The sequence below is a fragment of the Adiantum capillus-veneris genome, chromosome 19 (assembly GCF_014529385.1).
Source record: "Adiantum capillus-veneris isolate H3 chromosome 19, ASM1452938v2, whole genome shotgun sequence".
NCBI lineage: Eukaryota > Viridiplantae > Streptophyta > Polypodiopsida > Polypodiales > Pteridaceae > Adiantum > Adiantum capillus-veneris.
In genome coordinates, this window is record NC_140949.1 from 125,900,183 (window position 1) to 126,034,951 (window position 134,769).

General features: G+C 42.9%; 1 protein-coding gene across 2 annotated transcripts; it reads left to right on the forward strand.

Annotated features, from left to right (window-relative positions):
- Nucleotides 1–28,251: 28,251 nt before the first annotated feature.
- On the forward strand, nt 28,252–83,856 carry LOC147434816 (Ribosomal protein S5 domain 2-like superfamily protein). Of its 2 annotated transcripts, XM_086491231.1 has the most exons (9): nt 28,252–28,407; nt 79,776–79,889; nt 81,009–81,109; nt 82,460–82,480; nt 82,759–82,831; nt 82,922–82,989; nt 83,072–83,204; nt 83,433–83,521; nt 83,614–83,856. In XM_086491231.1, the coding sequence occupies exons 1-9, from the start codon at nt 28,302–28,304 to the stop codon at nt 83,641–83,643; spliced, it is 735 nt and encodes a 244-aa protein (XP_086347357.1). In that variant the 5' UTR covers nt 28,252–28,301; the 3' UTR covers nt 83,644–83,856. The 2 variants fall into 2 exon arrangements, with proteins under 2 accessions (XP_086347357.1, XP_086347358.1); XM_086491232.1 differs by lacking the exon at nt 82,759–82,831 and having other exon boundaries at nt 82,460–82,523.
- The last annotated feature ends 50,913 nt before the right edge of the window (nt 83,857–134,769 follow it).

Consider the following 134,769-nt stretch of genomic DNA (forward strand, 5'->3'; position numbering starts at 1 on the left):
GCATATTTCAAGCAAAAGATGATAATAGATGTCCAAAACTCTTTGAAATACTCTAAAGCTTCTAGGTGTGTGGGCTTGAGTTGGTGTTTGCCTATTCATTGTTTCGTGCACATTTTTAAAGAGTTTGGATTTGTGGAGACTACCACAATGCTTGTATGTAAAGATGTGCACTATGAATAATTAGGAAGGCTTTTAGAAGAGGACTGGGGTTTTGTGGAGGGCATGCACAATGGGGATAGGTACCGTTGTAAGGTTAGAGCTTCAAGTATTGGGATGCGCTATTTAAAATCATGCACCTCCTTGTACATACAATTTCACTATGATCGTTGGATGTGCAAGCTTGGAGTGTGGACTCCCTTACAGAGCGTAGACGGCCCTATTGCAAGCTTTGACATTGCAGTGAGAATGCCCAACAATGCTTTGGAGGTTGTCCAAGTGAAGAAGCATTGGACTCTCAGTAATGTGCAAGAACATTTGGCTATTATGGGTTTTGAGACCCTTCAACAAGCGCAATTTCGAGAATCTTTCCAACATGTTTTCAATACATCATCATTTGGCGATCATTGGCTACTTATTGTAATGAATGTCCGTAGATTGGGAAGAGAATGGAAGACAAATTGAAGGTCAAAGGATTGGGGTGTTAACCATCGGCGTCCACTACTAGTAGTCATGGCCGAGCTTGTCAGTCCAATAGGAAAAGGGTAACAGTGATCACCGATGAGAGGTGCACTCTAATTGAAACATTCAAGGGTTAGTTGGCTAAGCATGGGCACCCAAGTGTGAATGGGCGAGCTCATATAAAAGTCACCTAAACCTAAAAATCACTCATTCTCTCATTTATGCAATTGAAGAGTGCTCTTGCTTCATCTCCATATTCTTCATCTCTTTGTGTGTGTGTGTATGCATGAGAGAGAGAGAGAGAGAGTGATCGAGCATTGCGACGGCACGGCGGTGGCGAGGCAGTTGAGCGCGGCACGGTGGTAGCTCCTCTTCTTCACAGCAAGGAATCCTCCACGAAGGCAAGTGTAGGGAAGTGAGTGACACACCCTTGCTCTCTTGAGCTTGCTAGATTAGTTTGGTTGTGAGTTTGCAGCCATTTGTGGCTCGCACGCACTGTACGATAAGTCCCTTGCTTTGACACGTGTGACAGACGTGCACATTTTTGGCACCGTTGCCTTGGAATTGCCCTGCACTAAGCTCGAATAGCACTCTATGTTGCTTTGTGGTGCATTATAAAATGTAGGAAAGGTAGAGAAAGAAGGTGTGTGGCTTGTTGAGAAGGATTTGTGACCTTTGTCTTTGCTGCAGTGTATTGTTTTTGTTAATAAGGTGTTGCAATGTACTGTGTTTTCTGTTCATAAGGTGTTAGCTTTAAGGTATTAGATCTATAATGTTAGATCTGTAAGGTACAGTAAGTAGATCTATTGATTAATTAGTTGCTATAGTATTGTGTTAGTGTGTAGCAGTAGCTCTGTTAGTTGCAAGTAGGTAGGTTAGGTGTGTGTGTACTCGCGACCGCGGCGACCTTATCCAAAAATAAATAAAATTAAATAAATAAAATTAAATAAATAAAATTAAAGGTAGAATCGGGATCGGGAATATTCCCCAGGTCCAAGCCCAAGCCCAGGCCATTGTGGATTGTAGGACACCTAACCAACCCACGGGTGCTACTAGTGCCAGGTCACAAACTCAACAACAAAGAGTTTGTGAGGTCATCCATAGTTTATTAAGCTAGAGAGACAGAACAAGGGGATCCACATGCCTTCAACAGGTCTCATGAGATTCTTGGATACAGGAAAGGCTAAACAACCAACCTTATCGCAAATGGAGACTCCCTCAGTAAGTTCGATGGATCCTCCATATGTTGTTTCGCCAGGGGTCTCAGTGCAATCTGAGCCCACAAGTGATAGCTTTACCTTTCCAAGTCTAGCTCATCTTTCCCTTGATGACACCACGGCTAGCATGCCTACCCCAATGATGGGCATGCCAAGAAACACGACATGGACCTCATTTGTTAGTAAAGCACTGCTACATGGTAGCTCAATGCCTGCAACAGTACCTACAAGTGTGTACCAATCGTATACACCTATGGGTCCTCGTACTCATGTAGTTCCTACCCCTCCCATCATTTCAACAACCTATGCTCCACAACCACAACACCCAAGCTCTTATTTCCATGGGACCATACCGGCTAGCATTAGCATGTCACATCCGACGTCTGCTATGCTTAGGGCCACACATATGAACTTTGGGCCACCACATGGCACAACACCGTAGCAAACTTGGAACCCCAAGGGCTTCCTATGTGCCAAGCCCAATGCCAATATCTACTCCCCATGTAGTCTTTGGAGTACCTTCACCCACGGTGCCTACTCACTTAGGGGACTTGGCAACATTTGCTCAAGCTATCGGTTGATCTATTGCTGAGAATATGCGTAACACGCCTGATAGAGAGCCTAGAAGTAAGGCAGTACATATAGCCAAGCTCACACAAAAATTTAGTGGAGATGGGGATGTGAGAAAGCATATCAAAGTGTTTGAACAAATATGTGATTCTCTAGGAGAACACAATGACCTGCATAAGAGTAATGCTTTAAGCCTAACCTTAAGTGGGAAGGCTGGGGATTGGTATAGAACCCTAAGGGTGGAAGAAAAAATGATTTACCCTACTCTTAGGAGACTGTTCTTGAAAGAATACATACGAGCGGGAGTGCTTTGAGGTGTAGCCTCTCAGCTCCAGAAAGCCCAACGAGAGGAAGGAGAGTCGGTGAGAGACTTTATTAGTCGCTTGACACATTTGAATTCTCATTGTAATCCAAATAAGCGCTTCAATAATAATCAATTGCTTGATAGATTCATTAGGGGATTACGACATGAGGATATCTAGAATGGCCTAGTCATTAGAGGTATCACCACTTGGGAAGTAGTCACCACCAATGCGATCCAATTGGACGATAATTTAATGATTCAAGGAGAATAAGCGTCAGTTGAGCCTAAATCTACTAGCTTGCAAGCATCGGGGCATCAGTCAATGACCCTAAAGCCTATTGCTAAGGAGCCAAAGATATCTGAGATGGCTTTAACAGACCTCACCAAGGCCATTCAAGAGAGTCTTAGAGACAATCGTGCTCCGCAAAACAATCTTATGTATCCAAGAAGGGAGCAACAATGGTGCTCAGTATGCTATGGTCCACATAGTACCAATGAATGCCCTACTTTTAGAGTAAAATTCAATGGTAATTGCAATGCATGTGGGAGATATGGTCATCAAGCTAAAAATTGCATAGTATTTAAGTGCGTGATGGCCAATAGACCACCTTATCATGGAAAGACACACCTCAAGTGCCTGCATTGATGCCAATCCCACCTCTTGAACAAACTTCACAACACATGGTCCCTAGGGCCCAAAATGTTGTTCAAACAACACCCTTGCCACCTCCAATGCTAGGACTGTAACCACCGTATCCGAGAATCACTTATGTGAATCAAGTGGGTTGTGAGTCATCAATTGCTTGTTTGGAAGGTTGTGAGGAAGATATAGACCTAATATTGCCTATGGGATTGATACGCTTGAAGAAAGTCCACAATACTACATGGAGGACTATTGGGGACAAGTCAAACCTATCTATCAAGTAGCTGCTCTTGCTGCAAGAGGCCAAAATATCAATTACACTGCCAAGAAACCACCTCTTCAATGCTATGAGTGTGGAGGTCCACATCGTGTGGCCAAGTGTCCTATTAGGCTACAAAAGAACGCCACACTAATGCAAGCCAATCAAGCTAGCACGTCTACAATGCTGATACTCATGTGTAATCGATGTGGCATAGATCATTTGATTGCCCAATGTCCGAATAATCCAAATGCACCGAAGATCACGCCATTAAACTTGATTGAGGCTACCGAGGAGCCATCACAAATTACACATGTGGTACTAGTAAACGTACTCACACGATCGATGCTCCAAAAACAAAATTATATTCTTAAAGAAAGAGACACGGCATCAATTGCCCAATCTCAGAAGAAGAAGAAAACACGAAGGAAGAGATCAGAAAAAGCACCGAAGTTAGACCCCAGTTCAAAGACAAACACAGGGATTGGTGATGACCCCATATATATGAACGACACTGAAGAGGATTTTGATTCAGGTGAAACCGTGGAGACCAAAACGACCACTAAGAAAGAAACCAACAAGGAAGATCATCATGAGCCACAATGGCCAAGATCCAAGAAGAAGATAGGAACTTATCCAAACCCTATAGAGGAGATCGAGCGAGTCAACCAATTAAGGAGTTTGGTAGAAGATACCCAAGGGATTTGGAGCCAGCACCTAGGCAGATCCAGATTACAGACACAGTGTTCCCTACGCAACAACAACCTCACCAAGTCCATAGACCCTTAGCCATACTTAGTGTCATCCAAGAAGAAAGTGACTTTAAGTCATAGAAAAGTGGGCGTACTCACTTCTTGTTAGAAAGAATGTTTATAGAGGGACTACCTAACCCTATCAAAGAAATGGAGATCCCATCTTCCCCACATCAAGGGATTGAAGCCCAAAAGGTGTCGTTAAATACTGCCAAATTGATGGATTTCATGGCTTCAGAAGTTAGAACCACCATCATGTCCAAACTATATGGAGACCCTGAGCTATTCTTTGAGCTTTCCTCAATGGAGGACTGAAGGTTGGCGGGCTACCACAATTTGCACAGATGGATGGAGCTAGGAAGATGCCAATAGAGAGGAACACTTAGATCCACAACCCAACCTAGATGAGAACCTTGTTGTAGAAATACCTGCTAACAAGTTGGGACAATACTTCGAGGGCGATGAATCCAATCAACCATACCAATCATTAGGAAGGGATTAGCTGTGAAGGGAATCCTTGATGGTGGCGTTGGGGTTACCATTGTGACTAAAAAACGCTGGGAAACTATAGGAAGACCTCACCTTGGGACCACAACCATAGTAGTAAAGATGGCCAATGGGTCTATTGTTAAATCTATTGGGATGCTAGAAGATCTCAAGATCAAGGTCTTTGGACATAAATTAAGAAATACCTTCATTGTTATGGATTTCTCCAAGCACACTATGGCATCTGAGATGATCTTCGGACGTCCTTCCATGAGGGAAGCAAAAATGGTACATAACTAGTCTAAAAACCATGTCTACTTGCAATTCCAAGATTTTATCATTCGAGTGGATCTTGTAACTGGTTGAGCACATCCTCTAGGAAATAGATTTATAATTGATCATAGATTTGACACCACAGTTCACTCGGCCCCATTGCGGTATTGCTACACATGTAAATTGGACACTGATGTTGGGAAAGATTCTCCTTATATGGATGTACTACCTAGGATGACTGAGTCAGACAATGTGCACTTAGTAGCAACCATAGACACTTGGGGAAACAGGGAGGACCTGGGTAACACCTGCAGGGGATGAAATGCCATCACTCATACCCTTAAGTATGCTAGAAGCAATGTGTATAGCTTCTGATGACCTAGAAGATCAAGGTTTGACTAGCATTGGAACCAGTAGCGTCTCACAAGACTATAGCCCACATGATTTGGGGTCAGAATCATCAATTGAAATTGACTCTGAGGACGAATAATCTGAGTTAAATCTTAGTGTAAATGTGGGGACAAACCATTCAGGGTCCAGTGGTACCCTAGATGACAATCTATCCAAGGGAGCAAAAGACACAAGTAGCGATTCATCTAGTGACTCTTCACTAGAGATTGGCCGTAATAAAAAATTAGACAAGAAGAGTAAGAGATATAAGAGGCGACCATATCGAGCAAATGTGCGTCCTAGAGTAAATAAAAAGAAATATAGGGGCATGATGCTCCTCGGAAGTTGGTAGATAACTCGGGTGAATACCTTCAAAGTCTTTTGTGGTGTAGTCCACAACCCATTGACATCGCACAACTAGAGGCTACAGAGAAGCCAAAGTTGAGCCGTAACGTAAGGAGACGACAAAGTCGAGAGTTAGCTCAACAACAGAAGGAATTGAAAGTGAAATCACAGTCCACAGAAGAACAAGACCCCACAGACTTACACCCTGCACCTGAACATTTCAAATCCTACACCACGGAGGAATGTAAGGTTGTGTATACAAAGGCTCAAAGAAAACCTATCGATGGAAGCAATGGAGTTTATGACGGTCCAGTGATAGTTAAGGAAATAGAGTTAGCAAACCCAGGAGAAGAGTCCAAACCTGTTTTCATTGCCCAAGATCTGACAGAGACTGAGGAGTGTGTACTTAAAGAACTTCTCAAGTAATTTAGGAATATATTTTCCTGGACATATCATGATATAAAAGGTGTTCTACCTTCCGCGGTGCAACACACAATCCCCATGAATAGAATGGCTAAACCAGTTCAGCAACGACCCTACCCAATGAATCCTGAATATACAAAGATCGTTCAAGAAGAGATTGAAAAGCTTGTGAAATGTCGATTCATATATCCTATTGAGCACTCAGAATGGGTGTCTCCAATAGTGATTGTGCCAAAAAAGAATGGGAAACTCAGAGTGTGCGTGGATCTCAAGAAGGTCAATGCCACCACTAGGAGGGACCATTACCCCTTGCCATATTCAGAACATGTGCTTGAAAAAGTTGCAGGGAAGGAAGCTTATAGCTTTTTAGATGGGTACTCTGGCTACAATCAAATCACAATTACGCTAGAGGACCAAGCTAAAACAGCCTTTATAACCGAATTTGGAGTGTTCACATTTCGTGTTATGGCTTTTGGCTTAACCAATGCCCCTGCTACCTTTCAAAGATTAATAAACACTCCTTTTAGAGAATATTTGAGGGAGTTTTGCGAAGCTTTCTTAGATGATCTTTGTGTTTATTCCTCTTGGAAAGAACATCTATCATGCTTATAAAAAGTGTTCAAGAAGTGCAGATTGTATCGCATCTCCTTAAACCCTTTCGAATGCCAATTTTGGGTTAAACATGGAGTCATTTTATGGCATATAGTGTCCAAAAATGGGATTTCCACATATGAGAGCAAAATTAAAGTCATTGCTGAATTGCCACCACCTACAAACTATAAAGGAGTTCAAAGGTTCATAGGCTATGTTGATTATCACCGGTGGTTTGTTTTAAACTTTGCCAAGATAGCTCATCCATTGTGCAAACTTCTCATTGAGTTTCGTTGGACCACGGAGTGTGACCATGCTTATGAGTCATTGAAAAAGACCTTGACTAGCGCTCTCTATTCTACAAGTGCCCGATTAGAATGTAATTTTCCATGTGTATATTGATGCATCGAGCTTTGCTATTGGGTGTGTTCTAGCTCAACCAGGAGAACATAAGTTGGACTACCCCATTAGCTTTGCAAGTCGTCAATTGAATGATGCCGACAGAAACTTCACCACTACAGAGCGAGAAGGTTTAGCTATGACTTATGCAGTAAAGAAATCCCGCTACTACCTTCTTGCCAACAAGTTTTTTTTCTATGCGGATCATCAAGCCTTGTTGTATCTAGTAAATAAACCTTGTTCCACGGGAAGAATTACACTCCTTGAGTTTGATTTTACCATGGTGGTGAGACCTGGTAAAAGACATGTCATGGCGAATCATTGTCTCGCATACCCAATGATGAAGCCCCTATTGGAGTCGATGATGAATTGCGTGATACTTCTCTATTTCTAGTCGAGAACATGCCTGAATGGAGTGAGAAAATTGTGAACTTTCTAGTTAATGGTTTTCCAGCCAAAGAGCTTCGTAAGGATATAGCTCAAAAATTGTTAAAAGAATGTGAACCTTATTCTCTCATTGCAAGAAATCTCTACAGGCTAGGGAAGGACAATATTCTTAGACATTGTGCCCCTGAGGATGAGTATTTGTACATACTGCAAGAAGCCCACATGGGTATAACCGGAGGAAATTTCTCAGAGGAACTAACAACTAGAAAGGTATTGCAATCAGGCTATTGGTGGCCTACCTTATTCAAGGATGCATTACTTTTTGCAAAAGGATGTGATGAATGCCAACGTTACAAGATCACACAACAAAAGGATAAGATGCCCTTACATCCTGTTAAAGTGACTCAACCATTTGAAAAGTGAGGTTTGGACTTTGTAGGCCCAATTAGTCCGACAGGTCGTAGCACTCAATCTTGATATATTATCGTTGCCACTGACTATGTGACAAAGTGGGTGGAAGCCAGGGCGACACTTTAGGCTGATGCAAGGTCAACTGCCAAGTTTCTCTTTGAGAACATTATTACAAGATTTGGTTGTACCTTTGAGATTGCGAGTGACAATGGCACTCATTTTATAAATGGAGTGATAAAAGAACTTACTACCAACTTCACTATAGCTCACCATAAGTCCACACCTTATTAACCACAAGCAAATGGCCAAGCTGAGAGTACCAACAAGACCTTAATCTCTATCTTGACCAAAACGGTGGAAGCTCATCGCACAGATTCAGATTTAAAGCTTACATTAGCTCTATGGGCTTATCGTACTTCTTACAAAGTGGCTATTAATTGTACACCATTCAAAATGGTATATGGCCAAGAAACAGTTATGCCATGGGAGTTTGTAATTCCTAGTCTATGTGTAGCTTCACAAGAAGTTGGGATGGTAACCCTTTAGTTGAGCGCTTATATATACTTGAGAGGTTAGATGAAGAAAGGCAATTGGCTGTGCAAAATGCACTTGTGGAGAAAGATAGGAGGAAGAAATGGTTTGACCGTCATCTAAAGAATAAGGATATCAATGTTGGTGATCAAGTCCTTATGTATGGAGTGCGTAACAAAAAGAAAAAGTTGAAATATGCGAAAAAGGACCATATAGAGTATGTGAAAGCACCCCACAAGGAACCATTAGTGTGGAGACTCTTGATGGAGTTGAAACCATCAGATTCCTCAATGGTAGCAAATTTAAAAGATATTATGATCCTTTAAGCCAAGAGGAGCTACGTGCCATCCATCAAAAAAAGGCAGCCAAGGCACAAACAAAATTGAAGAAGATACAAGCTCAAGCCTGAGACTAAAGAGCGAAAACAACGCATAAGAGGCCAACCTTGGAGTTACACATGCATTCCACGTTGAAACAGAGGATGATTGGTTGGGCTCTGACACACCTCTACGATACCCTATTGAGCTAAATAGCGCCTACAAAAAAGTGCTATATAACGCCTTATTGGACACGGGTGCTAAGTATAATCTGCTATCATATGGGGTGTGGTGTCAGTTAGGGAAGCCACCTCTATCTGAGAGTATTATCCAAGTCTAGGGTGTCAACAAGAAAAAAACTGCGATTTTTGGAATCTGGCACGCTTCTGTCAGTTATGACAATGGGGTTGTATCTCAAAGACTTTTTTGTCATGCCTGCTGGAACTATGGAGGGTAATATAAACCTAGGATGTACGTGGATGATAACCACCATGTAACATTTAATGGCCTAATAACTTATGTGTAGCGGAAATTAGCATGAACACAGTGGGCATTTCATTAGAATAGATTCCTAATGAGAATTACAAGAGTGCTTGGGTGGAGAGAGCAACAAAAAGCATAACACCTAGTTAGATAGCATCAACAATACTTTCAAAAGAGAGAGAAATTAAGCTATTGACAACAGTTGAGGACCGGATTTGCATGGAGCCGGTCCCCCCTCCAAAAGGCTTTGTATTATGGTTTCTCCCATCAAGAGAGACATTGTACAATACAATTCTTTGTGTTCCTTCAAGACTAGCTAGTGCAATGAAGATGGAAGCTTCATGCACTAAGCAAAACACTTAATCAAACACAACTTGAATTATCCCCGTTCTTAGACCCAAGACCTCACACACCTTCGAAGATGGTGAGAGCTAGCTGGGTATGAGAGTAGATTGAGAGGAAGAAGGAGTATCTTACGAGAAAGATGTACATCTCCTCACATAATCACTCATATTAGCATAGCTTAGCTTAGTAATTAGCTTGGTAGAGAAGATGAGCATGCATTGAAGCTTGGCTCTTGGTTGGATTTGCATCCACATGCCAAGAGAGTGTTGACGTAGGCTTCTATCTCACAAGCTTGGAGTAGGTGATGAGCTCTCCATTAAAGCTTGGGAGGAGATAGAGTATTCTTTCTTCACACATGGTCAAGTGTGAGTGTGTGTGTGTCAATACCAAGCAAAAATCAGCCCCCCCTCTCTCTTGGGCGAGCCCTTCCTGCTAAATTGGTCTGGCTTTTGCCTCATTGGACCTCCCCAAGTCAAGCCAATGGGTGTTAAGCAGCATAAGTGATAGCCTTCTGACATGTGTCCCCCTTTCCCCTTTTGTGAGAGCTTTAGGTAATTAAATAATTAAACTAAACTCTCATTGGACCCCTTTGCCTCCTGGCCAATAGGAATCAGGCAAGCCATTGGGCTCCTGAATGCTCATTGGACCCCTTGGGAGACTGCCCAATAGTCTTCTAGGAGACTTAATTCTCATTGGTTTCTTTTATTAAATGTTTTTAAATTAATTAAACTAGATTTACTCTAGCTTAATTCTCATTGGTCCACTTCAAGGGTCTTCCAATAGGAATTGGGCACCCCTTGTGGGCATCTGGCCTAGGGAGCTGACATGTGTCCCTAATTCCCTTTGTGTAAAGGGAGCCTGTGTGTGTGTGTGTGGCTTTCTCTCTCATCCCCTACTAAATGGGCTCGCCCCCTCCTTTGTAGGCTTTGAAGAAGACTTTTGTACACACACTAAGCATCCAATTTTCCCTAGGGTTGACCTTTTGGACACAACCTTTGAATTTTGGAACCTTAGCATTTTGGAAGTCTTAATGGGCTGAACCTTAGGGTCTTTTTAGCCCATTGTTGCACATGGCTCTTTTGCAGATGGCCCTCCCTTTGGATCCCTACTGTGGCCGGTCTGCTAGCTTAACCAATATTCTAGCTTTTTCTCCCCTGGCCTTCCCCACATTAAATGATCAGTTTAATATGAGAAAATCATTTAGGAGAATTAGATATTGATTATTATGACAACCAAATGCACTATTGATTGGGGGATTGGGGGTGTCACAACGCAGATTCCAACTCTTAGCCCCGCCACTCAGGCCGTAGTCCCTGAGATATTACCTCTTAAGGAAATGAAACCCAAAACATTGAATGTCCAAGAGGTTAAACCATATGTCCCCATAGCCCAACTCTCTAAAGCTTCATCTTCTATAATTGAAAAAAAGCTTGAGACACACAAGACCCATCCTAATATAGCAAAGAAAACATACAAGTGGGTTCCTAAAGCTTCTTTAGCGACCATAGCTAGTGCTAAAAGACAGGAACCTAGTAAGAGACGTCCCACTCATGCAAAGAAATCTAAAGAAACGGTGCGTTGGATTCCTAAAAAACTATTGGAAGCCCAAGGCTACTATGAAGGAAATGATCAAATATGGGTGCCAAAACGTAAATCGTGCTCTTACTTGTCAGGCGGCCCATGTGAGCCCAATCCTATAGCTCCAAAACAAATTGAAGATCGTGGAAAGGGAAAAATCATGGAATGCTATGCACCCGCTCCAGAGCTAGTTTGGGTATTGAAGAAAGAACGATTTGTTCCACTTAGCTCAGGAACAGGGAAGTCAAATGAAGCTTCTTGCTCTTCATGTAGTTCCTATACGAAAATAGAAGCTTCACTAGAACCTCCACCTACCATTGTACATATCCATACAAACAAGAAAGAGTTTGTACCTCCCATTGTAAGTTCACCACCTACAACAACGTTGCAAATAAAATCATGGGAGATTACCTTACCACACTTGCAACTAGATGAAACTCATAGGGCGGTCAAAAATATTGGTTAAAGCCTTCATCCATAACAACTTGGAACAATTGGTTTCAAAAGGTGACGATATCATTCCAAAAGGTATGATCTACCCAAGGAAGGGGGGAGTGTTTGCTGACATCCATCATTCACTTGCTTCCCTCTTAACCCTCCTCCCTGCCCTCTCAATTTTCTATTTTAGGGATTATATATATATAAATATATAGTAACTAACCACCTTAGTTTTAAAAATATATAAAAACTAGTAAAGAGCAAGAGCAATTAGCAAACAGACGAGACACACGGCCTTACTGAAGAGTATTACACCACCTACCTTGATGATGAGGATTGCGGTTTAGCCTTAGAGCTACCGACGGAGCTCTCCAACTCCACTTACTTTGATCCTCATCACTCAAGTGATGGAGGGTAGATAGGATTAGAATGATAGGAGTGTTTTTGTTTTAGAGTTTAGTGATTAGCAAAGTTCTTTTTTCTCACTAATGTGCCTCTGGAAGGTGGATGTTTGATGGGTGACTATTGTGCAGTTTGTGACTACATAAGGATGCCTTCGAAGGACAACGACAATGGATGTTTTACATGTTACAACGGATGTTCTCCATTATATTAGATGTACTACTTCCTTTTATCTATGCTTTCCACAGTTACATGTTTGCATCTTGTCATTTGAGTTTCTAACAATGCATAAAATTTATAAAGTTGTGACATTGCCGATTTAGATGCTATAATTTTTTCAAACTTCTGGTACCTTGTTATTCTCTTTGAGTTTGGTCTACTAGTTGGATTTAAGTAGGTATCAGGACCTTAGGCTAAACTAAGCGACTTAATTGCTGACTTTAATTCCTAAATAGTCTATTAATTGTAGTAACTTTAGTCATGTTTTAGGCTATGAGAATATAGTTCTCTCTAGCTTATTCCACCTAAGTGTGACGTGTTGTGGAAGTCCATGTGTTAAGCTGGTATTTGAGACCTCGAGTCTCCCAGCTACTGGTATTTGAGACCTCGAGTCCCCAGCTACTTGTAGCAACTATGCCAAAAACAAAAACAAAAAAAGGAGAGAAAAAAAAAGAAAAAAGAAAAAAGAGAAAGCAAATAGCACAAACTTCTTTGTATTTTATGTTGATCACACTTAAGTGGTATACGTGACAAGATCACTAGTCCTTAGACCCTGACGAGCATTCCTAGGGTTAACTACTCTTTAGTCGACATTTTTTAATTAACGTTGGTCAATCTAGTACTTACTTTAGCCCTAGCTCTTGTGTACTTCTCTTAGAGTCAACCTAATAGACCTTAACTCATTTGCATTTTATTCAGGTACTACACTTGTTCTAGTTGACAATGTTACAATTCATTAATTTTTTTTGGAGCTCCACCTACCACACCTTCAAGTTGGGTCCTTTATCAAGGACACCAAGGAGCAGGAGGTTGTCCCATGAACCTTGCAGCGGAAGGACAGACACTTCGGCTCGAATATCCCAGGGGGCTCAAGGAGGTGGTGAGAAATCCATAGTTGTGGCTGGCCTTAGTGACACTCTAGTGCCACTACCATTGACGGATGAGGCTATCCCAAAGGTAGAAATCAATCGCTTCTCCTTAGTGGTAGTGGATTGGGAGGAGTATGTATTTATGCATGACTTGGAGAAAGAAATTGGTATGTGCATGGATGAATGCTTGAGCGTGCTATGCACCAGTGCCAAATTTCCCTTAGACAGTGCGCCAGATGCCCCTGAAAGCAAGTTCTTACCACTTGGGGACTCTGTTTTACTGACACTATTGCACTTGTGTGTGCGAAGGTCCTAGCAACAGAGAAGTTGCACATGGATGAAGAAGAATTCCAAGCCACATAAGCCAAGGTTGAGACCGCTAGGATGCCTACTCCACTGCGTAACCCCCCCTCTGATGATCCAAAGCTCGTAGTTGTGCTGCAAGGGAGCATCGACTTGGGTGGAATGGGCAACAGGGAGGAGGATGACAAGGAGCAGAGGTAAAGTCTATTCTAATTTTCAGGTTATTTTTTTACCCTTCATTGTATTTTTTCTTAACCTTGACTGGTTTATGATAGGACGTCTTGGAGGTTGATGATTTTACATCAAGGACAGTGGCAGGCGAACGGCGGGCTTTGGACCTTAATCTTCCCTTGCACATTACCTAGGACAACTCCCCCTAGCGATGTTGCCATTGTACATAATGAATTTACTCCCCAATGCCATTTTATGACGTGGTCGTTCAAAGCTCTGAGCAAGGTTTTGTGTTTGTGCACCATTGCTCAAACTGCACATCTTGTGTTCCTAGTGCATAGATCCCTTGTATGCACAACATTTGGCACTAGCTTCCGTGGTAAAGTGCTTTCCCAGATAGGGATACATGCTTCCGTTGGCTCAAATGACCCTAAGGCGATAGCGCAGTCCCTCTTGATTGGAGAGTTGCCTTACGCACAAGAGAGGCGCCAAGAAATGGTGAAGAAAATTATGAGCTCCTCAGATGCATGATGTAAAATCAACTTTTTAGAAATAATAAAATATACTTGATCGGTCTCTCTATCTTGTACGTTCTTTTCAATGTGATCTCTCAATCTTGTAAATTGATAAAATTGGTGATGTGTTTCAATAAGTTGTGTCTTATTTGCTTGAAGTAACAACACATCAGAAGTGGGATCCACATGATATCTGCTTTCAACTTACCTTAATTTTGAGGACAATACAAAAAACATCTGAGTGAAAAGAAGTGGAATTTGTACAGTCATGTTCCATAAAGATTTTCTTTCACTTAATCTAAACTTTTTTTGGTATCCTGGGGGGCAAACAAGGCCAAATAATGCAAAAAAAGGGGGCCACAAGGGTGCGCAGATGGCTCATTCAAAAGTTTTGGATGGCTGTCCTGCGCGCCCTTGTGGCCACCCTTTTTTTTGCATAATTAGGCTATTGTTGCACTCCAGGACCCTGGAAAAGGTGAGATGAACATAAGATTTAACTTGTCAAGCACTTTATGCCTTCTTTCAACTCAACTTACTAGTTCCCTGCACCAAAAGGCCAAATCACATTAGACAGTATAAAAATATAGTCTCATGCTGCATAAACATCTGGTTTCACTATATATCAACATTTTTGGTAGCCTAAGGGACAAACAAAGCTAGAAAATGCGAAAACAAGGGTGGCCACAAGGGCGCGTAGGGGAGCCATCCAGCAGTTAAAACAAAGTTAGAAAATGCAAAAAAAAAGGTGGCCACAAGGACACGCAGGTGAGCCATCCAAAACTCTTGGATGGCTCCCCTACACGCCCTTGTGACCACCCTTTTTTTTGCATTTTCTAGCTTGTTTGCCCCTTAGGTTACCAAAAATGTTGATACTCTTTATGGTCAGAAGCACTTAACTTAAAACACGTGGATAATCCGAAAAGCCAAATGACTATGGAGATAGTAGACACAACTCTTAATCATTTTGTCATTACAAAGTTATCTGATTACAAAGAGAAGGGTGTGCAATACAAAAAGGCACGTGTAACTTCAGCTAATGCTCGAAGTCCCGTCGCAATCGGAGTGCAAGCTGCATATCCTTTGGTTGTATTGCCACTCTCTTTGCATGTATGGCGCATAGGTTGGTATCTTCCAACACCGAAATGATGTGGGCCTTTGCAGCTTCTTGAATAGCCTCTAGTCCTATATTGATTTCCATAGCTTTGAAGCACCTCCTTCACCATGCAAGCAAAGGGAACGCATCGAATTAGAAGCTCTGTAGTCTTCTGGTAGTGCCGGATTTTTGCAAATGCCCTTGCTATTTTTCGATGCCGCTGAGGTTGTCTTGGGCACTTGCACATTTGCTGGCTAACGACATTTAGGCTTCTTGAAAAACTTTGATTTGCGCCTATTTACATGCTTTGGGGCTGGATCTGCAGCCTCTTCAAAGTCATCCTCTTCCCTTGCCTCCTGATCTTGTGCTATGGGGAGAGCTCCCTGGCCACGAGGCAATGTCTTCCCCCCAACGAGCATCCGATGTGTGCGCGGTATATCAACTCGCTGCCGTGGTGGCTTTGTCTCTGATTCGATATCTGTATGGACCACTAGAGCTCTGGATGGTCCTGCTTGCGAATTGTGGTGCGATGGCTCCTCCCTCTCAGACTATGGTTTTTGGTAGGCCTGCTCTTCTCGCCAGTGCTGGGCGCGTTGCTTCGCTCTACGTTGAGGTGTTTGTTGTTGTGCACATGAAGACCTTTCTGCCCTCGATGACTCCTAGGACCGACTACCATGCCCACTGCTAGAAGAGTGCCTAGAACAACCAGGTGTTCGTGGCCGTTTTCTTGTGCCTTTAAGCCATGCCGGCTTCTCACATCATTGGTGTTTCTGTTGGCAGGAGGATGCTCTTTTGCGGTTTGTTTGGTGCGCACCATTGGGTATGGTAAAGCTCACATGTGCTTAAGAAATGAGTGATTTATGAGAGCATGCAATATTTATAAGGACCCTGCTCACACTAATTTTGAAAAAAACTTTTATTTTTTAAATGGATGCACCAAACTTTTCTAAAAAAACATGTCAAGAGTTGGACCATGCATTCACATGTAGTCACTCGCGTAGAATCCACTTTTGACCCTTTGTCGCACTCTGCATTGGCGCCATGCAACATGCTTGGTGGGGCCTTGCGACATTTGCCACTTGTTGCTATGCTCTTGACGACTCCATTTTCGCACTTCCCTAGCAATCTTGGATTGTCGCACATGCTCCATTGTGAGCTTACGAGCAAATGTTGTGCAAAAAAACCAGTTGAACATCTCCTCCAAATAATTGGATTGCACCATTCCACCACCATGTGGGAGTATTTTTGAAGTACACCCCCCTTGCTCGATAATGGGACTTCTCCATGCCTTGAGTGCTAAAAATCTCAAGCAAACCATATTTGTGCATAAAAAATGCACCATGCGCAAACAAGATATGTTGTTCACATGAGAAAACAATCACATTATTTAATGAAAACAATCCCTTGTAACAAGTTCACCACGTACATGGCTTACCATGTAATGTGTGATGTTATTCTGACCCCAAGAAAGGGTGAAGACCTTGGTGAAATCCGCCAAGGCTTCTTGAAATGATTGGCGTTGTTCTTCTGTTGTGCTTGTAAGACCCATAATCTTGACCATTTTATCAAAATGTGCCCAAACTTGCTTGCACTTGTTTGCAAGCTTGCCATTTGAATCATTGTCAGTAGTAGCTTGCATAACTCCTTCCAAAGTTCCCAAAGGTTACCTGCTTGCTGGTTGGAGCTGTTTTGAGCATCATATCAACCTGGCTTTCCTTGGGTTACTTTCTTCAAAAAGTGTCTCGATTTTTGTCCACTCATTCACACTTGTTGGGCAATTTCATGGGCCTCCCTTGTGTTCTTTGCAACAACGATAGACACATTTCCACCGTGACAGCCAATGGAATTCAAGAGTGCTTCCACCCTTTCGATTGCTTCCTCGGACTTTTCCAATGGCTTCATTGTGAAAGCATAGTCAATGTGGAGCTTCAATAGCCTATCAAAAATGCGCATGAATGCGTGTAATGTACAAAAAATGTACATTCAGTAGAGGAAATGGAAATATTGGATTCCAAGCCTGGTCCTTTTGTGCACGGTCTGGGGCATTGAGCGTGGGACATCTCAAAATAGACGCTTCTCATGCTTTGCCTTTATCTCCGACATCAGGACAATCCAGCTTATACGCGAATAACATTGTCTATACTTCTATGGGAAAAACACCTTTTGAAATCATTGAGGGAAGACCTAAAAGTCCCTTGCTACTTAAAGTACATGGGAAGATCTTTGCTGTCGATGAGTATAGCCGTGACCTACAGGAATCTTTTCAAAAGATTAAGGAGGATATATCCATCTCTCAACAAAGGCAAAAAGCTATTGCTGACAAGCATAGAAGGGCCTTAACGTTCAAAGAAAATGATTGGGTCTTACTTAAGTTTCCCAAGGCTCGATTGAGGAAAATGACGGGCAAAAATCCTACGGGCCATCAAACGTATTATGCTAAACTAGCAAAAAGATACTATGGTCCTTTTCAAATTTTGAAGCCAATCAGTGAGATGGCTTATCAACTCAAGTTGCCCAACCATTGGCTCATACAAAATGCTTTTCATGTGAGCCTACTTCAGCCCTACAAAGGAGAGCCACCAAGTGACCAATTATTGAAGACCCTCCCAAAATCAAAGACCACGAAGAGGTGCTACAACCCGAAGCTATCCTTTGGCATGAAGATAAGGTACTATGACATGGTAAGATTATCTGACGATATCTTATTAAGTTCAAAAATTATCATTTTGAAGATGCTAGATGGATGTAAGGAATAAGCTTAAGGATAGTATGAACCTTGTCGATGCTTACAATGCTACATTAGAGTAAGCAAATTTACAAATTTCTTTTAAATGACGAGTGTTGTTGTCTTATGAGACTAATTCTCTTTTTATTGTGCACAAAAATAAGTAGTATGCATACTAAGAATCATGTTTGTGATGACGACGTCTCTCAAACGCCAAATAGAATTTGTCACTCTACGTGGGAGAATAAAATGGACTAAAGAGCAGACATGCTTGCGGCAGCTATGTCTCCCAAGCACCAAATGGGTTAGTCATCCATCTTGGAATGATGTCGTAGGGTAAAAAGGGATCCTCTGCCCGCTAAGAAACATTGACTAATGACTAAGGCTTTATCTCTTCTACCTCATAGTCGAGGATGACTATGATTTCAAGAGAGAGGTAATGTCATAAAATCTAATATCTAACCAACCCAAATGATTTTCTCATATTGAACTGATCATTTAATGTGGGAGAATAAACAAGAACAAGTGGTTAGAATATAATATGTGCTTACAAATCTATCTCACGGGGCCAATGGTAAAGGGGTCCAAATGAGAGATAGTCTGTCAAAGAGCAAGGCTAGCCAATGGAGCATAAAGACGTTAGGGTTAGCTTCATTGAAGACCTCCAAAGGTTAGTGCTAAAATTCCTTTGACCTTAGGTAAGCTAGGACTGAGCTTGAGGTGGGAACCCTACCCAAGCTGAAGGTGCTTGTCGTGCTTGTTGACTAAGATGCTTGAGGTGCTTGTCATGCTCGATGGCTAAGATGCTTGAGGTGCTTGTCATGCTTGCTGACTAAGATGCTTGTCGTGCTTGCCGACTAAAGAGCTTGAGGTGCTTATCGGAACACTACCCAAGCTTGAGGTGCTTTGTCCTGTTTGCTGACTAAGGTGCTTGTGTTTCAAAATTCAACAAAATCTCTACAAAGGAGGGGACGAGTCCTAAAGCTAGGGGGATGAGAGAGAACACACACACACACAAGGTAAGCCCAAGCCTCAAGAGACAACAAGAACACATTTTAAGCCCCTACCCATGTTGCCCTCAAGGTGTGCTTGAATCCTATTGGATAGGCTTAAAAGGGGGTTCAATGAGCATTTATATTAATTAAATAATTATTTAAGAAATTATCAAGCCTCTCTCCCTCAAGGGGGAAAGAAGGACACTTGTCCAAAACCTACCCTTGTTGCTTGATATGCCTCTTGCATGTGTGATTGGCTAGGCCTGGAGGGGTCCAATGAGTCTCAAGCATGAGCTACAAGGAGGGGTCAACCAAAGCAAGCAAGGGGTGTGCTTGGGGGGTATCACACTCTCTCTCATTTGCTCTCATTCTTCACTTGGTGAAGTGCAAAGTGCAACAACTCCATCTCCTTCTCCAAGCTTGTTGAGAAGTTGAGAGCTTACACCAACACTCTTGGCTATGGAATGCAAATTTAACCAAGAGCCATGATTCAATGCTTAAGCTTTCCATCTTCTCCATCTTCATTACTATGCTATTATGTATGCTATCAAGAAGAGTGATGATAAGCAAGGAACTATTTCTTTCTCCTAAAAATGTTTCTTATTCCTCCCCCCTACCCTCATTCCTCGCTAGCTCTCTCCACCTTTGAAGGTGTTTGAGGCCTTGGGATAGTGATGCATGAAGCTTTCCATCTTCATTGCATCACCTAGGTCACAACTAACACAAAGATTGTATTGTACCAAGTCTCTCTTGATGGGAGAATCTATAATACAAAAGTCTATTGGAGGGGGGACCGGCTCCACATAAATCTGATCCTCAATTGTTATCAAGTTCTGTAAACTCTCTCTCTTGCAAAAGTATTGTTCATGCCAAGTTAATTAAGTAGTATGATTATGTTGCTACAATCAATTAAGTTCACCCTCTATGTTCTCAAAGTAGTCTCACAAAAATGCTCTCTTTAATTCCGTTATTCTCAAAGCTCATATGCCATTTCCATTACAAGTCCTGATGATGCAGAGTATGCACATAGCATAGGGGAGGCTAGTATAGCCAGGTTTGTGCAGATTTCGTCAGCATTCGGGCATCTCATGTACGACTTGTTAGTGTCGAGGCCCAAACTAGCAGCTACAGTGGAAGCATTTGCAGCAGGGATTGTCAATCGTGCAATGATTGACACTAGCATGATGCATAGTGGAGTTTTGTAGACCATATAGAGTAGTCTGCAAGATTTATATGCAGGCGCTATCGTGGGTACGCACGCTCGCCTACCACGAGAGCCGTTACCACTACATGTAGATCAACTGAGCGAGCCAGTGGACATAGGTTGAGAGAGTCTCTCACCTATTTTCTTGTACATACTAGTAGTTTAGCTAGTAGGACGTGCTTATCAGGACATTCACCTTTAAGTGGGAGGTTGTTGGTGTACAAGCGTATGTGCCTTGCCCGATCGCCCAAGCTATGGGTGCCCGTCCACACTGATACCTTATTCTTGTGTACATATACAAAGAATAAGGGTCAAATCATAGAAGAGTCTTGCTCCACCCACACACTGTGTACTCTCTCCTTCTCTCTTTCCCACACGCGCATCGCACCGCGCACGCACGCACAAAGTGTGAGGAGCATGTGTGTAATTAGAGCTTAGAGGAGATTTTTGGCTTTCCCTTGAGTCAATAGCCTCAAGGAAGACAACAGCTCAACCCTGCAAGCTCTAGAGCACATCAATCATGAAGCGGACATGAGGAAGAGAGAGACAAATGAGCTAAAGAAGGATAGTACCACTTTAATTGAAGATGATTACCTCCACCAATCATATTCATACGATGACTCTTCTCAAGATGGTACTCTATTCCCGTTCTTTGCCTATGGGATGGATGAAGTGATCATCATGTCTTGTATTGCTGACTTCATTATATTTTTTACCAAACCTTTAGCTTCGACTTCAACCTCTTGGTGATTCAATTGCTTCCCACCTAGTGCAAGGGGGTGAATTCAAGGACAAGCTTGTGGAAAGCATGCATGTGAAGTGTGTTGAAGATGAATGCTCAGATGTACCTAATGTCAAAAACAGTGTTGATGCATGATAATATACCTTTTTTTGGTAATGATTCTTTGCACACCAAAGCATCTTGGCTATTCAAATAGCTTGGCATTGTCTAGCTTAAAGAAATACAAAATGGGATCTTTTGACATGCTAGCTCTAGTAGTCCAAGCAATCCTTGATCAACATGATGCATTAGGCAAGCCAAGAAGCAAGAGGACAAATCCTTGTAGAAGGTGTGTGTGTGGGTGGGGTGGGGTGGGGTGGGGGGGGGGGGGGGGGGGGGGGGGGGGGGGGGGGGGTTGTCATGAGGGAAATGAGGGTAGTAATTTACATTAACCCTTCTTTGCTAGAAAAGGTTGTTAGTCTTAAGTAAACGCTTTTACCATTGTTATTGTTGAGGTATTTGAGGCATAAATTACCCTCAATATGCCTCATCCACAACTTGATGGCTCTATTCTGCCACTCAACGCTATCTCTCAACTAATTCATTAATTAATTAATTCAACATAAATTAATTATCTCCATTGTCTTCTTTACTATGAATCTCCTTCACTTTCTTTTGATCAGTTGTAGCCTCGAGTTCTCTCTTTTGTTAACATTAGCATTGCTTTTGGAATTACACGTATCACATTGTTGTTGTCGCTATAGTGTTTGGTGTAGTTAGAAGAGACACCTGCTTTCCATTGGGTCATTTCTACAGACTTCCTCTATTGTCATTCTCTAGTAATTTTTGTAGTCAAACAAGTTCCTCCTCATGGCCCCTTATTAGATATTTGGATGTTCATTGTTGCTATGGCACAACTATTTCTTATTTGGTCACCTTGTTCATCTGTCACTTGTATCGTGTCAATAATTCAAATGATGTCAATCTTTTCTCCGTGAGAAAGGAAGTGTAGCATATGGGGTGCTAGATTGGTGGATGAGTTGATGTGAACCTCTCCATGTATTCAAGAGGATCATGCCAACACAGTGTTAGCATCAATACATCAATATACAAAGGCACTCTCTCAGGGAAGGGACATAGAGTTTCTGTAGTAATCTTGTTTACTTGAGCACGTCATAGTATCATCTTCATTCTTCTTATGTCTTTGTGAAAAAGCCTCACATATCCAAGAAGGTCAAGTGAGGGTGCAAATCATCATTTGCAAGGTTCTATTAATTGATCAATTGGTATGCAGGCACAAAGCATTTGTATATACATATATAGAGTACTCACATCACATGCATATAGGACATGCATATGTCCTATATGCATTCACATCATATGCATATGTATAGTGCCAAATATAATATAAAGGTGGAAATATGCCTACTTAAATATAAATATGCATAGCTCTATTATGTACAAAAAAAATATCCAAAATTAACATGTCCTATCCAAAAACGCAAGAGAGAAAATGGCAACGTAATCCTATTCTAGCCATCTAGTGTTTTTGTCATTGTCATTCAAAGAAACCTGTTAAAGTATTTTTGTATATACACAATTCAATTTGGCTAGTGAGAAAAAAACAACAACACAGAGCATACCTTGTGACGATCTTGTTCTTGAGTGTCAAAAATCATGAGTGCCAATCCTCCAATGGCTAAGTAGTAGGTGGAATGGTAAACATCTCAAAAGAGACCGCCCTTTCGTTGAAACTCGCTTTGGATCTTTGGTCTAAGAGTTAGAACTAGAATCCTCAATAAAAAGGATATGTGCTCGAAATGATCTAGCCTCAACATGGGTATGAGGGGTAGCCCAAATCGATGGCACTATTTGACACCTTCTTTTTTGGAGGGGATCTATGATCCCAGATCGTACGATTGTGATCTTCTCCGAACATGCAATGCCGATTTACAACCATAGATCCCCTCTAAAATTAAGGTGTCATCTAGTATGTGCTTATGATTTAAAAAAAATAGAAAGAGAGGAACTCCTACAAATTTCCCTCTCTCTTTTTCAATTCCCACCGTGGAGGTGACTCTTGTTCTCTGCCCTTCTATTCAGGGTAGCCACTTGTCTGCAATGTTGAAAGCGGCATCTCCCTTTTCTCTCTCTCTCTCTCTCTCTCTCTCTCTCTCTCAACGACATCAGAAACCATGATCATGGCATACTTAATATCGTTGCAAGAGACCGTAAACAAACAAGTTGAAGACTTACGAGCACTTGCAATGGAGAATGGCACTCGTAGGGTACTTGTGGTTGAGAATGAGAATCTCAAGAGGACACTTGAGATGCAAACAACATGTTTGATGCAACTTGAAGAGGAAGTCAAGGAATGTAAACGCTCTCTTGTGGACTTGAATGCTTTGAAGGAGCGCATAAGCAAAGTAGAGCATGACCATGTATTGAAAGAGGAGAAATTTGACACCATGAGCCGGGATGTATGCGACATGAAAAATGTTTGCACAAACAAGTCTTGGGCTGATGTATGTGGTAACAATGTGGTTTCTAATTCCTCACTCATGCAAGCTATGGCTCAAACAAAGAATGTTGAGGATGTGGATGTGGAGGAGTTGAAGGAACGGGAGCGATGTTCCAAGAACATTGTCATTCGTGGAATTCTTGACGAGAAGTTAGAGACACCTCCTTCTCTTGCCATTGTTATCGAAGATTTCTTCAAAACCCACTTTGGCAGGTCCGGAGTTATGGTCTATGGAGCACATAGAGTGGGAAAGCAAGGAGCTCCTCACTCGGGAGAATGGCCAAATGTATGCACCATGCCGGATGAGACCAAACAAAAGATTATCCTTGATAATAGTTGGATTTATTTGAGAGATACAAAATGTTTTGTATGTGAAGATCGCACTATTAAGCAACAAAATATGTGTCGCAAGGCATATGAGAGGAAAAGAAAAACAAGGAGATCTCTCACGAAGAAAATGTGCCCAAGGAAGAGGCAAGTCCCTCGAGCAAATAGGGATGCGTGACCTATGAGACCGAGTTACAATTGAAAATATTCTTTTGGAATTGTAATGGATACCCATGGAATGCGGGGGTTGGCATTGATGAACTAACAACCAAAGCCGATGTTGTACTTCTTGTTGAAACTTGGGAGCATGATACACAAAGGATTAATGGCTTGGAGCATTACAATGTATATTCATTGATGTGGTCAAAGAATCTCAAGCAACGAAGAGGGCAAGGAGGGGTAGCATGTATAGTTAAGAAAGGATTGGAAGATTTTGTATCAATTGTGAAAGATGACAAGTACAAATGTTATGTACGGCTAAAAATTATGACACCAAAAAGAGCACCCATTTTTGTAGCTGGTTGCTATATTCCTTATCATGATTCCCCCTTTTATGCTTGCATGGATACAGATCAGCCATTTTTTGATTTAGAAGAGGACATTGCTTATTTCAAATGTGAAGGTGATGTTATTGTATTTGGGGATATGAATGCTCGCACAAAAACATTGCAACATGATACTTAACAATTTGATATGCCATACATTTCAAGGGAGTTAGAGGAAGTTCACTTGTATGATCGCACTTCAATGGATGAGAAAGAGCCGGGTTACTATGGAAAGTTACTTTTACACATGTGTAATAGCACGGGTATGCTCATTGCCAATGGTGTATCTTTGTGGAGTGAAACCAATGGATTTACATGTAGGAAATATAATGGGGACAATGTGATTGACTGTATGCTACTCTCCAAAGCCATCATGTATCGCATAAAGAGTTTTATGTTTGGCCAATGGACCCCGAAATCCGACCATCAGACCTTATGTATTGACCTTTCATGTGGAGAAGCAACTAAGCAATTTAATCTCAGCCAAAGGAAAGAGAAATTATCACTATGTATGGATTTCAAACGGGCACCAATGTACATTGAAATGGTTGAGCAAAAGTTATGGATAACAAAGCTTCAATATGACGCGCCATTGGAAACTAAAGGGAAGATTTCAAGAAAGTTATTTGTTTTTGTTCCGAAGAATGCTTTGCCATAAAGCATCTCCATGGTATACACAAAGATAGATCACGCAAAAGGTGGTTTGATAAAGAATGTCAAGATGCTCGAAAGTCCTTGATAAAGCTTGATGCAACTATGGACAAAGACAACTATCAAAGTCATTTGCATACATACAAGGCATTGATTCAAAAGAAGAGAAGAAGATGGGAAGTAAAGCAACAACTTTTTCACGTCCAAGAAAAGGCACATGCATGTGTAAGATTTTTGAGAAACTTGAGGGACAAGTGGGTTGAGAATTTTGGTAACTTGAGTCTTGTGGATATGTACACACATTGTAGGCAAGTATATGAGCAAGCAAATGCTGAAAAAAATGCCATTTTATGGTTCACTCCATGTATGCCCTCTTTTTTTACTATTGAGGATGTATGTGGTGGGCTCGAAAGTTGGCCACTTGTAAAGTGGGAGATCTTCAAGGTATCAAGCTGGAGATGATCAACTGGACGCTAGATTTTACCCATGAGTGGATGTGTGATATGTTTAACCTTGCACTTCAATATGGTATGCCTTATGATTGGAGTACTAATTGGGTTAAGTCTTTGCATAAAGGAGGGGATGTAAATAATGTAAACAACTACCGGACTATAATGATTGGGTCTCTTATGACAAAGTTGTTTGGGTGCATAATGGAGATGAAATTGAGTGATTGGGCTGAAGAGAATGACAAGCGTGCAAAAGGAAAAACGGGTTTTCGTCGATGCCATAGCACCATTGATCATCTTGTCACTCTTCGTGTTCTCATGGAGGAAAGTCGGTTGAAAGGCAAGCGATTGTATTGTTGTTTTGTGGACTTTAAGGAAGCCTTTGATATGATTCTAGGTAACCATTTGTGGAGAAGGATGGAAGACTCCAATTCCAAATGAGTTTATGCTTGCGATTTCTCGAATCTATGAGAAGGTGATTTGTCAATTGCGCATGGGAAGAGAAATTTCAAAAAAAATTGTAAGCACTATTGGAGTTAAACAAGGATGTTCGTTGTCACCAACTCTCTTTGCTCTATGAATTGATCAATTGGAACAAATGCAGGTACTTGACTTTATGCAAGAAGAAGGCATTGAAGAGGTCACTATTTGCAATGCGGTAATCATGCTTTTGTTGTATGCGGATGATGTAGTGCTTCTAACACACACTTTAGAAGATGCACAAAAGCTTATGGTTGTCTTTGAGAACTTTTGCTTGCATAGTGGGCTGATTGTGAATGAATCCAAAACAAATGTTATCCTTGTGAAAACCAACCATAAGGAGAAGCCATGCATCGTGTACAACAATGAGACACTTGAAGTTGTTGAGAGCTTTAAGTACCTTGGCCTTGAGGTTCCGTCCAGTTCACAAGTGGGATGAATGTGCTATGTGTCGTTTGGAAGCGGGAAAGAGAGCATATTATGTATTTGAGAACGTGTGTAATGCGGGAAACATCAAGTGTTGGGTTCTCAAGAGGTATCTTTTTGATGCATTAATGACACCGATTCTTCTTTATAGAATTGAAGTGTGGGGCGGGAGCATCTCAAAGTCTACTTGGAAAGAGTTTGAGAATGTCCAAAAGCGTTTTCTTACAAACTTTCTCCAAGTTAAGACACAAACACCATATACGCTCCTACTTCTTGACTGGGATCTCTTCCAATTGAGGTTATGGATATGTAAAGGGTTGTGGAGTACATGATAAAGTTGCGTCAAAACCCCTCACAACGACTTCCTACAATTGCATGGGAAGCAAGCAAAAAAGTTCACAAGACGCATAAAAGCAAGATCTTGAGCAAGACATAAAGAAGTGGTTTGGGAGATGGGATGCATTACACTTGCTACATGATGCTTCGATTGACTCCCAAGTGAATGAAGCTTTTCTACAACACCAATGTATTACGGCTTGGGAGAAATCCGATGGGTCACGCTTCATACATTACACCACCCATATTGCCCTCAACTACAAAACCATGTTCTTCGCTGAAAGAGGAAACCGTCCTCACACTTACATGCTTGAGCCTATTCCCTTGTCGGTGATATGCACTATCGCAGCCATTCGGCTTAGCTCCCATTTACTTCGATGGGAGACAAGGCGTTGAGGCAATGGAGAAGAGTCAAATCGACTGTGCACATTATGCTCACTGCAAGTTCGAGAGTTTGAGTACCACACATTCCCTGAGTGCTCAGCTTTTGGTCACATCCGAACTTGCTTCTCTCACATTTTCAGCTATGACTTAGACCTACACACTTTCCTCTCCCAGCCACAGTGTGGGCTCTCCATTGCGACTCTCATCACCACAATTTTGGAGCATCAAGAGTCACTCATAAGCCATACACATACTACATCACATGTAACTTTGGTCCCATAGGTCATATTTGACCTCCGAGGACGATAATAAAATCTATTCTATCTCTCTCTCTCTCTCTCTCTCTCTCTCTCTCTCTCTCTCTCGCTATGTCTCTGTAGGAAGCCCAAGGTGTGTGCTTGAGGACGTGGGGCCAAGCGATGGGGCACACCTCTCTCTCTCTCTCTCTCTCTCTCTCTCTCTCGTGATATATGAGGACTCCGGAGGTCATGCGCATCAGAAGGCTCACAGTTTCCCAATATGAAGCCGGGAGGTTGTTAGCTGGGGGCCGCTAGAGAAAAGGGGGGGAGTGGGGGGGAGGGCACAAAGGGGAGGTCACACAAGGGAGTAGGGCGCACGATAGAGGCGGGTCGATGGCCGTCGATTGCAAAGTGACCGCCGGGGGAGGGGGGGGAGGAATAACCAGGGAATCTATTAAATTAAGGAAGAATTACCAAAATACCCTCTAATTTGTGGAAATTCCCAAAATACCCCTCAAATTTAAAAAATCAATATTTTTTCAAAAATTCTGAAAATGCTCTTTAAAATTTTAAATTTTTTCAAAATACCCTTGGTTATGAGATTGAATTTCTTCAAAGATAAAAAAACTTGTAGATTTTCATAAGAAGACTAATTGTCTATCAATTCAAGATACCAAAACTAGAATTTGAGTTGGTTATGTAGGCTTTGGAGGTGAATTGCTTCATTATTTTTAGACATAATTCCCTTTTTTAACGAGGTAATTTATGAAAAATTACATGCTAAGTACTAAAAAATGGATCTCAAATGTCACAAAGGAATAAAGATTAGAAAATCTTGAACAATCCAACCGAAATAGATACAAGGGTATTTTGGGAATTTCCACAAATTAGAGCCCTTACATTAATGGGGTTTGGCTCTATATAGCAGAACGGTAACCGTCTCGAGTTCGAATTTCAAATACAAGCATGACAGAGGGAAGGCCCGACGGCCGCAACCCCAACCAGCTCAGGCCTCTCGTGTGTGCTCGCGGCTTGCTCCACCGAGCTGATGGCTCTGCTCGCTGGTCCCAAGGTACGGGCCGCGCTTCTTCAAGCCTTCAAACACATTCAATAAGAGAGAGAGAGAGAGAGAGAGAGAGAGAGACGATTCTTCTTGCGCTCACCAAGTGCAAGGCAGTTTTTGCGATTCTTGGTACTGATATCATGTCAGAGTGACAAAAGAAGCGAAAAGAAGGAGGGAGCCTGCTGGCACTTGGGTTGCAGTCAGTGGTCATGATCCGACTCGTCAGAGATGTGCTTTAGAGTGTCAGTCCTTGAGGCACTGTTTCTAGGTTTGTCCATACGGGCAGCGAGTGTGGATGTTTGTTGTTTAGAGTGGGCATCCATGACGTGTTCGTGACGTGGGGCATGGCTTTTGCAATTCTAGGGGTCACACACATTTTTTAAGGGCTTGTTGATAGATCTGCTCTTCATGCTTACTTCCTGAGGATATTGACTGTGCACTCTACAAATGATTCTAGATGTAGATCACCAATTGGATTTCTACTAGCGGGACACAATTTTCATTACAATATGTAGCATCATTCTTTGGACCATGTGGAAGGTTCGATGTGCCCCACATTTTGGGCGCAAGAGTCCTCCCCTACATCCACCATTTTGACAGCCATTTGGACTAAGCTGCTGCATACTCCTCGTAGTCCGTGGGATTCTTCAACCAGCTCCTCCACGTCTTTCTTTGTGCATGGGTGAGATCGTCCGTTCTTTTCAGTCGGGCATCACGTGGCATTATGCATCTCCCTAGTGGTTCATTTTACACTGATCGTACATACCACCTTGATGTTTACATAGTCTACATATTGTTACCTCGCTTTTGTACTTCCTTTGGGTGATAGGCCATCGAGCATTTGCAGAGGTCTCTTTTGTACATAGAATACAACCCCTTTTCTCGTTCAAAAAAAAAAGAAGAGATAGCGCTAGGAGAACAAAGGGCATATTGTCCATCTCATGACCAAGGTGCACCCACTATAGGGGCGACAATGTACAAATACAATAATGAGACTAAAGAGGGTGTCAAAGGGCTGCCTATATAACTGCCAAGAAGCAAGTACTGAAGAAAATGGTACCTCTTTCTGAGTTAGGGCATGCAACAACGATTACAATGGTCCTAGATGCTGAGATTTCTGATGGGATCTTGCGGTAGATGCTTGGATCTGTGAGGCTAAGGGTTGGAAATTGAAAACGCTAGGGCTGATCTGGCCCGGAACCGTGATCTGATGATGAGGCTAGGGCTGAAATCTGAAAACGTTGGCTGGTTTTGTTGCTAATGCTGGCGATGGGCTTATGGCTGAAAAACGTTGGTTACTTGAGTTGTGGGTACTTGTACTATGGGTAATGGATGTCCGGAGAGGTGACCCCTATAGGTGCAAAAGTTTGGGACGAGCATTGTCAAAGTGAACCCCATTACTTATAAAATGATGGGAAAATGTCACTTGTTAATAAGTTTATGAACTACTAATAAGAGGTGCTTGGTATGTACTTATTACCTAGGCTTGGTACTAATAGTGCTACATGGGAACACTCTCTAATGCCTACACCTAGTAGACACTGGTTGTGCTCATGTGTAGTCCGAGGGAATGTAGCTACTCTAAAGTGCCTGTCAACCTGTACATGCATGTCGTGTGCATACAGGCTCACAAGGGTGCCATAACACTTCCTAGGCTGTCATAAACCTTATAAATAGGAGTTACAGCTTGTCCACATGTACATATGGTTAGATGTACACGTGGCATCTCCTTTTTATGGTGAGATATTGGTATCGAGTTGCATGGCTTCCTTGTAGTCTGCCAACAACTCAAGGTAATTTGTAAAGAAGTCTTTGTCCACCCACATTGCTTCGTGGGTTCCGCGATCCTTGAACTTCAAAAAGTATTGTCGTGCTTGTTTCTTTGAGCCATGGCCAAAACGATGCAACAAAATTTGCTCCAGCTCCATGACTTCAACTTCATCTACGATTTCGAGTTCGTCCTCTTCAGAAATGTCTGTTGAGGGATCTCCTTGAAGCAACTTCAACCAAGAAACATGGAAAACGTTGTGCATTGACCATGAGTTAGGTAACCGCAATTTCGTAGACACATCATTCATCTTTTGAATGTCACGTGCACATCTAACCCTATGTGCATGTAGACAAGCTACTTCAGGTCCAGGGTTCAGGTCAGCTTAGGAAGTGTTCTGGCACCTTTGTGAGCCTGTGCGTAGGCCGTGCATGTCCAAACACTTAGAGTAGTTGCATATCCTTTGGTTGCACACAACATGATCATCAGCATGATAGTCAGTACCCATCATGAGCATTTTAGAGTGCACAGAACCCATTTTCCCAATTTATCCATTTTTCACTTATTATTTAATAAGTGACTTTGTTGGAAAATTGGGTAGGACAAATTTGCTAAGTTAGTATATAAGAAACCTAGCACTAGCACTTTCTGGCAGAAGAGGCAGCAAAAGTTCTAGTGACTTGCAGTGCACCTTCTCAGCAAGACCGGCAGGGAACTTAGCGTTTTCAGCCACAAGACCAACCTTGCGTTTTTGGACATCCCAGATTAGCCAGCGTTTTCAGATTCTAGCACTTGGCGTTAGCAGATTGCAGATAAGGCCTAGCGTTTTTTGCATCTTGTAGATTGCCTAGCGTTTTGCAGTTTTCCGGCGTCAGATCAGCCCATTGCTTCAGTGTTTTCAGTTTTCAGCACTTAGACACCGCGGAATCAGCCCTTAGCTTTGCAGATCTCACCTACCCGCAATAGATCCTCGCCGTACCGTCAGATCAGCCAGCATTTTCAGATTCAGCCCGTTGTTCGCAGATTTCACCATCTGCGTTTTCAGCGCATCATCGTCGCGTCGTCGCCATCGCCGTCCTCGCCGACACAGTGTCAGAATTCGGCAGAAAGTAAGCATTTGCAGATTTCAGCCCTAGCGTTTTCAGATTCTAGCCCGTCCTCGTTGTCGCCTTCATTGTCGTCGACATCGTTGGCATGATCGGGACAAACTGGGAGAGGTTCTTGGTTCTTGATACTTCTTGGGTTCTTGATGATTCTTCTTTAGGTTCTTTCTTCCCTTGAGTTCGCGAAGTTGAAGCACACACAAAGCTCTGATACCGATGTTTGGTGCAGCAGAAGTGTTTATGGATTTAGCTCGGATCTAGTACTCTGCACAAACACAAGGGACTCTTTACTTCACTTGAAAGAACTGAACTGAACTGAAAGAAAGAGAGAGACAAGAGAGAGAAAAGAGACCACACAGGGATGCCGGGTCCCAACCCTCAAGGGCCCCCTTGCTCTGTTGCCAGAGCAAGTACTTTCTTTATTCTTACACATGCTCATACAATGATTGGATGCAGAGATGCTGATGCTAATGGGTCTTGATGCTACAGATGCTGGATACTGGTATTGGTTACTGTGTCGCCAATGACGACGGCGACGGCGACGAGGCTATGGTTGAATGCCGAACTGCTAGCAAGGTTGGTGGTAAGGGGTGTGCAACCATGACGAGGCTAGGGGCTGAAATCTGCAACGCTCAAAAGTTGGCTGTCCAAATTGAAAACGTTGGTCATGCTCTGCTGAAAACATTGGCGTGCTTCGTGAGAAAACTCTGGGCTGCTGGCTGTCTTGCTGTTTGGCGCACCACCACTTTCCTGGGTTCTCTACCTTCTACAAGCGCGGCCTCTTCTACCTCTTAGAGCTGAACCATGGCTATGTATATACCTCCAAAAGACTTGGTCGAGCAGGCTTTCCTCCAATCCACAAATAATAAGTCATAAGTCACTCATAATTGAGTGAGCAGATAAGAGGAGGATCCCACGCGGTAAAGTGCCTGAATGCCGACTGACTGGACTGTGCAAGAGAGGGCATGCAACTGTGACCGGCGTGGACATGCACGTCCTGCTAGAGGCTCACAAAGGTGCTAGTCTATGGCAGAACATGTCCACGTAGCGCAAGTGAAGTGTGCACGTGACATGTTTGGGAGCCGTATCTTCAGCGATGGTAGGAGGAGAGCTTGCGTTGCAGTTTCTAGCCTATCGCGTGCACTTGTTGCTTGCGTTTTTGTAGAGGTTAAGGAGCAGTACCACGGCACCATCAAGTGTAAGGTGCAACGGAAGTGAATGTTGAACTTTGCTCAAGATAAGTGCTCCGAACTGTGCTCAAGGGTTCCTTTTACTTACGGAAGGAAGAGCCTTCCGTTCCTTTAGTGAGAAAGTGCAAATGATCACAAAGTGAATGACACTATGAATGAAGGTGCAGAGAGAGAGAGAGAGAGAGAGAAGAATACGACACTAGGCGATTGTCAAACTTTTCTCCAAGGGTCCCGCTCTCTATGGCGAGAGAGGTCTATGCTATTGATTGCACAAATCTGGTACAATCGTCTAGATGCAATGGACTTGCCGACGATGTTGACAACAATGATGACGACGATGAGACGGGTTGAAATATGAAAACGTTAGGGGCTGAAATCTGCAAACACTTCCTAAGCTGACCTGAACCTGGACCTGAAGTAGCTTGTCCACATGCACATAGGGTTAGATGTGCACGTGACATTCCCTCCTTTTCAAAGTGAGGTACTGGTACCGAACTATATGGCGTCGAGGGAGAGCGCCAACAATGTCTGGAATCCTGGGAAGGACTCTTCGCTAGCCCACTCTGATATGTGGGTGGTGCGATACTTGAACTTCATGAAGGTCAACATTGCTTGCTTCTTTGGACCGCGCCGAAAGCGACAAAATGATGTGTGGCGGCTTCAATGGTCCAACTACGTCTATGGACGTAGGTCCACCGTCTTCAAGAATCTCCGAGGAGGAAAATTCCTGAAACCACTTCCAACACAAAATCATGAACATAGCCATTCCATGTAAAGTGACTGGAAAAGTACTATTCTTTCGAAAAGACTGCGTATGCAATGTAGATGAACAAAGTGACGGAGTACCAAGCCGTTTACCAAACACACACAAAAAATGGGGTCAAAACTTGACTTTTTGATCTAAATCTATCAACTGTGGCAAATCACCATGGGAATGCCGATGCTTGATGGTCAATCTTTCTTGTGCTCGTTTTGAGTGTGTCATGCCAAGGAAGAGACATGGAATGTGAATTCCTTCAATTCAAACTTTTTTTCTTTTCGAGAGAAATTGCATACATCCGTGCTCATCCATGAGTGAATTGTGTGCATCGTACAATACGGCATGCCTATGAAAAGGAAACACGTAAAGATGGTGATGAAAATTCAAGAAACCGTCATGAATGAAACACTCGAACAATACGCACTGACTAATCATGCGAACACACAATACTTCCTGAGTGGGTTCTTTGGACCTCGACTCGAGAGGCAAGATCGGTTCTTCGTGATTGATCGTATCTGTAATGAGGTTAGCTTTACTAGAAAAATCATAATCTAAACCATCATCCTTGTAACAATCACGTCTCTATCATGCAAAACATGTGTCGTGCTTCGGAAAAGGAATGATTGAGAGAGTCTCCTTTTTTTGTTCTTTTTCGTGTTCCGTTTCATGTGTCTTTTCTTGTTCTTTGTCATGTTACAAATCATGCTTCTCTAGAATGAGACTACGTGTTTTATCCTTGTCCAAAACATGAGAGAGATTATTGACATAGATGGAATCTTAGTATCACATTGAAGAACCACAAGGGGTGCTCCTTCAACTGCGAGACTGAGAGTGTTGGAAGTGTTGTCTTTCCAACAAACTTGTGGATTATGACCTTTAAACCACTCAATGCCAAAAATCAGATCGTATCCTAAGGGAGTAGAAATCACAAACTTTCGACGAAAATGAACATTTTGAATGGACACGGTTACATCAGGACAATTCATGCGTAATGGGATCAGGACAATTCATGTGCATGCCAGGAGCAAACCCAGAGGCCACAATGGGATCAATGGGTCGAGCTTCTAGACGTGCGCTCTTCACGAGAGAATCGCTAATCACATCATGCATACTACCAGAATCAAGGAAGACCAAAATGCGTTGACCATTCACATAACCATAACAATGCATGAGAGATGCACCGGCATGATCGTAAGAAACTTGGGACACATTAGTGTGCTCTCTGATTGCATTAATAAAAGCTGTGAATTCTGTGGGTTCCTTTGTGAGTTCTTTGATAACATCTTCCTTCTTTAGAATATATGACTCGTTTTTCTGAGGTATGTATCCTCCTACAATTCCTTCTGCGGCTTTTTCATCTGGGGTGAGCCTAGGTTTAGCAGGTGTCACAAGGCGGGCACCACGTGCCAATAGCAAAGAACAATCTGAATAGACTTTTAGCACTTCAATAACAACTGAACTGAAATAGAGAGAGACGACACGCGACACGGAGTGGCGTAATTCCACCCCAAAGAGTATTGGCCCCAAACCTTGGCGCCCCTTTCGGTATTTCTTTATATTGCATCAACACAGTACAAGCCGGTACTCGAGACTTTGCACCTTCGTACTGAAGCATGCCAGAGAATGAGCCCTAGCCTCATATTTAAAGGCCCTTGGCCTGAAAAGCAGTTATAGTAAAAAGCCTTTAAAACTCAAAAGCTTCTGGTTTAAAAGCAAAGCCAAAAAGTTGCCAACGCAATTTACGGAAATCCGTACAGCCTGCCACGTCATCAGCCAGCGCAAAACGCGGAAATCCATACAGCTTGCCACGTCATCATGTTAGCGCAATTTTCGGAATCTGTCTGCTACCCTTAGGGTTAGGGTTAGGGTTTCTGCAGTTTTAGGGTTAGGGTTTCCAAAATTAGGGTTTGCAGGTTTTAGGGTTAGGGTTTTCAGAATTAGGGTTTGCAAGTTTTGGGGTTAGGGTTTCCAGCATTAGGGTTTCAGCAGTTAGGGTTTCTGGCAGAAATTAGGGTTTAGGCCCCTCGGCCACATCTGTAAGTTGACTCCATTCTTTAGGCTTTGACACGTCAGCAGTTTGTTACAGTAGGTGTGTTGGCTTTACCCTTAGATTCATTTTGAGAGTTCTTTTCCGAAGGTTTAGAGGAAGATTGGCTAGAAGAGTTACCATTCTTACCGTTTTGTGGGTTTTGAGGAGTCTGAGAGGTACTGTGAGAAGACTTGTTCTCCTTAGGCTTTCCTTTGTTGTGCTTCATCTCCTGTGCGAGAGCAATCGCTACCACCTTGTTGAGATCTACGGGGTCGAAGACTTCTACATCAAACTTGACATATTTGTCCAACCCATAAAGGAATGCCTCTTTGCGCTCATCATCTGATTTGCGTAATTGGATGCCGAGCTGCAAAACACGATTCGAGAAAGACATAACTGGCATACCATTTTGCTTGAGACTGCGCCAATCGTCTTTCAACCGTGCTAGGTACTGAGGTGGCATAAACGGCGCCTTGAGATTGTCTTGGAAGTCGGCCCAATCGAAGGAAAGAGGCACGCCTTCTTCAGCTTCCTCTAGATGCGCGATCAGCTGTGCCTACTGACAAGCATGATGATTTCCATGATCAAGATGTGATTTCTCACAAGCATGATGATTTGCAAGAAGCTGATGTGATTTCTCACGAGCATGATGATTTGTATGACCACGATGTGATTGTTCCCAAGAATGATGGGTTAGTTGATACTGGTTCTAGTGAAGCTAACCTCATTGCAGACTCGATCAATCACGAAGAACCGATCTTGGCTCTCGAGCCTACATCCAAAGAACCCTCTCAGGAAGAACCGATCTTGGCTCTCAAGCATAGGTCCAAAGAACCCCCACAGGAAGTATTATGTGTACGAATGATTAGTCTGCACGCATTGTTCGAGTGTTTCATTTGTGATGCTTTCTTGTATTTTAGTCACCGTCCTTAAGTGATCCCTTTTCATAGGCATGCCATATTGTACGTTGAGCACGATTCACTCATGAATGAGCACGGATGTATGCGGATTTCTCATGAAAAGTTGAAAAGTATGCATTCAAGGAAGTCACATTCCATGTCTCTTCCTTGACATGACACATTCTTAGACAGAGCACAAGAAGGATTGAGCATTAAGCATGGGTATTTCCAGTGTGATTTGCCACAGTTGATTGATTTAGATCAGAAAGTCAAGATTCGACCCCATTGTTTGCGTGTGTTTGATGAATGGTTTGATACTCCTTCTATATGTTCATTTCATCTACATTGCATGCACAGTTTTTTCGAAGGAATAGTATTTTTCCAGTCACTTTACATGGGATAGTATTTTGTGTACGAATGATTAGTCAGCATGCATTATTCGAGTGTTTCATTCGTGATGCTTTCGTGTAATTTAGTCACCATTCTTATGTGATCCCTTTTCATAGGCATGCCATATTGTACGTTGAGCACGATTCGCTCATGAGTGAGCACGAATGTATGTGGATTTTTCATGAAAAGCTGAAAAGTAGTGTTCAAGGAAGTCACATTCCATGTCTTTTGCTTGGCATGACACAGTCTTAGACAGAGCACAAAAAAGATTGAGCATTAAGCATGGGCATTTCCAGTGTGATTTGCCACAGTTGATTGATTTAGATCAGAAAGTCAAGATTCGACCCCATTGTTTGCGTGTGTTTGATAAACGGTTTGGCACTCCGTCTATATATTCATCTACATTGCATGCACAGTTTTTTCGAAGGAATAGTATTTTTCCAGTCACTTTACATGGAATGGGTATGTTCATGTTTTTGTGTTGGAAGTGGTTTCAGGAATTTTCATCCTTGAAGATGGTAGTCGCATGACTATCGACGAAGTTGAAGCATCGAAGGAGCCTCAGAAGACTTTGTGTCGCTTTCGGCACGACCCAAAGAAGAAGACTTTGCAGACCTTTATGAAGTTCAAGTATCGCACGACCCACTCATCAGAGTGGGCCGGCGAAGAGTCCTTTCCAGGATTCCGGATGTTGTTGGCGATCTCCCTCGATGCCATACAACTCGGTATCAGTACCTCACTTTGAAAAGGAGAAGATGTCATGTCACCAGCGTGTGACTACTATCTATCCTTTTTGTTGATTTCTTTCTTATTATTTATTTACTTTCACTTTTTGGAAACACCCCTCGGGAAATCTAACTGCCCTGCATTGCATAGCTAGTGTGGAACTGTCCAGAGGGAGTCCAGGCCTGAGGGCAAGAGAGCACTAAGGTTGGACAAAGACTATGGTTAGCCAAAGTGGGGTCATTGACTAGCCAAAGTGGAATCCTTTGCTACAGAGGCTATATTTCAGTTTTGGGTGTGGCTGCAGTGTACAAAGGGGGTCAGATGACCTGGAAAGATACAATGGTAGCATCTCCTAAAATTTAGGGAACTGCTAATTTGGGACCTGAAAATGTCTTCGCGTCATTACGTGCAGTTTGACATGGGGATCATTTTGTTACTCTGTGGCCAAGTCAACAGAGGCTGCAGGTGAGATATTTTTAGACCCGAGGGTCTAAAGCGGGAAAATGCACAAATGAGTGACACTTGGCACTCTGAGGCCAATTTACTACTTATAGAGAAGGCAAAAACGTGATTTTCAGCTGCGAGCTCATTTTCAAGTTTCTTGTCACTCACAGGTTAAGAGCTATGGAGTGTTTGCTTTCCCTTCTATGTACTGTGCGGTGCCAGGAGTGATGCCCTGCAAGCTACGCACTGCCCTCTCTCTCCTCTATGGTAGTATGTTATGCCACTCTAGTGGGCTTTTCAATTGACCAATGTATAGTTGTGTGGGTTCATGCGCGATTGCCGAGGCAAGAGCCTCTTGCACAGGTACTGGATTAGCTAGCGGCTAATCCCCCGCATGTACAGGTGAATTCGGAGAGGTTTCACACTAGAAATCTCGTCGGATCCAAAGGGCAAGTAGCTCTACAGATGCGGGAGCTCGAGGACTTGCTACGGATGCGACCAGCACGCGAAACGGAGCCCGAAACAGTAAATTACAGCCTGCTGTGTATTTTTGCAGGTTTAGGGTTTTGGCCCTAAACGGTCCCTAATACCCCTAGGAGGTTCGGGGACGCGAGCGGACCGCTGTACAGGTGATCTAGCGCATTTTCGGGGCTGAAAACAGAGAATTCAGCGTGTTGCAGATTCTCGCCAGGTTTTGCAAAGTGCCTGTATGCGTCGGGAAAGTCCTTCAATGCGTGGGAATACTGACTGTGAAGGGTCCTAGTACAGTTATGTTGCCGAAATCGGGCCGGAACAATTGAAATTCAGCCAAGCTTGTGCGGGGTACCTTATAGGGAACCACAACGTTTATTCCCTCTTTTAAGCAATAAAGAAATACCGAAAGGGGCGCCTACGTTAGGGGCCAATCTGGTGTCGGTCTTCTCATACAAGTGCAATCTAGCAGCCTGTATCCCTTTCCCCTTCGTTGTGTCTTGAAAGTATAGGTAGAATAGACGACTAATAATGGGTGAAAGCTAAATCAAGGTTTGAAGTAAAGTCTACCGCCCTTTTTGGATTGTACAGGCTGGTTTCATGGTTCCATCCCCGGGATTAAATCACTTTTTCCCATAGAAGTGAGCCTTGGTCAGGTTGGGCTTGAAGACACAGGGGCTCATAGACCAGACACAGGAAATTGCAATCATGGCTGACAGACCAGATGATGTGACTGAAGAGGTTTCCTCTTCGCAGGGTCAATAGACACCTGAAGTGGGTGAGTCTTCAAGACCACCACAGACGGATGATGATATATTCAAGACCCAGTTGGCTACTGCTGTGGCTATGTTCACACAAGTAATGCAGACCCCGAGGTTTTTAGCCTTTCTGCAACCTCCTCTTCCGTCTCAGCAAGTTGGGTCACTGGATCATGTTCAAAAGCCTGTTAAGGCTCGAGCACAGGTGATTCATACTGCAGAGTCAATGGAAACACCTGTACACTTGACGGAGAACATGTAGTCTCCACAACCTATGCCTAAGGTGCAAGAACAGGTGGCTCAAATGCCAGTCTTATAAGCTGTACCAGTTCAGCCCGCCACCTCTCAGCAGCCTATAGCTGGTTCTAATGGGCAGGGAAGCAACCTACAGGCTATGCAACAAGTCTTCCCACCACCTTCAGTACACCCTCCACCTTCAGTACACCCTGGCTATTTTGGAGGTGGATCGGTATTCCAAAGCATGGCTGGACATGCACCTGGAAATCAGTTTTACACGCCAGGAACAGTGTTCGGGGGTGCTCAAACGATGATGCCTAACCCCATGTATGGTGTCACGGGCATGCTACGAGGGTTTCAAAGCACTCAGGGCCAATTTGGGATGCCACATGCAAATTTTGGTATGGTTGGAATTACAAATCAGCAACCAAATATGGCATTTCCAAGTCAACTTAATTGCGGTCAGGGAACACAAATGAACCCTAACAGTGTTCCCATGTTTCAGTCACTTCCATATGACAACTTAACGCCGTTGGAGAGGCCAACTCCGTACAAAGAAGGTGGCAAAGGTGTGACATTCACGACCTTTACAGGGTTTGATGACAGGAAGAAGGCTCTCTCATTCCTCCAACAGTTTGACAAGGCCTATGCAGGGGGAAACTTTACAAAGGCTTCAAAGGTCCGCAAGGCAGCCACTTTCTTGACAGGGAATGCGGGACAATGGTAGACAACTTTATTGTTTCAAGGGCAAGCTCCATCCACATGGATTAACTTCAAGCACATTTTTGCAGCAGCATGGTTATCTGATGACTTTGAAGCAGATGTCATGACAGAATGGCACCAGCTTATTGCTGCCACTTGCAAGAATCTGGATGACTAAAATCGGAAGTTTTAGAAAGCTCTACTTCCAGTAACTTCCTATAGGTTTGTGCCATTGACAGAACAGATTGAAAAATACTGTTGTGGCCAACCCAAAGGATTGAAAAAGTACTGCACGAAGACCAAAGTCACTACCTTGACGCAGCTCATCGAGGTAGCAAACACTGGCAATGGTTTGCTCAAGGGAGAAGATTGTGAATTTAATACTGGATTCAAGGAAGGATCGGCCAAGAAAAATTCAGCGAAGAAGTATGTTCTCAAGGAGGTTCCTAGAGTGACTCAGGAGCCAGCCAACGCAGGGAAAGACAAAGCTACGGCTGAATCAGAAAAGGGACCAGCGAAGAAATGGAAAAGATGTTTTCCTCGCAAGTCGGAAGAGCAACAGAAGGTCCTGAGGTCAGAGAACAAATGCTTTATCTGTGAGCAGCCTGGCCACATTGCTTACAATTGTCCTACAAAGAAAAGGCCAGCTCATTCTGAAGACAAGGAGGACAAGAAAGGAAAGAAGCAAAGAAGCCCATGGCTGGTCTAGTGCCAGATATGGTGGGCGACAAGCCAAATTCAGATGCAAGTGAGCTTTGCAGAGCATGGGGAAAGGTCAGGGATCAAACAATGCTCATCTTCTTTGAGCCAGGTGCCAAAGCCAACTTCATTTCCCCAGAATTGGCTTCCAAGTTGGTAATCAGACCTGAAGAGATGGGGTATACAGCAGAGGCAGGTTTGGCATGTCCTGGCCATACAGAGGCTGTGACACCCATCATCGGAAAGTTGCGCCTACATATCCAGTCCTATGTAGATGCTGAAGAATTTTACATCATGCCACTGGATGGATGTGATGTGTTGTTAGGTATTCCTTGGTTATTTCGTGTACAGGGAATCATGGATGCCTACAACAAAAAGATCACTGTACACAGCGGGGGAAAGACTCACATTCTGGATGTAAAGCTTAAAGGGGAGTCTATTCCCATTGTATCAGCTTCTGCTATTACTTTTGTAATGAAAAAGCATCTTTTTGCGTACTTGGTTTTTGCACGTGAAGTGTCAGATTGTGATGAATCAAATTTATCTGTGCTAGATAAAGAAAGGTCAATGTTTTTACAACAGTATAATGACTGTTTTTCCGATTCATTCCCGTCTCAACTACTGCCAGAGAGAGACCCGAGGACCATGCGATAGATTTGGTACCAGGCAGTAGCCCACCAAATAAGCCTCCGTACAGGGTTAGTGCGGCTCAACAGAAAGAGATAATGGGCCAAGTACACGAGCTGTTAGAAAAGGGGCTGATTCAGCCCAGTTCATCTCCATTCTGTTCTCCAGTGTTGTTGGTGCAGAAAAGGGATGGCTCATGGCGTATGTGCATCGACTACCGTACACTGAACAAGATTACCATCAAGAATACGTTCCCTATACCTAGAATTGATGACATTCTGCACAAATTAGGAGCAGCAGCTATGTTTAGCAGGATAGATCTAACGAGTGGGTACCATCAGATCCGCATTAGATCAGAGGATGTGCACAAGACTGCTCTTAGAACGACGTTTGGCCTTCACGAATTTTTAGTGATGCCCTTTGGTCTCACAAATGCTCTTGCTACGTTCAATAGGATGATGGACAGAATTTTCCGTCCACACCAGCAGTTTGTTGATACATTCTTTGATGACATGATAGTCTACTCAAAGAATGAAGAGGAGCATAGGCATCACTTGGCCATTGTGTTCAAAGAGCTACGCAGTCATAGGTTGCTCATCAATGCAAAGAAAAGTGAGTTTTTTTTGGAAGAGATTCACTTTCTGGGACACATTGTCTCAAAGGATGGCGTAAGAATGGATCCTGCAAAAGTTGAAGCGATCAAGTCATGGCCAGATTTGAAGACCGTGCACGATGTCCGAAGTTTCTTGGGACTATGCTCCTATTACAGAAGGTTTATTCGAAATTTCGTTGAGATTGCTTCACCTTTACATGCTCTTCAAAAGAAGGCAGTCACCTTTAGATGGACACAGAAAGAGATTTCAGCTTTTAATCTCTTAAAGGAAAAAAATGACTTCAGATCCAGTCATTGTGTTGCCAGATCTTAGGAAGTCATTTGTTGTCCAGCGTGATGCCTGTGGTAGTAGCATTGGTGCAGTGCTAATGCAAGATGGTAGGGTAGTAGCCTATGAGAGCAGAATTTTGCAAGGGCCAGAGATGACCATGCAGGTCTATGAGAAAGAGTTACTGGCTGTGATTCATGGGCTCTTTAGTTGGAAACACTACCTGCTAGGTGCAGATTTCGTTGTCCAAACGGACCATCAGACCTTGCGATACTTCTTGACACAGACAAAGTTATCTGAGAAGCATATGCGATGGGCAAATATCTTGTCCATGTTCCACTTTCAGATTGTGCAGTTGAGACATTCTTCTACTGGCCTACATTGAGAAGAGATGTGGCTACCTTTGTGCGAGAATGCCTAATATGCCAGAAGGTCAAGTTTGATAGGCAAAAGGCACCAGGGTTATTGCAACCACTACATATTCCAGATAAACCATGGGAAAGTATTGCTATGGATTTTATCTTTGATCTTCCGAGAACGCAGACAGCAAACGATGGTATTTGGACCATTATTTGCAGATTCAGCAAGCAGGCTCATTTTATTCCTGTCAGGAAGAAGATAAAGTTAGATCAGATGGCACGCTTGTTTATGAGCAATATTTTCAAGTATCATGGCATGCCACAGTCGATTATTAGCGACCGTGATCCACGCATGACAAGTTTGTTCTGGAGAGGCTTGTTTGAGAATATGGGCACAACGCTCAAATTCTCTTCGTCATTTCATCCTCAAACAGATGGGCAGTCAGAAGAGGCAAATTCTACTGTCCTAGATCTGCTGAAGTGCTATGTGTCAGAGCATAAAGGAAAGTGGGAGCAGTATTTGCCATTGGTGGAGTATGCATACAATAATACAGTTCATCAACTGGCAAGGCACATTTTGAGATAGTTGAAGGTGGCAAGAAAGTTCCTCCCATACTGCATACAAAGGACAAGATATTTGGAGCAGATAAGTATGTTCAGGACATGGATGAAATATACAAGAAGGTCAAAGTGGCCTTGGAAAAGACTCAGGCAAAGCAAAAGAAAGCAGCTGATCGTCACCGTCGTGAAGTGGTATATTCACTTGGTGATTGGGTGCTTTTACACTTTGAAAAGGCAAGGTTAAAGAAGATGAAGGGCAAGGAAACACTGTTTCCAAAGCTCAGCATGCGTTACTATGGGCCTTTTCAAGTGTGCGACATAATCAGTGATGTTGCATATAGGCTGAAATTGCCTGACAATTGGAAGATTCACAATGCGTTTCATGTGAGTCTTCTTAGACCCTATGTGGGTGATGTGCTAGAAGATATGCGAGTTGAAGATCAGCCGGAAGTCGAGGAACTTGACGAGATCTTGGTCCCCGAACAGATTTTGGTACATAAGGAAAGAAAAGTGAAAGGCAAGGTTGCTAGGCGTTACTTGGTAAAGTTTAGAAACTATCCACCAATGGATGCTTAGTGTATGGAAGAAGGTGAACTTGCAGAGTCACCAACTGTGTTATCACTTTACCTTGAAGCCTTCGATTTGCAACCTACCTTGACCCCTTGAATTTCAAAGCTACATGGATTGTCAGTGTGACAATGGCTTTTGAAACAAATGATGTACATTGGTATTTAAAGTGAGCTCAAATGAAATACCTGTTACATGAATGTTCTGTACAGATTGTCAGTTTGGCAATTGCTCTTATGGAATGTCCAAAAGTTTGGTTAGTGCTATAGAAGTGAGTATTTCTTGTCAGTTTGTCAAGAATACAGTAATTGCTTCTATTAAAGGGTACATGTGTAACTGCATTCTTAAACTGTCGGTTTGGGTATGCTCGAAAGTGTTACTGGGCCCAACGTGTACTATAAGATAGTGGCAAAATGTGTAGCTATCATTTTGTCATTGGAAAGTTAGTGACTCAAAGCAATGGCAGAGTGCGAAGGTACCACTATGTCATTGGAACAGGGTTCACACGCAGGCAATACATGTGTTGACAAGGTGTTGAATACACGAGGGTTGACAATGAGCATGTATGTGTCGCACATGTGTCGACAGGTGTTGAATACATCATTGTTGACTCTGAGCATGTACGACATAGATGCAAACGAGGATGTTTGAGATTTCAAGAGGGGGGTATGTCACCAGCGTGTGACTACTATCTATCCTTTTTGTTGATTTCTTTTTTATTATTTATTTACTTTCACTTTTTGCATAGCTAGTGTGGAACTGTCCAGAGGGAGTCCAGGCCTGAGGGCAAGAGAGCACTAAGGTTGGACAAAGACTATGGTTAGCCAAAGTGGGGTCATTGACTAGCCAAAGTGGAATCCTTTGCTACAGAGGCTATATTTCAGTTTTGGGTGTGGCTGCAGTGTACAAAGGGGGTCAGATGACCTGGAAAGATACAATGGTAGCATCTCCTAAAATTTAGGGAACTGCTAATTTGGGACCTGAAAATGTCTTCGCGTCATTACGTGCAGTTTGACATGGGGATCATTTTGTTACTCTGTGGCCAAGTCAACAGAGGCTGCAGGTGAGATATTTTTAGACCCGAGGGTCTAAAGCGGGAAAATGCACAAATGAGTGACACTTGGCACTCTGAGGCCAGTTTACTACTTATAGAGAAGGCAAAAACGTGATTTTCAGCTGCGAGCTCATTTTCAAGTTTCTTGTCACTCACAGGTTAAGAGCTATGGAGTGTTTGCTTTCCCTTCTATGTACTGTGCGGTGCCAGGAGTGATGCCCTGCAAGCTACGCACTGCCCTCTCTCTCCTCTATGGCAGTATGTTATGCCACTCTAGTGGGCTTTTCAATTGACCAATGTATAGTTGTGTGGGTTCATGCGCGATTGCCGAGGCAAGAGCCTCTTGCACAGGTACTGGATTAGCTAGCGGCTAATCCCCCGCATGTACAGGTGAATTCGGAGAGGTTTCACACCAGAAATCTTGTCGGATCCAAAGGGCAAGTAGCTCTACAGATGCGGGAGCTTGAGGACTTGCTACGGATGCGACCGGCATGCGAAACGGAGCCCGAAACAGTAAATTACAGCCTGTTGTGTATTTTTGCAGGTTTAGGGTTTTGGCCCTACACGGTCCATAGTACCCCCAAGAGGTTAGGGGACGCGAGGGGACCGCTGTACAGGTGATCTGGCGCATTTTCGGGGCTTAAAACCGAGAATTCAGCGTGCTGCAGATTCTCGCCAGGTTTTGCAAAGTGCTCGTATGCGTCAGGAAAGTCGTTCAATGCGTGGGAATACTGACTGTGAAGGGTCCTAGTACAGTTATGTTGCCGAAATCGGGCCGGAACAATTGAAATTCAGCCAAGCTTGTGTGGGGCAGCTAATAGGGAACCACAGCGTTTATTCCCTCTCTTAAGCAATAAAGAAATACCGAAAGGGGCGCCTAAGTTAGGGGCCAATCTGGTGTCGGTCTTCTCATACAGGTGCAATCTAGCAGCCTGTATCCCTTTCCCCTTTGTTATGTCTTGAAAGTACAGGTAGAATAGACGACTAATAATGGGTGAAAGCTAAATCAAGGTTTGAAGTAAAGTCTACCGCCCTTTTTGGATTGTACATGCCGGTTTCATGTCACATGACACCCTATTTGTCCGTGGACAAGCTACTGCATGACTAGGGTTCAATTCAGTCAAGTCACTCTAGAATAGGAAGTGATCTGACACCTTTGTGAGTTTGTTCGCAGACTGTGCATGTCCAGACACTTAGATTAGATGCATATCCTCTGGTTGCACACAGCATGATCATTAGATTACAGTTAGAACCCATCAGGAGTATTTTTACAGTGCATAGACTTATTTTTCGTATTTTTGATATTTTTCACTTATTATTTTTAAGTGACTTTTGTTGGGAACTAGGTAGGGCAAATTTCATAAGTTTGTATATAAAAAACCTAGCGGTAACATTTTCTGGCAGAAGAGGTAGCAGGAGCACTTGCTTAACAGACACCTTCTTTTCTCGTTTTCGAGAAAAATATCCTTCTATTAATTAATGAAGCTGCCCATAGGGCTACAACCTCCTCTACAAGAGAGGACTACGATAATCATGATGGGGAGATTCCCAATGAAAAAACAACATATGTACAATGAGGCTATATCAGTGGGTGGGAGGAGGGAAGAGCCACACAGGTGGACGGTAGTGCCATCTAAGCACACCCTGATCCATGGTGAAAAATGGCCCAGGATGCCAAAGTCGAAGGAAAGCCTCTCTGCGCTCCCTCATGCGGTTGGAACTGCCCTGGAGTCTCTCGAACTATCCTCTGAGAGTATGGACCAGCTCAAGCCAAAGGTCCCGAACAGTGTTTGCTGGCTGTACAGGGCGAGCCTCGTAGATGTGGAAGCAACGGGCCCGCCAGATGAACCAGAGTGTCAGGCCACTGATGAGCTCCCAACACACCTCTCTCTCATTGCACCACTCGTGTGGAGTAAGCTCTGTGGCAGGCTGGAGTGTAGGTCGCCCCCCTGCATCACTATGATCCTGCTGGTGGATGATAGTTCAAACTGAAGTGTCGGGCCCGTGAGAGTGGATCAAGCAGCTGCCCCCCAAGTGTACTGCCGAGGCGTGGAAAGAGCGGGCATTAGCCGAAGAACACGCAACCACACCTGCTGTGTCAAAGGACAGTGCCAAAGACAGTGAGGCTGACTCTCCACAAGATGGTCACAAGCTGTGCATGCAGACGAGAGACCACTATGCACAAGCCAGCTCCCAATTGCTGTAGCTCTGTGTGCGATCAACCACTGAAACAAAGTGACTTGCCTCGGCAGTCTGGAGTTTCACAACCTCTCCCAAAAAGCTGCCAAGAACTCAGCTGTGAGACCCTCCTACCAATGAGGTGCTGCAGCAGGGGGAGCCTCTCTCTGTGCTATGAGTATGTGATGTCCGAGTCGAACAGTGTACTGAAAGAAAGGGACACCTGGATGGTTTGCAGAAGAGACGGGGTCCCTCCAAAGCCACTCTCCAGGATCCCACTCTACTCGTGCCAATGGACAACACTCCCAAGCCCACAATCTCCAATGTCCAGTCTCAAGAGCAGCTGGGTCGGGATCGATGACACAAGTCCTCCCACAGATGCCCACCACTCGGATCCTCTGAAAACAGCACTCTGCCACTTGCGGGGCCTCTATTGTAACTCGCTGTAAGCGTCCCTCACCCTGTAGCTCGAAAAACAGGGAAGGAACAGTCTCTGAGTAAGCCCGAACAGAGATGAGAACCTCCAGTCGCGTGAAGGCTCCCATCCATCTGGGCCCTGCCGCCTCGAGAGGCGTGAGTCACTTAGCTGGTACTGCCTCTGAGATGTGCTGGCACATGCTCTGGAGCTGAAGGCCCTGCAGCTCCTCTGACAGGCCTGAAAACTGTAACCAGTCACCTAAAGAGCGTGCTGGAACCGTTGCCATGGCACCCCAGGAAACATGAGGCCGACTACCAACCAAGTGACCTCTCTGAGTGCAAACCATGGGGTTCCAAACAAGGGGCTGTCGCAGACGCTCCTCCGTGCAAGTAGGCTGACGCTGATCCAGGCCTCGCCGAAGGTGCTCCCAAGATCGAAGCAACCCCACAGTGAAGCGATCCTCCAGTCTCCTGCTCAAACCAACTCTGCGCATCTCTGTGAAGATCCATCTGGTCGAAGGTTGCCAGGGGCCTCCTGCCTGAGGCACCCTTGCACGAAGCTGCTGTAACAGGAACTCCTTCCAGGGCTCCTCACCTGGAAGAAGACCTCGGACGATGAACTTCCCTAGAAGGGCTCTGCTCTGCTGTGTTGGGTCTATGATCCCTAGCCCTCCCTGTGAACAAGGAAGAGCGATGACCTGCCAAGCCACTTTGGCCCGGGCTGTTATAGTGTCTCTCGCCCTGACCAAAGGAAATTCCTGATGAGCCGCTCTACCTGGCTGATACAAGAACTCGAGAAGATCCAACAAGAAGTGATGTACCACATAGTGGCCAACAACACCTGGTTGGCCACTACAACTCTGCCAGCCAAAGAAAGTCGTGCGGAGCTCCAATGTAGCAACTTCCTCCTGATAGACAGGAGGAGGGTAGCAATCTGCTGCTCGGGAGACAAGTCCAAACCAACCTGACAGCCCAAGTATTGAATTGCAGACCCTGGGGGATTCCACCTGAAACCCTCACTTGGCATCCAATCGGGCACATGAGCACTATCAACCGAGAAAGCCACTGTCTTTCTCCAGTTGATCAATGCGCCAGATGCACAATAGAAGGTCTCAAGAGCCTGCTCACACCTGTGAAGGTTGGCCTCTTGGCCATCCAAGTACAAGGCCGAGTCGTCAGCAAACTCAGCATCCAGTAGCTCATCCCCCCGAATAAGGAGTGCTAAGTCTCGTAAACCAACCTGTTGAGACACCAAAAACCTGCTCATCGCCTCAGCATAGAATAGAAAGAGAAGGGGGCAAGAGGGCAGCCCTGTCTGACCGAACGTGTGAGCATGAAACGATCACCTCTACCTCTTGACAAAAGTACTTGACTGTGTGCCCGTCTGTACAAAGCTGACACCCCTCTGATCCAAGCATCTGAGAAGCCCATCCTGCGTAGAGTGCCCTCCAGAAAGTCCCAGTCAACTCTGTCGTAGGCCTTCTCAAAATCGAGAAGAAGAATCACCAGATCCTCACCACGGAACCACGCTAAGGCAGAAGCCTCCCAAAAAGTAAAGATGTTGTCAAGGATACTGCGCTCCTTGACAAAACCTGTTTGAGTCCCATGTATAAAGCGGGCAAAGCAAGCGAGGTGCGGGAGCAGCAACAGCGAGCGTCCCACTTGCTCAACAGACACCTTCTTAGCAGGACCCCACCAGAGGAACCCTAGCCTTTTGCAGCGGGCAAGGCCTAGCGTTTTCAGCAAAAGACAAAGCAGCCAGCGTTTTGCACGTGTAGTTTCCTGGCGACAGCAGTACCTAGATCAGCCTTGGCGATTTTGCATTCCAGAGCAGCCCGGCAACAGCAGGACAGTAGATCCCTAGCGTTTTTGCAACAAGGACAAGAATTCAGCCCCTAGCGTTTTTGGTTTCTAGATCCACCTCAGCGTTTTTGCAGATCTTCGCGACGGAATCAGCCCTAGACTCCGCGTTTTCAGTTTTCAGCAGTCAGTTTCTGTAGTAGAACCCCCGAACCTCGCAGATCTCATCCTTCCGCAGAAGTTCTTGGCCGCACGATCAGATCCACCGAAGTTTGCAGATTCAGCCCGGAAAACGCAGATTTCAGCATCTGTACACTGCAGCCACACCCAAAACTGAAATGTAGCCTCTGTAGCAAAGGATTCCACTTTGGCTAGTCAATGACCCCACTTTGGCTAACCATAGTCTTTGTCCAACCTTAGTGCTCTCTTGCCCTCAGGCCTGGACTCCCTCTGGACAGTTCCACACTAGCTATGCAATGCAGGGCAGTTAGATTTCCCGAGGAGTGTTTCCAAAAAGTGAAAGTAAATAGATAATAAGAAAGAAATCAACAAAAATGATAGATAGTAGTCACACGCTGGTGACATACCCCCCTCTTGAAATCTCAAACGTCCTCGTTTGCATCTATGTCGTAAATGCTCACAGTCAACACTGATGTATTCAACACCTGTCGACACATGTACGACACATACATGCTCATTGTCAACCCTCGTGTATTCAACACCTCGTCAACACATGTATTGCCTGCGTGTGAACCCTGTCCCAATGACATAGTGGTAGCTTCGCACACTGCCATTGCTTTGAGTCACTAACTTTCCAATGACAAAATGGTAGCTACACATTTTGCCACTGTCTTATAGTACTAGTAACACTTTCTAGCATACCCAAACCGACAGTTCAAGAATGCAGTTACACATGTACCCTTTAATAGAAGCAATTACTGTATCCTTGACAAACTGACAAGAAATACTCACTTCTATAGCACTAACCACACTCTTGGACATTCCGTAAGAGCAATTGCCAAACTGACAATCTGTACAGCTCTAACATTGATGTAACATGTACTGGATTTGAGCTCACTTTAAATACCATGTACATCATTTGTTTCAGAAGCCATTGTCACAATGACAATCCATGTAGCTTTGAAACTCAAGGGTCAAGGTAGGTCGCAAATCGAAGGCTACAAGGTAAAGTGATAACACAGTTGGTGACTCTGCAAGTTCACCTTCTTTCATCCACTTAGCATCCATTGCTGGATAGTTTCTGAACTTTACCAAGTAACGCCTAACAACCTTGCCTTTCACTTTCCTTTCCTTATGTGCCAACATCTGTTCGGGGACCAAGATCTCGTCAAGTTCCTCGACTTCCGGCTGATCTTCAACTGGCATATCTTCTGGCACATCACCCACATAGGGTCTGAGAAGACTCACATGAAACGCATTGTGAATCTTCCAACTGTCAGGCAATTTCAGCCTATATGCAACATCACTGATTATGTCGCACACTTGAAAAGGCCCATAGTAACGCATGTTGAGCTTTGGAAACAGTGTTTCCTTGCCCTTCATCTTCTTTAACCTTGCCTTTTCAAAGCGTAGAATCATCCAATCACCAAGTGAATATACTACTTCACGACGGTGACGATCAACTGCTTTCTTTTGCTTTGCCTGAGTCTTTTCTAAGGCCACTTTGACCTTCTTGTACATTTCATCCATGTCCTGAACATACTTATCTACTTCAAATATCTTGTCCTTTGTATGCAGTATGGGAGGAACTTTCTTGCCACCTTCAACTATCTCAAAATGTGCCTTGCCAGTTGGTGAACTGTATTATTGTATGCATACTCCACCAATGGCAAATACTGCTCCCACTTTCCTTCATGCTCTGACACATAGCACTTCAGCAGATCTAGGATAGTAGAATTTGCCTCTTCTGACTGCCCATCTGTTTGAAATGACGAAGAGAATTTGAGCGTTGTGCCAATATTCTCAAACAAGCCTCTCCAGAACAAACTTGTCATGCGTGGATCACGGTCGCTAATAATCGACTGTGGCATGCCATGATACTTGAAAATATTGCTCATAAACAAGCGTGCCATCTGATCTGGCTTTATCTTCTTCTTGACAGGAATAAAATGAGACTGCTTGCTGAATCTGCAAATGATGGTCCAAATACCATCGTTTCCTGTTTGCGTTCTCGGAAGATCGAAGATAAAATCCATAGCAATACTTTCCCATGGTTTATCTGGAATAGGTAGCGGTTGCAATAACCCTGGTGCCTTTTGCGTGTCAAACTTGACCTTCTCGCAAATTAGGCATTCTCGCACAAAGGCATCCACATCTCTTTTCAATGTAGGCCAATAGAAGAATGTCTCAACCGCTTTAACTGTAGCATCGATACCACGATGCCCTGCATACGGTGGGACATGACTCTTTTCCATAACTTTGCGTCGCAATGGCTTTGTGACACACAATCTGCCATGCATCATCATGAACCCATCTTTGAGAAGATAGTGTTGATGACGTTCTCCATCCATTAGCTGTTCAAAGACCCTTGCAAAATCTTCATCATTTGCATATTGTTGTCTCATATCATCAAGTTCATGATGATAAGGAATTGACAGAGCTGAAATTTGTGGCTTCCTTGACAAGGCATCAGCCACAACGTTCTTCTTGCCTTCCACATGCACAATCTGAAAATGGATCATGGACAAGATATTTGCCCATCGCATATGCTTCTCAGATAACTTTGTCTGTGTCAAGAAGTATCGCAAGGTCTGATGGTCCGTTTGGACAACGAAATCTGCACCTAGCAGGTAGTGTTTCCAACTAAAGAGCGCATGCAATTCACAACGGAAATGCCCATGCTTGGTGCTCATACTTTCATGTGCTCGTGCTACGAATGTGTCATGCCAAGGAAGAGACATGGAATGTGACTTCCTTACATACATACTTTTTCGCTTTTCATGAAAAATCCACATACATTCGTGCTCATCCATGAGAGAAAGGTGCTCAACATACAATATGTCCTGCCTAAGAAAAGGGATCACATCAAGATGCTGACTAAAATACAGGAAACGATCACGAATGAAACACCCGAACAATGCGTGCGTATCAATCATGCGAACACATAATACTTCCTGTAAGGGATCTTTGGACCTAGGCTCGAGAGTCAAGATCGGTTCTTCGGAATCTATCGAATCTTCTTGTGGGGGAGCTGTGGACCTTGACTCGAAAGCCAAGATCGATTCTTCGTGATTGATCGAATCTGTAACGAGGTTAGCTTCGCTAGAAAAAGCATCAACTAACACATTCTCCTTGTGAACAATCACATCTTCTTCATGCAACTCATCATGCTTGTCTTTATCATCCAAATCATCATGCTGATCATTGTCAATCAAATCATCATGGTTATCATCATCATTCCATTCATCATGCTTCTCATAATCATGCAAATGCTGTGTGTCATGCTTTGGAGAAAAAGAGAACAATGTCCTCTCCATGAATGACAATGGGAGAATCACGTTTGGCATTGAGAGTGAAAGTGCTAGCCTCCCAATCAATGAGAGAGTTAGCATCATGAAACCACGAATGCCCAATATCATATCACATCCTGAGAGAGGAGAGACAAGAAATCTTCTAGTGAAGGCAGCTATTTGAATTGCAAACAACACATCAAGGCACTCCTCCGTGATGAGAGCGTCCATACCGGGAACAAAGCCAGAGACCTCGATAGGAGGTCTCTGACTAACTTCTAGGCAGGCTCTCTCAACAAGAGAGGGACTGATCACATCATGCATACTACCTGGGTCAAACAATATGACAAAACGTTGCGTGTCATAGGACCATAACATTTAATGAGAGAATCATCAATGGGAGGGTCATGAGAAACTTGGGGCACACTCGTGTTGTCATTAATTGCATTGATTGAGGAAGTGGATTCTGTTGATTCTTTAGATTCATTCGATTCAAGCTTAGGACATGTTCTTTTTATGTGACCCTTAATGTGACAATGAAAACAACGACCTTCCTTAGAACAAGTGCTTTGCTCTTCCGACGTGATGTATCCTCGTACAATTCCTTGTGCTACCTTTTCATTTGGAGTAAGCTTAGGTTTAGCAATTGTGTTAGCCTTACCCTTAGATTCATTGGAAGAATTCTTTTCTGAGAGACTGTTGGAAGATTGGTTAGAAGAGTTACCATTCTTACCGTTCTTACCGTTCTGAGGGTTCTGAGAAGTCTGCGAGGTACTTATGGAAGTCTTGTTCTCCTTACGCTTTCCCTTGTTGTGCTTCATCTCCTATGCGAGAGCAATCGCTACCGCCTTGTTGAGATCGATTGGATCGAGTACCTCGACATCGTACTTGATATACTCGTCCAATCCAAAGAGAAAAGCCTCTTTGCGCTCATCGTCCGATTTTCGTAATTGAGTACCTAGCTGCAAAACACGATTAGAAAAAGACATGACTGGCATACCATTTTGCTTGAGAGAGCGCCAATCGTCCTTCAATTGTGCGAGGTACTGAGGTGGCATAAACCGCGCCTTGAGCTTGTCTTGGAAATCAGCCCAATTGAAGGAAAGGGGCGTGAATCCGTCGGCTTCCTCTAGGTGCACGGCTAGCTGTGCCTCTTGTCATGCGTGGTACCAATTGATGGCATCACCGGCAAGGTACATAGTTGCCGTCAAAACTTTGCTATTTCCTATCTTTTTAGTTGTCGCAAAATAAGCATTAAATTGATGCAACCAAGAATGAATAACCGTAGCATCCATGTTACCATCATACTTATTGAAAGTCAACTTCTCTGTGACTGGATGGTTGGAATCCGCATCGTGGTTTGCGCCACTTAAGGAACTCCCACGATCTTTGGCTGGTTCGGATTTCGAGGCTAGTACTTGTCGAATCAATTCTTGAGTGCGTAGATCTCGTTGAGCCTCACGCTCGATCTCCAAGGCCACTCTTTGAGCTTCACGCTCGGCCTCCAAGGCCACTCTTTGAGCTGCACGCTCAGCCTCCAAGGCCGCGCTTCGTGTTGCTGCTTCCTCCTTTCTTTGTTCTTTTCTTTCTTTTCGTTCGTTGCGCTCGCGTTCTAAAGCAAGGCGATTTGCTTGTTGTTTGGCCATCATGTCCATCATCTGCTTGACCATTGCCTGCATAGGGTTTGGTACACTTGGTGGCGTAGATGGCGAAGGGGGAGGGTCGAAAAAATCTTGTGGTGGGGAAAATTCTTCGTCGCCTCTCTCATGCTCATCAGCTGTATCCGAAGTATCCATTCCGCTTCGGGTGATGACCATGCACTGTGATCTTTGGTTCTTAAGTCCATGAGGAACTTTGCTTCTTGAGGGTCTTGAGGTTCTTGAGGTTTTCTTTCGCTTGCAAATTGTGTTTGAGAAGGCTCTTCTCTTCACCGGAGTTCTACTCCTTTCCGCCGGCGCACCCCTTGGCTGCCTTGCGCTCACACCAAGGTTTCTTTTTCCCACCTCATGTCGATTGGCCGGCCGCTAAGTACACGGTCCGCTCTCAATGAGTGAAAAGAGACACAAGGGGAGGCTGGACAAGCCCTTCTTTCCTGGGATTCCTGTCACTCTTCAAAAACACGATTAGGAATCGACACGCCCAAGCGAACTTGGGTTCGTGCGACCACAAGAAGCAAAAAAAATTCTTGTGATTCTTGTGGTTCTTCCCTTGAGTGATACAGAACACTGCCAAAGCTCTGATACCAATGTTAGGTGCAACGGAATGAATGTTGTTCTTTCTCAAGATGAGTGATCCATATTTGCTCAAGGTTCCTTTTAGTTCTTATGGAAGGGGAGCCTTCCGTTCTTTACGGGGAGTGCTGTAATCACGAACAAAGTGAGTGGATATTGTGCGTGCAAGTATATGAGACTGAGAGATAGAGAGAAGAGCGATACGACACCAGAGACGTAAAACCCTCCTCCGAAGGCCCCACTCTCGTTGGCGAGAGTGGTCTACTATTGATTGCACAAACGGGTACAATGATGATGCATAAAAGCTGATGCAGATCTAGGCTATGTCGATGACGACAACCGTGATGGCGAGGACAACAATGGGGGCTGAATTGGGGTTGGATCTAACTGCTGTCCGAAGATACTAACTGCTGAAAATCTGCTGAAGTTTGGGGCTGTTTTGGGCGGCTGAAAACGCAGGTTTGGCTGCGTTTTGTGGAGGCTGAAATGGCTTGACAAAACGTTGGTATCTGCAGGGTGTTAGGGTTGAAAAAACGCAGGTTTACCTGCTGATAAAACACTGTTTTACTTGCTGTCGCTAGGGCTGAAAACGCTATCAACTTGCGGCCTTCTGATGGCGATGAAGTCGCTACTTGCAAGGGGGCCATGCGGTTCCGATCAGGCTGAAAACGCCAAGACAAGAAACTGCTGGCGATGAGCAAAACGCTAAGGCTGAAGTGTTGGCGATGAGGCTGGAACCAAAAACGCCAAGTGCTGAAGATTGGAAACGCTAGCTGCAATGGGTGCTTGAGGGGTTCTTGCTGAGAGAGGGGAGTACCTGCTGCCAAAGGCCTGTTGTGCTCCTTGCTCATTTGCCAAAGAGTGCTAGTTTTGGTTTGCTTATATATTTTCTTACCCAAATTGCCCTACCTACTCTTGTTGGGAAGTCACTTAAATTAATAAGTGAAAAATGTCAAAAATAGGGAAAATAGGCTAAAATCACTAGAAAATTCCCCTGACTGATTCTAATGGATTCTGATGGAAATACTGATGATCATGCTGTGTGCAATCAGAGGATATGCATCTATACTAAGTCACTGGGCATGCACTGTCTATGAATAGACTCACAAAAAGTGACAGATCACTTCTAATCTAGACTGACTGGACTGACTGATCCTTGTTATGCTGTAGCTTGTCCATGGACACATAGGGTTTGGATGTGTCACGTGACACTTGCCTTCCACATGCATAATCTGGAAGTGGAACATAGAAAGAATGTTTGCCCATCGCATATGCTTTTCGGATAACTTTGACCGTGTGAAGAAGTATCGCAAGGTCTGATGGTTTGTCTGGCAACGAAATCAGCACCTAAATGGTAGTGCTTCCGGCTAGAAAGTGCATGAATCACGGCCAAGAGTGCAAGTCTTCTCTTTCCCTTGTAAAATTCGGCTTTCATAAGCTACTAGTTGTCCATCTTGCATTAGCACTGCTCTTATGCTACTGTCACACGCATCACATTGGACCACAAATGACTTCTTGAGATCTGGCAAAACAATTACTGAATCTGAAGTCAACTTTTCCTCTTAAGAGACTGAAAGCTGAAATCTCTTGTTGGGTCCATCTAAAAGCGACCTCTTTCTTTTGCAAAGAGTGAAGAGGTGATGCTATCTCTACAAAATCTTCTATAGTAGGAACACAATCCCAAGAAGCTTTTGACATCGTGCACAGTCTTCAAGTCTAGCCATGTTTTTATAGTTTTGACCTTTGCAGGATCCATTCTAACACCGTCCTTTGAGACTATGTGGCCAAGAAAGTGGATCTCTTCCAGGAAGAATTCACTTCTGTTAGGATTGACAAGTAGCCTGTGACTACGCAGCTCTTCGAACACAATGGTCAAGTGACGCCTATGCTCCTCTTCATTCTTCGAATAGACTATCATGTCATCGAAGAATGTCCCAACAAACTGTTGATGCGAGCGGAAAATCCGGTCCATCATTCTGTTGAACGTGGCAGGAGCATTTGTTAGCCCAAACGGCATCACTAGAAACTCATAAAGACCAAATGTCATTCTGAACGTAGTCTTGTGCATATCCTCTGGCCTTATACGAATCTGATAGTAGCCACTCTTAGAAAATTGCAGCACCCTCTAAACGATCGAGAATATCATCAATCCTAGGAATAGGAAACCTATTCTTGATGGTATTCTTATTCAACGCACGGTAATCAATACACATGTGCCATGAGCCATCCTCTTTCTGCACTAGGAGCATTGGGGAGCAAAAGGGTGAAGAACTATGCTGAATCAGCCCCTTCTCTAATAACTCCTCAACCTGGCCCATAATCTCTTTCTGCTGCATCGCGCTAACCCTGTAGGGAGGTCTATTTGGTGGGCTACACCTTGGCACCAAATCTATTCGATGGTCCTTAGGTCTCTCTGGCGGCAATTGCAACGGTAATGAATCACAAAAACAATCACTAAACTCTTGCAAAAATGCGGACCTTTCTTTATCTAGCACAAATCAATTCGACTGACAATTATCTGAGACATCACGTGCAAAAATCAAGTGCACAGAAAGATGATTCTTTGTTAAGGAATTGATAGCAGAAGCAGATACAATAGGGATAGACTCCCCTTTGAGCTTTACATCCAAAACTCGCACGGATGCTCGCTCTGAGACTCTGCGTCCAGATGCTCTGAAAAGGGAGCCGCTTGGGTTCATTATAAAGGTTACAAGGGATGCTAAAAGCAGAGCCCCAAAAGCATGCCAACACTGTTTGTAGACGTCCGTACTGCCTGTCACGTCAACTGGCACGTCAGCAGTCTGCTGGCATGCCACGGCATCACTTTGTGACACACATCAGAGCTTTATTCCTTGTATTCAAGATTTCACAATAGGTGCCAGACCAGTTGGACTAGCAGTGGATCATACTCTCTTGACACTGTATGTCTCATTTTAGTATAGCACAGCCTAGGCATCAGGAGTGAGGTCACATACCTGTTATACATTTACAGAGAGACTGACTTGGTTTATATAGAGGAGATTTGGGATTGTCTATGTACAGCTGGTTGAGGCCTCTCAGTGGAGGAGTGCACCACTTTACTGACCGAGACTCTGCATGGTGTAGCATCAAAGGCATACCCACACACTCAGCCGAATCAGAACGACATTCTGGGAGCATGCCCCAGAATAGTTGGTATGATGAGGAATGCAGAGAGATGAGAGCCCAGCGTTAGAGGGATCTTCTATTAGGAGTCATCACCTACAGGCTGTCTCGGATTGCTTCTTGGCGCTTTGTGCGACGGAAGAAACGAGCTTACTTGGCCCAGATGGAGCGAGACTTGTATCAATTGTTCTTGAGTAGAGACTCGGAAGAGGCATGGCGACTCTTTCATGAGCACTCCCCTCCCCCAATGATTACTTCTCCTGATGTGTGGGGCCAGTATGCGACATCTTTATATACGGTTTTTGACAGGAACCTCTTCCAGATCCTACAGAGCCATGCCCACCTAGTACCTACGAGCACTTTCGTTATCACTGAGATGGTAAAGAGAGCCATTGACAGGATGAGGACCGGGAGGGCATATGATCACGATTGTCTAGTAGCGGAGCACTTTATACATGCTAGGGATATGCTGGTAGAGGTTCTTGCAGTGTTGTTCAATCGTGTCATGTGTAATGGAATTATCGCACTATTATGGTTGGACACGCATTGGCACGGTTGTATGCATCCATTCTTGCGCAGCAGTTGAGTAATTGGGCAGAGGGTGAGGGTGTACAGGCAAAGGGTCAGGTTGGTTTCAAGACCACTCTTGATCATATTCTGACACTCAGAGCAAATCATTGAGGAGTGCAGGTCACATGGGAGACGGATTTATTGTGGCTTTGTGGATTTTTGCAAAACATTTGACATGGTACCGAGAGCTCGATTGATGCGCAGACTGCAGGATATGGGGGTACCCCACAGTGCTAATTTGGGGAATTATGGCTTTATACAGATTAGTGATGGGACATGTACGCACCCCGGAGGGGGTATCTAACTTAGTTCACTCTACTATTGGGGTGAAGCAGGGTTGTCCATTGTCTCCTACTCTATTTGGTATGTATGTTGATGAGGTGTTTGATTACATTGATAGAGAGGGCGATAAAGGTGCTCAGCTGGCAGGGACGTGGATCCCATTGTTGTGATATGTTGATGATATTGTGTTGATCTCTGACTCACCAGAGGGTATGCAGCGACATTTGGATGCATGACATAGTATTGCAGAGGATAGTGGATTGTCTGTAAACCTTGGTAAAACCAAGGTTATGGTGTTTAACACCACACCACAGTGGATCAGGAGATCAACACCTACTTTGACATATGGTCAGGATATTGTGGAGTATACAGATGCATACACTTACCTTGGGGTAGTCTTCACTGGACCGAGGTTTTCTTTGGTGAGAGCAACAAAGACTAGACTGACGAGAGCTTATGCGGCCTTGGGAGGCTTGGAGAGAATGTGTTCGCAGGTTCAGTTCCAGGAACCTCGGACAAAGTTATGGCTCTTTGATACTTTAGTAGCCTCAGCTATGCTGTACGGGGTGCAAGTATGGGGACCTTTAGTAGGCTAGGATGGTTGGAGACGTATGGAGAGGCCCTTGGTATCTATGATCTCTAGACTGATTAGAGCCAAGGCCTCTTTACCTCACGCTATCATTCAAGCAGAGCTAGTTGCCCCCCTTATGGAGATTGAGGCGCTTACTAGATCAGTCTCCTTTGTGCACAGCCTATGGGATACTACTAGAGACATATATGCTAGACTGGCCCTTGAATCTTCCCGATAGTTAGCTCTACAGGGGGACACTTCATGCTCGTATGAACAGATGACATATTGGTTTCAGACGCATGGCTTCACCATGGACAAGCTGCCTCCTCTCTAGCACCCTCGTTGTCTCTTACACGGGTGGAGATTACTAGACTCATTCGTCAGGACCTTATCTAGCTGGACACCAGGAGTCAATGGATAGATCCGCCTCAAGAAGTGGGCACGAAGATGGCTTTCTATAGAGAGCATCTTCTCCACCTCATAGAAGATCGGTTTGTGATTCGACCCAGCTACATGGACACATATATGTCTCATGGTTTGTGTTGTGCCATTGGTCAGATATGCACATCCTCACATCAGCTCGAGATTGAGACTGGTAGATCGAGAGGGATATCAGCAGACAACAGGATATGCCGCTTATGCCAGATAGAGCTAGAGACAAAGTTACATTACATATGTCACTGCACAATGTACTATGAGATAGGGGCCGTTTCCACTGCCTATTCAGAGAGGGTTTCGGTCCTTTATCTAGGGTCATGAGTTATGAGGACCGGAGATGTCTTAGACTATATCTACTTGAGTTACACAGACATAGAGACACTTTATTGGGGAGAGCTAGAGAGAGAGAGTCCCAGAGATAGATTACAGATTTCTTTTCACTAGATATGGGACAGCCAGAGGAGCAGCCACCACCGCAGAGCTCGGTCCACACTCAGTGGACCACTACTGGCACTCTTATCAATCAAGCATTGGAGCTATAGAGATCCAGACGACGAAGACTGAGGAGAGAAGCTTTACAACATCGACGGAGACTACAACAGAGGATTCGAGCTATACTCACTCGACACCTAGAGTGCAGATGAGGATGGATCCTCACTATTTCTCCCCCCATTCTGTCATTGTTTCACACATTGTTACATCCAGCTTATTGGGTACCTATTGTATCAGCTATCACATCCACACAGTTCCAGCTTGTAGTAGTAGTATTTTTCTTCTAGTTCTTTTGTACGCAGACATGGTATCAGATTCACTATTTTGTAACAAATCGGTCTCATAGGTCATTTTGGCCTTTTGAAGACGTTAAATATAACATTTCATTTCATCTCTCTCTCTCTCTCTCTCTCTCTCTCTCTCTCTCTCTCTCTCTCAAACGAACGAGGAGATGGATCTCCCGGCTACACGGACCGCCTACAGATACACGTCGGACGAACCACCCGACCATAGCCACCGGGCCAGCGTCCGAGGACATAGGCGTGCACCTGTAAGACCGAGCATCCCATACCACCTGGCCTCACCTCCTCGAGGTGACCTCGCGCACTCCTAGCCTCGCGGGCTAACCACTGGCACTCTGCCAATGGAGGTCGATAACTGTAAATGAGGCCTTGGCCTCCCTTCTATAATAATGGCCGGCCACACTGGTCCTGTTCACACTACGTCCGCCCGGACACTAGACGCCCATCCCGACGGCATCTGGGCTAGATCCCCTCTCCTATGAGCGGGACATAACATACTTCCCCCCTTAAGAACCATTGATGTCCTCATCAATGAAGTGGGGATATTGAGCCTTCAGAGCTCGAACGGGTTCCGAAGTAGCAAACCTTTGAGATTGACCCTTCCATTTGATTAAGTACTTGTCATAAGCCTTTTGACGCGAATGAAGGGTATGATGATCTAAAACTGCTTCTGGTTCTTGAGGAATATACTCAGTTTGCATATCTTGCCATACATTTTCCTCGATAGGCACAACAACGTCGGCTTCGCCCAATTTCACTTTAAGGCGGCTGATATGAAACACTGGATGTACACTAAGATGCGAAGGAAGAGCCAAATTGTAGGCAACTTGGCCAATTTTCTTTGTGATCAAGAACGGACCACAATATCTAGCTAAAAGCTTATAATGCTTTCCTGTTCGCATAGTCTTGGAATCCTTGGGTATTTTCAAATAGACCCATTGTCCCACATCTAGAGTCCTTGGAGACCTCTTTTGATTAGCATACGTAGTAACTTGGTCATGAGCCGTTCTTATACTATCCTTAGCCAATTCGAGCATTTCTTGCATGTCATACAGGAAATCGCGAGCTTGGTGTTCCTTGACTTTCTCTAAGCAGCAATTGAGGATTTAGGCTCAAATCCATACATCAGCATGAATGGGCTAAATCCAGTAGCAGAATGCTTGCTACTATTATAGGCAAACTCCAACTGTGGAAGATACCTTTCCGAGTCAGTCTGCCTATGAGAGACATAGGCTCTCAGCATGTCCTCTAACGTTTGATTCATCCTCTCAGTTTGTCCGTCGGACTCGGGATGGTCAGAAGACGACATACTCAACTTCGTCTGAAGGTGAGCAAAGACATCTCGCCAAAATTGGCCAGTGAACTTAGTATCTCGATCACTGACTATGTCTTATGGTAGACCATACAACTTATAAAGCTGATCGACAAATAAAACCGCCAACTCATGGCTTTTTACTGTCGACTTCATTGGTATAAACTTCGCCATTTTTGTGAGTCTATCGACCACAACCCAAATAGCGTCATTGCCTCGACTAGTATTTGGAAAACCAACGATGAAGTCCATGGAAATATTTTGCCACTTGGCATGGGGAATTTCCAATGGATGTAGCAGGCCAGCTTTCCTAAGGCGCTTTGCCTTATTAACCTGACACTTAGCGCATCTCTTCACATAGCTCTCTATGTAAGAGCGCATTCTTGGCCAATAAAAATATCGCTTGACTAAAGACAAAGTTCTCTGGATGCCTGGGTGCCCAGCGCTAGGAACATCGTGGCATTCGCACCAAATGCTTTGTCGAACCTCATCGATTTCCGGCACGCAGACTTTACCATTTCTTTACAATAGTCCACCTGTAATGGAATATTGTCGTTGTCACGTCTCTCCAGCACGACTCACTTGGGTCTCCGGACCACCCAAGCTTGTATGCAAGGCATGCCCCGCTTCGACCTCGTTCCATATCTTGCCAAAATGGCCATCGGAACGACATAGCCCTCAGAGAGAGAGAGAGAAATCCGTCGAGATTTCAGCCATAGACAAGGCATTAACCTCAGGAATCTTGCAGAGCACATCGGCAACACGATTGCAGGATCCTTTTCTATAACGGATCTCAAAGTCAAACTCTTGCATAAGCTCAACCCATCTAGCCTTCCGGCCTCTGAGATCACCGTGATCACAGATATAGCGCAAGGAATGATGATCTGTCCATGCAACAAACGTAGAGCCATACAAGTAGTGCCGCCATTTCCTCAGGGCGTGGACTACGGCGTAAAGCGCCTTTTCATACGTTGGATAACGCATCTCAGCGTCAGAAATCTTCTTACTTTCAAACGCGACAGGACGTCCATCTTGGTATAATGCTGCACCAATAGCATAATCACTAGCATCCGTTTCAACCACAAACGGTTTGCTAGGATCCACAATGTGTAATATTGGCGCAGTAGTCACCAAGTGCTTTAGTGTCCGAAAGCTTCGTACATTCTTCAGAATGGGTCAATTTCGCACTTTATCCAATTTTTCAAGGTTGACGTGAATCCCATGTAATGATGTGACCCAAGTACAAAAGCTCTTTCTTAAAGAATTCACACTTAGAAGCCTTAGCATAAAGCTTCTCAGTTCTCAGTACTTCGAGAACAATGCATATATGCACTAGGTGCTCAGACAAAACTTCGGCTGTAGATCAAGATATTATCGAGAAATACAACAACGAAGTTGGCTAAAAATGGTCTCAGCAGATCATTCATCATCTGTTGGAACGTAGCTGGAGCATTGGTCAAACCAAATGGCAAGACCAAAAACTCGTAGTGACCATAACGCGTATGGAAGCCTGTCTTAGGAATATCTTCCAGTTTGATCCGTATCTGATGATAGCCTGATCGTAGGTCTATCTTCGTAATATACAACGATCCATGGAGCCGATCTATCAGATTGTCCATGCGCGGGAGCAGATACTTGTTCTTGACAGTGAGCTTATTGAACCTCTTGTAATCCACGCAGAAGCACATAGTGTTATTGTTATGTCCCGCTCACAAGAGAGGGGATCTAGCCCAGATGCCGTCGGGATGGGCGTCTAGTGTCCGGGCGGACGTAGTGTGAACACGGCCAGTGTGGCCGGCCATTATTATAAAAGGGAGGCCAAGGCCTCATTTGCAGTTATATCGACCCCACTCTGCCAGTGGTTAGCCCGTGAGACTAGGAGTGCGCGAGGTCACCTCGAGGAGGTGAGGCCGGGTGGTATGGGACGCTCGGTCTTACAGGTGCACGCCTACGTCCTTGGATGTTGGCCCGAGCACGGGGGAGCTGCCGGATGGTGGCTATGGTGAGGTGGTTCGTGCGACGCGTATGTGTAGGCGGTCAGTGTAGCCGGGAGATCCTCCCTCTTTGTGGCGTTTCATGGTATCAGAGCCGGCTTGGCTGCACGTACGACCGTGTGCACACCTACGGCCTGGTTCAAGTCGGATAATCACTGTTTTATGTCATTTTTGATGAATTAATTGTTCAAGTGATTATTTTCTTCTCATAAGCTTGTGTGCATGTGAAATTTAATGGGTTGCTCGCTGATTTTTTATAAAATTCAGCAGTTTGGCAGGTGGAAGTGCTGAAAATCAGAGGATTACTTATTGATTTTACTTGTTTTCGATGAAAATCAGTATATTACTCATTGATTTGCTGATTTTGGATGGAATTCAGCATACCGTATGTTTCTTGTAGTAAAAAAACCCTCTCTATAATCTCCTTCTCTGTGTGAAGCATAGAGAGAGAGGAAGTGAGAGAGAGAGAAAGAGAGAGATGGAGATACCTCTCTCTGTAGCGTGGCTTTCTCTGCAGGTACCTCTCTATGTAGCGTGGGTTTCTCTATAGGGAAGGAATGACCACCAAGTTGTTGGCGTGGAATTTACCTTGCAGCACTGGCTCCTATCTGGCGCCCCTTGTGCGTGCTGGCCACGAGCAACCACACGCCGGGTCCTTTCCTTCGTGACCTCCACGCGGCAGTGGCAGTGCGCAACTTCTTTTTTTTACGCTGCAGAGTTTGCGTTGATTTTTTTCAAAGGGGGTACCATTTTTTATGTGGCCAAGGACACTTATATTTTTTTTAAAGCATGGTCTGGACACTTCATTTTTTTAAAGCTAAGTGTGAATCCTGCATATTGTCAAAAAATCACTTACAGAGACTTAAGAAGTATGCAGAGATCTCTCTTTTCACTCCTCTGCTCGTCATCTGAGCTCTCCCTCTCTCACCTGCTCGCGCTCCCGCCATCACCTGCTTGCGTTTAGACGCTCACGCTGTCACCAGCGTGTGACTACTATCTATCCTTTTTGTTGCTTTCTTTCTTATTATTTATTTACTTTCACTTTTTGGAAACACCCTTCGGGAAATCTAACTGCCCTGCATTGCATAGCTAGTGTGGAACTGTCCAGAGGGAGTCCAGGCCTGAGGGCAAGAGAGCACTAAGGTTGGACAAGGACTATGGTTAGCCAAAGTGGGGTCATTGACTAGCCAAAGTGGAATTCTTTGCTACAGAGGCTACATTTCAATTCTGGGTGTGGTTGCAGTGTACAAAGGGGGTCAGATGACCTAGAAAGATACAATGGCAGCATCTCCTTAAATTCAGGGAACTGCTATTTTGGGACCTGAAAATGTGTTCGCGTCATTACCTCCGGAATGACAAGGGGAACATTTTATTACTCTGCCGTGAAGTCAACTGGGCAACCGGTCGGGAGATTTTTAGGCGGCAACCCCGAAACGGGAAATGGCTTGTAAATGTGCCAAGTGGCACATTTCTGTGCAGTTTCCTCATGCAAGAGAAGGGGGCGCTGATTTTAGAGAGGAGAAGGCTCATTTTCATGCTGTCCAGGTTGAGAGCTTCAATGGAGTGCTTGCTTTCCCTTTTATGTACGGTGCGGTGCCAGGAGTGATGCCCTACACGCTACGCACTCCCCTCTCTCTCCCCTATGGTAGTATGTTATGCCCCTCTAGTGGGCTTTTCATTTGACCAATGTACAGTTGTGTGGGTTCATGCGCGATTGCCGAGGCAAGAGCCTCTTGCACAGGTACTGGATTAGCTAGCGGCTAATCCCCTGCAGGTACAGGTGAATTCCGAGAGGTTTCACGTGCGAAATCTCGTCCGATTCAAAGGGCAAGTAGCCCTACAGGTGCGGGAGCTCGAGGACTTGCTACGGATGCGACCGGCACGCGAAACGGAGCCCGAAACAGTGAATTACAGCCTGCTGTGTATTTTTGCAGGTTTAGGGTTTTGGCCCTAAACGGACCCTAATACCCCCAGGAGGTTCGGGGACGCAAGGGGACCGTTGTAGAGGTGATCTGGCACATTTTCGGGGCAAAAAACAGAGAATTCAGCGTGCTGCAGATTCTAGCCAGGTTTTGCAAAGTGTCCGTATGCGTCGGGAAACCCATGAGATTCGACAAAGGATTTTGTGCGAATGCTACGATGTTCCTAGCGTTGGGCACCTAGGCATCTAGAGAACTTTGGCTTTGGTCAAGCGATATTTCTATTGGCCAAGAATGCGCTCTTACATAGAGAGCTATTTGAAGAGATGCGCTCAGTGTCAGGTCAATAAGGCAGAGCGCCTTAGGAAAGCTGGCCTGCTACATCCATTGGAAATCCCAGATGCCAAGTGGCAGAGTATTTCCATGGACTTCATCGTTGGTTTGCCAAATACTAGTCGGGGCAATGACGCTATTTGGGTTGTGGTCGATAGACTCACAAAAATGGCGAAGTTTATACCAACGAAGTCGACAGTAAAACGCCATGAGTTGGCGGTTTTATTTGTGGATCAGCTTTATAAGCGGTATGGTCTCCCAGAAGATATCGTCAGTGATCGAGATACTAAGTTCACTGGCCGATTTTGGCGAGATGTCTTTGCTCACCTTTAGACTAAGTTGAGTATGTCGTCTTCTCACCATCCTTAGTCTGACGGACAAACTGAGAGGATGAATCAGACGTTAGAGGACATGCTGAGAGTCTATGTCTCTCATAGGCAGTCTGACTGGGGAAGGTATCTTCCACAGCTTGAGTTTGCTTATAATAGTAGCAAGCATTCTGCTACTGGATCTTTATGCTGATGTATGGATTTGAGCCTAAATCCCCAATTGCTATTGGCTTAGAGAAAGTCAAGGAACGCCAAGCTCGTGATTTCTTGTATGACATGCAAGAAATTCTCGAATTGGCTAAGGATAGTATAAGGACCGCTCATGATCGAGTCACTACGTATGCTAATCAAAAGAGATCTCCAAGGACTCTAGATGTGGGACAATGGGTCTATCTGAAGATACCCAAGAATTTCAAGACTATGCGAATAGGAAAGCATTATAAGCTTTCAGCTAGATATTGTGGTCCGTTCTTGATCACAAAGAAAATTGGCCAAGTTGCCTACAAACTGGCTCTTCCTTCGGATGTCAGTGTACATCCAGTGTTTCATGTCAGCCGCCTTAAAGTAAAATTGGGCGAAGCCGACGTTGTTGTGCCTATCGAGAAGAATGTATGGCAAGATATGCAAACTGAGTATATTCCTCGAGAACCAGAAGCAGTTTTAGATCATCGCACCCGTCATTCGCGCCAAAAGGCTTATGACGAGTACTTAATTAAATGGAAGGGTCAATCTGAAGGGTTTGCTACTTGGGAACCTGTTAGAGCTTTGAAGACTCAGTATCCCCACTTCATTGATGAGGACATCAATGGTTCTTAAGGGAGGAAGTATGTTTTCTTCCGCTCACAGGAGAGGGGATCTAGCCTAGATGCCGTCGGGATGGGCGTCCAGTGTCTAGGTGGACGTAGTGTGAACCCGTCCAGTGTGGCCGGCCATTATTATAAAAGGGAGGCCAAGGCCTCATTTTCAGTTATCGACCCCCACTGGCAGAGTGCCAATGGTTAGCGCGCAAGGCTAGGAGTGCGCGAGGTCACCTCGAGGAGGTGAGGCCGGGTGGTATGGGATGCTCGGTCTTACAGGTGCACGCCTATGTCCTCGGACGCTGGCCCCGGTGGCTATGGCCGGGTGGTATGGGACACTCAGTCTTACAGGTGCACGCCTACGTTCTCGGATGCTGGCCCCTGCACGGGGGAGCTGTCGGATGGTGGCTATGGTCGGGTGTTTCATCGACGCGTATCTGTAGGCGGTTTGTGTAGCCGAGAGATCCTCCCTCTTTTTGGAAATCCAGGTTCTCTTTGTAATCAGCCAGCTCGAGCAACAAGTTTGGAACCATCCGATTCCATACATCCGTATCCACGCCACGAGCCATCTTCACGCGATTGCGTCCGCAGGCTCAGTTTCTGCACCAATTTTGCATTCACAAAATTGTGTGACCTTCCATTATCAAGGAGTACGGTCACGTCGTGACCATTGATCTTCCCGAGGAAACGGAGAAGATCGTGCTTATCAAATACTTTGGTGCTAAAAGTACAATTAGTGCATGAACTGTGCGCTAAATGATGGATTTCAACTTGAACAACATCAGAGTTACCCGAGATCTCGTGAATCTGAACCGAAGGACGACCTTGCGGTTTCTGTGTCTTCTTCTTCTTGGGGCAATCCTTGATTTGGTGACCCGTCTGGCCACATCCGAAACAAGCCCCCTTCTTCTTCTTCTCTTGAGAAGATCTCGGCGGTGATTTGGACTTATGGTGGAATCGGGGTCGCTTCCTCGAAGCACCCTCACCAGATTGATGGTCTGCAGTTCTTTGCTTCTCATAATTCGCTCCATTTATTAAATGGAACGTCCTGGCCTTTGCCACTGCATCCTCGACATCGGTCGAGGATTTATCCTTAATTAAGGCCCAAGAGTAATCCTCATGCAATCCCCGCAGATACATGTGCACAGCGTGCGTAGAATCCACCTTGTAGAAGGTGAGCGTCTCTTTGAAAGCTGTTGTATATTTATCAAAAGACAGTTTTTATCGAAAGACTCTGCAGTTTGGCATAACCTTTCAAAGGGTCCATTTTGGCGAAATCCCTCTGAATTTCACACAAATGTCAGCCCACGTCGTAGGCTTCTCTGTCATGATGCGCCACCAAGTAAGCTCCTTACTGCGCAGATAAAGAGGAATCGTCTGAATCCTCCGTTCATCATGCTCCCCATGGAGATCAAAGTATGCGGTCCATTGGTGCAGCCAATTATTTACGGCCAGTTCCGTACACTCCTCTTCCCCTGAGAAATTTGTAGTTTTTTAATGGAATCGTGGCAGTCTGACCACCCTGTGAACGCTCAAAAGAAGCAATCTGCATCCGCAATTGTTGGAGATGGGTTTCGCCCTCGGAAATACGTGCAGTCATCGACTGAGCCATATTTTCGAGAGTAGAGAGTCGAGAACTGAGCCCCTGCACGACCCCTTCGAGAGAGGGCAAGAAAAGGTTCGTCTTAACGTTGGCGTTTTCTAGAGCGGTAACACGTTGGTCGAAACTTTGGAAAGTACTTGTAATCCATGTGTAGAGAGCATGTGTGAATGATATTTGGATATTACCTGGCGCGTCGTCACGCTGCACATCTGAGCTGGAGGAATCCATGGCAAAGTCTAGAAATTTCACGCGAAACTGGGCCTTTTCTGCACTTTCCGTTCGCAAGAAGTTTAAGTTCGAGGAGCTCTACGCGTCGGCGTGAGCGTCTGAAGGCGAGCAGGTGATAGCAGCAGAGCCAAAAAGTCAATTGTCTGTAACTTATTAGTCTTTTTGAGACTCATAAGTCCTGGCCACACTTAACATAAAAAGAGTCAATTAATTCAAGCAACCAAATTTAAGTGATAGCGTAAAAAAAACTTCAACATAGGCTGAAAAAAATCGAGCGCCTGTGTGCTTGTGAGTGGCGCGTGGAGAAAAAAACCCGTTCGTGCACCCAACGTGGGTGCAACGTGGGTGCGTGTGTCCACCACGCTCATGAGGGCCAATTCGGAGCCAGCCTGTCATGCTGCGTTCTTGCATCCTCAGCGCTCACAGAGGAGGAGAGGGCCACGCAGAGTCAAGAAGGTGACTCTCTCTCTCTCTCTCTCTCTCTCTCTCTCTCTCTCTCTCTCTATGCTTCGCACAGAGGGACTTACAGGGCGAGATTCGAAAGGATACAGCATGCCGAATTTTAATCTAAAACCAGCAATTCAATAGGTAAACCTCCGATTTAATAAGTAATCCACTGAAATTCTATTTTTCAGCACTTTCACCTGCCAATTTGCTGATTTTTGTCAAAAATCAGCAACCGAACACTATTTCCTTACCTGCAAACATGCTTTCGAGAAGAAAAGTAAGTAATTTCAGCAAATTAATCACTAAAGATTACGTGAAATTAAGGCTCCCCGACTCGGACCAGTCCGTAGGTGTGCACACGGTCCTTCGTGGAGCCAAGCCGGCTCTGATACCATGAAACGAACGAGGAGATGGATCTCCCGGCTACACGGACCGCCTACAGATACACGTCGAACGAACCACCCGACCATAGCCACCATCCGGCAGCTCCCCCGTGCTGGGGCCAGCGTCCGAGGACATAGGCGTGCACCTGTAAGACCGAGCGTCCCATACCACCCGGCCTCACCTCCTCGAGGTGACCTCGTGCACTCCTAGCCTCGCGGGCTAACCACTGGCACTCCGCTAGTGGAGGTCGATAACTGTAAATGAGGCCTTGGTCTCCCTTTTATAATAATGGCCGGCCACATTGGCCGTGTTCACACTACGTCCGGCCGGACACTGGACGCCCATCCTGACGGCATCTGGGCTAGATCCCCTCTCCTGTGAGCGGGACATAACACTCTCTCTGTGTGAGAAGAGCAGCAGAGACTAGATTGACCAGACTCCAGAGCCAATGCAACCTTGGGGAGACTTGAGAGGATGTGTCCGCAGGTTCAGTTTTAGAAACCTCGAACCAATTTTGGGCTTTTTGATACTTTGGTGACCTCAACTATGATGTATGGGGTGTAGATTTGGGGCCCCTCAATTGGTTCTCACGACAGAGCTTGTAGCACTAATGGATGGAGAGGCCCTTGGGATCTATGATTTCCTGGATGATTAGAGCCAAGGCCTCAGTACCTCATGAGATTATCAGAGCAGAGCAGCTGCCGCTCCGGTGGTGATTGAGGCAATTACTAGATCAATCTCTTTCATACATAGCTTGTGGGACCTTCCTAGGAATAGATATGCCTCGCTTGGTCTGATTCTTCCCGACAGTTTGCCTTACAGGGAGACATGGCGTGCTAGTATGGACAAATGACTTCCTGGTTCCAAATGCACGGTTTTAGCATGGACATAGTCCCTTCAAGTACTCTTTGGAGGCCCCCTCTCTCACTGTGACATGGACAAAGATTAGTACTTATCCGCTAGGACTTGATTCAGATGGACACTAGGACTTGGATAGAGCCTACTCCGGTATTGGGCACAAAGATGGCTTTTTACAAAGAACTTTTTCTCCAACTCACGGATACACATTTATCATATGGGGTGCAGTGTGCTATTGGCCAGACATGCACATCCTCACACCAGCTTGAGATTGAGACTGGCAGATATAAAGGAGTTCCGGTTGAGGTCAGGGTATGTCGTGTATGCCATAGGGAGCTAGAGACAGAGCTGCATTACATATGTCATTGCTCCGCATACTATGAGATTCACGGGCGATTCCGTTGCTTGTTCAGGGAGGGTTTTGGACCACTTTCAAGGGTTATGGGATACGAGGATCAGAGATGCTTGGGTCTGTTCTTGCTTGAGCTGAGGAGACATAGAGATTGCTTGTTGAGGTGATCAAAGAGACAAACTCAATGGCAGTTTACGGACTATTTCAGGCCAGCCATTACCACTAGACAGCCAGATAGACAGGTTCTGCAGCAGAGTCCGGATCCCATCTTCACTAGAGGCACAATGATTGACTGTGCGATGGACCTAGGGAGATCCAGGCGTCCACGATTACAGAGGAGGGCATCCCAGCACAGACGGAGATTACAGAGAAGGATTTGGATTATTTTGTCGCGCCACGCACGACACCCAGTCAGGTTTTTGACCATGGAGGACATCGAGGAGATCCGACATCGACTGATGCTGGATTTACTCTGAGCTGGAGGATTATCCCCTTCTTAGTAGCTTAAGTTTCTTGCATCCCTCATTACTTTGTACCTATGTATTGACTAGAGAGTCTCTAGTCTTTCCCCCACTTTCACTTTCACTACAACATTTTGTTTAGGATGTTACTCTTTCTTTCAGCACACAGACTTTGTATTACATTCACCAGTATGTAACTTGTTGGTCTCATAGGTCATTTTGGCCTTTTGTGGACGTAATATATGATTTCATCTCTCTCTCTCTCTCTCTCTCTCTCTCTCTCTCTCTCTCTCTCTCTATCTCACACATAGTCTCTCATGTGCTAGCATTTTTCCTTCTCTAGTGTTTTTACCAGATCGCAGGTTGCCCTCCTCTGTCTTCATCTGCCCCTGGAGACCCTTCTACCTACAGTTCCTTTGCGGTTCAGGGGCACGCATCATGACGAGGTTGCTCTCAGAGGTTCCACATTAGGAGGTTGCTGCTGTCCCCCATTGGATTTGAGAGGTTGTGCAACTATTGCCGCTGTTTTCAGCCATACCTGTCCATCTTCCGCTGCCAATTGTGTCACAACTCAGTGACGTGGCTGCCCAGTACATACACCCTTTGGCATGGACAGCCTTGGCATGAGAAAAATCTGGCTGCGGCTGCATCTTACGCAAAATGCTGACGTGGCATGGCTGTACGGCAGCCCCCCCGCGTTTTACGGGCAGTTGTACGGCAGCTTTTCCTTACGCTGTTTATGGCAGAGTTCTGGGTTTCTTTTTGTCTACGCAAGGCTATGCAAGGAGTGGGATGCTTTTGGGCCTTGCTTTAATTCCCTAATGAGGGCTTGTGAGAGTAAAAATTGAAGATGCTTTAATTTTTGAAGGCTTTTAATTTTCAGCTTTTGGGGCTCTGCTTTTGGCATCCCTTGTAAACTCTTTAAATACGTGGGCAGGTCTCCCACTTCTCAGAGCATCTGGACCCAGAGTCTGAGAGTGAGAGGCTCCCACTTGCATTGTACTTTGAGTTGCAGATTAATACAAAAAGAAATACCGAAAGGGGCGCCAGTCTTTGGGGCCAACATCTCTAGGCACGGAAGTCCGCCGGGCCAGTGTCGAATCAATTGTGAACTGTGAACTGTTTGAAGTGATTTCTTGTGGTGTCGCGGTAGATTCTCGACTTGGAGTGTCCAAGTCTATTACAGTGGTATCAGAGCACGGCCAATTTCTCTTCTACGGGAAATCAGATCCTTTTTCCGCGGCACTTATGGCTTGAGACGGAGGTCAGGCGACTTCCTCTGCATCCGGAGATGAGGGAAGAGATCACTACGAAGATTCACGCGAGGAGTATAGCCTGCCTCGGCCTACTCAGGCGGAGATCAAAGAGATGGGGCGTCGATGATTGATCGGCGATGCAACAAAGATGATGCTAAATTTTGCGAAGGACCCGAAATTTGCAAAATTTATGAGCTAGACCTCCTTCGACGAGGTGCATGCACAGTGGCGGCAGACCACAGAACGACCCCTCAAACCGGTTCTCAAGAAACCTCCTTCTCTGTTATGTCCCGCTCTCACAGGAGAGGGGATCTAGCCCAGATGCCGTCGGGATGGGCGTCCAGTGTCCGGGCGGACGTAGTGTGAACACGACCAGTGTGGTCGGCCATTATTATAAAAGGGAGGCCAAGGCCTCATTTACAGTTATCGACCCCCACTGGCAGAGTGCCAGTGGTTAGCCCGCGAGGCTAGGAGTGCGCCAGGTCACCTCGAGGAGGTGAGGGCGGGTGGTATGGGACGCTTGGTCTTACAGGTGCACGCCTACGTCCTCGGGCGTTGGCCCCAGCACGGGGGAGCTGCCGGATGGTGGCTTTGGTCGGGTGATTCGTCCGACGTGTATTTGTAGGCGGTCTGTGTAGCCGGGAGATCCTATCTCATCGTTCGTTTCATGGTATTAGAGCTTAATTAAATGGAAGGGTCAATCTGAAAGGTTTGCTACTTGGGAACCTGATAGAGCTTTGAAAGCTCAGTATCCCCACTTCATTGATGAGGACATCAATGGTTCTTAAGGGGGAAGTATATCATGTCCTGCTCCACAGGAGAGGGGATCTAGCCCAGATGCCGTCGGGATGGGCGTCCAGTGTCGGGGCGGACGAAGTGTGAACACGGCCAGTGTGGCCGGCCATTATTATAAAAGGGAGGCCAAGGCCTCATTTACAGTTATCGACCCCCACTGGCAAAGTGCCAGTGGTTAGCGCGCGAGGCTAGGAGTGCGCGAGGTCACCTCGAGGAGGTTAGGCCGGGTGGTATAGGATTACAGCTTCGGAAAGGGTAAGAAAAAGGCAAAGAAGCCTAAATCTCGCCCCGTGGTTGACAGTTCTACAGAGGACACGTCTTCAGATAGTTCGGACTCTGATGGCAACATCTCTTATGCAAAGAAGAAGAATTTTTATAAAGCCAACCAGTATGACTTTCTGGAAGATAAAAGCAAGAAAGTCCGAGAGTTTAAGGAAGGTGGACAGTCAATTAAATTTGACACATTTTCTGGTTATATAGATGCTTCGAAGGCTTTGTCTTTTATACAGCAGTTTGACATAGCTTTCTCAGGAGGGCGTTACTCCGAGCACTCCAAGATTCGGTGAGCTGCCTCTTATTTTAAGGGAAATGCTCGAACTTGGTGGTCCACGCTTCTATTAAACAAGACGGTGCCAATTAAATGGCTGAAATTCGAAAGGCTTTTTATTTCTTCTTGGCTGACTTAAGAGTATGAACGCGACATACAAGCTGCTTGGAACCATCTTCGGATGACCAAGAAGGATACAGTGGATGCTTATTGCGAGAGATTCTGGAACTCTTTTCAACCCGCCTCTTTATTTAAGAAGATCTCGTTCAAAGAACGAGGGACATAAGAATTTGGTGGCAGATGCTTTGTCTCGGAAGCCGTTGGTTCTGGCTATTGCAATACATCATAGAAGCTTCGAGGATATGGTCGATCAGTATGCCACAGATACAGATTTTGCAGACATTTTCACACGGATACGAGATGGGGATACAGTAGCGGGATATTCCATTCGGGATGGCTACTTGATGAGGAAAACCATGTTGTGCGTTACACAGCCGTTGAGAGAAAAGGTTATGACCGAATGCCACTGTCTGCCTTTTACGGGTCACCGTGGCATTGCTACCACCTTGAAAGGGGTAGAGAAATACTTTTTTTGGCCGAGACTCAAGAAGGATGTGGACGAGTTTGTGCGCAGTTGCTTGGTATGCCAGAAGGTAAGTTTGAGAGGCATAAAGAACAGGGATTGTTACAGCCTTTGCCTATATCCAGCCACCTCTGGGAAAGTATTGCATTGGATTTCATTTTTGATCTCTCGAGAACACAGAGTGGTCACGATGGTATCTGGACTGTTATCGACAGATTTAGCAAGCAGGTTCATTTCATTCCAGTGAAGAAAACAGTCAAGCCAGATCACTTAGCGAGACTGTTTGTGGCCCAGATCTTCAGATTACATGGCATGCCTGAGACGATTGTCTCCGACAGGGACCCCAGATTCACGAGTTTGTTTTGGAAGGCAATTTGGGAGAACATTGGCACGCGGTTGCAGTTCTCGTCATCTTTCCACCCGTAGATTGACGGGCAATCTGAGATTGCCAATTCAGTGGTTTTAGATTTATTGAAGTCTTACATCTCGGATCAGAAGACTCAATGGGAAAAGTATCTACCTTTGGTGGAATTTGCCTATAATAACGCGATACACTCTTCGACGGGGAAGGCGCCATTTGAGATTATTGAAGGTGCTGCGAAGGTTCCACCCTTCCTAAGCACGAAAGATAAGATTTTTGAAGCCGATGAGTGTTCCGCGATTTGGACACGGCTTTTGCCAAGCTCCGTGAGGCTTTGGAGATATCTTAAGAAAGATAGAAAAAGGCAGCAGATCGCCATCGTCGCGATTTGAAATTGAAGGAGAATGATTGGGTGCTCTTACGTTTTGAGAAGGCACGCCTGAGAAAGAAAAAGGGAAAGGAGAGGCTTTTTCCAAAGCTTTGTATACGATACTATGGACCTTTCCAGATCTCCGAAAAGATAAATGATGTCTCCTTCCGAATGAAACTGCCAGACACTTGGAGGATTCACAATGCATTTCATGTGAGTCCCTTGAAACCTTTTAAAGGTGATGTGTCCGAAGATGGGGAGCTTGATGTGAAACCGGCCCGTGGGGCGGTAGGCTTTGGCTTTCACCCGAAATTCTTTACTTTAGACACACACACACACATAGCACTTTGCAAAGGGAACCTGCGACGGGAATTAACACTTATGCACACACACAACTCGGAAGCTAGAATGCTCTGAGCAGACACCGACAACCTGTAGGCCCCAAAATTGGTGCCCCTTTCGGTATTTCTTTATACTTTAATAGAGGGAATAAAACCTGTGATTTCCTACGAGCTGTTCCGCATAATCCGGGCTGAAATTCACTTGTTCTGGCCCGATCTCCACAGCATAACTGTACTAGGACGCTTCACTGACAGTATCCCCACACAATAGATGACTTTCCCGACGCATACGGACACTTTGTAAAACCTGGCGAGAATCTGCAGCACGCTGAATTCTCTGTTTTCTGCCCCGAAAATGCGCCAGATCACCTCTACAGTGGTCCCCTTGCGTCCCCGGACCTCCTGGGGGTATTAGGGACCATTTAGGGCCGAAACCTTAAACCTGCAAAAATACACAGCAGGCTGTAATTCCCTGTTTTGGGCTCCGTTTCACGAGCCGGTCGCATCCGTAGCAAGTCCTCGAGCGCCCGCACGTGTAGGTATACTTGCCCTTTGAATTGGACGAGATTTCTCACATGAAACCTCTCCAAATTCACCTGTACCTGCGGGGGATTAGCAACTAGCTAATCCAGTACCTGTGCAAGAGGCTTTTGCCTCGGCAAACGCGCATGAACCTACACAACTGTACATTAGTCAAATGAAGAGCCCTCTTGTGGGGCATCACATAACTGCACGTAGGGGAGAGGGAGAGCAGTGTGTAGTGTGCAAGGCATCACTCCTAGCACCACACTGTACATAGAGTGGAAAGAAAGCACTCCATAGCTCTTAACCTATGACAGTATGAAAAACGAGGCCTCCCAGCTTAATATTCAACGCTACCTTTCATTGCATAAAGAAAGTACATTGAAATGTGCCACTTGGTACAATTACAAGCAATTCCCCGTTTCGGGGTTGCCGCCTAAAAATCTCCCGACTGATTGCCCAGTTGACTTCGCGGCAGAGTTCTAAAATGTTCCCCTTGTCATTCCAGAGGTTATGATGCGAACACATTTCCTGGCCCAAAATAGGAGTTTCCTAAATTCTAGGGAATGGATGCCTTCGTTGGACTCCCACTGGTCATGTGACCATCTATCCTCATTGGGACCGTATCCAAAAGTACAATGTGGCCCAATTGTCGGATACTTTCTGTTGGTGATCTCACCTTGACTTTATGCCTTTATTGAGTTTACTTCCTAGTATCCACCAACTTGCTAAGTGCGATGGGGGGACCTACATGACCTTGGACTGAGCCTAGACATCCTCTTACTATACGAATTCCAGTGCCGACCAACTTCTCGTCTGCGCGTGAAACTACCGTTCACATTGGCCATACAATGTCCGACCATTTGCAACTTCAAAAAGAGGGTCTCAAAAATAAAACAAAAATCATTGGAAAGAAACCAACAACTAAGGTTAGCAGTTGCCACGTCCTCGTGACATGATGAGCAACCCGAAGTGGAAGAAAACGAGGAGATCCTTGTTCCTGAATAGATATTGGCATATAAGGACAGAAAGAATAAGGGTAAAGTGAGAAGGCGGCTCTTAGTTAAATTCAAGAACTATCCTGCATTGGATGCGAAGTGGATGGAGGAGGAGGACCTAGTAGATACTCCTCATATTGTGAAACTTTACCTTGAAGCTTTTGGTTTAGCATAGTCTACTCCAAATGGAACCCCGAATTCAGCTTGGCCGGAGATCTGGTGTAGTGGGTTTGCACAAGAGGGGAGTTACTCCGCTCGTTTGTCAACAGATGCCTCGATTTTTGAATAATAGAGTCACTGATGTCTGTTTGAGCTTCAGGGATGCTGAGAGCTGACAGTAATTTGCTGTATGACTTTATGAAATGGAATTCCGGATAATATGAAACTGATTTGTTCTTGACTTGTTTAAGTGCAGGAACTGATAGACGAAATGACTGCAACAGTTTGGTCTGAATGATCTCGATAGACATGGTTGCAATAGGGATTAGTCAATCGGGCATCTATGAGGTCTTGAGTGGATCTAGATGCGATTGCTAACTGCATTGCCGATAAATCATGGTCTGAGATCCGAATGAATGTTGAATGTGATTTGTCATGTGATGTCAAGTGATGTCGTGTGATGTGGCTGTTGATTGGTACATGTCCTAGATGTCCGTTCCTAGTGCGTAGGTACTAACAGTCTAAGACAGTTTATGGCTCTTGTCTGTTTTGCAGGCGTAATCGAGGGCGATTACAATGCTTTCAAGAGGGGGGTATGTCACAACTCAGTGACGTGGCTATCCAGTACATACACCCTTTGGCATGGACAGCCTTGCATGAGAAAAATCTGGCTGCGGCTGCATTTTACGTAAAATGCTGACGTGGCATGGCTGTACGACAGCCCCCCCGGCATTTTGCGGCATGTTTTGCGGGCAGTTGTATGGCAGCTTTTCCTTACGCTGTTTACGGAAGAGTTCTGGGTTTCTTCTTGTCTATGCAAGGCTACGCAAGGAGTTGGAAGCTTGTAGGCCTTGCTTTAATTCCCTAATGAGGGCTTGTGAGAGGGAAATTGAAGATGCTTTAATTTTTTAAGGCTTTTAATTTTCAGCTTTTGGGGCTCTGGTTTTGGCATCCCTTGTAAACTCTTTAAATATGTGGGCAGGCCTCCCACCTCTTAAAGCATATGGACGCAGAGTCTGAGAGTGAGAGCCTCCCACTCGCATTGTACTTTGAGTTGTAGATTAATACAAAAAGAAATACCGAAAGGGGCGCTAGTCTTTGGGGCCAACATCTCTAGGCACGGAACTCCGCTGGGCCAGTGTCGAATTAATTGTGAAATGTGAACTGTTTGAAGTGATTTCTTGTGGTGTCGCGGTAGATTCTCGAATTGGAGTGTCCAAGTTTGTTACAATTTGTGAGAGACAGAGCTAGAGGTCACTCCTATTGCGGTTGCCCAGTCTAGGGAGTTCCATCCAGTCTTTGTACTTCCTCTTGCCCCCTTGAATGAAGCCACAGTCTTCCTGGGCTTTCAACATCGACGGTGCAGCCTTGTTCTATGCTTTTTCGCAGGTTTCTTGCCTTTAGTTGCTCGGCTCCTCCAGCTTGTGTTCCTCTTTTTCCTTTCTGGTTTGTTTTTTGGTTTGGAGGTGTCTTTTCCTTCTTGATTTTATTAGTCGTTTTTTTATTGTTTGTTTCTTTGTTTTGTGTGTGTTTGTGCTTGTTTGTGGATGTGGTCAGACTTGCTCTTGGAGGGGGGTGGTTTGTGTGGTTCCTTCTTGATTTTATTAGTCATTTTTTTAATTGTTTGTTTCTTTGTTTTGTGTGTGTTTGTGTATGCGTTCAAACTTGCTCTTGTGTTGGGAGGGTGGGGGGTGGGTTATGTGGGTCTGTGTTGGAAGGTAGGTCGCTCTCATATGAATTCTGAGATCGCTCTTTTATATGGAGGTTGCGTGCAGGGCATTGTCCTCCCATACACACACTCTTTCTTCTCTCTTGCCTTGAGGGGAAGAAGAAAAGATGGTCAAATCCCTCTAGCTCTTTCCATGCCTTTGAAAGACAGCAATACACATACACGAGAACACAGGGTGAAGGAGCAGCATGCAAGAATGAGTGGGAGAGATAGTGCAAGTTTTTTTTTTTGTTTTTTTTTTTTGGGGGGGGGGGGGGGGGGGGGGGGCGGCGTGTGGGGAGGGCCTGCTACTACTGGTGTGGGAGAAGCAACGTTGCTGCTCGCGTGTGGGCAGAGGAGGGCAAGTGGGTGCTAACAGATGGGGTAGAGGGCAGCGAGCGAGGGGGAAAGTGAGGGCTACGAGAGGGGGGGGAGGCGAAGTGTCTCTGCAGAGCAGAGAGTGAGCGCACTTTCATGGTTTATTCAGAAGTTTTGTGTAAACGACAAGAAGCTACAAATTGATTATTGAGATGTAAAACTACTGAAGCTTTCATTTGTTATACGTTTTGTAGCAACTCCTCATTACATTTAATTTTGTAGAAAATACCATTATCCTTGCGGCTGTTTATGGCCCCAAAGCTATCTCTGGGCGGAAAGAAAATCCTGAGTGTGCTATTGTAGAGGTTATATGGAAGCCAAAGACAGGCATTGCAGGTAATTTAATGTTAACTTGATGAATAATGTGATGCTATCCACTTTTCTTGGAAGTCTTATTGTATTTCCATTTTTCAGTTTAGCTCAAATTTCAATGGGTGTCTGTTTTGAGTTTTATGTCTGCATGTATATCTGGATAGGTAGATTGAGATGAATTTTCAGGCTCATTCCCTATCAGAGGGGGCTTTCGTCTCCACGAAGAGAAATTGCATACACCGTGGAGCATGGAGAATAAAGAGCTCATTCCCTATCAGAGGGGGCTTTCGTCTCCACGAAGAGAAATTGCATACACCGTGTTAGCTTCCAAAGTATATGATAACTAGATTATGGGTAATTGATAACTGCTTCAAAAGCCAGACAGCATCATATTGCACTAATGAAGTTGCAGCACAAATTTTGGTGTCAATTTTATCAAGTTCTTTGATCCACAGGTTTACTGTTCATACATGGTTATAGCCTAAATATCCTTGAGGGATAACTACTCAAGGCCAATGCTTGGCCTGTAATGGATCAATTGCAGTCATTAGAAACATGATGGGCCATGAAATTAAATACTTAGAGCCAGAGGCATTTTCATTTTGAAATTAGGGTTGCAGCTTGATATTCAATATCTCCGAGCATAATCAGCAAATTCAAGATTCACAAAGAAGCACCAAAGAGTCTAGCGTGTATGAGCTTGTTTCCTGTAGTCTCTGTCTCTCGATAGAAGGGCACCAGAGCTCGTAGTCTCAACATTAGGATCAGAGCAGATTTGTAGGACTTCTCTATGAATTCCTTCTCAAACTATCAACTGTAAAAGTGAAACTGTAAGTATTTTCAGATCTCTAAATTCTGTTTCAAGACAGGAAGGGTTCTCTCCATATAGTAGATTGGATGTGGGAACTTGTTAGAAGCTTGAAATATATGGCCTTTTGCTTTTTTCTTTTTGCATAACTTCATTCTAAGCTCAAACAGAGCGGGAATGTGCCTTAAAACAGGCTCAGTAGGAAGCTGAGTTTATCATGAAAAGGACTTTTGAGCACATAATCTTGACTGCAAGACACCACTTAAACACAGCCATCTCTATTATCAGTTAGGTTAATTGCATTCGAGCTTAGTAATTGTTGGGTGTTATAACAGGCTCTAATGAGAGAGAAGCTGAGTTTATTGTAAAAAGGACTTTGGAGCACATAATCCTGACTGCAATGCACCCAAACACTGCCATATCTGTTATAATTCAGGTTAGTTTTTCTGTTTTCATGAACAGATTATTTCAACTATGAGTTTTTTTGTTTTCATTTGTTTTCGTTCATAGTACTAATAAGGTGGGATGAGTTAATGTATCCATGAGAAATTAGACACAACAAAGCGTGAATTATTATATGCTGTTAACTATTTCAAATGTTTTTGGAAACTCTCTTTTGTAGATCAGAACTGTATGTAATTTTCTTTCTCATGTATGAAGCCCAAGGCTATCCGAGGATGTAACTATTTTGTTCTTGTTTCATGTTGGCACATTGCAAAGCATATACTGGTACCTAGTTCTACACTCACTATTGGGCACTGAAGATGTTACTGAGGATGCTGTAGTATTTAGTCAGCAGTATGCATGATAGTTCTGATGGTTATATTGTCTTGTGGATGACTATCATGAGTCTATTACCTTGCACTTTCCTTTAAAGGTGAATATGGGCTTATCCTGGATTCATATAACTATCTGTAGGAGAGCCTTTACTTACTTGAGGGGATTTGTGTCTTGCCATTCAGAGAGGTCTATGCTCTCTGCAGCATAGTGCTGGGTTGCATAATACTTTAGGTACTTTCAAGAGGTGCTTTCTTGGCTGCTCAATAACGCCATCTCTCGGACCTTGGCCGGGTCAATGATGGTATATAGCAGTCTATAATGCTTCTCTTTTCAAGTGGACAACCTCTCCTTGATGGTCTCAATCCATGCCATAGTCCGATGGTTTCCCTCCCACCCGTGACCCATAGAACATGTGGTTGGATAACTCCATAATTTTGTTGAGTTGGATAACTCTGCTCAAACTCATCATTGATTTCTCTCCAAAGAGGATCCTGTTCATTTTTAAGCTCTTATCTATTAAAATGTATCCATTATAGAAAACACTTCAAACAAAGAAGTAATAAAAATCATGGATAGTTCGTGTATCATTAGTACTTGACAGCAAAGTTTTCTCTTTCTTACAAGCCCAAAGAGAGACAATGAAGTCACATTTCTCTTGTATGTATGATCATTGATGACACCTACATACGAACCGGGGATCAAAGGAGAGTTTGTGGAACGAGCTATTTGGATTGTCCAGAACTTGTTTCTTAACCACATTGTTTTAAACAGACCTCTTCAAATTAGCACGGATGCTATTGTTGAGACACAGGGAAGGTTTGGAATTTGGATCGCTTAAAACATGTCAATTTTGTGATGAATCAAGCATCTTCCTTGTGGTTCGCAGTTTGCAAACCAAGTTTTTATCTCATTTCTTGTTTATGATGCTCTGAATTTAAATGGTGAATTTTAAGCAAACAACTAGTATTTCTGGCATTGACCAGCCTTGTTGTTATGTTGAAAACAGGTGGTAAATGATGATGGAGGTGTATCCTGTTTCTTTTTGGAGATTAGAAGTACATGGAGGATAGGTGCGCTTAATTAGGTGGTGTTTTTTGTTTGAGTTCTTGGCTACATATTCTGACCAAAGACAGCTGCATGAGGGGTGCTAAACCAAGGCTCCATTAGCTCTCCACCCTTTATCTTATGCTGATTATTAGAAAGTGATAACTGAGCTGCTAGTAGCCTACATGTGAATCTATGTGTCTGTTTTACATTTGACTTTGTATTGCTGATTGTGTATCGTTTCACTTAACCTTTTGAAAGGCTTTGGCTTGTGCTATGAATGCTGCTTGTGCTGCTCTTGTTGATGCAGGAGTTCCTTTGAGCGGTTTGATTGGTAACTAGCTTTTTCTGCTTGTTTTTTTCATTTTTTGGGTCATTTCAATTCTGTAGGCATGCTGACATGTTTGCCCTTCGATTTTTGCAGCAGCAGTGACTTGCGCAGTTGATAAGGAGGGCATGGTCTTTTTAGATCCTATGAAGAAGGAAGAAAAAGTAGTGCAATTCTTGATGGTATTATTATTGTTGGTAGCTGTCTTAGTGGATGTTCCTTGAGTCGATCAGCTATCCTGTACAGGATTTTCGCGGTCATGCGTGTCTTGTATTTCCTGGCCGGCCCCTAGCTGCCACAAGTGCTGCTTCCTTGGCGATTGACAATGAGCCTATAGAGCATGGCATAGTCAGTTCGGTGACGAAAGGTGCTTTGTCTGGTATGAGACTTTAAATTTCGCTTGATGTAGGTTTAGTCATGAAATTCTGTTTGATTTGAAGGTTTTTACACTTTCGCTGATATACAGTCAGGGCTGTATGTAGTATGCTACCTGCACATTTTTACTGAATGCGCATATGGCCGTTATGTAATGCACATATCTGCATACAGCACTTGATCAGAAGTAATGACCTGAATCATGGGGTGCTGGGTTGATGTGGTTTTGCAGCTGATGACTATCTTAATTGCTTAGAGCGAGGCAGAGCTGCCAGTGCAAAAATAGCAGAATTCGCAAGGTCAAGCCTTGAAAGAGCTCAGGTTCAAAATTTTTACTTCATTTTTGTTTAAGTTGTGCGTGTCAAAGTTTCTGACTGATGTTTGGATTTTATCTGGCAATTTTCATGAGGCAGAGAGGAGTCGAAATGGTCGTTGCAAGCTAGGACGTGTATACATTTTTGGCAGTTTGTAGCAGCTTCAGAAGCCTGTCCTCTAAGAAACATAAGGGAATGTTGTGCCATATGCGTTGTTTTTTCAACATCTTTCAAGAGTTCGTTCCACTGTAGGCATTTTTGTTAGCTCGTCTTGTCACTCTATTTGTGAAATACTTTGCCACATTCCCAAGGTACTTAAAAAGAAGTGCCAACTTTTGTGCTTGTGATGTTGCCTCTCTGTCCTATGTAGCATGGCAGACAGAAGGCTATTTTCCCTCTTTGCTTTTATTTTTTTAACTAGAACCGGCAAGCCGGCAAGTCCAGCGGGGCCAGGAAGGGAATTTCCCCGTTGGTAGAGTAAAAGCCTTTTCATGTCACCCGGAGGTGATGTCGGGGAATCACTGGAGAGAAGGCTACTAATGTTTATTGAATGGAGAAGGGTTAGGCTTCCCTATTAGAGTTGAATAAAGAGCTGGACCCGTGTTCGAATGATGCTTTATATTTGGCTCTCAATTACGAAAAAATCATTGAAATAAATCAGCTCAACAATCTACTTCCAGAGAGATTTTCAAAGAGTATAGAGATTTCCAGCCAAAAGATCAGTAGCTTGCAAAGCCTTGGAGTAGTGTGTGTAGATCTTGGAGGCCTTGAAAGGGTAGGGAATGGTCTTGCAATGACCGTTCATGTAAAATCGGCGACCACATTGCGATTGGCGGAGGGAGCACGCTTTACATGAATGGTCACTGTGATGGCCTGGAAATGGTGGGAGCACGCTTTACGGGAATGGTCACTACACGACCATTCCCGACCGCCACAGTCTGGGGGAGGGGGGCCACACATTGGATACGTCAGAGGTTGATAGCAATCATTGCCAAAGATTCTGCTGTAGACGTGGTGAGACTCGATTTTCTGGCTGCTGGTCTATCAGAAGCTTACATGATTCCGTGTGCTGACCTGGAGACAAGTCATTGCCTGCATGCATTGGCATTCCAGCTGCCGAATTGTCGTGCATCCAATGGTTGGAGCTGATATCCTGCTGTTGAATCGCTAGTGAACGAATGGCCACGATCAGCTGCCCCTCAACCCGACTGTGACGGGGAAGCAGTAGCGTTGAATTGCCTTGAGCGTAAACACACACACACTCTCTCTCTCTCTCTCTCTCTCTCTCTCTCTCTCTCACACACACACACACACACACACACACACACACACACACACACACATGAAGAAGTTCAAGGGCTGGCAGCCATTGTCATACTCTCCTTCAGGATTGCAATTATCACTATGAATAAATTCTAGTGGTTGCAAACACATGAGGTGTTTTTAATGTGGTTGCCATAGATACAATGCTCACACATAGAAAAATCTGAAAAACAAGTAATCAAAACATGCATTCCCTTTTAATTCATATGGTTTAGCCGGCTATGTCACAACTTAGTAAACGATGGTTTGATTATTGATATACAATCCTCTTTTATGCACAAGACTAACATAGAATAATGTGTTCCATGTTTTTGACCTTTAAGAATAACAAGATTTTTTCTTTGATCGCCCATGAACTCATGTAACTCAAGTCATTAAGTTGACTAGCATATATTAGTCTTTGCTAACTTGAGGATATGTTTGGCATTCTTGACTATAATTTCATGCCATTATGCAGAACTAGCTTGATATTTTTAGTGCCATGTATTTTAAGCTCATAGACATCATCGAGCTTCACTTTACCACAAGTATGTGCATCATATATAGAGATATGAAGTGTGACATGAAATTTGGCTCTAAAATCTGACCCAATTTTGATTAAAGCTTTGTGCAACGTGAGCATTTGGACCATATTCTGCTATAATATTTAGAATATTAGAGGTAGTTTGGACCTCAAATACATCATGCACGATAGTCTTTCTTTAAATGCCTTTTTTTGTGGCAATGATAGCAGTTAACAATGCGCAACGAATTGTTAGATTTGTTACGAGAATTTTGCAATCCGTATTTTTGGTACAATTATGAGTGCGACTTCTTTTGTCCTTCGTCACTGACAATATACACATCACCTTGCTTTGTAGATTATGTAGACTTTTTGGGAATCTTTTATTGGACATCATAGACCAATTTGCTCTCAAGTGTAGGCTTGCTTATGGTTGTGCAAAAATTGCCCCATCAAGAGGATAAAAAGCACAAGAAGAAGATGAACTTTGTTGTCAAAATCCAACTCCTATGACTTTAATTGATTGAAAAGTACATTGAATGCATTCAAATGCTTAGAAACTGTGTAACCTTCTTTCATGAGAAGCTTGAAGAGTTTTTTCATGAGTAGGCTTTGTTACTTATGCTTTTGATTTCGTACGTTTAACACAATTTGTCCCATAAAGTTGTAGCAGTAGAATCACCCACGATAGTAAAGTACACGGAATCTGTGAGTTGTAGGCGAATAGTGGATGTACCTTTGGCATCCAACAATTCCATTGTGCAACCATATAGCCATCTCCTTTTGGGTGCTCAAAGAGTGACTCTAATTTGAATTTTTGGATTAACACATCTTGAATTTGCTTTCCACATAGAAAAGTTAGTGCCATCGAACTTTCGTATGCTATAAATTATGGTGATAAATTGGTGAAATTTCGATAGAACATCCTTTGTAATAGGAGGAAAAAATGCTTAGCTCTATTCAGATTTTTAAAGAAAACCCTTCGAATTCTGTCTAAACAAGTGTAGCTCTTCTTTAAGGCTAAAACCTTTCCTACAATAGCTCGGCTTAAGAAGAGTATCGGTGTCAGGTTGCTTTGGGTTGGTCTCACCCCTATACATTCTTGTATAACCTATCTTTTGGCCTAGAAAATCTTGGCAGAGTGTGGGTGTCGATTTGGTTTGGGTTGATCTCACCCCTATACATTCTTGTGTAACCTATCTTTTGCCCCATCAAACCCTCCACTCACCTAGTGAATTGAACCCCCACTTGTACTACCCCATATTTGGTGTATCTCTTTAGACAAATGAAAGACCGATCGAACTCACCCCTAGTCATAATGGTAAAAATGACCTTCTACGGTAGTGTGAACACTTCCCTTATAATTATCACAAAGGTTGATGACCCTTGTGTATTTGAGTGCACGCCATTTAATTTGGGTTCTCCTCTTGAGCGTAGTCTTGAAGACTCTAAGCGCTTTGTCCGTGCCTAAAGCTTAGCAGAGCTATATCTCTTTCCGTTCTCTCTCTCTCTCTCTCTCTCTCTCTCCCCCCGCCCTCGCCCCATTGGCATAGACTCATACAAGATTAGTAAGGGACAAGCGATGCCTGTACACTTGGATCTTGTGCCGATTCTATAGGTTGGATGTGTGGATGTCTCTATTCGAAATTGACTGGACCAACCTTTATTTAAACATGAGGGTTTCTCTTGCCCCTCACTTAGACTTGCCTTGTGTTTGGGTGTGTCCTGGAAAGATAGCTTGAGTGTTTGTTTTACTGTTGAGTATATTGCTGCACCACAAGTTTTTATGGGTGAGGTGTTGCTTCATGCACTAAAGTCCTACTCTATGGAGTTGATTGAGCTAAGCACCACCTCTCAAGTTGGTGCTGAATCGTTGATATTAAAAAATGGATGCATCTTATTTATGGTTTTCTCTACCGTAACTGAAAGTTTGAAAGGTATTTGAACTATGTCAGTTAATTAACATCATTGATATTTAAACATGCATTATCGTTTTTGTGGTTTGTCATTATTTTTTGATGAAATGAGGTGCTTAACCAGGCTCTTTAGCATTTTTATAGTTTGTAATACCATGAGATTGGTTGAGCAATGTGACCTCCTGCTCATTGGTTTGGATTAGCAGAAAATTTTAGAGGTTTTTAGGTAATATTGACAGTTGGCTGGCTCAGATTACTTGGCTAAATAAATGAGCTTTCAAACTTCCACATGGTATTTTTCTATTAAAATGATGCACATTTTTGCTTTATGGGTTTTAAAGGGTATATTCTCTCATTAAAACAAAGATGTTGAATAGATGGGGTTGCTTTGGGCTGTTTCTGATATGATATGCCTTGCATGTAGGCCGTTAGGAAGTTTTCTATACTGAAAGGATTTGGATAAACAAGTCAATGAGAATCTGTGTATTTAGCTATTGCAGGTACTAGCATGATAATTTCTGAACTATGTGGTCGTATTCTTTGGGGAGCTTTACTTGTTGGCTAGAAAGAATTATGCGGCCATCGATTTTTTTTTGCGTGGCTTATACCTAGATAGGTTTTAGATACTATACTTTCTACTCTAATAATCTCTGGCATGGTTGAGGATTTGGTATAAGATTGATAATATCACATTGGGAATCTATACCCTCACTTAGCTGTGCCTGTTGGCTGTTTCACATATAGTTTTATTGACTTAAAACTACCTTACATATAGGCATTTTTCATGGCCTAAACTATAGGTTTTGCGTGGCCTAAACTATAGATTTTGGAAAGTTTTCTTAAACTAAGCTTTTCTCAACTTCTTCACTATGTTTTATACCATGAGAATGATTGAGCAATGGGAGCTCCTTCTCATTGGTTTTGATTAATAGATAATTTCAAGTTCTTTATATATTCTCTCAAAGATGTTGACTATTTGCTGGCTTGAATTGCATAGATAATATGGAGCCTTCAAACTTTTTTCAAATACTGTGCTTTCTTAGGGCGTGCTTTTATCTCAAACCGGGGTAACCTTTGGTGCATATATTTGATATTCCTTAACTTACCTGGTGCTAGTTTAGCAACTTTGAAAGACTTGATGGGTCGATTGCCAAGAATGATTTTATTGTATGATGATAGCTTTGGGTTCCTACAAATAAAAAGGTTTAGTGCACTTTATGGGTTGGGAAATTTTAACTTGGCCGTATCTGTTGCCTATAAAATTAAGCCACTTCATATCATGATGGTATGTCTTTTCATTCTTAGCTTTTGTACTGATGATTCTTTTGCAACTTGGATGGCTATGATGAGTTGACTAGGAAACACTTAATCTTTCGAGACTTTTTGAACTTTAGTTACGTAGATTGCATTAAAGAAATGTTTCCAGTTGGTCTTTTTTCTGGATCATTTAAATAAATGCTCGGATAATAGATTCGCTAGCCTTGAATACGTTTTAAGGGCTTGCTTGGAAATAATGCCACTTACTGGCTCAGAGTACCAATTGGTGGCCACTTGTTGGTTGACAATACTTGGATGATTTGGGGTTGTTAGGCTTTCATACTTGGTAATGATTCTGATGTTAGACATGTTAAATTGTTCACTTTAGCCCTTTTAGGTTATAAATGAGGTGTTGCATCTCAAACCTAGTATACCGATGGCACTTACTTTGATGACTGTTGGTTCATAACTTGCCTAATGGCTCGTTGTTGATAATACCTTTTACTACCTAGCTTGTACTGATGATAATGACTAGGAGAGATTTAGCATTTGTAACTCCTGAACTATATTTCTTAAAACCAGTCAGTTGTGTTGCATACATAATGACTAAACCATTTTTTGATGAAGAAGTGATTAAACCATTTTTTGACCTTAGATTTCATTGGAAACAAGAACATCTTAAAGCCTCAAGTGATTTGACAAAAAGGTTTCATGGGATAAAAATGGGTAAAACACTTGGATCAAAAGGGGTGATGGCCTTTTGATCAGAACTTAATCTAATTAATATGTATAATTTCCTTTAAAAAACGGGATAAATATTTAATTTTACAACCTATTATAAATATTCCACTTGGATCAGAAGGGGTGATGACCTAAGCCTAAAATGAATTTTAATAAGAAACACACTTTACACGTGATAAGGAGGGGTATTGGCCTCCTGATCTCATTGTGACAGCCTCAAAACAGTTTTTTCTAAGAATGGATACTGATTGAATTTAACTCTTCATGCATGGTAGATATAACTTAAAAAAGGTTTTAAGCAGGAGATGGATAACAATTGATAGGGTTCGTTGACACCTGTAAAACATATTCAAGGCTAAGTAATCTACTGTTTTGTTTACATGGATGCATGTGAGTGTAAGTATACATATAACTATATGAAGGGTTCAACCATCCACACTTTACTCGCATACTTCCATAGAGAACGCTTCAAGCTCACAACCCATAGCTTTGCCTCTGCAAGCAACAACGCCTTCAACTGTAACCTTGACCGACACACTTCGCTACTCCGTCTATGGTTCTTTGACTACCATAAGTAAGTCCTCTTCTTCCCAAACCTCTTTGTTTGAGTCATGTATGGGCAGGAAGAAGACCTCCCAATACATGCAAGATGCACTTGACTCCATGGCTACCCAAAGTGAGACTTTGAAGGTGTCTGTACTAGAATCAATTGGTGTAGTAGCACACAGCAGGATTGCTAAGTATATCTACCAAGAGGAGCGTAAAAAATTGATCATGTTCTTTGGCTTCGAATTACACAAAAACTGATGCCTACCATTGTTGATGAAGTCAACAAATTTCTCAAAGAAGATGACCATGCTAGAAAGAAATGCAAGGATGGTGGCTAGGGTATTCCAATAGTGGCTCCAGAATGTGCCTTAGTATTTAGATTTGTGATAGAGACAATTAGTATGAAGAACAATCCGACATATCTAGTAGAGAAATGCTTTTCTATGTTACTGGCTAAGATGTAGGATTCAGAAGCCAGTATTAATTTAAGCCAATTTTTGTATGCAAGTGTGGTGTAGCAGATTTCCAAGGCTAGGAAAGGAGGGGGGCAACACCAAATGGGGAGGCAATGGCGAGCTTCTCCTTGCAAAAATGTTTACAGAGCCACCATAACTTGTGCATAGCACGGATGTGATTTGTTTGCCGATGAGCTATTCGCTTTTGGTGATTTTAGACACTTGAGTCTAGCTTGAGTTAGATGCTATTTATTAATTGTTTTTTGAGAGATTGACAACCGCTTGTAGCCTCTATGCACTAGTCGAGTCAGCTTCATCCCATGGATTGACAATTTAATCGTGGTTCTCGCTAATACTGCAATAAGATAGGATGATGAGGTTAGACATGCGTCCCACATTTGGCCCGCTGTTGGGGATCAACGAGACCTAAACTAGGAAAAAACACGAGCGTCTTGCGAATTTATCTTTTAACTTCCTCTATGATCGCGTAGAGTTCAAAACTTTTTTTTAGAAACCGCATAGCCTAAGATTGTCGTCTTTTGCTGTGTAGAGGTAGCTTGGAAGTAATCGTACTTGCTGAGTGCCTTTAGGGTTGTAGGATTGTAGAAATAGATTAGGATTTTGAGGATGATTGATAGACGAGACAAGTCTTAAAGATCAATGCTCAAAAAACCATAAAAGACAAGAAAACGAGTGTTTGTGGACACTTTCCACAAGCCATTGCATGAGAATCTAGGAGTAGGGTAAGTAGGATCCGAGGTGGATTTCAGAACATTGCTCTCTCTGAAAGAATCATTATTGGAAGTTGCAGAGTTTCAGGTCTATGACTAGAAATAGCATGAAAAGACTCAAAACCAGTCAATCCGACTGGAGAGTGAGCTTAAAAGTTGTTCGAACCAATGGGTAAGCTTAAAGACACTTTGGGTAAAAATTTCAAGAGTTGGCCAAATCTCAGATTATTTACTTTCTCTTGACATTTTAGACCAAAGTAAGTTTTGACTTGATTCATAGGCTTAAAATAGCTCATAAAAAGACTGTCTATTGAAAATTACAAAAATTGGTTGATTTCAAGCCTGAAGTTAATAATCGTGATTATTAAGTTTTAGCTCAAATTTGACGAAGGTTCAATCACTTTTGTAGAGGCACAAAAGATTTGGATCACCAAACTGGCAAAAAACAGGATAAAAACTAAAGTTTGTACTAACTTTCTGAATCTTGAGTATAAATTTGAGAAAAATTTATCCAAACTTGTTGAAATTTGATTCATAGGCTTATATTGATGTGATAAACATGTGTCCATGCTCAATTGACCAAAAAGATGCAAAAAGTTACCAGTTGTAAATAATCGGGATTATTTACATCTGTCCGATTTTTCAACTTTTTTGAAAGTCAGCATACCACTAGTTTTACCATGTTGTAATAAGCCAACAAACCAAATTTGGTAAGATTTGGATCACTGGATTGAAAATTGATGACCATTTGACCAAAAATTGTCCAAACTTGATGAAACTTGGCTACGGACCTTAACTTGAGCAGATGTGTGTCAAAGTTGGGACAAAAATTTACAAAAATTTAGATGGAGTAAATAATCGCGATTATTTACATCTGCTTCAAAACTTGAGAATTTTGCAAATTTGAGAATACCACAAGGTCAAACATATCAAGTAGACCCCACAAATCAATTTTGGTGAAATTTGAATCACAAAAGTGAGACTTAAACCAGATTCTTGAAATCAGGATCTGCGGACACAAAACAATTGATAAACTTGATCAGATTTTGTCCAAACTTGTTGAAACTTGTCTAGGGACTTTAACAGGTTGTATACTTGCCAAAAAGTGCAAAAAACTACCAAAAGTAAATAATCACGATTATTTACTATTGCTACCCAGGGACATCAATTTTGACTTTTGAACTTGTAAAGTGTTAGACCAGCATAATACAAAGCCACCGGGCAATTTTGGGTTCAATTGGATCCAAATTGGTACATGTTCACTCAATTTTCAGGTTGCAGATTAATTCTTTGATTTTTTGCTAAAGTCGAATCTGAAAGTCAATTGCTGACTCCCATAGCTTGATTTGAAGTGATACACATAGACCAATCACAACAATTAGCAAAAACTCTACTGTCTTTATAGAAGAATAGCTAACTTGATCAAATTTTTACAGGAATCAGGTTGAAGACGAGGAATCGGCAATTCAACAGTGGTTGACGACAAGTCAATCCAAAGGTAAGTACTCTATCCAAGGCTTTACCAGTCTTTATGAACCTTACATCTGGTCGTGTACTAGGAAATCAAGACATATTCGGAGAAACCTCTAGTAGAGTATCCACCGAAGATAGCGTGAATCAAGTAATTCCTTGCACACAATTCTTGAAGAAGTCTCAGACACTTTTTCAGATTCAACATCTGAAATGTCTTCTTACTCGACTCACTCGGAAACCGAAACGACAATGCGTTATAAGCATATACTCTCTTTTTATAAGACTAACCGCCATGGAGCTCAGGTTTACATGGACCCTAACGAGGAGTATGATATTCGCATTGATGACCATGGTATTGAGTTCGAAGAAGAGATTAGGGCAAACAAAGAAGGAAAAATGTACATGGTCAGAAACGGAACTCAGTATGTACAAGTCGGAAACCCTGACGTGATAGAAAAATAGGGGTTAGAAGTAAACACCATAATCCCAGATATGTCAGCAAAAGAAGGACCACCAACTTTATTCGAGGGATACGGTCAAAGTAGATTGAAGCCTTTGAAACGGCTTAGTAAGGATAATCCTAGGATCAGAGTCTATTGTTGGGAGGATAGAAACGTAAAAGATCTTCTGTGGACTTCTCATGCCAAATCAGGACAACTAACGGCTATGAAGATCATCTATATCTTCAAGATCAAAGATAAGGGATCAATAGACCTACCAACCTACCTATTTAGAGATTGTTAAAACAACAACTTTGTTATGATGACTCCTGAGGAGGTAGAACAAACCAAATACCAAGGGTATTCCATAAGAGATTGGATATTGGGACAAGGACCAGAAACAATTCCAAGAGATAAACACCATGAGAGATCATCTGAGAGTAATGTTAAGAAACCAGAAACCACCTCATCACATAGAAAACCGGGTGACACTAAGTCTAGTCCAAGACTACATGAGTCACTATTTCCAACAAACTGGTTTGAAGGACTCGGAATAGGACCAACTACCAGGAGACTGGGAGTTGAACCAAAAAAACGCGTCAGACCAGCTGATTTTCAGAAATGGGTTAGAAAATACAGTGGATTAGGGGATCCATACGACCACTTAGCAAGCTTTAAGCAGGTGCTAAGAGCAGAACGTATATTCGATTTCCATACTCAATTCGAGGGGTTTGAAATGACATTAGAAGGAAAAGCATTGACACGGTTCCAAAACATTCCACCAAGGTCAATCATGGACTTGAACACATTAGCTCAAGGATTTGTAACTGCTTGTTCCAAAACGGGGATCGAACATAATATGGTAGCTCAAATCTACAGCTTTAAGTAGAAACATGGTGAGTCTGTTAGGGATTGTGCAACTCGAATGAAACAATACATTGCCAGATGCCTAGGGCTAGAGATACCTGCAGAAGAACAATTCGTATCTTTGTTTCTAGAGGGACTGCTAAACAAAGAACTTCATGCTATACTCTATAGTAAAAAGCATACAACACTAGAAGAGTGTTGTCAGAATTGACTTAGGAGACAATTGTGATATTTTTAACGAAGAAGATGTCCCTAAGGATAAGCAAAGCAAAAAAACAGCATCCACTAAACCAACACAAGTTGGAACGGCTGCTGCAGCACCACTTTCAGCCATAGAAGATATGCTCAAAAGGATGAACGACATAATGAACAACATGCAAAAAGCACCTATCAGGGAACCAGGACAAGGGATACCTCAACAAGGACAACCAATTAGTCCACAAAAATGGTGTGCAATTGAGGGTAAATGGACCAACCATGAGACCCACGAGTGCTACTTTCGACCAAGGTATAATGGAAATGTTCAGTACGTGCCTATGAGGCCACAAGGACAACCCATGTACAGATATCAGCCTAATATGGCCCAAGCTCAAAGATCACCAATGGGTATGGAAAGACCTCAACTTGTGTTGGGTCAACAACCTCCGTACCTAGGACATAATGCAGTGCCTATAAATTACATGCACTCCAAAGGAGTCACAAATGAATAAGCATTAGTGATTGTTACACCCTTGGTGTTGATCCAAAAATCTGTCAACATACCATACCCATGAGAGATGATGTGAAACCAAGTAGACAAAGGCCATACACGTATAATGAAACATTTTCCAGGAAGATAAAAGAAGAGATTGAAAAACTAAAGGAAGCCGAATTTATTTACGAAATTGAACACACAGATTGGGTGTCTCCAATTGTGATAGTACCCAAGAAGAATGGAAAATTACGAGTGTGTGTCAATCTCAAAAAAGTGAATGCAGCTACCATTAGAGACAACTTTCCTCTTCTAATCACTCAGCATGCTTTAGAACGAGTTGCAGGAAAAGAAGCTTACAGCTTCTTAGATGGCTTTTCGGGATACAATCAACTTTTGGCAGACCCAAAAGATCAGCATAAAACTGCTTTTGCAACAGAATGGGATATTTTTGCCTATTGGGTTATGCTGTTTGGGTTAACTAATGCTCCAGCCACATTTCAAAGGTTGGTGAGCCATGCTTTTAAAGAATATCTTAGGAAATTCTTAGAAGTATATATGGATGATCTATGCGTACATTCATCAATCCGGGCTCATCATTTTAAACACCTCAAAAAGGTATTCGAAAAATGTAGACTTTATAGGATTTGCTTAAATCTTGAAAAGTACACATTCATGGGTAGACAAGAAAAAATTCTTAGACATATAGTGTCTAAAAATGGCATAGCTACTGATATTGAAAAAATTCATATTATTGTTGATTTGCTTAGACCCAACAACAGTCAAGGGGTTACAAGCCTTCATGGGGCATTGTGGATATTACAGCTGGTTCATTTACATGTACGCTATAATTCAAAACCCATGTATAGCTTGATTACACAGTTTGAGTGGACCGGGGCATGTGAAGAATCCTTCATGAACAAGCTCCTATATTGAAATCACCAGATTGGAATAAGATATTCCACATACATGTAGATGCTTCCAATTTTTCTATCGATTGTATACTAGCTCAACCAGGAGACGAGAAAATTGACTTTCCTATTTCTTATGCTAGTCGACAATTGAACATGGCGGAAAATAATTACACCACCACCGAAAGGAAAGGATTAGGAATGATCTATGCCATTAAAAAGTATAAACATTACCTATTAGCCAACAAGTTTGTGTTCTTTGTAGACTACCAAGCTTTGTTGTACTTGGTCAACAAGCCATGCAACACACGAAGAATAGTGAGATGGTTCATCATCCTTCTGGAATTTGATTTCACTGTGGTTGTAAAAAAGGGCACTATACATCAACGAGCAGATCATTTGTCAAGGATTGTTTCAGGAGAATCACCTAAAAGGGTAGACGATGATCTACCAGATGCCTATTTGTTCTCCGTGGAAATGATACCTCGATGGTCGAAAAACATGGTGTCATTGATGACAATAGCTCAAGTGGATTCACAAATACCACTTCCTATTGCGATCGGATTTATCGAACAATCGGCTATGTATCAATTACTAGCTGGTAGGCTATACAAAGGAAATCGATATGGAATATTGCTCTTACGCATTAATCTTGAAGAAAAAAAAACAGTACCTAAGTCAAGCACATGTTACCATAGTAGGACTTCACTTTGCGGAAGACCAAACTATGCAACAAATCTTGAGACTTGGAGTATTTCGGCCGACTATGAGGAGTGATGTTCAATCTTTTGTAAAGGATTGTCCTCAATGTCAAAAACAAACATGCATACCTTATGTAACATTATTTCAAATGTCACCTCTTCCTAAGTGGAGTAACTATTTGATTACTTACTTATCAAGCTGAACATTTCCTGAGGATATGAGTAAACGCCTTCAAAGAGAAATTGAAACTGAAGCAAGAGACTATGCTCTTATTGGAAACCAATTGTATCGGAGAGGTAAGGATCAAAATTTGCGTCTTTGTGCAAAAGAAAACGAGTATATTCCGATTATAGAACAAGCACATGCTGGATTAGCTGGAGTTCACTTATCTAATGAGACCACCGCAAGAGCAATCTTAATGGCAGGCATACGGTGGCGAACACTTTTTGCAGATGCCAAAGAATATGTTCGAAGGTGTGATGCTTGTCAACGAGCAAAAATGCCAACACGTGTAGATAGCATACCCTTAAGATCAATGATGGGGGCTAGAGATTTTGCAAAATGGGGTATAGATTTTGTTGGGCCGATACAGCCACTTGCTTATAGAACCCAGGCTTAGTATATCATTGTAGCTATGGACTATTTGATCAAGTGGGCCGAGGCTAAAGTAACTCAAAAGAATGATGCCAGAACCATTCCGCATTCTTATATGAGTATGTATTCACGAGATATGGACTGCCAATAGAAATTGTCAGTGATCGGGGAACTCATTTCCTCAATGCAGTAATCGAGTATTTGCTTAATGAGTTTATGGTCATCCCATAACAAATCAGCTCCCTATCACCCACAAGCAAATGGACAAGCTGAGCATACGAACAAAATTCTTAGCTCGGTGCTAACTAAAGTGGTTAGTTTAGGAAGGACAAACTAGGGAATGAATCTCTATGCTACTCTATGGGCTTATCGAGTTTCATTCAAAACAGCTTTAAATGCTACACCCTTTAACTTTGTTTATGGTCTTGATGCCATACTGCCAATAGAATTTCTATTGCCGACATTAAGGGTAGCAAGGAATCTTGAGTGGACTGGACATGAATTGTCAGAAAGACTTGAAGATTTGGAAAAGCTAGATGAGCAAAGGCTAACTGCTGTAGCTTACATCTATGCACAAAAGCGAAAACAAAAACAATTTTTCGATTCCCACTTAATCACAAAAATCTTCAAGAAAGGGGACTTAGTTTTAGTCTATTCCCTTAAGCAACACATTCCCAAGTTTAAGAAAAAGGGAAACAGACCGTTTATCATTGAAGATGTATCTCCAAGTGGAGCAGTAAAATTGTCCACCCTAGATGGTGAACCAATGGCTAATTGGATTAGTGGATGTCGTTTAAAGAAATACAATTTGCCGCTAACCAATGAATTGCTAGAAAGAATGTATGCAACCACGCAAAGGAGGATTAAACGACAGCAGGTTATTGATGAAGCCCAAGAGGAAGCTCGGCTTTGGGTACTCAAACGGAAAGCTGCTCTCGAGAATCAACAGATACCGATTCCCATCAACACTCCGGAAATAGATGACCGACAATGGGAATTACCTAAAGATGCAGTTTCAACAGATGATGACTGGTTAGACGGAATGGACCTGCGCATCAAAGTGCAGCTCAATAATTATAGCACCAATGCTTTGGTCAACACTGGAGATCGAGTAAATGCAGTCAGTTATTCCACGTACAAGAAGGCAACAAGTCAAGCATTGATAGCGGGAATAGCGACAATCAAAGGATGCAACAAGAACCCAACCCCAACATTGGGAGTAGTCAACTTGAACGTGATAGTACATGGATGTTCATGTCCTCATCAGTTTGTATGCTTACCAGATGAACACATGAATGAGACGATGATTCTTGGAATTCCCGGGATGTGGACATACAAAGTAGTACCAGATTGGGATACAAATCAGCTCAAGCTATCACTTAAAGGCGGGCAACTCATTGTTCCAATTGCACCAAACAAGGAGGAATGGAAAGGAAGCAATCGGCAGATCAAACCACGAAGTAATCAATCTTCTCCATCCTCTTGACAAGCAAATGCTTCAAGTAGCATGCAAGGAGTCAGGAAAATTTGGGTACCAAAAGCACAGCTTAAGGATAAGCCGATTCAAATATGGGTGCCCAAAACATCACCAACAAAACAAAAGAAGGTTCCAAGGGTAAAAACACAGAGATGAGCATCTCCGAGCAAGGAACCTAACTTGAAATGGATTCGGAAGAAAAAGGAGCACTTATCTTCTCCACAAATCATAAAACCAATCAAGCAATGGCGAGTTAAGTCTCAAAAAACTCCACCATACCATACAACATCAAGCAAACCAAGCTACCAATGGCGAGAAAAAGCTCGACAACAGTCAAAAGTGCTACCAATAGCTCAAGCAATCAGTGTGCTGAAGCATCCTCAAGGTACAATCAAACAGAGAGCACACAAACTACAAGATTTTCTCTTTGGAAGACAGAATCAGAAAGCCTCGACATCAGAAACCCTTGAGTTAATTACTCAAGACCCAGCTCTTGCACAGCATAGTGGTTTGAATTGCATTGATCTACAAAGCATGGTAGAGCCAACCACTGCTATGCATAGACACGATTGTTCAATCCATGCACACAGTCGTCCCGGAGTACGCCATCTAGGAGGGGTGGAAGGGCACTAAGTAATTAAGGGAAATGTTTGAAGAGGGAGGAAACAGTTCGATGTTAACGTGTGATTTTTTGCAAAATTACATAATAATGCCCTTATAATTCATCATCAATGAAAAAAAATTCACTGATAATATCTTCCCGATGAGTGTAAATAGTGTATATACTATCAGAAAATCATCAAAAAATAGTCCTTTTTGGTTATTTTTCATCATTTTTATTGATAATGAGACTTAAAAATAGAGAAATCCAACAGAAAACAATAAAGCTATGTTTTTCAATGGATTTTTTTAATTATTGGATTTTCACTTTACTTTTTTAGAGCATTTTGTTATTTTCTTTAATTTTTCAATAAACAGGTCAAAAATTAATAATAAATAGCAAAGAAGCTCACATAGAAAAACGGAAGACACGATGGTGATCAGAAAGACAAGGCGGACAAGCACAAAAATTTTCAATGAAATCAAAAGATGGAAGCGGGAAGCCTAAATTAGGCGGCCAAACCTACTTTTGTAAAATTTTTGTAGAATGAGTTATATGAATACGATCAAGTAAATTTTTGAGTCTAACATAGATTTCATGGCCTCCTAGGACTAATGGGGGAATCTGGGGAAAATTGGTTCGGGAAACCCGAGTATAGATATCCAAGGTAGGCTAAAACCACCTCATTTCCACTTGTGAACTTTGCAGAGAGAGCTTTTCGACCTCTTTCGTGCGCCTTTTTCGGAGTCTACAGTTGCCCGTTTTCAGCGCCGTCTCACACGAGACATCAGGGGATCCATGCAAGCAGCAGAGAGGGCCAAGAAGAAGCTCAACTAGAAAGAATAGTTGCAGGAGCTACCCGCATACCAACTGGATCCAGATTCAGTCAAAGCCGCCAAGGCAGCCTATCTTTCAAAAGAACAGCTCAAAGAGCATCACACCATAGTGTTCACCGGCAGATTCAAGAGTGAGGAGGGACATCAGGTAGAGTTGCAACTCCTATCAAAAGAAGTGTATGATGTCGCCGCGAAGCCTGAGACCAAAGAAGCCAACCGCAGGCTAGGACTCATAGATTTCTATGAACAGGAGCCGTGCGGTGTGGATTTCCAAAAAGCTTACAAGATTTTATCCACGATAAAGAAGATAGAACTGCAAAGATTTCTGACCCTCAGGGGAAGAAAGTTGAAGTGGTGATAACTAAGGAAATAGTGGCAGGAGCACTCAGACTGCCCACAGAAGGAATGACAATGAGGACAAGGGACAGGAAAACGACAGGTACTTTCACCAAAGAAACCGCTGCAGCCACCTTTGCTGATCTTATTCACAAATAGGTTGAAGAGCCAGCCAGGTTATACCACCAGCACTTTCATTTCCTTGCTAAAAGGCCACCAAGGTATACCACGCCCAATCATGCGGTTGCCACCACCTTCACGCAAGTCCTTAAGTCAACATCCAGGCAACTGATGGACCACACACAATATTTCTTGGCCACTTGAAAAGCACAAAGAAAGAAGAAAGATTACTTACCTGGGTGCACCAGAGATATTGACAAGAATTGCATACCATGCCATCGGCATGGCCGACAACCTACCACCTGCCCCAGACCAAAACACTTGGATAGTGTCAGCTCAACCATCTCCTCGAGCTACAAGATCGGCCAAGAGATCCTACAAATCTAATGAAGGATCGGCTAAAAGCTCGTTGGAAAGGCACATCAATGAAAGCTGGGATAATGAAGAAAAGAGAGCACGAAGGGAGGAAATGAAGAGAAAAGCAGCACACCAAGAAGAGCCTGTGCAAAAGCAAGCCCGGTTTGAAAGAGAGAAACACGCATACCAACGCAGCCGGACCCGAAAAAATGGGTGCCTAGTGGACTTAAGGGACCAAGGAACAATCATCACACGAGGAAGCACGGCTGAAGAATCCGCTGAAGTATTGGAATGGATGTACCAAGAAGCAAGAGCTTTAAAGGTAAAGCCTAAGCCAAAGAAGCGGCAAAGAAGGAAAAAGAGGTCGAAAAACATCAAGAGCATGTAGAGGAGACCATTGCACAAGAAGAAGCACAACATGCCCAAGGTGACGTGTCTCCCCGCATCTCTTCTCCTATCTTTGAACACCAAGTTCAACCAATGCCGAGCCCACCACCATCACCAGCAGTTAAAGAAACAACAAATGAGCCAAAAAAAGAAGCAGAAGCTGAACATGAAAAGGCAGATGAATCTGCACAAGAATCAAAGCACAAAGAGGCAGCTAAATCTTCACAACGAGCAGCTGGATCTACTCAAGATTAGCCAATAGAGAAAGAGCTAGAGACAGAAAAGGCAGCAAGTCCTGCAACAAAAGAGGACACCACACACTTTGAGCAGCCAAAGGAGCAAAAGGCAGAGGAACCACCCTCTACCGCAGCACAACAAGAGAAGGCCGAGGCACCACCCTCTACCTCCACGAAAAAAGAACAGCCACAGCTACAAGAACAACAACAACCAGCCGTCCTGACACAACCAACAGACACCCATGAGGCTACAGAAACATCGACAACTGGCACGGAATGAAGACCAGCAATCCAATAATGAAGTCATCCTGCAGGTTAACGAATATACTAAGCAAATGCAAGAAATGATAGAAAGGCTTCGCTCAGCAGCACTTGGCCGTAGCACACGGGCCAAAGAGTTAGAGATGGTGATAGACGCACTCCAAGGGGAGTTAGACGACATACTTAATGTCATCACCGATCTGAAAAGGCAAGTGCAGGAGTTGAGAGCAGAAGCTGAACAACATTAGCTCGCTAGAGATAAGCAACAAAAAGAAATGGAGGAGCTGGGTGAGCCGCTTACCAAACTGTCAGATGCATGTAAAGCCAAGGATGGTCAGCTAACGGAAGTTACAAATAAACTTCTCACTACCACCCTATCAGCTCAAGAAATCTAGGTACAGTTAGATGTAGCCAATGCTTCTCTACAATACTCAAAACAAAGAATCAATGATCAGGCGATATTCTTGCGGTAAATATGAGAAAATCTAGCCGTCACCTCGATCAAAGGTACAGACGAGGTCTACAATGAATTAGAAAAGAAAAATAAAGACCTTGAGCTGGAGCTGAAATTAGAGCAATCTCAGCGCCGAGACCTGGCCTTGATGTGGGTCGAAAGAGAAGATGAACTGCTGAAGGAGATAGCTAAACTCAAAAGAGTCAACCAGCTACTGAGAGAGGGAAGGCCAAAAACGTAAGAAGAGGCAGGCAGTTTGGAGTAGCCTCAGATAGAAATACCCTTAGTATCACTTGCTAAAATGGAGACACAGTCCACAGTAGAGCTGAGTGGCGAGGAATCTTTTCAGGTACGCATTACAGAAGAAGACACAGTGCCCATGGTGCAACTCTCAAAGGCTGAAGAAGATGCACTAAAAGAAAAAGTTACACAAGAAGTAGATGAGCAGTGGAAGGAAGCAATGGATTGGGAGCTGAGAGTACTTCATTCTGTCAAGTAGATGAGAGTGGAAGGTAGCACATGAGACACTATTAAAGAAGTAGCCAACTTGGCTGAATTACCCTAGATTGCCTGCTCTAGAAAAGGGACCAGCGGCTGAAGAATACATGGTGAAAACCCTAAAGGGCGCCATGTCATTCTTTAAAAGTCTACCAAATTTTTCATGCGCTATGCTATATAAGATCTGTCGAATGCTACTCACATACATCGAAGTGTTCAATGAGCCAGAGCAAGCAGGCGCCCCCTTAGATGTCATTCCTCGATGGTAACAAAGGTTTGTGCTATGATCTCAGTGGCCAACCTTCTGAAGAAGTCCTAAATGGCTTCTACCCTAGATGCATGTTTCTACCTTCACACAATATGCTAGCGTTCGAGGAAGCATTCTAAACGAGATTCTTCACCTGGCGAACGAAAATATTTACGCCAATGATCAGCAACCTCACATCAAGGTTTGTAGGCTACTCAATGGTGGAGCTCAAAAACAGAGTAATTATGCGGTTTTTGCAAGTGCCAGATAAAGAAAGGAAGATCATATACCAAAAGGCACTAAGTGCGCTTAAAGACCGCCTCACCAATCACCAGTCCGAAGACTACTTCAGCCCATAAAGCTGTGTCAAGGGACGACACAGGCGAGGAGGGGGGAAAATGTTAGCAACAAGCTAACATGGATATCATTTTTTGGAGTTCTCATTGTAAAACACTTATTATTTTGATAGATCGGGAATATTGTAACTCCTATTTTCTCGGATAAACTCTATAATTAATGAGCCGGGCTACAAGCTTCTAGATTGTATCATCCTATCATTATCCATCTTTGGTAGAACCCCCAGATTATTAGTTTTGACCACCAAAAACCTTGGCTAAGGTATAAAAGCCAATTTTTGTAAGTTTTGGATAATAAAATACACCGCGTGAGCTAGCAGCGCTCACCCCTCTCCTTCTCGCGCTTCCTACTCCCTTCCCAGTTGTCACATTGCAGTCGTGTTTGTTGCATTGCAATCGCAGGTAAGAGCTCTACGCATTGACGTAAACACATCACATTAATTCATAGTTTTTGGCGTCGCCGACCTGCGGCCTAATTTCATCATAACTAGGAGTTTACACTTTGAAATCAAAAACTAAGCATAGGAGGGGTATTGGGGCATCATTGCTAAGCATTTAGATGCATTTTGGGTCGAAAACGACTAGGTCAAAAATCCACTTTGCTGTTAAGAATCGCGATTTTGGAACTTGACCTAAAGGGGGGTTTGAGACCATAAGCATGTGTGCTTACGTCTTATAAACATGTCCCAGAAGTTCCATTACGTTTGGATGTCATTTGGCGCTGTAACGGATGTGATTTATTTGCCGATGAGCGATTGGCTTTTGGTGATTTCAGTCACTTGAGTGTAGCTTGAGTTAGATGCGAGTTGTTAGTTGTTTTCTGAGAGATTGACAACGTATTGTAGCCTATATGCACTAGTCGAGTCAGCTTCATCCCATGGATTGACAATTTAATCGTGGTTCTCTTTAATATTGCAATAAGATAGGATGGTTAGGTTAGACATGCGTCCCACACACTTCATGAGCTCCCAAGAGCTCCTCTTCGATGCCAATGAGGGGCTAACCCTTTTATATATACCATGAAAACTAAGGACTTCTCCATGCATATGGGGCTTATCACAATGACACATGACAAGCCCAGGTTAAAGCACCCCTTTGGGGTGCCCAAATTCCACCCAAATAACCCCAAAAAACCATTTAATGAAAAAATCCCTCCCCCACCCCACTTCTAGCACTTGCCATTTCTTGCACAAGGCTCTAGTTCCTGAGCTTCAAAGTACACCTAAGACCCCACCTTATTGACCCTGAACTCCTAGCTCTCCACTGCATTTTGTCTTTGTCCGATCATCCAACCAAGCTGACCCGGATTTAAAAAGAAAACACTTGGCATTGCACCATCGACTTTTGGGACAAATTTCCAAATATTGTAACCTGGCCTCCATGACTCCATTTGGCAAGCCGGCAGCTATGTTTAGCCCCATACCATGCATACTACTATCCAAAACCTTGTTGGAAGCAAAAATCCCACCAGGTGGCACATTTTCCAATGCATTCAAGTGGGCACAAAACTGGCCCCCAACAATCTTTCAACTGACCATATCTTGCAAATCGTGGCTCTATTTGAGGAGCCGTCTTGACCGGCTTCTAGAGCACTTTGAACACTACATTTAAGAGCATTAACCCAACACTCAAAACACCTGGATCTTCCAACCCCAATTGAACCTTTATAGAGTGCTTTTGGCCTAACAAACCACATTATGCATACATTCCAACTCCCTCTTGCCTGCCTTGGCCCTATCTACCTACTTTAGCCATTCAGTGCATACCTGTCTACATCTCTAGCCTTGCATATCATACCTTTCAACATCAACCTACTTTGCTTGTCTCATCATTGCCCATGTCCCTACTGAACATTTATGTTCAAACAAAAGCATCTTTATTGTACTTGAAAACTGCAACACTCTGCTAACACCTAAGCAAAGGGAAAAAGCATAACCATATGTACAGTATATAGAAGGCTCATGTCCATCGCACTCCGTTCCCCTTAGGTGGGTTGCCCAACCCCCATGGTTATAATATAGTTCACATTAGGTACCAAACTCTTGTGAAAGTACATCTTAAGTCGCACCCCATTCACCCTGTTTCTGAGCAGCTTACCATTTGACTGCACCAATTGATAGGTCCCATTTGGAAAAGCTTTTTGTACCATCATGTATGGACCCATCCATTTCTTCTTAAACTTCTTCTAGAAAGTAAAATCGAAGTAGCTCTCATATTTCATCACCAGGTCTCCTTCCTCTATCTTCTTGTCTGGCAAGCTTTGATCGAACTTGGCAATTCGTTTCTCCCGCTGCTTCACATAATAGTCTGTTGCTGCATCTTTGTCCATCCGTAAAACCTCAAGACTGACAATCCCATCTTGCAAAACGTCTTGTTGTGTGGCATTGAGTTTCCACATTACTTTCAAAGCTCCAAGTTGTGTATCCACTGGCAATACTGCTTCCTTACCATATACCAACTCAAAGCTCCAAGCCGTGTATGCACTGGCAATATCGATTCCTTACCATATACCAACTCAAATGGAAAAAAATTAGTACAAACTTTATATGATGTCTTGTACGCCCATAAACACTTATCGAGATTCACTTCCCACTATGCTTTCTACATGTAAACATAATTTATCAGCATTTTTATGATTTGCCCATTAGCACTCTCCACTAGACCATTGCATTGAGGATGATAGGGCAAAGAGAATTGGTGTTGAATGCCCAACTTCTCGGTCGATGCCCGCATAAGCTTACTTCTAAATCACTACCCTCTATTTGAAATGAGCACCCATGGTACTCGAGAAAGACAAAAAATGTTATAAAAAACAAAACGAGTCACAATATGAGCATTTACCTCCTTGACTGCCTTCACATCTACCCACCTAGTAAGGTAGTGAATATCTACCATAATATACTTTTTTCCATTTGCAGACTTTGGGAGTGGACCAATGGCATCGAAACCCCACTTTCAAAAGCATTTTGGGTAATGATAGCCCCTTGTGATTTTGCTACCAACCATCTCTCTCCCATAGTTTGACATTTATGGCATGTCTTGCACCAATAGTTCACATCTTGCACTAGGTTGAAGGACACCAAAAAGGATGCTCTCAAAATTCAAGACAAAACCTGGTCTTTACCTTGATGCCCACTTTCTTCATGACACTGCTGCAATACCATACCAGTTTTTTCCTTGCAAAGCACCCTTCGCAACACTTCATCCCGTGAGATCCTCCCCTACCAATGTGAACTTGTAGGTCTTATGTACTATCCTCCTATTATGAAGCTTTGATAGGCCTTCTGGCACTAGCTTGAACTTAAAAAGTCTTCAACCTCCTTGAAAATTTTCCAACTTGCATAAGTGACTGGGGCCACATACAAGCGTACTTGTACTTTAATACTTGCAAGTTGATCTAACTCTTGATTAATCTCTCTTTTGATATGCTTAAATTGAATTGCTTCAAAAACTTCAATATCTTTTTAATGGCATACAAACAATGTTTCAATGAATCTTGTTTTACATGCCATTGGCATAGCATTTGCTTGATGACCAACAAAGCATACCCTTTTACCGCCAATCTTGAAAAACCAAACTCCATGCACTGCTTCAAATCCAAATGTAAACTAAGATACTCTGCTTCATTGCTGGTGTGGACATCCTCCAAGTTGTAAAACTTTGAAAAAACCTCTTTGTCATGTGGGTCCTGTATCATCACACCTCCACATGCTTTTTGTATCACCCTCTTGTAAGCACCATCAAACCACATAGTAAAGGACCCTTCCATGTTCGGTTCTTCTTTAGCTTTGTCTCATACCACCCTTGGATAAACCGATAACTCGACCTCCCTATTGACCAAGATATTTGCTAAATGAGACCAACTCATATGGTCAACCTTGAATTCAAACTCAAACTCCTGTAGCTCTATCACCCACTTCATAATCCTCTTCTGTGGCTTCAAGTGCATCATCACTTCAAGCAATAGATTGTTAGCCATTAATACATAGAACTTATGAACAATAAGCTACACTTTGAATTTCCTGCAAGCAAAGACTAAAGACATCACCCATTGCTCAGCTTCAGTATTGGTCGCTTCTCTTGGATATATTACCCTGGTCTTAGAATAAATAAGTTTGTACCTTCAGAGACAACCGTTGAAGCAACAATGACTCTATCAATATGGGTCAAATGTCTTTGCATTGTTTGCTCAATATAACCTCTGCAACAACACCGCTCCAATTGCCACAGTGCCTACCATCATAGCAATATAGAAATCATCGTCTTGTTTGGGTGGACACACCATAGGTAATTGACACAAAATTCCCTTCACCTTGTCAAAACACCTCTTGAGCTGCCTCGTCCCATTGAAACCCGTGCAGCTGCTAAGCCCTCTTTTGAAGAGGATACACATACTGGGGCAACATCCTTGATAGATGCTTCAATTTAGGCACAAACAATGCCAAACCTTGAGCACTAGAAGGAAGCTCTATAAGAACTAGAGCCTTGACCTTTTCTAGATCTGCTTCGATTTTGTTCTGCAACAACACATGGCCCAATAATGATGCTCAAGGTTGTGCTAGCTTGCATTTCTTCAAGCTCATTTGACGTTCCTCTTCTTCCAACGTTTGAAAACACAATTGAGACTTCGACAAGTGCTCTGTCGTAGATCTATAGCAGCCAATATCATCCATGAATACCCTGATAAATGTACCCAAATAGGGACCAAACACCCTATTCATACAATCCTAAAAAGTGGCATAAGAATTTACCATCCTGAATGGCATCCTGCGATAAGTAAAACATCCCAGAGAGATGAATGTAGTCTTCAATTGGTCTTCAAACGCGATCCCTATCTGAAAATACCCTAAAAATCCATCCATAATTGAGTACCTTTCATGGCTAGCTACCTGATTCAAGATCTCATCCTGGAATAGTATTGGGTAGTTGTTCCGCTTTGTGGACGTATTCAATGGTTGTGGTCGACACATACTCTCCATTTCCCGTTCTTTTTTGGAGTGATGACCCACTCCAAAGAAGAAACCCACTCTGAATCCTTCACGGGGTAGATGATACCTGCATCCTATAATATGTTTATGACCACTAGAGAAACCCACTCTGACACCTTCACGGGGTAGATGATAGCTGCATCCTATAATTTGTTTATCTGCTATCAAAGAGATTCTTTTTATATATCCCCTAGTCTTCTTAGCTTTTCTCTTTAGGCTTGTTTCCTTCCTTGAGAGCAATCTTGTGCTCCACCCCTCTTGTACCTCGTAAATCTTTGTACTCCATTGCAAAAAGATTCAGATAGGATGCTCATAGCTGCACATAATTCTCTTTCTCTTGCTTAGACAAATCCTCTCTTAGCATACTTATCACCTCCTCAATTCCTATACCATGAACCTATGGTTGCACCTCCTCTTTCTCATGAGAACTTTCTACCATGACACCAAATAGGTCAGCATCAATCTTCATCATATCATCTTCACTCTCTTTCTCCTCTATATCTATGTAACCTTCATTATAGGTCATCTTAGTCTTGTACTCGTAGCTGGTTGTGATAGCTTCTTCATCTCTTTTTCCATAGAATGATCATGGATTTCCTTGATCTTCAAATACAACACTATTTGCCTTCCTTTCGCTCTATTAGGCAAGGTAGACATCTTCTCTTTCCCAATCTTCCTTGGATCCAATTGCCAAAATCCATGGAATCCCCAAAATGATAGTGTATGCATTGTCACGTGCCTTCACCACAAAAAATTCAATCAAACATTTTATACCCATCACCTTCACCTTCACCTCTTGAGCCATACCTAGACACCAAGCTTTAGAATGGTTGGACATCCTCATTTGCACATTTGTCTTGGTTATTTCTTTAACACATGTTTCCTTCATGGTTGCCTCCTTCATAACGCATACATGTGCTCCACCATCTATGTATGCATGTACCTACAACCGCTTCTTAATAATTGTATCAACAAGGGAAAGAACATCAATCAGATTGTCCACCCTTAGGGCCATATTCTGTACTGCCTGCACATTGCCTTTAGCTCATGGTAGCCTTGTGCTAACACTCGTAGAAGGCTTGATTATACTTAGGATCAAAATTAATGATGCTAAAACTGTTTATGGGCCGAGTAGGAACCCAATTGGTAGGGGCTTCATTAGAAATATCAGTCATAGAAACTATATCAAACAAATGGTTAGCTATTTCATAAACATGATCAATCTTTGTTTCTAGGGTAGCTAATTGGCTTTCAATAGAACGAATGTGATGTTGTAGTTTATCACATTTAACAGATACCTCTTGTATAGCTTGGAGAATAGCTTGTCATTCTTACTACAAATCTGAATATACTCATAAGCTTCGGTTAGAGGCTGATCTCTAGCGGTAGAGGCTTCAGGCATATCTTCATCAAGTTGCACTGCTGATGGATTCTAAGGATATCTTTCCTGATATCTACTTGTCTCTTTATTGGGAAAGAAACGAGTAGAAGCAGCTTCTCTTCTTTGATGAGGTGCAACAGATTCTCTTTTTTGATTCATCATCCTGCGCCAATCTTCCCTTAGGGCAATAGCAGGGGCATCTTTAACCATATCTCTGAACAGGGGTAAAGGTTGATATCGCTGCTGGTGCTCTTTGCGGGATAGTCACGCTTGAGCGGAGGATATTTATTTCTCCATTCTTCCAATTCTTCAGATGAACTAGAACTCGGGACTCTGGACTAGAGGTTTGCTGCTTCTTTTGCCTAGGAAAAGAAAAGGGTTTCCTTACCATATTCTGTAGTCGAGGCTTGCTATCGTCAGAGAAAACAGGTTCCTCTGGAATTTCTGAAGTAGAAGAATTTTCAGAAGAATCTAAAGTAGATTCTTCATCAGCATCAAAATCAATGTACTCAGCAATAGGGAAGTCCTTCTGTAAGGTATTGCAATAGATTACCTCGTATTCGTATCGATCCTTCAAAACAACATTCCCAATTTTCTTTTTCCTTTTTGGACATTCAGGAGCAATATGTCCTGGCTTGTTGCAAATGTAGCACTTCACTTGCCTCCGTTCTTCTTTGCTCCATTTCCTTTTCTTGTGAACAACCTTGAATTTCTTGCCAAATTTTTTTCTCCGAGCTTTGACTTTATAGTTACATTCTTTGACTGTTCTGCATCCAAATGCTTTAGCTTTTTTTTCTTTCTCACAGAAACTAGTATTGAATCCTTTTACCTGCTTTATTTCTTTCCTAACTCTTATTCTAGCACATTCTAAGTGGGCCTGAAGGACGAGAAAATTTCGACAATGTGGTTTTTCTATTTTTTGCATCTCTTGTTATGTAATTTTTAGGATCAACTAATAAGATACAGGAGTGCAATAAGGAAGCTTTTTTCAGAAGCAGACTCTGTGATTTGACCCAGGTCAAGAAATATCAACAACATATGACACAGCTTATGTATCATTTTCCTGGTGGTTATTTCAAAATGGAATACAAACAATATAACCTGAATTCTTTCCCCGAGCCTTTCTCTAATTCGATTAAAAAAAGGATTAAAACCGCAGGTTTGCAAATAGATGAAAATATTTCTCTAGCACAAATAAATTCCTTCATTGATGAAGTCACTGACTTAGAATGTGCTAGAATAAGAGTTAGGAAACAAATAAAGCAGGTAAAAGGATTGAATACCAGTTTCTGTGAGAAAGAAACAAAAGCTAAAGCATTTGGACGTAGAACAGCCAAAGAATGCAATTGTAAAGTCAAAGCTCGCAGAAACAAATTTGGCAAGAAATTCAAGGTTGTTCGCAAGAAAAGGAAATTGAGCAAAGAAGAACGGAGGCAAGTGAATTGCTACATCTACAACAAGCCAAGAAATATCGCTCTTGAATGTCCAAAAAGGAAAAAGAAATTTGGGAATGCTGTTTTGAAGGATCAATACGAATGTGAGCTAATCTATTGCAATACCTTACAGAAGAAGGACTTCCCTATTGCTGAGTACATTGATTTTGATGTTGATGAAGAATCTACTTCAGATTCTTCTGAAAATTATTCTACTTCAGAAATTCCAGAGGAACCTGTTTTCTCTGACGATAGGGAGCCTTGACTACAGAATATGGTAAGGAAACCCTTTTCTTTTCCTAGGAAAAAGAAGCAGCAAACCTCTAGTTCAGAGTCGAGTTCTAGTTCATCTGAAGAATTGAAAGAATGGAGAAATAAATATCCTCCGCTCAAGCTTGATCTGTCCCGCAAAGAGCAGCAGCAATATCAACCTTTACTCCTGTTCAGAGATATGGTTGAAGATGCCCCTGCTATTGCTCTAAGGGAAGATTGGCGCAGGATGATGAATCAAAAAAGAGAATCTGCTGCACCTCATCAAAGAAGAGAAGCTACTTCTACTCATTTTGTTCCCAATAAAGAGACAAGTAGATATCAGGAAAGATATCCTCAGAATCCATCAAGAAACGAGTAGAAGCATCTTCTCTTCTTTGATGAGGTGCAACAGATTCTCTCTTTTGATTCATCATCCTGCGCCAATCTTCCCTTAGGGCAATAGCAGAGGCATCTTTAACCATATCTTTGAACAGGGGTAAAGGTTGATATCACTGCTGCTCTTTGCGGGACAGATCAAGCTTGAGCGGAGGATATTTATTTCTCCATTCTTCCAATTCTTTAGATGAACTAGAACTCGACTCTGGACTAGAGGTTTGCTGCTTCTTTTGCCTAGGCAAAGAAAAGGGTTTCCTTACCATATTCTGTAGTCGAGGCTCACTATTGTCAGAGAAAATAGTTTCCTCTGGAATTTTTGAATTAGAATAATTTTTAGAAGAATCTGAAGTAGGTTCTTCATGAGCATCAAAATCAATGTACTCAGCAATAGGGAAGTCCTTCTTCTTTAAGGTATTGCAATAGATTACCTCGTATTCGTATCGATCCTTCAAAACAACATTCCCAAATTTCTTTTTCCTTTTTGGACATTCAGGAGCGATATGTCTTGGCTTGTTGCACATGTAGCACTTCACTTGCCTCCGTTCTTCTTTGCTGAATTTCCTTTTCGTGCGAACAACCTTGAATTTCTTGCCAAATTTGTTTCTACGAGCTTTGACTTTACAGTTGCATTCTTTGGCTGTTCTGTATCCAAATTCTTTAGCTTCTATTTCTTTCTCACAGAAACTGGTATTGAATCCTTTTACTTGCTTTATTTCTTTCCTAACTCTTATTCTAGCACATTCTAAGTCAGGGACTTCATCAATGAAGGAATTTATTTGTGCTAGAGAAAGATTTTCATCTACATGCAAACCTACGGTTTTAATCCTTTCTTTAATCAAATTAGAGAAAGGCTTGGAGAAAGAATTCCAGTAATACTGTTTGTATTCTGTTTTGAAATAACCACCAGGGAAATGATACATAAGCTGTGTCATATGGTGCTGATATTTCTTGACCTGGGTTGACCTGGGTCAAATCATAGAGTCTGCTTCTAAAAAAAGCTTCCTTATTGCGCTCTTGTATCTTATTAGTTGATCCTAAAAACTTCATAACAAGAGCTGCAAAAAATAGAGAAATCACATTGTCAAAATTTTCTCGTCCTTCAGGCCCACCTTGCATAATGTAGGCTTTACTGTCCGGACTGAGATCATCCCACCAGGCTCTTAACATTCCTTGAAAACCTGCTATAATCATGGACACAGATTGCCTTTGTGTTAGATCCTTATAATTGATTCCATAGTGGGCTGAGTTATAGGTGAACTCAAACACCTTCCAAATCTGTTCCTGGGAAAGACCGTTGATATCAGGTATGGTCATATCTCCAATCTTTGTCACCCCTTTTAAATTTGAGGATGTGGATGAAGGTGATTCAACCTTGACTCCTTCAGTTTCCATTTTGACTCCTTTAGTTTCCCTTTTGATAGGATTTATTATCCTATCTTCTTCATCAGAAGAGAAGAGATATTCTGAGCTAATTATCGACTCATCATTAGAGGAGGCTTCCAGAATAGAAAATATTTGGGGCAACAACACATCTAGCTCATCCATATCTTCCTCCCCATATTGTACACATGCGTGATCGTGCAAAACTGTCCAGTCACTATCCTCTGGTAGGATAGTTCTGACAACTTCTCCCTGTTGTTGCCTCTGCTCCCAAGTCTGGACTTGAGCATTAACCCCCCATCTAATATTGGGATTAAACCCAACATTATGGTTAAACCCATCTTCTAAATCTTCTGGGAAAAATGGTGACATGTTTGCAAGCAGCTGGGTTAATGATTCAATAGTGGGTTCATGTAGAACACCTAAAAACATCCTTGGGAAATTCTTGTCAGTGGATTGATTATCATATTGAATTAATTGTACAGACTGCACAGGCTTTACTTCCTTTTGCTTCCTTCTTATCTTTCATGTCTTGATATATTACCCCCCCCTAGGAAAAGAAGGCGAAGGTTGAGTAAGGAGAGAAAGTTTGGTTAGTACCTTATATTGCAAAGCAGCAAGTTCCTTTAGAGCATTAGTGTGTCAGTTGGAAGAAGACTCTAAAGGTTGTAGCCTGGCGTTTGGAGAAGGCACAATATATGGGATGCTATGAGACAAATCTTTATCATTGATATCTTTGGGATTCAAAACTTCAATTCCATTAGCAACATAGGCAGACGCCATAATGCGATTGCATAAATTGCACCGAAATAAACCTTCTGAATCTTTTTAGCTTTCGGGGTGAAGACAAGCCAGAGACAGAGGTGGCCGTGTCGCTGCATAAGACTCGGCAGAGCTTGAAGAAGAGGCGTAGTACTGGGGTTTAGCCAGTACATCATCCAGCTCCTTCCTAGACTTTGATCGGCCAAGTATCTTGTATTGGTTTGTAGATGCAAGCCTTTGCACTTGTAGAGGAGAAGGGGTAGTTACTTCATTTAACAAGGTCTTAGAAATATCTAACTGCCATTCATCAAGGAATTTAACTTCTTGCTAGGCAACCATTTCAAGTAAGGTACCCTGAGTGGTTTCGTCAACTTTCATGACTATATTTTGGCCCTTAATCAAAGAAGCATCTTCTTTGAGGTACCCAGAATCATACACAGAAGGTAGACATGTGTTTACAGTTTGAATAATCATGTGATATGCAATTTGGAGATGATCTGAACTATGCTTAAGATCTAAACCATGGGTTTTGATCAATAGGGACACAATCTCATCAAAGTATTTTGTCTGCTAGACTACAAGGGAAATTACGAAAACATTCTATATATATGGGTCCGTTTGAAAGGCTTCCTTGTAGGACACTTATAGTCTGGTATGCCAGATTCTTATGTCTAGTGTCCAACAATGCTCCAATGCATGAGACATTCAAGCCTTTGCGGAACAAAGGGATTATGCCTATAGCTATATACCCTATATGCATAAACAGATGACCTTTCTTTAAGGCCTTTTGCCTGAATTTAGAAAGCTCTTCAAAGAGATGAATAATATGATTATCCGTCTCACTATCTCTTACAGTAAGCTTTCCATGTGTTTCATGATACATGGTACTAGCAGAGAGGGCAAAAGCCTTATGATGTCTATAGATTTGAGCAGAAGATACCTTTGGCAAGCTCCACTTTCTAGAGGGATTAGATTCTTCGAATTCGATATGATCAGAAAGAAACTTATTAAAGGAAGTGATGATCATAGCCATAATGATAGAGGTTAGGGCTTTACGTAGTTAATGGTCGTTGAGCTTGATTAGAGTACTAAGGTGCAAAGCACCTGGTAGTGAGCTTGATTGGAAGATATAAGGAGTTGACAGCGTTTGTGTCTGAGTAGCACCAAGCCTAGCAACGACGACTTAAACATCTAAGGGCTTCCAATTTCACTAATATGAGGGTACTCGTTAATTAGCCTCAACAGTTACCAGTGGCTATCATAAAGCACAAGCGTTCTGAAGTGCAAAAAGCAATCAAGCGTGGGTGGAATAGACCAGATTGGCTGGCCAAAGAAGATTGGAAGAATGCGAAGAAAGCAGCGTGCGAGAATCCCGACAAGTGGAAGCAACAAAAGGAGGCAGCCAGAGCGCGAGTAGAGGCAGGGAGCTCGCACCACTTGGGGAGCGGCGGGTGGGCATCATTTGAGGCCGATTTTGTAAGTGTTTTCGCATTGCTCTCTATGTTTGATAGTTTAGGGTTTATGGGTTTTAAAATTTTAACATAATGGATTCTTTGTATGTTTTGATAGTGGCTGATGACAGGACGTGATCCCACACCGTACGAGCGCGAGTACGCAGGCAGGAAGGGATTAAACGCCCTGATGGACATTTTGAGTTCTCACGACGGCATGGTTAGTATTAGGGTTTACTCTTTTCTATTTGTTGTATTGTTTTATAAACGTCGCTATATGTTTATACTTACAAAAAGCTGTCTTATTGTTTTTTTTTGCAGAATCCGACAGATACGCCGCTTGGACGCGATGAGACGTCTGATTAGACGACGTAAGTTTAGCCGTAGCTAGATATCATTAGTTTCTTTTTGTCATAGCTTATGTATCATGAGACGACTTTTATACGTCTTTTTGAAAACCATGTATATTTTTTCAATAATGACAATGGTTTGTAGCTATTACATTTGCAAAGTTTAACAATCAAGTGATTTTGCCTATGTGTACAATTGTCATTGATTTACTTTCATCAATTCATGCTTGTCAATTTTGTATCTTTATTTTGCAAACAATACGTACTATGGATGATGGAGTTAATGGTTATATTGTCTTGTGGGTGACTATTTTGGGTCTATATCTACCTTTGCACTTTTTTTCAAAGGTGAATCAATTAATGAAACATTCAATATGGTTGATGGGTGGCAAGTTGAATGCCCTGCCACCAAAATTTTTTCCTCTCAGACGTCGCTATGAACGTCACTATATAAGGCTCTACAACGTCGCTATAGATGGCCTGCAAACGTCGCTATAGACGCCTATATAGAGATGATTATAACGAAGCCAACCGCAGGCTAGGACTCAGAGATTTCTATGAACAGGAGCCGTGTGGTGTGGATTTCCAAAAAGCTTACGAGATTTTATCCACGATCAAAGAAGATGGAACTGCATAGATTTCTGACCCTCAGGGGTATAAAGTTGAAGTGGTGATAACCAAGGAAATAGTGGTAGGAGCACTCAGATTGCCCACAGACGGAATGACAATGAGGACAAGGGAAAGGAAAACGGTAGGTACTTTCACCAAAGAAACCGTTGCAGCCACCTTTGCTGACCTTATTTACAAACAGGTTGAAGAGCCAGCCAGGTTATACCACCAACACTTTCATTTCCTTGCTAAAAGGCCACCAAGGTATACCACGCCCAATCATGCGGTTGCCACCACCTTCACGCAAGTCCTTAAGTCAACATCCAGGAGACCGGTGGACCACGCACAATATGTCTTGACCACTTTGAAAGGCACAAAGAAAGAAGGAAAGATTACTTACCTGGGTGCACCAGAGATATTGACAAGAATTGCATACCATGCCATTGGCATGGCCAACAACCTACCACCTGTCCCAGACCAAAACACTTGGATAGTGTCAGCTCAACCATCTCCTCGAGCTACAAGATTGGCCAAGAGATCCTACAAATTTGATGAAGAATCGGCTGAAAGCTCGCCGGAAAGGCACATCAGTGAAAGCTCGGATAATAAAGAAAAGAGAGCACGAAGGGAGGAAATGAAGAGAAAAGCACCACACCAAGAAGAGCCTGTGCAAAAGCAAGCCCGTTTTGAAAAAGAGAAACACGCATACCAATGCAGCCGGCGGACCCGGAAAAATGGGTGCCTAGTGGACTTAAGGGACCAAGGAACAAGCATCACACCAGGAAGCATGTTGAAGAACCCGCTAAAGTACTGGAACGGTTGTACCAAGTAGCAGAAGCTGTAAAGCTAAAGGAAGCCGAAGAAGCGGCAAAGAAGGCAAAAGAGGTGGAAAAACATCAAGAGCATGCAGAGGAGACCACTACACAAGGAGAAGCAAAACGTGCCCAAGGTGATGTGTCTCCCCGCATCTCTTCTCCTATCTCTGAACACCAAGATCAACCAATGCCAAGCCCACCACCATCACTGGCAGTTCAAGACACAACAAATGAGCCAATGAAAGAAGCAGAAGCTGAACATGAAAAGGCAGATGAATCTGCACAGGAACCAAAACACAAAGAGGCAGCTGAATCTTCACAAGAAGCTGAATCTACACAACGAGAAGCTGGATCTGCTCAAGAGCAGCCAATAGAGAAAGAGCTAGAGACAGAAAAGGCAGCAAGTCCTACAACAAAAGAGGACACCACACAGTTTGAGCAGCCAAAGGAGCAAAAGGCAGAGGAACCACCCTCTATCGCAACACAACAAGAGAAGGCCGAGGCACCACCCTCTACCTCCACGGAAAAACAACAGCCACAGCTACAAGAACAAGAACAACCAACCATCCTGACACAACCAACAGACACCCATGAGGCTGTAGAAACATCGATAGCTGGCACGCAATGAAGACTAGCAATCTAATGACGAAGTCATCCTACAGGTTAACGAATATGCTAAGCAAATGCATGAAATGACAGAAAGGCTTCGCTCAACAGCACTTGGCCGTAGCACATGGGCCAAAGAGTTAGAGATGGTGATCAATACACTCCAAGGGAAGTTAGACGACAGACTTAATGTGATCACGGATATGCTAAGGCAAGTGCAGGAGTTGAACAACATCAGCTCGCTATAGATAAGAAACAAAAAGAAATGAAGGAGCTGGGTGAGCTGCTTACCAAACTGTCAGATGCATGCAAAGCCAAGGATGATCAGCTAACGGAAGTTACAAATGAACTTCTCACTACCACCTTATCAGCTCAAGAAATCCAGGTACAATTAGATGTAGCCAATGCTTCTCTACAGTACTCAGAACAAAGAATCAATGATCAGGTGATATTCTTGCGGCGGTAAATACGAGAAAATTCAGCCGTCACCTAGATCAAAGGTACAGACGAGGTCTACAAGGAACTAGAAAAGAAAAATAAAGACCTTGAGCTGGAGCTGAAGTTAGAGAAATCTCAGCGCAGAGACCTGGCCTTGATTCGGGTCCAAAGAGAAGATGAATTGCTCAAGGAGATAACTGAACTCAAAAGAGTCAAACAGCTAATGCGAGAGGGAAGGCCAAAAACGCAAGAAGGGGTAGGCACTTTGGAGCAGCCTCAGATAGAAATACCCTCAATATCACTTGCTAAAATGGAGACACAGTCCACAATAGAGTTGAGTGGCGAGGAAGATTTTCAGGTACCCATTATAGAAGAAGACATAGTGCCCATGGTCCAACTCTCAAAGGCTGGAGAAGATGCACTAAAAGAAAAAGTTACACAAGAGGTAGATGAGTAGTGGAAGGCAATAATGGATTGGGAGTTGAGAGTACTTCATTCTGTCAATGTCACACAACTCGCTCCCAATCAAATAAATGCACAACGGTACCAACAGTCCCTGCCCTACCCTCTGATTATAATTGAGTTGCTACAGGTAAAAGAAAGGCTTTACACATACATACAAGTCGAGGATGCAAATGGGGTGCAAATAAAGACCACCCAAAGTGGAGGTTGAGCTTGCTAAACAAAAATCCAAAATACTTGATTTTGTTCAGGCGAGCACCTGCGACCCTACAAAAAGATCCGACTTTCTATCCTGTACCAAGAGTAAGAACCTCGATAGCACATGAGGCACTTCTAAAGAAGCAGCCAACTTGGCTGAATTACCCTAGATTGCCTGCTCCAGAAAAGAGACGAGCGAGCTGAAGAATACATGGTGAAAACCCTAAAGGGCACCATGTCATTCTTTAAAAGTCTACCAGATTTGTCATGCACTATGCTATATAAGATCTGCCAAATGCTTCTCACATGCATCGAAGTGTTCAATGAGCCAGAGTAAGCAGGCGCCCCCTTGGATGTCATTCCTCGAGGGTAACAAAGGTTTGTGCTATGATCTCAGTGGCCAACCTTCCGAAGAAGTCCTAAATGTCTTCTACCCCAGATGCATGTTTCTACCTTCACACAATATGCTGGCATTCGAGGAAGCATTCTACACGGAATTCTTCACCTGGCAAACGAAAATATTTACTCCAGTGATCAACAACCTCACCTCAAGGTTTGTAGGCTACTCAGTGGTGGAGCTCAAAAACAGAGTAACTATGTAGTTTTTGCAAGTGCCAGATAAAGAAAGGAAGATCGGATACCAAAAGGCACTAAGTGCGCTTAAAGACAACCTCGCCAGTCGCCAGCCCGAAGACTACTTCAGCCCATAAAGCTGTGTCAAGGGACGACACAGGCGAGGAGGGAGAAAATGTTAGCAGCAAGCTAACACGGATATTATTTTTCAGAGTTCTCATTGTAAAACACTTATTATTTTGATAAATCGAGAATATTGTAACTCCTATTTTCTCGGATAAACTCTATAATTAATGAGCCGGGCTACAAGCTTCCAGATTGTATGATCATGTCATTATCCATCTTTGGTAGAGCTCCCACATTATTAGTTTTGACCACCAAAAACCTTGGCTAAGGTATAAAAGCCAATTTTTGTAAGTTATTGAAAAGTTTTGGATAATGAAATACACAGCGTGAGCTAACGGCGCTCACTCCTCTCCTTCTCGCGCTTCCTACTCCCTCCCGGTTGTCACATTGCAGTCGCATTTGTTGCATTGCAGCCGCAGGTAAGAGATCTATGCATTGACATAAACACATCACAGTAATTCGTAGTTTTTGGTGTAGGCTAATTGCATCATAACTAGGAATTTACACTTTCAAATAAAAAACTAAGCATAGGCGGGGTATTGGGGCATCATTGCTAAGCATTTAGATGCATTGTGGGTCAAAAACGACTAAGTCAAAAATCCACTGCTGCTGTTAATAATTGCGATTTTGGAACTTGACCTAAAGGGGGTTTGAGACCATAAGCATGTGTGCTTAAGTCTTATAAACATGTCCTTGAAGTTCCAGTACGTTTGGATGTCATTTGGTGCTGTAACGGATGTGATTTGTTTGTCGATGAGCGATTGGCTTTTGGTGATTTCAGTCACTTGAGTGTATCTTGAGTTAGATGTGATTTATTAGTTGTTCTCCGAGAGATTGACAACGTCTTGTAGCCTCTATGCACTAGTTGAGTCAGCTTCATCCCATGGATTGACAATTTAATCTCGGTTCTCTCTAATACTGTAATAAGATAGGATGGTGAGGTTAGTCATGCGTCCCACACACTTCATGAGCTCCCAAGAGCTCCTCTTCGATGCCAATGAGGGGCTAACCCTTTTATATATACCATGAAAACTAAGGAATTCTCCATGCATATGGGGCTTATCACGATGAAATGTGACAAGCCCAGGTTAACGCACCCCTTTGGGGTCCCCAAATTCCACCCAAATAACCCCAAAAAACCATTTAATGAAAAAAATCCCTCCCCCACCCCACTTCCAACACTTGCCATTTCTTGCACAAGGCTCTAGTTCTTGAGCTTCAAAGTACACCTAAGACCCCACCTTATTGACCTTGAACTCCTCACTCTCCACTGGATTTTGACTTTGTCCGATCGTCCAACCAAGCTGACCCAAATTTACAAAAAAAAAAACACTTGGCATTGCACCATCGACTTTTGGGACAAATTTCCAAATATTGTAACCTGGCCTCCATGACTCCATTTCGCAAGCCGTCAATTATGTTTAGCCCCATACCATGCATACTACTATCCAAAACCTTGTTGGAAGCAAAAATCCCACCAGGTGGGACATTTTACAATGCATTCAAGTGGGCACATAACTGGCCCCCAACAATCTTTCAACTGACCATATCTTGCAAATCATGGCTCTATTTGAGGAGCCGTCTTGACCGGCTTCTAGAGCACCTTGAACACTACATTCAAGAGCATTAAACCAACACTCAAAACACCTGGATCTTCCAACCCCAATTGAACCTTTATAGAGTCCTTTTGGCCTAACAAACCACATTATGCATACATTCCAACTGCCTCTTGCCTGCCTTCGCCCTATATACCTACTTTAGCCATTCACTGCATACCTGTCTACATCTATGCCTTGCATAGCATACCTTTCAACATCAACCAACTTTGATTATCTCATCATTGCCCATGGACCTATTGAACATTTATGTTCAAACAAAAGCATCTTTATTGTGCTTGAAAACTGCAACACTCTGCTAACACCTAAGCAAAGTGAAAAAGCATAACCATATGTACAGTATATAGAAGGCTGCATGTCCATCGCACTCTGTTCCCCTTAGGTAGGTTGCCCAACCCCCATGGTTATAATACAGTTCACATTAGGTACCAAACTCTTGTGAAAGTACATCTTAAGTCGCACCCCATTCACTCTGTTTCTCAGCAGCTTACCATTTGACTGCACCAACTGATAGGTCCCATTTGGAAAAGCTTTTTGTACCATCATGTATGGACCCATCCATTTCTTCTTAAACTTATTTTGGAAATTAAAATCTAAGTAGCTCTCACCAGGTCTCCTTCCTCTATGTTCTTGTCTGGCAAGCTTTGATTGAACTTGGCAATTTGTTTCTCCCGCTTCTTCACATAATAGTCAGTTGCCTCTTTGTCCATCCGTAAAGCTTCAAGACTGACAATCCCATCTTGCAAAACCTCTTGTTGTGTGGCATTGAGTTTCCACATTACTTTCAAAGCTCCAAGTTGTTGTTGGAATTAGGGTTGTAAAGAAACACAACACAGCTTGGAGAAGACGAAGGAAGCTCAAGGCACACAATAGAGAGTGTATTACTAGTGCGCAATGGAAAGATAGATAGCCCTAGAGTGATGGGCGTATATACAGTGCACGGGGAAAAAACCTCCTAAAGAGGGAAAAAATGCCCCGGCGGTCCTAGTGTGTCACACACATCACTACCACATGTATATTGTAACAAATCCCCCCTGGAGTGATGCGGTGAACAAGAGCTGGCACATGAGTAAAGGAAAGTGCCATGCCCTGAGGACATGATCGGTCCACAAAGGGGAGTAAGCCCAAAGATTTGCGGAAAGCTTCAAGCTTCTCACAAGACAATGCCTTTGTGAAAAGATCTGCAAGGTTGTCCTGTGTTGGCACATAAGCCAAGGTTGATCTCTCCTGCTGAGAGCCTCTCCCTGACATAGTGGTAATGCACCTCAATGTGCTTTGTGCGAGCATGAAAAAATGGGTCCCTCGCAACTGCCAATGCGCTCTGACTTTCAGTGTAGATAGTGTTGGCAGTATCCTGTCCAACACCCAAATCATCCATAAGGTGTCTGAGCCATACACACTCAACCATAGCTGTGAAGACTGCCCTTTACTCTACCTCACAACTCGAAGTGGCCACAGTAGGTTGCTTCTTGCTCAACCATGATATACATGAACTGCCAAGCATGAAACAAAAACCACTTGTGGACACTCGTGTGTCAAAACAACCAGCCCAATTTGAGTCCGAAAAAGCATGTAAGTCTGGTGGCAATGATCCCCCCTTGGGATAAAACAAGCCAAGATGTAAAGTGCCACTAAGGTAGCGGAAAATCCTCTTGACAACCTGCCAATGCTTAGACCCTGGGCTATGTATAAATCTGTTGACCGATGAGATTGCAAACTGAATATCCGGCCTCGTGTTGCATACATAAATGAGGCAACCAACAGCAGTTTGGTAAAGAGTGACATCAGCAGGATTGCCAGCATCATGTAGACTCAACTTCAAACCTGTTTCCATGGGAGTGGAAATAGGTTTGCAATCCTCAAGTCCAAACATACATAGCAATGTTTCTATGTAACTTTTCTAACACAAGGCAATACCACAATCACACTGCTTAAACTGTATACCCAACTAATGATGCAACAGCCCCAAATCTATCATCTTGAAAGGAGCAATCAAATCAGCCTTAAATTCAGCAATATGTCTCTCATTTGGTCCATTGATCAACAAATCATCAACATAAATAACCACAATGAGAAGTACATCACCCTCACGCTTTACATACAATGTGCTTTCTGTTGGACTGTTACGAAAGCCTTGTTTGACCAAATGAGTGTCAGCTTTCTGATACGAGGAGATTGCTTCAACCCATACAAAGCCTTGTTACATTTGCACAGTTTGTCCTCTTGTCCTTTTATGACAAAACCGCGAGGCTGCGTTACATAAACTTCCTCAAATATGTCACCATTCAAGAAATTAGTAACAATGTCTGATTGATGTACATCCCAACCAAAATGAGCTGCCAATGCACATAGAAAACGCACAGTAGTCATACGACAAGTGGGAGCAAAAGTCTCTTCATAATCTATGCCTTTTTGCTGTGCATAACCCTTTGCAACAAGTCGAGCCTTATGGTGATCAATCTCACCATCCGGCTTGCGTTTCAACTTGTAAACCCACTTGGTACCAATTGCCTTTTTGCCAGGAGGCAAATCACATAAAGTCCATGTGTCATTTTCTTTGAGTGCATCATATTCTGTTGCATGGCAGCCATCCAATTTTCTGAATTTTGTGCTTCATCAAAAGACAGAGGCTCCTCAACATCATGTAAGCTAGACACAGCCAAAGCATAACAATCTGATGCATAAGATGCATGGCGAGAGCCAGAACGAGTACGACTAGACAAAGGTGCATCCAATTTACTATCACGCAAAGTGTGCACCACCCATTTTGGCATACCTCTAGCCTGCTCGTTTTCAGCCCTTTCCTCATCAAGTACATCATGTACATCTGCATCAGTAATAGGCTGATCTAGAACATTTTCAAAAACCCCCATAGGCTGTACATTTGCCTCATTGGAACTTACATTCGTATTTCCACCATTGAAAAGAGGCAACAAAGTGTCATAAATGTCCTGTGAGCTTACATTACTGTCTCTAGTACATTACAGCAAGGGCTGAACAGAATCTTCCTCAAACACTACATCCTGAGAAACCAGAATACGTTTTGTTTGCGGATGATACAACCTGTAACCTTTGCTTTCAACACTATAACCAACAAAAATACATTTGACAGCCTTATCATCCAATTTGCTGCACTGCACTTGTGGCACCAAAGCATATGCCAAACAACCAAAAACACGCATGTGCTCAATAGAAGGCTTTCTATCATGCCATGCTTCATATGGAGTAATAGACTGCAAAGCTTTCGTAAGAGACCTGTTAAGTACATAAGTGGCACACATGATGGCCTCAAGCCAAAAAGAATGCTGCAAAGCTTGACTCTTGACCATACATCGTGCCATTTCCGTCAGTGACCTGTTTTTCCTCTCAGCAACACCATTTTGCTGAGGTGTATAAGGCACTGTACATTGGTGTTTTATCCCACGACTAGCCAGAAATGCATTAAATTCATGAGAAATATACTCCCCCCCTCGATCGGAACGGAGGGTGCCCATAGTACATTTCGACACATTTTCAACCATAGCCAGAAATTTTTTGAAGCACATAAAAACTTCGGACTTCGCTTTAAGTGGAAATACCCATTCATGCCTGGAGTAATCATCAATGAAAGTCACGAAGTACAGGTAATTGCCCAAGTACGGAGTTTGCATGGGCCCACAAACATCACTATGCACAAGCTGCAACCTGTATGTGGCCCGAGCTGAACCATCCTTTGGAAACTTAGAACGCTGCATCTTACCCAAAATACAGCCTTCACAAACATGTTTGACAGGTGCTTCAAGAGGCGGCAAAGAAGCAACCATATCAGATTTCTGCAAACGCAGCAAACTGGCAAAATTCAGATGACCAAAACGTGCATGCCAAAGTTTTGCATCTGAAATAGCCCTAGAATCTGCAACAACATTTGCAAAATTCTATCCACACTTGTCATACAAAGTGAGCTTATATAGCCCACAACACAAAAGGCCAGATGCAACAATTTCATCACCAAAACTGAGATCATGAACTGTATATCTGTCATCCACAAATTTGACTGCAAGTCCAAGTCTAGCAAGTGCGGATACAGACAAGAGATTCTTCTTGATCCCAGGTACATAAAGTGCATCAACAAGTGTGAAAGAACTGCCATTAGCAGCAATAAGCACAATCTTTCCAACTCCCTGAACTGGATAAGAGGCATTGTTGGCACAAGTGACTGAATTCCCATGAGGGACAGACTCAAGAGAGGTAAACAATTCACGATGTGAGGTAATGTGCTTTGTAGCACCACTGTCGAAATACCACACATGTGAATCTGCAGCAACTGACAAGCATGCATCATGGACAACAGGATTGTAAGTGCAACCCATTCTGCATCAACATCAGCATTACAGTCTCCTTTTATAGAAGACTCAACAATGGTTGCATTTGTAGTGGAACCAACATTTGCAGTGGAACCACCCTCTTTCTTCTTAGCCTCTTTTGCCTGCAACTTAGGACAATGCTTGATCAAGTGATCATTAGCTTTACAATAATGGCAACGCATCTTCTTTTTTCCCTTATCACTAGAATTGCCAGATGAAGTGTTGCCAGCAAAAGCATTCGGAACAGTATTTTTGCCACTCGCAGCAAAACCATAAGAAGTGGCTGCATTATTGTTACCACCCTTTCTTTGAGAAGCAATAAAAGCCTGTTCAACTGCACGCTGCCTAGTCCTGTTTTTTCTGGAAAGTGACTCTTGCAATAGCAATGTGCATAATGCATCAAACTTGACAACTTCAAGATTTCCTTGGGTCATAAGTCTCCAAGTACTAGCAAAAGTCTGGTAAGAATCTGGTAAGGCATCAAGAATAGTCTGCACAAGGGAACTATCTGAAATGACTTCACCTGCAGAAATAAGTTGCTCATTGATATCCTTGACACTAGCAAGGAAAGTGTCCATATCATCTTCCTCATGCATAATCTTCGACTCTAGCTCTTTACACAGCAAAGCAATTTTAGCCTCATTGCGACTTGCATAAAGACCAGCCAAAATGTCCCAAGCCTGTTTTGCAGATTTTGCTGAATGGATGTGAGGAACAATGGTGCATTTCACAGACAACGCAATCAATGCATGAGCCTGCGCATCCTTAACATCCCAACGAGCTTGTTCTGCCGTAGGGAAAACAACTCTAACAGCAGCAATCCTTGCAGCAAGACCTGCAACATCCTCAACATTCCTACATCCTCAGAACCAGGACGTACATCAATGCCCTGCACAATGTTCCAGATGCCCTTTGCACAAGAACATGTTGCATCATATAAGCCCACATAGGGTAGTTTTCCCCATCCAACCTGTCCTCAACAGCAAACATCTTGAACACATTTGTGTTGTTGTTGTTAGCCATGGTAAATGCTGCACTTGATGTGAAAACTGCCCGAAAATAGGAGAAACGGAGCGGAAACAACACATGCTATATAGCACAAACCATAGAAGACTATAAGGCACCTGTTATGTAGAGAACAACACTAACAGAAATTCTACACAAAATGACGAAATAGCCTGTGCAGTACTGCATGTAGTGGAAATGGAGGCCGAAATGAGCCCAAATCAAAAATCTGAGCAGACCAAGCTCTACGAGTCCCTCCAAAGTATTTGTCCACCTGCGAACGCTCGCCAAATCTCATTGAAATCGGAGAAAGTGATCAGGCGTGTACTGGAGCAGCTGGCGCCCGGGAGGACGTAACCTGCTCTGATACCAATTGTTGGAATTAGGGTTGCAGAGAAACACACACAGCTTGGAGAAGACGAAGGAAGCTCAAGGCACACAATAGAGAGTGTATTACAGGTGTGTAATGGAAAGATAGATAGCCCTAGAGTGATGGGTGTACATACAATGCACGGGGGAGAAAACCTCCTAAAGAGGGAGAAAATGCCCCGGCGGTTCTAGTGTGTTCACACACATCACTACCACATGTATATGGTAACAGTTGTGTATGCACTGGCAATATTTCTTCCTTACCGTATACCAACTCAAAGCTCCAAGCTGTGTATGCACTGGTAATACCAATTCCTTAACATATACCCACTCAAGTGGAATAAAATTAGTACCAACTTTATATGATTTCTTGTACGCCCATAAACACTTATCGAGATTCACTTCCCACTATGCTTTCTACATGTAAACATAATTTGTTAGCATTTTTATGATTTGCCCATTGGCACTCTCCACTAGACCATTGCATTGAGGATGATAGGGCAAAGAGAATTGGTGTTGAATGCCCAACTTCTCGGCCAATGCCCGCGTAAGCTTACTTCTAAATCACTACCCTCTATTTGAAATGACCACCCATGGTACTCGAAAAAGACAACAAATGTTATAAAAAACAAAATGAGTCACAGTATGAGCATTTACCTCCTTGACTGCCTTCGCCTCTACCCACCTATTAAGGTAGTGAATATCTACCATAATATACTTTTTTCCATTTGCAGACTTTGGGAGTGGAAAATTGGCATCCAAACCCCACTTTCAAAAGAATTTTGCGTAATGATAGCCCCTTGTGATTTTGCTACCAACCATCTCTCTCCCATAGCTATACATTTATGGCATGTCTTGTACCAATAGTTCACATCTTGCACTAAGTTGAAGGCCACCAAAAAGGATGCTCTCAAAATTCAAGACAAAACCTGGTCTTTACCTTGATGCCCACTTTCTTCATGACACTGCTGCAATACCATACTAGTTTCTTCCTTGCAAAGCACCCTTCACAACAGTTCATCCCGTGAGATCGTGCCCTACCAATGTGAACTTGTAGGTCTTATGTACTATCCTCCTCTTATGCAGCTTTGATAGGCCTTCTGGATGCTAGCTTGAACTTAAAAATTCTTCAACCTCCTTCTTCCCAACCTGCATAAGTGACTGGGGCCACATACAAGCGTACTTGTACTTTTCTACCTGCCAGTTGATCTACCTCAACATCTTTTTAATGGCATAAAACCAATGTTTCAATGAATCTTGTTTTACATGCCATTGGCATAGCATTTGCTTGATGACCAACAAAGCATATCCTTTTACCGCCAATCTTGAAAAACCAAACTCCATGCACTACTTCAAATCCAAATGTAAAATAAGATACTTTGCTTCATTGCTGGTGTGGACATCCTCCAAGTCGTAAGCCTTTGAAAAAACCTCTTTGTCATGTGGGTCCTGTATCACCACACCTCCACATGCTTTTTGTATCACCCTCTTGTAAGCACCATCAAACCACATAGTAAATGACCCTTCCAAGTTCGGTTCTTCTTTAGCTTTGTCTCATACCACCCTTGGATAAACCGATAACTCGACCTCCCTATTGACCAAGATATTTGCTAAATGAGACCAACTCATATGGTCAACCTTGAATTCAAACTCAAACTCCTGTAGCTCTATCACCCACTTCATAATCCTCTTCCGTGTCTTCAAGTGCATCACCACTTCAAGCAGTAGATTGTTAGCCGTTAATACATAGAACTTATGAACAATAAGATACACTTTGAATTTCCTGCAAGCAAAGACTAAAGACATCACCCATTGCTCAGCTTCATTATAGGTCGCTTCCCTTGGATATATTACCCGGCTCTCAAAATAAAGAAGTTTGTAGCTTCAGAGACAACCATTGAACCAACAATGACTCTATCAACATGGGTCAAATGTCTCTGCATTGTTTCCTCAATCTACCTTCTGCAACAACACCGCTCCAATTGCCACAGTGCCTACCATCATAGCAATATAGAAATCATCGTCTTGGTTGGGTGGACACACCATAGGTAATTGACACAAAATTCCCTTCACCTTGTCAAAACACCTCTTGAGCTTCCTCATCCCATTGAAACCTGTGCACCTGCTAAGCCCTCTTTTGAAGAGGATACACATACTGGGACAGCATCCTTGACAGATGCTTCAATTTATGCACAAACAATGCCAAACCTTGAGCACTGGAAGGAAGCTCCATAAGAACTAGAGCCTTGACCTTTTCTAGATTTGCTTTGATTTTGTTCTGCAACAACACATGGCCCAATAATGATGCTCAAGGTTGTGCTAGCTTGCGTTTTTTCAAGTTCAATTGACATCCCTCTTCATCCAACCTTTGAAAACACAGTTTAAACTTCGACAATTTCTCTGTTCTAGAGCTATAGCAGCCAATATCATCCATGAATACCCTGATAAATGTACCCAAATAGTGACCAAACACCCTATTCATATAATCCTAAAAAGTGGCATAAGCATTTACCATCCTGAATGGCATCCTGGGTAAGTAAAACATCCCAGAGAGATGAATGTAGTCTTAAATTGGTCTTCAAATGTGATCCCTATCTGAAGATACCTTGAAAATCCATCCATAATTGAGTACCTTTCATGGCCAGCTACGTGATTCAAGATCTCATCCTGGAATGGCATTGGGTAGTGGTTCCGCTTTGTGGACGTATTCAATGGTTGTGGTCGACACATACTCTCCATTTCCCGTTCTTCTTTGGAGTGATGACCCACTCCAAAGAAGAAACCCACTCTGACTCCTTCACGGGGTAGATGATACCTGCATCCTATAATTTGTTTATGACCACTAGAGAAACCCACTCTGACTCCTTCACGGGGGAGATGATAGCTGCATCCTATAATTTGTTTATCTCCTATCAAAGAGCTTCTTTTTGTATCTCCCCTAGTCTTCTTAGCTTTTCTCTTTAGGCTTGTTTCCTTCCTTGAGAGCAATCTTGTGCTCCACCCACCCCTCTTGTACCTCGTAAATATTTGTACTCCATTGCAAAAAGATTTAGATAGGACGCTCATAGTTGCACATAATTCTCTTTCTCTTGCTTAGACAAATCCTCTCTTAGCATACCTATCACCTCCTCAATTCCTATACCATGAACCTATGGTTGCACCTCCTCTTTCTTATGAGAACTTTCTACCATGACACCAAATAAGTCAGCATCAATCTTCATCATATCATCTTCACTCTCTTTCTCCTCTATATCTATGTAACCTTCATTGTAGGTCATCTCAGTGTTGTACTCATAGCTGGTTGTGGTAGCTTCTTCATCTATTTTTCCATAGAATGATCATGGATTTGCTTGATCTTCAAATACAACACTATTTGCCTTCCTTTCGCTCTATTAGGCAAGGTAGACATCTTCTCTTTCCCAATCTTCCTTGGATCCAATTGCCAAAATCCATGGCATCCCCAAAATGATAGGGTATGCATTGTCACATGCCTTCATCACAAAAAAATCAATCAAACATTTTATACCCATCACCTTCACCTTCACCTTCACCTCTTGAGCCATACCTAGACACCAAGCTTTAGAATGGTTGGACATCCTCATTTGCACATTTGTCTTGGTTATTTCTTTAACACATGTTTCCTTCATGGTTGCCTCCTTCATAGCACATACATGTGCTCCACCATCTATGTATGCATGTACCTACAACCGCTTCTTAATAATTGTTTCAACAAGGGAAAGAACATCAATCAGATTGTCCACCCTTAGGGCCATATTCTGTATTGCCTGCACATTGCCTTTAGCTCATGGTAAGGCTTGTGCCAACACTCGTAGATCATTTTCTGCTCAACTTGGGGTTCAAATCTTTACATTACCCAAATGTTATATTAGCTTTTTGACCTTGAACATCACTTACCAAATCATGTTTTGAGTAGTTGCGTCCTAGCTAAGAATCCATTTGCTTGATCTTGTGGCGTCTCCTCCTCTTGCTGGCTTCAGGTTTCCCTTTGCCCTTGTACACCTTCTCTTTACCTTTACGAGCTCTAATTTCCCTTTTGGTTTTTAATTTGAGGACTTGTCTTGACCAACTTCTAGAGAACCTTGAACACTACATTCAAGAGCATTATCCCAACACTTAGAACACCTGGATCTACCAATCTTAATTGGACCTTTTTGGAGTCCTTTTGGCCTAAGAAACCACATTATACATACATTCCAGTTGCCTCTTGCCTACCCTAGCCCTATATACCTTCTTTAGCGATTCACCACATACATGTCTGCATCTGTAGCCCTGCATATAGCACACCATTCAACATCAACCAACTTCGCTTGTACCAACATGCTAGGAAGATCTAAGACAAGTCGTGGTTCTCTGTGTGGAGAGAAACATTTTAAAATGCTACTACTTTTGGTAGTCCTACAAGGCATTCAAAACGTTGTCTAAGGTGATTTCAACCCATTGAAGGGCTTCTCAAAATGCTATCTCTAGCACGGATGTGGTGCCAGAGATGAGCACACTTATCAAAATGCTCTACAAATTTTGTGACCATCAATTATGGCATATTGAAACGATATCAATGGTGGTATGTGACGCCTACTACAAGCAATTGTACCAAAAAAAGAGTGATGGTTTTGGCAAGATTTGGTGGTCTTGTTGGAGACAAGATAATATGCAAAGATATTCAAGGTTACGACTGACGGTTGCACTCGAGGCGATGTATAGACATGTCCAAAATACCAAGGAGGATTTACAACATTCTTGAACACATCAAAAACCACAAGTATAGAGAATATTTTTTTCAAGAACCTTACCCAAAATCAAAGTCTGCTACAACAGCCCGATCCATTGACAAATGCAAAGTTCCAAACTATTTTTTCTACTTCAATGTCATAGTTTTGTTCAAAGTTTCTCTATTGTCAAAACAATCTTACATTTTCAGTCAAAGTGTTGATTTTAGCTTATCAACAAGTAATTGCCATGTCAATAAGTTGTAAATGGGTTACAGACAATGCCACACATACAAAGTGGTAAGACCTCCCAAAAAATCCATTTTTTGTTGAAGTCCTCATTTTTGTAAACTCATTCTCATGAGATTATTGGGTAAACAAAAACCCAAGGTTTGGAAGTCAACCAAATAATGCAAGTTCTGCAACGATGGGAGTAGAGGGCAAATGGTCATAGAAGAACAAGTTTATCAGGCACCTTCAGACACCACACCTGTTTACTTCATTGCAAATGAGGGAGCTAGACCACCTATGATAAAACCAATGCCTAAACCAAAAACCAGGAATTTCCATAATTTCGAAGTAGATGACCATTGAAAAAATGAATTTCTTGAACTAGAGAAGAGTGCGAGACCTATAAAGGCATATTGTGGAGCGTTTGGTTGCAAGGGCATGTATTTTCCAGAAGACCGTCCTTGGAATCTAGCGAACAAAGTGAAAAACACCATAAACATAGTTCAAGTTGTGCCAAGCAACTCCTTAGAGGGGGGAACCCATAGTTCTGATTCAAGTTGTAACTAGGGTGCAAGCTAAGAGGAATAAACAAAAAAGTGCAAGTGGGTCAGACACAACCAACATTCCATTAAAAGACTCCAAGAATGAATGATACAAATGATATGATCTTCGGAGACAAAAACAATGAAGAAAGGTTGAAGAGAAGGTTCAAAAGAAGATAGAGAAAATGACGTGTATGTTGTCATCAAATTTCAAAGAATCAAAACCAAAATCCGTAGGATCTATACTTGTGGAAAAAATCTACGAACCAATCAAGGCAGCTTCCAAGTTGGATTGAAATAAAGTCATACCTTGGAAACCAAATGGAAAAACTATGTAGCACTTGACATGGAAGCGGCCAGACTAGAAGTGTACAAAAACTTAGTGAAAATTACATAGTCCATGCTAAAGAAATAGAAACGTCAATTGGAAATAATAGGGAAATCCGTAGAAAGTGAGATTAGAGCCGACAAAGAAAAAATCTAGGAGAATGAAGAGTTGAAGAAAACTCTAGTAAACATTGATCCACCTTCACTTGCACCAATAGTTCTAGATAGTGAGGAGGGATTAGATGGAGTTCCCATCATTGAGGAAGATTGACCAGAACACCTCTGGGAACGAGTCAGCGAAGCAAAAGAAAGGATTCTGACTCTTAAATCAGATCCAATTGAAGAAGTATGGCTAGATAGACCACCCATGCATATGGAATTAGATGAACAATCATTGTATGGAGATTGGGGATTTGAGCAGTCAGGCTTAGCAAAAGCTAGAACCATACGAACACTGCATTCATACTTGGGAGAAAACAAAGAGAAATCATTGGTCTATAAAACAAAAAAACTAAATAGACCAAAGAAAACCTTAGATGTGGAAAACTTGCAATCCATTATGTCGACTCCGATCCAATGCACAATCACATTGGGTGAATTGCTTCAAATACGACCACATCTATGGAAGGATCCGCAATCTACTGTGGAAAAGATGGGTTTAAAGGACGTAACCTGAGAAAACTTAGATGAATTGAAAAACAAAGAAAAACTGTAGGCTAAAATTGTTAAATCTATGTCCATGAACAAAGTAGGAGACTATTGTTAGGAGAATGAAGGAAACACAACCCTTCGAGTACAATACAATGACATAACGTCCATGGCTATCTTGGACAGTGGAGCAGGCATAGCCATAACAATGATAACTATCTGGGAAGCCTGGGAAAAACCTTCTATTAGACAAACACACATGAAATTGCACCTGGCAGATGGTCACATTGAGAAACTGGTGGGCTTACTAGAAAATGTGATAGTTAGCTCTTATGGAATTGACTACCGGCACACATTTTCCATTGTAGATGTTATTGAAAAATTTAACCACAAAATTATCTTGGGAAGACCATTCAGGAGACGAATACAATTGATCCAGGATTGGGGAAATGATCTCCTTAGCATAAAACAAGTTGAATCAATTACTTAGGTGAATTTAAAGGATCACTTTTACAAGGATGTTTTGAGGACACCAACCTAGGAGTTAGATTCGGAAACCTCATCAAAAACTAAACTGTCATCATGGATACGACAGAAACTCCAATTTGGGTATGTGGAGCTTCCAAATCAAGTAGCTTATGACGAGAAGATTGTGTACTATACAAGGAAGTAAATGATGTGGCATATGTACCAGAACCATTCTTTGAGCATCTGTTTGAACCTTTTGGTTGGACTCAAATTCTGACCACTATGGATGTGTGTTTTAATAAATCCACACCCACACACTTTTGTGATGAGGAGTACTATGACATAGTACCTATTTAGATGGTATTTATCAAAATGATCGAGGAGCAACATGTCTTCTTTGATAAGTACCATGATGTCACGAATGAGTTAGAGGAGGAAATACTTACAACAAAGGAACCAGACTCCGAAAAAAATATCCAAAAAAACAACAAGATAAATTGAAAAGAAAAACGCCAAAACCAACAATGGAAAATAAAACTCAATTCTTGAATGCATCAGATTGCATCAAACACAAGATAACGAGATGATATCCAAAAATGAAACACAGATCGGTGAACCAAAGTGATACAAAAGCTGGGCAAGCCTGATGAGACTAAGGGAAAGGAGTCTCTAATGAAAAAAACTGAACACAAAGCAAAGTATAAGGAGTTGAAATGGACCTTGAAAGAAGTCTGGCCCATCGAGATGGAGTCTAAAATGTATTAACCAGGGAAAATCAATGTTCCTTTGCATTGTAAGAAATACACTTTGGAAGATTGCAAAATCATTGTAGAGCAATGGTTGAGACAATCAAAAGAGCCACGAAAGTCCTACAAGGGACCAGAGAATGCCAAACAAATTGACCTTGCAAATCTTGGAGAAAAGTCGAGACTAGCAAACATAGCTATGGATTTGTCTTTGGAGGAGGAATAAATCCTCATTTGAACGTTAAAGGAGTATACTGATGTCTTTGCCTGGTCCTATAAGTATCTCAACGGAGTGGACAAGGAAGAAATTGACAAGCTCAAGGAAGCTAAGTTTATCTCTGAAATTGAACACACTGATTAGATATGACCCATTGTGGTAGTGCCAAAAAAGAACGGAAAACTTAGAGTGTGTGTAAACCTCAAGAAGGTGAATGCAACCACCATACGAGATAACTATCCTCTTCCTATTATTGACCATGTGCTAGAACGAGTAGATTGTAAAGAGGATTATAGCTTCTTGGATGGATTTTGTGGTTACAACCAATTAGCCATAGATCCCAAAGATCAACATAAAATGGATTTTGCCATGGAATGGGGAATTTTTGCTTATAGGGTCATGCCTTTTGGATTGACCAATGCTTTAGCAACATTGTAGTGGCTAGTGAGCCATGATTTTAAGAAATATCTACGGAATT

What these genes read in the sequence shown, in the direction of transcription:
- LOC147434816 (XM_086491231.1), top strand. Translation starts at nt 28,302, where the DNA reads ATGACAGAGGGAAGGCCCGACGGCCGCAACCCCAACCAGCTCAGGCCT. An exon ending in CCATATCTGTTATAATTCAG is followed by an intron (nt 81,110 to 82,459) that starts GTTAGTTTTTCT and finishes TGTTGAAAACAG; the next exon opens with GTGGTAAATGATGATGGAGG. An exon ending in CAAGCCTTGAAAGAGCTCAG is followed by an intron (nt 83,522 to 83,613) that starts GTTCAAAATTTT and finishes TTCATGAGGCAG; the next exon opens with AGAGGAGTCGAAATGGTCGT.